We start from the raw sequence: 127,980 nt of genomic DNA on the forward strand, positions 1-127,980 counted from the left end.
CGTGACCTACCTGGTATGATCGATGAATCTCCCCGTCTGAGACACGTGACATACCTGGTATGAACAGTTAATATCCTCATCCAAGAAATCCCCGTTATATGTATATAAGACTTTATCTAACAACAACGACTCATTAGGACCAATAACAAAATAGTGTTACAATAAGCGATTTATTTCCAAAAGGGTAACAACACGACTCATTTCGTAAATGAAAAATAGGTGATGTGAACAGACAGGGTATACCAATTTGGTGTGAACAGAGTATACCATTGATGTGAACAGACAGAGTATATCATTTTGATGTGAACAGACAAAGTATACCGTTTTGATGTGAACAAACAGAGTTTACTACGTTGATGTGAACAAACAGAGTATACCATTGATGTGAACAGACAGAGTATATCATTTTGATATGTACAGACAGAGTATACTACGTTGATATGTACAGACAGAGTATACTACGTTGATATGTACAGAGTATACTACGTTGATATGTACAGACAGAGTATACTACGTTGATATGTACAGAGTATACTACGTTGATATGTACAGAGTATACTACGTTGATATGTACAGAGTATACTACGTTGATATGTACAGACAGAGTATACTACGTTGATATGTACAGACAGAGTATACTACGTTGATATGTACAGACAGAGTATACTACGTTGATATGTACAGACAGAGTATACTACGTTGATATGTACAGACAGAGTATACTACGTTGATATGTACAGACAGAGTATACTACGTTGATATGTACAGACAGAGTTTACCATTTTGATACATGTTAATTATGATATTATTTTTGTGCGTATGTACCATACACGAATGAAAAACAGACAAGGGAAGGGAAATAACTCGTAATCTGGCATTCGACATCAAACTGCGTATTCGTATTATTTGCTAATATGCTGAGGTCAACGAAAAATATGTAACCTCTATGTAAATTAGACAACTACCTGATGTTGACGTGCCTGTAACAAGTCAACGTTCGCCTACATCGACCAGACAATTGGGTCTACTATAATTAATCAGAGATAAAATTACGGTCGGCAGCTGTCATGTTTTTTTTATAAAAAAAAATCACAAAAAGACGTGAAATTCTAACGGTTATTAGTGCATGACAAACGATAAATAAAACGCTCATCAACTTGTCTGTGTTAGCCTGGGAATATTTCCTACTAGAAATATCATCCTTTTCGTTACGATTTTTCTTATTAAAATATTTGAGAAAGCATTGATTTAGTTTTCTTCGATAAATCTCTCATCGCCGTGAGCTTAACCTCCAGATCTCTCATCGCCGTCAGATTAACCTTCAGATCTCTCATCGCCGTGAGCTTAACCTCCAGATCTCTCATCGCCGTGAGCTTAACCTCCAGATCTCTCATCGCCGTGAGCTTAACCTTCAGATCTCTCATCGCCGTCAGATTAACCTTTTTGTAAATCATATATGAAATAGAGACGAATGCAAGATTCTGTTTAACACATAGGTTATATACTCCAGCAAACATTGGTGAAGACAGCATTGAATTAGGCTGATGATCAGTGTACATGGTAGGTATTCTTATTTTAAGTTTTGTTGACGCGACAAACCTTCTGCTATGAAAAGATGTCTTACATGTCTGACCAAAAAAGACACAAAAACCCAACATTTTATAGATAGCTGTTAATACACTGATAACAGGGTGGTTATGTAGTGGGTGTTAATACACTGATAACAGGGTGGTTATGTAGTGGGTGTTAATACACTGATAACAGGGTGGTTATGTAGTGGGTGTTAATACACTGATAACAGGGTGGTTATGTAGTGGGGTTATGTAGTGGGTGTTAATACACTGATAACAGGGTGGTTATGTAGTGGGTGTTAGTACACTGATAACAGGGTGGTTATGTAGTGGGTATCAATACACTGATAACAGGGTAGTTATGTAGTGGGTGTCAATACACTGATAACAGGGTAGTTATGTAGTGGGTGTTAATACACTGATAACAGGGTGGTTATGTAGTAAGTTTTGATACACTGATAACAGGGTAGTTATGTAGTGGATTTTGATACACTGATACCAGGGTAGTTATGTAGTGGATTTTGATACATTGATAACAGGATAGTTATGTAGTGGGTATCAATACACTGATAACAGGGTAGTTATGTAGTGGGTTTTGATACACTGATAACAGGGTAGTTATGTAGTGGGTTTTGATACACTGATAACAGGGTAGTTATGTAGTGTATTTTGATACACTGATAACAGGGTAGTTATGTAGTGGGTTTTGATACACTGACAACAGGATAGTTATGTAGTCGGGTTATGTAGTGGGTGTTAGTACACTGATAACAGGGTAGTTATGTAGTGGGTATCAATACACTGATAACAGGGTAGTTATGTAGTGGGTTTTGATACATTGATAACAGGGTAGTTATGTAGTGGGTTTTGATACACTGATAACTGGGTAGTTATGTAGTGGGTATCAATACACTGATAACAGGATAGTTATGTAGTGGGTTTTGATACACTGATAACAGGATAGTTATGTAGTGGGTGTTAGTACACTGATAACAGGGTAGTTATGTAGTGGGTATCAATACACTGATAACAGGGTAGTTATGTAGTGGGTGTTAGTACACTGATAACAGGGTAGTTATGTAGAGGGTATCAATACACTGATAACAGGGTAGTTATGTAGTGGGTATCTATGCACTGATAACAGGGTGGTTATGTAGTGGGTTTTGATACACTGATAACAGGGTAGTTATGTAGTGGGTTTTGATACACTGATAACAGTGTAGTTATATAGTGGGTTTTGATACACTGATAATAGGTAGTTATGTAGTGGGTATCAATACACTGATAACAGGGTAGTTATGTAGTGGGTATCAATACACTGATAACAAGGTAGTTATGTAGTGGGTTTTGATATACTGATAACAGGGTAGTTATGTAGTGGGTATCAATACACTGATAACAGGGTAGTTATGTAGTGGGTTTTGATACACTGATAACAGGGTAGTTATGTAATGTATTTTGATACACTGATAACAGGGTAGTTATGTAGTGGGTATCTATGCACTGATAACAGGGTGGTTATGTAGCGGGTTTTGATACACTGATAACAGGGTAGTTATGTAGTGGGTATCTATGCACTGATAACAGGATTGTTATGTAGAGGGTATCAATACACTGATAACAGGGTAGTTATGTAGTGGGTATCTATGCACTGATAACAGGGTGGTTATGTAGTGGGTTTTGATACACTGATAACAGGGTAGTTATGTAGTGGGTTTTGATACACTGATAACAGTGTAGTTATGTAGTGGGTGTTGATACACTGATAACAGGATAGTTATGTAGTGGGTTTTGATACACTGATAATAGGTAGTTATGTAGTGGGTATCAATACACTGATAACAGGGTAGTTATGTAGTGGGTATCAATACACTGATAACAGGGTAGTTATGTATTGGGTTTTGATACACTGATAACAGGGTAGTTATGTAGTGGGTATCAATACACTGATAACAGGGTAGTTATGTAGTGGGTATCAATACACTGATAACAGGGTAGTTATGTAGTGGGTGTTAGTACACTGATAACAGGGTAGTTATGTAGTGGGTTTTGATACACTGATAACAGGGTAGTTATGTAGTGGGTTTTAGTACACTGATAACAGGGTAGTTATGTAGAGGGTATCAATACACTGATAACAGGATAGTTATGTAGAGGGTATCAATACACTGATAACAGGGTAGTTATGTAGTGGGTATCTATGCACTGATAACAGGGTGGTTATGTAGCGGGTTTTGATACACTGATAACAGGGTAGTTATGTAGTGAGTATTTATGCACTGATAACAGGATAGTTATGTAGAGGGTATCAATACACTGATAACAGGGTAGTTATGTAGTGGGTATCTATGCACTGATAACAGGGTGGTTATGTAGTGGGTTTTGATACACTGATAACAGGGTAGTTATGTAGTGGGTTTTGATACACTGATAACAGTGTAGTTATGTAGTGGGTGTTGATACACTGATAACAGGATAGTTATGTAGTGGGTTTTGATACACTGATAATAGGTAGTTATGTAGTGGGTATCAATACACTGATAACAGGGTAGTTATGTAGTGGGTATCAATACACTGATAACAGGGTAGTTATGTATTGGGTTTTGATAAACTGACAACAGGGTAGTTATGTAGTGGGTATCAATACATTGATAACAGGGTAGTTATGTAGTGGGTATCAATACACTGATAACAGGGTAGTTATGTAGTGGGTTTTGATACACTGATAACAGGGTAGTTATGTAGTGAGTATTTATGCACTGATAACAGGATAGTTATGTAGAGGGTATCAATACACTGATAACAGGGTAGTTATGTAGTGGGTATCTATGCACTGATAACAGGGTGGTTATGTAGTGGGTTTTGATACACTGATAACAGGGTAGTTATGTAGTGGGTTTTGATACACTGATAACAGTGTAGTTATGTAGTGGGTGTTGATACACTGATAACAGGATAGTTATGTAGTGGGTTTTGATACATTGATAATAGGTAGTTATGTAGTGGGTATCAATACACTGATAACAGGGTAGTTATGTAGTGGGTATCAATACACTGATAACAGGGTAGTTATGTATTGGGTTTTGATAAACTGACAACAGGGTAGTTATGTAGTGGGTATCAATACATTGATAACAGGGTAGTTATGTAGTGGGTATCAATACACTGATAACAGGGTAGTTATGTAGTGGGTTTTGATACACTGATAACAGGGTAGTTATGTAGTGGGTATCAATACACTGATAACAGGATCGTTATGTAGTGGGTGTTAATACACTGATAACAGGGTAGTTATGTATTGGGTTTTGATACACTGATAACAGGGTAGTTATGTAGTGGGTTTTGATACACTGATAAGAGGGTAGTTATGTAGTGGGGTTTGATACGCTGATAACAGGGTAGTTATGTAGTGGGTGTTAATACACTGATAACAGGGTAGTTATGTAGTGGGTTTTGATACACTGATAACAGGGTGGTTATGTAGTGGGTTTTGATACACTGATAACAGGGTAGTTATGTAGTGGGTTTTGATACACTGATAACAGTGTAGTTATGTAGTGGGTGTTGATACACTGATAACAGGATAGTTATGTAGTGGGTTTTGATACACTGATAATAGGTAGTTATGTAGTGGGTATCAATACACTGATAACAGGGTAGTTATGTAGTGGGTATCAATACACTGATAACAGGGTAGTTATGTATTGGGTTTTGATAAACTGACAACAGGGTAGTTATGTAGTGGGTATCAATACATTGATAACAGGGTAGTTATGTAGTGGGTATCAATACACTGATAACAGGGTAGTTATGTAGTGGGTTTTGATACACTGATAACAGGGTAGTTATGTAGTGGGTATCAATACACTGATAACAGGATCGTTATGTAGTGGGTGTTAATACACTGATAACAGGGTAGTTATGTGGGTTTTGATACACTGATAACAGGGTAGTTATGTAGTGGGTTTTGATACACTGATAAGAGGGTAGTTATGTAGTGGGGTTTGATACGCTGATAACAGGGTAGTTATGTAGTGGGTGTTAATACACTGATAACAGGATCGTTATGTAGTGGGTGATAATACACTGATAACAGGGTAGTTATGCAGTGGGTGTTAGCACACTGATAACAGGGTAGTTATGTAGTGGGTGTTAGTACACTGATAACAGGGTAGTTATGTAGTGGGTATCAATACACTGAAAACAGGGTAGTTATGTAGTGGGTTTTGATACACTGATAACAGGGTGGTTATGTAGTGGGTTTTGATACACTGATAACAGGATAGTTATGTAGTGGGTGTTAGTACACTGATAACAGGGTAGTTATGTAGTGGGTATCTATACACTGATAACAGGGTAGTTATGTAGTGGGTGTTAGTACACTGATAACAGGGTAGTTATGTAGTGGGTATCAATACACTGATAACAGGATAGTTATGTAGTGGGTGTTAATACACTGATAACAGGGTAGTTATGTAGTGGGTGTTAGTACACTGATAACAGGGTAGTTATGTAGTGGGTATCAATACACTGATAACAGGGTAGTTATGTAGTGGGTGTAAGTACACTGATAACAGGGTAGTTATGTAGTGGGTATCATTACAGTGATAACATAACGGGGTAGTAGTATAAAAGTACGGATGTACTGTTAAGCCTTTAAAAGGCTTGGAACCCCTTCAAAGTGATACGTGGATATCAAAAGACGTATAAAATGCCTTAGTAATTGGGCGGATAAGATTAATCAATAATGTATAAGCGAAAAAAGCATGGCTAAACATTCAGATGAAAAACAAGTAAGATAAAAAAAGGGAAAAAAGAAGAAAAAAGGCTTTTAAATTCGTTACAAAGGGAGTGGTGACGTAACCTGTACCTGTATGTATTTTATGTCTGCGTACAAGACATTTAATATCACACAATTAACGGTGTCAATAGACATGTCAAACTTTTAATTAATATATCTAATAATTGATTCTCAGTAGCTATTCATACCGCACTTACGTTTTTGTCAAACATTATCATATCAGGTATCGGCCCATGTTTCTTTATTAAATGAAACCATTGATTTTCTGAGTTGACATTTGCCCTGCTAAAAAACACCTGACGTGAATTACATTACTAAAGGTATACATAAGTCTTTACTCTGTCATGTGGAGATATTATATATCATAGACAGCCTGTGACTCCGAGTCGCAAAAGTAACCATAATATCTGTTCGAAAAACTTCCGTGTTACAATATCATCCACTCATGTCATTATTTCTGTTACAACAGTCACCATTACTGTCAATATTTGTGTTACAACATTAACCATTCCTGTCTATATTTGTGTTACAACATTCAGCATTCCTGTCAATATTTGTGTTACAACAGTCAGCATTCCTATCTATATTTGTGTTACAACATTCACCATTCCTGTCAATATTTTTGTTACAACATTCAGCATTCCTGTCTATATTTGTGTTACAACATTCAGCATTCCTGTCAATATTTGTGTTACAACATTCAGCATTCCTGTCAATATTTGTGTTACAACATTCAGCATTCCTGTCAATATTTGTGTTACAACATTCACCATTCCTGTCAATATTTGTGTTACAACATTTACCATTCCTGTCAATATTTGTGTTACAACATTCACCATTCCTGTCAATATTTGTGTTACAACATTCACCATTCCTGTCAATATTTGTGTTACAACATTCAGCATTCCTGTCAATATTTGTGTTACAACATTCAGCATTCCTGTCAATATTTGTGTTACAACATTCAGCATTCCTGTCAATATTTGTGTTACAACATTCAGCATTCCTGTCAATATTTGTGTTACAACATTTACCATTCCTGTCGATATTTGTGTTACAACAGTCAGCATTCCTGTCAATATTTGTGTTACAACATTCAGCATTCCTGTCAATATTTGTGTTACAACATTTACCATTCCTGTCAATATTTGTGTTACAACATTCACCATTCCTGTCAATATTTGTGTTACAACATTCACCATTCCTGTCAATATTTGTGTTACAACATTTACCATTCCTGTCAATATTTGTGTTACAACATTCAGCATTCCTGTCAATATTTGTGTTACAACATTCACCATTCCTGTTGATATTTGTGTTACAACAGTCACCATTCCTGTCAATATTTGTGTTACAACATTTACCATTCCTGTCTATATTTGTGTTACAACATTCAGCATTCCTGTCTATATTTGTGTTATAACAAATGTAACAGTTTGATGCAGAACTGACTATCATCGACTTAGAGTTCAGTAGAAATGTATCTATAAGATCAGTAAAAATATGGATCGAGACTATAACAAATATTGAAGTCCTGTAATACAGACCAGGATAGGTTCATGTTCACCTAGAGGGTTACCTCCCTGTAATACAGACCAGGATAGGTTCATGTTCACCTAGAGGGTTACCTCCCTGTAATACAGACCAGGATAGGTTCATGTTCACCTAGACGGTTACCTCCCTGTAATACTGTCCAGGATAGGTTCATGTTCACCTAGACGGTTACGTCCCTGTAATACAGACCAGGACAGGTTCATGTTCACCTAGAGGGTTACCTCCCTGTAATACAGACCAGGATAGGTTCATGTTCACCTAGACGGTTACCTCCCTGTAATACTGTCCAGGATAGGTTCATGTTCACCTAGACGGTTACCTCCCTGTAATACAGACCAGGATAGGTTCATGTTCACCTAGGCGGTTACCTCCCTGTGATACAGACCAGGATAGGTTCATGTTCACTTAGACGGTTACCACCCTGTAATACAGACCAGGATAAGTTCATGTTCATCTAGACGGTTACCTCCCTGTAATACAGACCAGGATAGGTTCATGTTCACTTAGACGGTTACCACCCTGTAATACAGACCAGGATAAGTTCATGTTCATCTAGACGGTTACCTCCCTGTAATACAGACCAGGATAGGTTCATGTTCACCTAGACGGTTACCTCCCTGTGATACAGACCAGGATAGGTTCATGTTCACCTAGGCGGTTACCTCCCTGTGATACAGACCAGGATAGGTTCATGTTCACCTAGGCGGTTACCTCCCTGTGATACAGTCCAGGATAGGTTCATGTTCATCTAGGCGGTTACCTCCCTGTGATACAGACCAGGATAGGTTCATGTTCACCTAGGCGGTTACCTCCCTGTGATACAGACCAGGATAAGTTCATGTTCATCTAGACGGTTACCTCCCTGTGATACAGACCAGGATAGGTTCATGTTCACCTAGAGGGTTACCTCCCTGTAATACATTAAATACAGCAGATTTATATTATAGATACAACAGAAAATAAAATGTGGGGTTGAATCATGCCGTGTTGAAGTTGATTCTATTTTTGATCTACTTCGTTTCAACGTGAAATATTCTTTACCAAACCGGACAGTCGGCTAACAAACTGTCGAACCTACCAAACATTTCAACCAATCAATAAGCATAAAATCCAACCAATAAACCAATTAACCAACCGACCAATCAGTTCACAAGCAAGAAAGAAAGTCAGTCATTTATTTAATAGACCAACCGACCAATCAATCTACAAGCAAGAAACAAAGTCAGTTATTTATCTAATAGACCAACCGACCAATCAGCCAACGAGCGAGCCAACAAACCAGTGAACCAACCAGCTCAGCGTCGAACTTCTGACACCAGCAGACCGACCGACCTACCAACCAAGCAGCCAACTCAACCAGTCGACCTACTAACCGACCGACAAACTGACCTACCAACCAGGTCAGCGTCGACCTACTCACCGACCGACAAACTGACCTACCAACCAGCCAGCTCAGTCAGTCGACCTACAGACCGACAGACAAACTGACCTACCAACCAGGTCAGCGTCGACCTACTCACCGACCGACAAACTGACCTACCTACCAACCAGGTCAGCGTCGACCTACTAACCGACCGACAAACTGACCTACCAACCAGGTCAGCGTCGACCTACTCACCGACCGACAAACTGACCTACCAACCAGGTCAGCGTCGACCTACTCACCGACCGACAAACTGACCTACCAACCAGCCAGCTCAGCCAGTCGACCCACAGACCGACCGACAAACTGACCTACCTACCAGCCAGCTCAGCCAGTCGACCTACAGACCGACCGACAAACTGGGCCTTCCTACCAGCGATCTCAGCCAGTCGGCCTACTGACCGACCTACCACCGCGTACCACTGTAGTGTTATTACATTCAACGAAGGCAATTTGCATAGAAACAACATGCATCTTTTAATGTATGTCAGCTTGCTTAGTTATGTTGATTAAGGTTATCCAATGATCGATTATACATACATAACGATTTATCAAATGTAAAACGTGACTTTCCCGTCATGAACTAATATTTCTGAATATCATACTTACATAATTAGTGGAAATTTCAATATTCCTAAATTTACCATATGCTAAAAGTGCATTGTAATCAATCAATATCGGGAACATTATTGCTTATCAATTAACACAAACAGATAATGATGAGTTTAAATAAGTAATTTAAAGATTACAGTTCGATCTTGTTAAAACAAATTACTAAAATAACTCCATGGATATTTTTGTTGACTAGTGGATCTGAGTAAAATTTTCTATCAAAAAAAATCTGTACATGAAAGACGCATAAAAGTATAATTTTAAGCAAATTGAGTGCCCCGCATATTCTCAACCAAAAAAGGTTGGATGACCTTTTATCACAACTCCAGTGGCTGACCCAATTAGGTTCATGACAATTCTTCCAAACCCAGTCACTGGAGTAGTGGCTTAATCATGTACATAAAGGACAAGTGAACCACTTGTAATCTGCCCAACCCCTCAGGGCGAGGACCCGTCTGACTCACGGGATGCCTATATCTATCTCCAGCCTCTGGTGATTCAGCTGACAGTTTACTACTTATTAGCCTGTGATATAATAAGGGTCCATCACATACACTGATAACAGCTGTCATTAATTTACTTACCTGATGAAGAAGCCTACTTTCTGTTAACATCGCACCTGTCAGATTCAGCTGGCTATATAAGGTAATAAAGGAGCCAGTTCAGCATTAGTCACTGGTAATGTTTAGTCATTATTGAGAATGTCGACAGATATTGGTTAAACAGATGTTATAAAAATACCGTTATATCAGTCAATTGTTAAGTTGATTTAATATGAAAAACACCATAACTTGATAACATATAAGTCTGTGCTTTTTTATCATAACTCATTAAAAAGATGACACAAAACTCACTGTAAAAAAGCAAGACAAAAACAAACAAAAATAATGTAGGCAAGCTTCTCAACGAGTAATACTGATGGCGAGACTTCGGTAAAGGGTGTCGAGTTTAGGGTACAAGGGAAAACGAGACTTCGGTAAAGGGTGTCGAGTTTAGGGTACAAGGGAAAACGAGACTTCGGTAAAGGGTGTCGAGTTTAGGGTACAAGGGAAAACGAGACTTCGGTAAAGGGTGTCGAGTTTAGGGTACAAGGGAAAACGAGACTTCGGTAAAGGGTGTCGAGTTTAGGGTACAAGGGAAAACGAGACTTCGGTAAAGGGTGACAAGTTTGTGGTATAGGGGATGACGAGACTTCGGTAAAGAGTGACAAGTTTGGGGTATAGGGGATGACGAGACTTCGGTAAAGGGTGACAAGTTTGGGGTATAGGGGATGGCGAGTCTTCGGTAAAGGGTGACAAGTTTGGGGTATAAGGGATGACGAGACTTTGGTAAAGAGTGACGAGTTTGGGTATAAGGAATGGCGATACTTGAGTAAAAAGTGTCATGACTGGGAAAAGGATGTCGAGACTATGATAATTGGTGCTGATGCTCGAGTAAGAAGAGGGACAAGGGTAAGGGATGGCCGGGGGGGGGGGTTGGTTAGTGAAACTGGGATAACGAGTCGTAACAGGACGCGACGAGACTAGGGTAAAAGACTGGGGTATGAACTGACGAGGCTAAAGTTAGGTGTGGCGAGACTCGGATAACGGGTGGTGATTCTGGGGTAAAAGGAGGCGAGACTTGGATAAATTTTGGAGCAAGACAAGGGTATGAGTAGGCGCGGAATTGGGGAAATAGGTAGTGCGGCTTGGATAAGCAGTGGCGATACTAAGGTACATGTAAGAGGGACGACTACCGTTGAGGTGTTGATCCGGGTGTCTTTTCCCAATTAAAATAATTCAAAGAATGCTGTCAAGTACGAACATAGTGCCACTGAATTCTTAATCAATATGAAAGTCTTCTGTGACTTGTCGTGAGTATCTAGACTACAACTTATTCAGTTTCAATGTTCAATAACGAAATTATCTGAATTTACAAAACTATTAAATTCCATTTTTTTTCTCAGTTACAGGTTAAACTTCAGGTTGAAATTTAAAACATGAACTACTACCACCTGTACAGTGACAGTAAAATATGACGTAAGAAATTAAACAGTGACAACATCACACTAACAAATCAAGTTGTCAGATAATATTACTTATCAGCAATATTCGTTTCCTCGTCTTAATTAGTAACTCTACACAAATATCAATCAATACGTTACGTAACGCGCAATTAAATAAGTGGATATGTAAATGATGAAAAAAAACATATTAATCAAAAATGACTAAATTAGTTTATCCTATAAAGCTATATAAAGGTATGGCCCCAGTCACTTTGCTATATTTTGTGATTGGTCTGTGTATAAGACATAGGATCGCTTATTAGTTCAACAAGATGCTGAAGAATAAAATGGCCATGTTGTTGCTGATGCAACTGAAGAGCTTGATTGAACATGGAGGACACAATTGGCAAAAGGACGCTCTCAACACCATCCAACAGGTTAAACACACCTTTCTTGTTTTCGTTCTGCTTTACTTTAATTTTACTTTTTTGTTTTTTTGTTTTTTTTTTTTTTTTTATTTTTGTTTTTGTTTTTGTTTTTTTTTTTTTTTTGTTTTGTTTTGTTTTTTTTTTTTTTGTTGTTGTTTTTTAACTTTTATTTCTTGAGATTGATATTTTTAGAAAAAAATATTCAATATCAGATAATATTTCCATTTAAAATGTCGTACATGTATGTAATGTAGGTATAATGTTTATATAATGTTTTCATTTGTTGTGTAATATTGAATTTTATTAGTATAAATCATCATTGACACTTACATAGTTTCACCACAATGTAGGCTCATACTTTGAATGTATTACAATAAAAGATAAAAGGCTAGTTACATTTAATCCTAATTACACTCATTAATTATTTATCACCAATATAACAAATGATTATGATTTTTAACGATATTTTAACGAGTCAATTCTGCAATTCTCAGAAGACCATAGGCATTTGGGTGTGACTGTAAGCTCGAATGCTAAGTGTGGTGACTTTATAGAAAGTTTGTGTCAGTCAGTCTTGAAAAATGTAAACATTTTGAGAAAGTTAAAATTATTCGTAAATAGAAAAGTACTTCGTAACATTTATGTGTGATTTAAACGCCAACTGTAGAATATGCTTGTGATCTTTGGGGCGACTGGTCTCAATTTTGTGTCGACTTACTAGAAAGGATTCAACTGGAGGCAGCTAGAAGTGTTACTGGACTGCCTAGATATTCCAGTAAGCAATATTGTATTTCTAAACTGGGGGGTTCATAAATAGACGGGAACAGAGAAAACGTTATGTATTTTACAAAATGCATAATAAATTTCAAATCTGTATATATTATTACCAGGTTAAGTTAGAAATAGAAAGACCTACCTATTGAGAAAATAATAGCAATGATCTTATTCCAAATTATAATCTTACATGTACTAGGTTTTCATTTATACTAATAACCATCAGACTCTGGAATGACATCTCATAAACAGGTAGCAAGCAGTCAACTCTTAATATCTTTTAAAACTCTCTATATATAAATCACAGGAATCCCGCACTCTATTACAACACCACTTGGACCTCGTCATAATAATATTTTACTTATTAAGTGCTTTAAATAATAATCTTTATCGTGTAAATCTAACTGATTCACCTTCGTATGCTTGTAGTTATCCCTGTAGAAATTCATACCATCTTTGTTTGAACGTCCACATTTCATAACATAGGAAATGCTGTGATGATTAAGTTGCGTCAGTGTCAGTCATTACACCTGTATACGGTTTTACATGGAAGGGTCGATCTATCATAAGAAAAGAACAGAACTATTTTTGAATCTGTTGAAATATTTAATCGTGATAGTAAAATATTTTATTATAGTCTTGTAGAGCAGGTGAACTTATCCTACTGTCTTTTCTTACATTCCTTGTCTTTCTATGCAACCCTACCCAATCCTATCACGAATCTTTTTAGATAATCGTGTCATAAGTATTTTTTTTCTGACTGACACAATGACACGATACCTAAGAGGAGCGCGAATGTACATTACAGCAAGGTTATTTTTTACATGGACAATTAGAATAGAGAAAGTGGCTGAAATGTGTAGCTAGTATGTGTCAGGCAGATATGTTATATATATAATACATAGCTATGTAATATCTATTGTTATACATGATAAGATTCGCTGTATGATATTACATGTCATTTTGCTACACTTCATGTTTCCAGAAACCTTTTATTGTATACAATGTACGTATCATTGCTGGTACACTGTTAAATGAAACTGTGAGAGGAGAGGGCTTTTATAAGTTGTCAAAACTTGTGCCTAATCCTCTTACTTATTTCAACCAATAAAATATATCTAAACTAAACTAACTAAACTAATAAAAGATCCCTATTATCAATATCAACATTAGCTGACAAAATCTCGACACATCTGTCCTCTACATACAGGTGGGAGAAACATACACTTGATCTCTAGTACACTTTGTGCAGCACGCGTAATGAACAAGTGAGTGAAGTAGACTAGACATGGCAGTACACTCCAACTCCTGAGTTTTCCAGCGCTAAGAATGATCTTAAATGATAACGGATAATGTTTTAATTAGATTAAGGGGAAACGTTTGAATTTACATCATGTACATGTTAATACCAACATGTAAAAGTACATTGTATAATCGTTCATATAACAAAATTACATATTATGACACAAGAGTTGTTCTGTCTATATCCATTTGTTTAGGAATATATCAAATTCATATTTGAATTAACGTTGGCATCGTAGATCTACAAGCTTGATTGTTTCAACATAATGTGACATAAATGTATTTGCGACTGATGGCAGGGCAATATATAATAAATTTATGGAAAATGATATCATCATTATGATAAAATGATATTAACAAAAATATCAAAGTCTGTAGTATAATTAACACGACCTTGATATTGTCATTACATCACGGTACACTGAACCAGTGTATACACCTAGATATAGCGACACAAGGATCTCCCAGAGTTACTTCCCTTCGTATCACTCTCGGTATGGGAACGAGAATGACGTGACCAGGCATGTATACAAGTACACGCCCCTTTTGTAGCCACGATATTATTCACTAATATATATATAGAGAGAGAGAGAGAGGGAGGAGATTTTCATGCAACACTTAGTACATAAGATATATATTTTACGTGTGATTTTATAAACTTTTTTATTTTGTTTTGGCTGAGATCGTGTTGGATAAGTTCGATACATTCTGATCTGCTAGACTCACTATTTACCATTTCACAGCCAGTGATGATAAAGAGATAAACTTGGCAGTCGATGGTGGTCGGGAATCAGGTCTAAACAGAATCGTAGGTTTTGACTCTCAAAATGGTGTGCAGCACCTCCTTCTGGTGACATGAATCCATCCTCAATGAGGAACAAGATGGCCGTCATGAGGTGCCGAAAAAGATTGAAGAAGAAAAAAGGGTGGGAGCGATGTAACGGTCGAGTTTTTGCTCAGGATACAATTACTGATGTACATACATGTATGCATGCATCAAAGGATTCAATAAAACAATATCACTAATTCTTCCTCGTATTCAGTCGGAGTTTCAATTTAATTTGATTACTCTTCTAGCGCGTGACCCTATTAACTATGTAGACGGATTGCCCTATGCATTGAAAAACACTCATATCTTCACGTACACACATAAATAATTATGGAATTAGTTTTACTGCTTAGAAAAAAAGCAAGATTTAAGTTTTCTGTTTTGTATACGGCTGTAATAATAAAAAACTGCAAAATAAAATACAGCGGATTTCAAACGGTTACCATTACGTATCCCTGCTGTGTTGATCTCTGATTTCTGATTATTATATATAATAGACTGTGTTGACATCTGATTATTATATAATATAACGGCTGTGTTGATATCTGATTATAATATAATATAACGGCTGTGTTGACATCTGATTGTTATATACTGTACCGGCTGTGTTGATATCTGATTGTTATATAATATAACGGCTGTGTTGATATCTGATTATTATATACTGTACCGGCTGTGTTGATATCTGATTGTTATATACTGTACCGGCTGTGTTGACATCTGATTATTATATAATATAACGGCTGTGTTGACATCTGATTGTTATATACTGTACCGGCTGTGTTGATATCTGATTGTTATATAATATAATGGCTGTGTTGATCTCTGATTTCTGATTATTATATACAATAGACTGTGCTGATATCTGATTGTTATATAATATAACGGCTGTGTTGACATCTGATTGTTATATACTGTACCGGCTGTGTTGACATCTGCTTGTTATATACTGTACCGGCTGTATTGATATCTGATTATTATATAATATAACGGCTGTGTTGACATCTGATTGTTATATACTGTACCGGCTGTGTTGATATCTGAGTATTATATAATATAACGGCTGTGTTGACATCTGATTATTATATACTGTACCGGCTGTGTTGACATCTGAGTATTATATACTGTACCGGCTGTGTTGACGTCTGATTGTTATATACTGTGCCGGCTGTGTTGACATCTGATTGTTATATACTGTACCGGCTGTGTTGACGTCTGATTATTATATACTGTACCGTCTGTGTTGACATCTGATTGTTATATACTGTACCGGCTGTGTTGACATCTGCTTGTTATATACTGTACCGGCTGTGTTGATATCTGAGTATTATATATTATAACGGCTGTGTTGACATCTGATTGTTATATACTGTACCGGCTGTGTTGACATCTGATTATTATATACTGTACCGGCTGTGTTGACATCTGATTATTATATACTGTACCGGCTGTGTTGACATCTGATTATTATATACTGTACCGGCTGTGTTGACATCTGATTATTATATACTGTACCGGCTGTGTTGACATCTGATTGTTATGTACTGTACCGGCTGTGTTGACATCTGATTGTTATATACTGTACCAACTGTGTTGACATCCGAGTATTATATACTGTACCGGCTGTGTTGACGTCTGATTATTATATACTGTACCGGCTGTGTTGACGTCTGATTATTATATACTGTACCGGCTGTGTTGACATCTGATTGTTATATACTGTACCGGCTGTGTTGACATCTGATTATTATATACTGTACCGGCTGTGTTGACATCTGATTATTATATACTGTACCGGCTGTGTTGACATCTGATTATTATATACTGTACCGGCTGTGTTGACATCTGATTATTATATACTGTACCGGCTGTGTTGACATCTGATTATTATATACTGTACCGGCTGTGTTGACATCTGATTATTATATACTGTACCGGCTGTGTTGACATCTGATTATTATATACTGTACCGGCTGTGTTGATATCTCTGATTATTATATTCTGTACCGGCTGTGTTGTGATTATTATATTCTGTACCGGCTGTGTTGACATCTGATTATTATATACTGTACCGGCTGTGTTGACATCTGATTATTATATACTGTACCGGCTGTATTGATATCTAGTTATTATATACTGTACCGGCTGTGTTGATATCTGATTATTATATACTGTACCGGCTGTGTTGACATCTGATTATTATATACTGTACCGGCTGTGTTGATCTCTGGTTATTATATACTGTACCGGCTGTGTTGACATCTGATTATTATATACTGTACCGGCTGTGTTGACATCTGATTATTATATAATATAACGGCTGTGTTGACGTCTGATTATTATATACTGTACCGGCTGTGTTGACATCTGAGTATTACATACTGTACCGGCTGTGTTGACGTCTGATTGTTATATACTGTGCCGGCTGTGTTGACATCTGATTATTATATACTGTACCGGCTGTGTTGATATCTGATTATTATATACTGTTACCGACTGTGTTATATACTGATTGTTTATATATATATATCGGCTGTGTTGACATCTGATTGTTATATACTGTACCGGCTGTGTTGACATCTGATTATTATATACTGTACCGGCTGTGTTGATATCTGATTATTATATACTGTACCGGCTGTGTTGACATCTGATTGTTATATACTGTACCGGCTGTGTTGACATCTGATTATTATATACTGTACCGGCTGTGTTGACATCTGATTATTATATAATATAACGGCTGTGTTGACGTCTGATTGTTATATACTGTACCGGCTGTGATGACATCTGATTATTATATACTGTACCGGCTGTGTTGACATCTGATTGTTATATACTGTACCGGCTGTGTTGATATCTGATTATTATATACTGTACCGACTGTGTTGACATCTGATTGTTATATAATATATCGGCTGTGTTGATATCTGATTATTATATACTGTACCGGCTGTGTTGACATCTGATTGTTATATACTGTACCGGCTGTGTTGATATCTGATTATTTTTATACTGTGCCGGCTGTGTTGACATCTGATTATTATATACTGTACCGGCTGTGTTGACATCTGATTATTATATACTGTACCGGCTGTGTTGATATCTGATTATTATATACTGTACCGGCTGTGTTGACATCTGATTATTATATACTGTACCGGCTGTGTTGACATCTGTGTTGATTGTTATATACTGTACAGGCTGTGTTGACATCTGATTATTATATACTGTACCGGCTGTGTTGACATCTGATTATTATATACTGTACCGGCTGTGTTGATATCTTGATTATTATATACTGTACCGGCTGTGTTGACGTCTGATTATTATATACTGTACCGGCTGTGTTGACATCTAATTGTTATATACTGTACAAGCTGTGTTGACATCTCATTATCATATACTGTACCGGCTGTGTTGATATCTGATTATTATATACTGTACCGACTGTGTTGACGTCTGATTGTTATATACTGTACCAGCTGTGTTGACATCTGATTGTTATATACTGTACCGGCTGTGATGACATCTGATTATTATATACTGTACCGGCTGTGTTGACGTCTGATTGTTATATACTGTACCAGCTGTGTTGACATCTCATTATCATATACTGTACCGGCTGTGTTGATATCTGATTATTATATACTGTACCGACTGTGTTGACATCTGATTGTTATATAATATATCGGCTGTGTTGACATCTGATTGTTATAAACTGCACCGGCTGTGTTGACATCTCATTATCATATACTGTACCGGCTGTGTTGATATCTGATTATTATATACTGTACCGACTGTGTTGACATCTGATTGTTATATACTGTACCAGCTGTGTTGACATCTCATTATCATATACTGTACCGGCTGTGTTGATATCTGATTATTTTATACTGTACCGACTGTGTTGACGTCTGATTGTTATATACTGTACCAGCTGTGTTGACATCTGATTGTTATATAATGTACCGGCTGTGTTGACGTCTGATTGTTATATACTGTACCGACTGTGTTGATATCTGATTATTATATAATGTACCGGCTGTGTTGATATCTGATTATTATATACTGTACCGGCTGTGTTGACATCTGATTGTTATGTACTGTACCGGCTGTGTTGACATCTGATTGTTATATACTGTACCAACTGTGTTGACATCTGAGTATTATATACTGTACCGGCTGTGTTGACATCTGATTATTATATACTGTACCGGCTGTGTTGACATCTGATTATTATATACTGTACCGGCTGTGTTGACATCTGATTGTTATATACTGTACCGGCTGTGTTGATATCTGATTATTATATACGGTATCGGCTGTGTTGACATCTGATTATTATATACTGTACCGGCTGTGTTGACATCTGATTATTATATACTGTACCGGCTGTGTTGATATCTTGATTATTATATACTGTACCGGCTGTGTTGACGTCTGATTATTATATACTGTACCGGCTGTGTTGACATCTGATTGTTATATACTGTACAGGCTGTGTTGACATCTGATTATTATATACTGTACCGGCTGTGTTGACATCTGATTATTATATACTGTACCGGCTGTGTTGATATCTGATTATTATATACTGTACCGGCTGTGTTGACATCTGATTATTATATACTGTACCGGCTGTGTTGACATCTGATTGTTATATACTGTACAGGCTGTGTTGACATGTGATTATCATATACGGTATCGGCTGTGTTGACATCTGATTATTATATACTGTACCGGCTGTGTTGACACCTGTTTAACATATATTATATCTATTTTCTACGTAACAGCATGGACCTTGATGTAGAATGATTGTCTTTCACGTTAATTCATTTGTTTTTTAGTTCCTGTATTTTAATATTTTTTCAAGTGACAATTACGGCTTTATTCTCGATAAAATAGTTTTGTTCAGCGCTATAAATGATAAACTACTGAGGAATTTGATATATTAGTCATTCTTCATCGAAAAGGACATGTACACATGTATTTCACTTAATCGGCAAATCTCGCACCGATCCATAGCTCAATTATCAGATATCTTACAATTTGAGAAGTGAAAACTATTAGATATTTCAGTAATTGTTAACGATAAGATGGGAGACCTATTTGTTCATAGTGGATATTTGATCACCTGACAATTAACATAAATTCGTCATTGTTAAAAAGAAAGATGGCAACCACCCTCTCACAATATAATAGCAGTGCTATGATTTTGATATGAATGCATATTAGATTAATAATTATTAAAAAATTACACTTAGTCATTACTTTATTTTTCTAAAATGCATTTAATCGGTACGCCCACTCTAGTTGAAACAGTATTTTTGTGTGCTTCTTGTATAAATCTGCCAAAATGAAACAGTCGGACTTAATGCAATGTGATGTTGATGTGACATACATGTCTATCCGTTTCACGGTAATGACATCTAACATTACAAGCGTCTGTGATCTTTCATCAACATCTACATAAAGCTTGTCATAAGTCAGAATCTTCTAACTCCTTTTTAAATTTTTTTTCACAATCATCATTTCCTCTTTCGGTGCCATCAACGACATTTCGCTTGACAAATTAATGTTATGTTTCTTTTGCTGAATAAGATATCCCGGTGTTGTAGACACCTGTAAGTCTTGCGTGGAAATATGGAACGCACGCATTCACACATTTGTTAAGTATTAACAACGAGTTGTGAACACTGTCAGAGGGGAAAATATCCTTTATCGTCATCTGAATGTGTGAAACGTGATTAAAATATCTGTTAAGTACATTGTACTTTAAGAAATGAAGATAATTATGCGCGCTACAGCGAGTTATCAATCGCACAATAATTGTGACTTATACATGATGTGATGTCATTACATGGTTGGCTTTAAACACCGGGCAGTTTAAGTAATAAAGAAACTTAAATTCCATGCCAATTTCATCATTATGTTAAGAAAAAGTGTAAATCAAATGAATTCAAGAAAGCGAAAAATACCGTAGTACTTTTTATTAACATTTGCTTCTGTAGCCGAGAGTCTATGCTGCATGCCTGTCCACTTTAGGAAGAATGTTCTCTACTGAGTCAAGTCCTATTGTGTGGATGAAATAACTCGCGCGTGTTAAAGTGACATCACGGTAAAGACAATTATATTTTCATTGATCGTACGTGTTTTTATACGTGTATTCCTGTTCTATTTCTATGCTTTACCGATATTCACGCGGTATTTCCAATGCCTAGATTAACCACCCAGTTTATTCGGGAAAACGCTCACAGATTTAGCGCTGATGAAATTACGTGACAGTTTTGAAAAATGAAGCAGTTCATTTATAAACACGAACACTTGATGGTGGAGACAAATGATAGGGACAGTATTGATACAGTATGTAAACATCTGTTTGCACATTTGCATTTATAATAACACAATTACTTTATTTTGATGTCAAACCCACCAGGCATATTCTAGTGTCATGAATGTACACAACATCAGCAATTAACCAGATTATACGCACAGTCCTGACAGCTTTTTTCTTGCCGAAACAGTTTTCCTAGCAACAATCTCGGGCTTTCATCTGCCCATCTCTCGCTTTGTGGAGGACTCTGTAACCCTCTTCTGCCTTCTACCGAGGCATATTCACGCGGGAATAGATTTTGTTTACAGCTGATCTGTGTTCTGCGCATGCGTTATCACACGTAAAAAATACATATCCAGTCTGTTGATGAACAGCGAGAGATTTCCGTTTTTTAATTATTGATTAATATCTAAATGTGATTGCTTCAACGGAAACCAAGTGGCATTGTTCAGTAGGTGATTCACTTGGTATATATATGATATCATAAAAATTCAATAAGAAAAAAATGTTTTACTATGATGTCGCTTTAACAGTATAATACTTCGCTGTTTATGAATAACAATTACATGCTTGGCAACTGTTTGACGTTTGAAACAAAATCTTTGTATTTCCATTTACTTGTGATCACGGAGACCGCTCAGAATCTGTCAATATCGCTAAAATGCGTAATACATACTATTGATATAACGTTTGCTCTGCCGCTTAAGACGTTCACGTTCACAAGCGCGTAAACATGTCATGTTAGTTATGGTGATTGATGCAGTTGAAATATCAGTGTATTACAGGAATTCCTAGTGAACTAAAATGAAAAAAAAACTATCTACGGAAATAGACATAAAGACTTCCCGTTTTTGACGCCACATTTCAAATAAGACATGATGCTTCATCGATCGTATCAATCGAAACATCAGTGATTAATGCAAATTCTCCGAAATTATTTTGCTCATAAAGTCCGAGAGTACTCGAATGACATTCATAATCAGATATAAGCTTGTTCGAAGGGAAAATATACATGCTCTTGATTTTTGGAATTCTCAGCTTTTCTCTGATTTAGATATATAACAGTTTCCATGATGAAGTTTACCTGGTGTGTTACCATCATATTCTGTAGTATTCTATGACAATAAGATATGGAAATATTTCAAACCGAACATAATTAACGAGTCATCCAAACGATAGTTCTGATAGCTTCACCTCACTATTTTGGAGGCTGAATTTAACGTCTAGTTGGTGTGATAGATCACATTTAATGAACACCAATTTCACAGTCTTCAGAATATAATTCAATATCAAGTGAAAAATAATCGCGTAGAAATTCCGAAATAAAAATTACAAGAAACAGTTTATCTATGTCACCTTCGCCTTAATTTAAGGTGCTGTGTGAGTAATCAAGTGAAAGCTCCATCCGGGCCAGGATTAGGATATACATGACGTAGGTCCGAGGTTATCATGTTTGTCTGTCACCCTTCAGAGAAACAATCTGACATGACAAACAAGTTCGCTCTGGCAGTAGCCGCACGGATATATAAAGATTTAATACGAAGCAAAATGTCTATACTTTCTTCAAAAATATATCCGAGTGTTCATTTACCGTACAACAGTTTGTATTGTTCCTGTAAAATGTCAGAGTTTTCCGTTTTTATGAATCGTTAAGCGAAGTTAAAGTGTTATGCTGTAAAATCTTGCGGACATTTCAACAAGTGAAGTTAACATGCCATTCTTTGAGCCGTCGATGAAAAATAGGAAGTTATCAAGATGAAACATGTCTTAGAATATGAAGTACGATAGGCTCTAACAAGAAAGCGAGAAAGACCCTGGGATTAACGACCTTAGCTGTCTATACATTTCTTACCAACCAAACACGCCCAGAAAATTGAAGTCTGGCACTGGTCAGGAACCAGCATGAATGTCCTAGTCAAACTGGTTTTTATTTTCTTGCTGCAGCTGCAGGTCTCCAATAGCAGTACCGTGGAAAGGACCGACAATGAGGTCATGCATGCGCACGTGGAAGAAATGTTCTCGTATGATTCAAACTCAAGAACAGGTACGTGTATAGTTATGTACATTTTGTCTCACGGTCGCGATTCTGTATCTTCGGAACCAAACATATCATTTTAGGGAGGGGGTGAGGCTGGGATTATTCCGTAAAAAAATGGTTCGTTGCCAGTTTTCCGGGTATGGGGGTGGGGTGGGGGGGTGGGGGTTTGGTGGTGGGGGGTGGGTGTCGTGGGCGATGTAGTTGAAAAAGATAAGAAAACAACTTTGCTTATTACTAAATAAATTTGATTCGATGCTAAGGGTGAAAATGCAAGAACCCAAAGTTTTATATAATTGCCGATGGCCTTGTGCCCGAAATTGAGGTAAATCACCTACGTGTATTTGTAATATATTACATTATCACACTGAGCATTATTTTATCATGAATATAATTACTTTTTCGTGTTTGAAATGTATAATAAACGTGATATCAAACTATACATTTAGTATACATATGTGGAACATAATCTTATGATATCAAAGTGTCAATGGGTGATTAAATTATTCTGTATGGCCGGCGATCGACTCGGATGTTTGACCGCCATTTTGTGGCCGACGATCGACGTGTTTGCTTGACCACCATTGTGTGGCCGACGATCGACGCGTTTGCTTGACCACCATTGTATGGCCGGCGATCGACTTGTATGTTTGATCACCATTGTGTGACCGGCGATCGACGTGTTTGCTTGACCACCATTGTGTGGCCGACGATCGACGCGGTGGCTTGACCGCCATTGTGTGACCGGCGATCGACGCGTTTGCTTGACTACCATTGTGTGGCCGGTGATCGACGCGTTTGCTAGCATAGAGTGGCCGACGAGCCACTTTCATTAGGCACTCATATTGGGGGAAAAAGTCTCTCGCTGTCTTGCCTTGGAATAAAAAATGTTTTAGTTATTTGAGGGAAAAATACTGTTTTTCACTGATTTGTAAAGAAAATGACTAATCGGAAGCGAGTGCCTATCATTAACAGATTATTTTGCTTTGTTACAGGTCCAACTAAATGGCTCAAATTTTGGCCGGCTTGTGGCGGCAAAACTCAATCACCTGTCAATATCAATAACAGTATGGTACAGGCAGATAAGCGGTATCATATACAATTTAGTGATGAGTTTAGGGAGATGACGGGAGACCTTGTCAACAATGGTAGGTTTTAAAGGAGAAAACAGTTTCTTTACTTACTCGAATATCTTTTTATATTTCTCTCATTTTTAACTAGGTTTCTAACATTGACACACACACAAGGATATGACCACACATTACGAGACCTAATTGTTTTCTGTCCTGTATACTTTTTTGTATATGTTACATTCATTATGAAGGATTTTCAAATACATCAACAAATAAGACAACTTTTATTCATACAGGTAAATCATCATCATCATCATCATCATCATCGTCATCATCATCGTTATCGTCGTCGTCGTCGTCGTCATTGATTTACAATGTTTCTTTATCGATTAAAACTATCTAATTAAAAACATTTCTTCAGTGATAAATACTACAGTATAGCCGGTTATTTTTGCGGACAAAAAAAATCGCAATTTTCACATAAATCAAGAAAAATTGAATTTTCACGAATCAAAATTTCGCGTTGTGGCATTAACTGGATTGATCCGGCATTAACTATCAATTGACTTTTGTCCACAGAAGACACAATACCCTGGTTCCCTAGTTGATATTTTTTAACTTCCGACCGTTCCCTAGTTTATATGTTTTATTATTCGGGGGTTCCCTTGTTGTATGATTTGTCGGTCGTTGGGAATCGCTTAAGGAATGAAGCCACTAGAACGCTAACAAACTTTTGTCAGACGCGGGGTACGGATGGGGGAGAAAACACATTCCCGCTTACACCGGTAGGTGACTAAGAAATGAATAACTCAGTTTAATAGAAAATTATATACAGTAAGTTGTTTCATACAGCTTTTCACGATCGCATTAAATACATGTGTATATCTTAGACATCAAAAACTATTCAGACGGTGTAAAAAGTAGCATACAGGCTCGGCCAACGTCAAAGTGAGAAGCAGAGAGATGCAAATCCAATGTATCTCAAAACTAAGCACAATTTGATAAAAAAGATAAACAAAACATTTAAGTCACTTTCATTTCCTTGTAGGTCATGCTCCAACGTTTTATTTTGATCACAAAAGTCGTCTTCTTTTTGGAGCCCCCGGTCTCCCGAATGAAGTGTTTGTGTTGGACCAGCTTCATTTCCACTTCGGTGACCGTTTTGAAACAGGATCCGAACATGCCATTGATGGTATTAAATTCCCTGTTGAGGTAAGCGTTATATACTGATCCAACTGTCGTACGACTCACTGATCCAACATTAAATTCCCTGTAGATATAACACTCACTGATCCAACATTAAATTCCCTGTAGATATAACACTCACTGATTTAACATTAAATTCCCTGTAGATATAACACTCACTGATCCAACATTAAATTCCCTGTAGATATAACACTCACTGATCCAACACTAAATTCCTTGTAGATATAACACTCACTGATCCAACATTAAATTCCCTGTAGATATAACACTCACTGATCCAACATTAAATTCCCTGTAGATATAACACTCACTGATCCAACATAAAATTCCCAGTAGATATAACACTCACTGATCCAACATTAAATTCCCTGTAGATATAACACTCACTGATCCAACATTAAATTCCCTGTAGATATAACACTCACTGATCCAACATAAAATTCCCAGTAGATATAACACACACTGATCCAACATTAAATTCCCAGTAGATATAACACTCACTGATCCAACATTAAATTCCCTGTAGATATAACAATCACTGATCCAACATTAAATTCCCTGTAGATATAACACTCACTGATCCAACATTAAATTCCCTGTAGATATAACACTCACTGATCCAACATTAAATTCCCTGTAGATATAACACTCACTGATCCAACATTAAATTCCCAGCAGATATAACACTCACTGGTCCAACATTAAATTCCCTGTAGATATAACACTCACTGATCCAACATAAAATTCCCAGTAGATATAACACTCACTGATCCAACATTAAATTCCCTGTAGATATAACACTCACTGATCCAACATAAAATTCCCAGTAGATATAACACTCACTGATCCAACATTAAATTACTGATCCAACATTAAATTCCCTGTAGATATAACACTCACTGATCCAACATTAAATTCCCTGTAGATATAACACTCACTGATCCAACATTAAATTCCCTGTAGATATAACACTCACTGATCCAACATTAAATTCCCTGTAGATATAACACTCACTGATCCAACATAAAATTCCCTGTAGATATAACACTCACTGATCCAACATAAAATTCCCAGTAGATATAACACTCACTGATCCAACATTAAATTCCCTGTAGATGTAACACTCACTGATCCAACATTAAATTCCCTGTAGATGTAACACACACTGATCCAACATAAAATTCCCAGTAGATATAACACTCACTGATCCAACATTAAATTCCCAGTAGATATAACACTCACTGATCCAACATTAAATTCCCTGTAGATATAACACTCACTGATCCAACATTAAATTCCCAGTAGATAAGAGACCTATATGCTGTTTCTTTAATGATGATGGTCCGTTTTGAGATACAAACTGCAGTAATCTTACCTTCGATGATGAAATCATGTTGTTAGTATAGTATTGACTGTGTAACACTTCACATACAGTTTACCAGATAAACAATTTATTTTTTTCGATTTTATTTGTAATATTTGTTTTGCTGAATTTTATTCTTTGTTTTCAAACAATTTTATTTAACACCGTACAAATTATGTTTTTGTGTCACAATTGGTAATCTCTCAGGAATAAAGGCATTATTGTTTAGAAATTTAACCAATGTTGTAAAATCATTACAGCTTAATAAATATACATTTTATAACCACATCACCTTCCCTCTTTCTATTTTGGCAACTGTTTCTGATGTTCCTGGTCTAACATTTTAAAACCTTGTTCCACATAGTATACCACAACGTGATAACGTATTTAGTCCAACTCTTCAACTCTATCAATATCAGCGTATCGGCGAAAAAATAAACATAACCAAAATATTCAAATTTACGTAAGTACTTTATTCAAAAACAATATAATTCAGTCCGAGGACACACATTACACACTGTTCCCTGTGTAACCTATCACCAATGTAAAGTATAACGCTCCATGTTTTATAACGTGATCATCCCCCTCCTTTTTGATAGGTTCATCTCGCGCACTACAACAGAAAGTATGGAAACCTAAACAATGCAACCAGCAAGTCGGACGGAGTGGTAGTCCTTGGTGTTTTCATGCAGGTATGTGTCGGGAACATCCACTGAAGGTGTGGGCCAAGTACAACCACTGAAGGTGTGTGTCAAGTACAATCAATGTAAGCGTGTGTCAAGTACAATCAATGTATGTGTGTGTCAAGTACAATCTATGTAGGTGTGTGTTAAGTATTATCACTGTAGGTGTGCTGCATGACATCAATGGTTTGAGGTTTTGCTATTTTATATATATATGTCTAGAGTTTTGTACAGTAATTTACGGAAATGTCGCTTAGACATTGATTTTCCGTGAAGATTTCTTTTAATGATTAGCACAATATTGTTTGTACATGTATAATGATTGTGAACAGGATAACAAGAATAATATTTTAGCAAGAAATCAGTCACTTCAACTATCAAATACTCCGAGACATAGAGATCGATCTTAATTTGAATAAATACGCTAAGTTATGAAAATTGGTCAGAAGAAGACAGGAAATTACTGACCAGGAACATCAAACGACGGATATCTGTTCACGAGATCTTGTATTTTAATCAAAATGTTTGCGTTACATGTGTGATCAAATTACCTTACCGACAAATAAAGTATATTATTTACAATTAAACACATATGTTTACAGGTGGGCATGGGACGACCTGGGGCGCTGGACAAATTCATTGAAAATTACCTGTCAGATATCAGAATACCTGATAGTAAGTGGAATTTCAAAATGTCAAGCTGACACGTTACAGTAAAACAGAGTGTTTTCTTGTGGATTATGATAAACATGTGAAAACAAAAAATATGTATTGTAATGGCTAACTAACACAATTACTTTTAGGATAAATTCATCTGACAATTCAAACACTTTCCGGGATTTTTAGGGGAGAAATCACACCATGGAACAATTTCTATTAATCTCTGTCATTTGCAAATATAACGTATTAATAGATCATTTTTTATAAGAGAGGGTCCCATCCCCCTGGGACTTGAAGGGCGGGCAAAGAAAGGGAGAAAATAGAGCACATTCTTTTAAATTTTCTTCTTCTGAAGAATGTCAAGATTCTAGTTCAAATTGGTCTGAAGCATCCGTGGACGAATGGGAATCAGTTTTGTATAAACAATAGGTTTCGTCCCCTTGGGAAAGGAGGGGCGGGATCCAACAGGGAAAATACAGCAAATTCTGTAAATTCTTCCTATGTAGAAATGCCCGGACTCTGTCCTAGTTTGATCTGAAGTATTCTTGAGTTAAGCGGTCCCCTGAGGACACGGCAGGCGGACCATAAGGGGGAAGTAATATAAGTACTTATAATTTCCTTTTCTTCTGTCGGGATGCCTTGATTTTGTCCCACTTTGATGTAAAGTATCGACGGGTGCAAGGGAATCGATATTGGATAATAGATGGGTTTCGGTCCCCAGGGGGAAGGACAGGCGGGGCCCTATCGGAAAAAGAGTACAAACTCTTCATATTACGACATCACCTGTAGGAATGTCTTAATTCTGTATGTTTTATCTGAAGAATCCTTGTGTGAGAGCGAATAAATTTTGTATAGAGATTTGGTATAAATCATCTTTAGATAAAAGGGATTCAATGTTGTATAAACTGTCAGCCTCCGCCCCAGGGACAGGACAGGTGGACTGTATAAGAGAAATTGTACTTCAGTGTTTATGCTTTGAATATTGAATTAACAATTAAAATGACGCTGATTTCTGCATTAGTGTCTCTAGCACAGATAGTAAGACATTATTTATATTTTTGAGTATATCTGCTCCACTAAACGTCAATAAGCATGTATTTTTAGATCGACCATGACGATAAACTGAAATGGGTGCTCCGTCACGGTTGAGCGCCATACCTCTTTATTGCATCTTGTCAATTGAGTGTAAATATTGAGCATCAAATACAAACTTGTTTACAGTGAAGGGAGTGCGAGCAACCCTCAACCCCAGTATCCTGCTTCCGTATAACCGGTCCTTTTACACGTACGTTGGCTCTCTAACGACACCACCATGTAGTGAGCGAGTACGCTGGATACTTATGAGGACACACAAGTCCATTTCCCTGAGGGTAAGTAAACAAAGCCTGATAATATCATAGTCGAGGGCTGACAGCAAAATCACATCAGCGGTGTTGTTGCACATTGCCGGTCTATTGTTGCATTTGTCGAAAGAAGAGATGAAATGGTAACGGCATACGCCAGGTCGGCGCAACGCAACGCGCGGTTATAAGACGGTATGTCATTTGTGGTAACGTTTTAACGCAACATCTTCAACATCCGATCGTCCAAGGATCGGCTTAACACGAGTTACCTCTCCTTGTGGAGACCGTCTAATACTGCTGCAACATCTTCAGTATCGGTTTCTTCCTGCAAGGACTTGGTTGAAGGGGTATTTAGCCAGGCTATCCGTAACAGGCTGAAACCTCACCTCACAAAGGCCCTGTCTTTTGGCAGTACCAATCGACTTGATTGAGCTCGGCCACATTGACGATGACCCTTATGGAAGTGGAACGATGTTTCGTTCACGGATGAGTCGAGATCTTTTTGGTGTACAATGTTGGGAGACAGCAGGTATAGCGACGTCGGAAGGAACACTTATCAGACTGCTGTGAATAGCCTAGCGTGGGAAATTTGATGGAGGTGATGTGATGATCTAGGGCGGGATATCCGCTGGAAATCGCGCCAGATTCGTAATTGCCAATGGCAATTCGGTATCGGGACGAACTTTGAGCATCAAGGAGTTTGGTCCATTTTGCAGCATAATGAGACATCCCACACCAGTCACGTGAATAGGACATTCTTGCAGTAGAACAGATTTTAGATTGGCCTGCAAAATTACCTGATCTGAATCCAATTGAGCACGTCTGGGATGTTCTTAAGAAGTACTATGGCGTCGGTCAAATCTCAATAACTAGTGCAGGCATGGTACACCATCCCGGTTCACACCTTTCGACGTTATACAGGCTCTATATACCGGCGGTGTAATCCTGTGATGTTAGTCTGTGGTGGTCACGCCGTTATTGAAGACATGACTACCGTACAATGTATGTTTTGTACGTCATACAAATACAATGAAACCTGACATTGCTGCTTTCGATACAAAGTTTGATAACTTTTTTTATACTTAATGTACATTTTATACACACATCACTAAGACCACTGAGGTGATTACTGTCTGATGTCTGACATACATATACATTATATATACATCACTAGGTCCACTGAGGTGAATACTGTCATGTACATGTACATATATATATACATGTCTGACATACTGTCTATGTACATGTATATATATATACATCACTAGGTCCACTGAGGTGAATACTGTCTGGTGTCTGACATACATGTAATGAACATTATATATATACATCACTAGGTCCACTGAGGTGAATACTGTCTGATGTCTGACATACATGTATTGTACATTATATATATACATCACTAGGTCCACTGAGGTGAATACTGTCTGATGTCTGACATACATGTAATGTACATTATATATATACATCACTAGGTCCACTGAGGTGAATACTGTCTGATGTCTGACATACATGTACATTATATATATACATCACTAGGTCCACTGAGGTGAATACTGTCTGATGTCTGACATACATATCATTATATATATACATCACTATACATGTGACATACATGTACATTATATATATACATCACTAGGTCCACTGAGGTGAATACTGTCTGATGTCTGTACATGTACATTATATATATACACATAGGTCCATGTATATGTACATTATATATATGTATGACATACATGTATACATTATATATATACATCACTAGGTCCACTGAGGTGAATACTGTCTGATGTCTGACATATGTACATTATATATATATCATATGTACATTATATATATACATTATATATATACATGTACATTATATATACAGGTCCACTGAGGTGAATATATATATGACATACATGTACATTATATATATACATCACTAGGTCCACTGAGGTGAATACTGTCTGATGTCTGACATACATGTACATTATATATATACATCACTAGGTCCACTGAGGTGAATACTGTCTGATGTCTGACATACATGTACATTATATATATACATCACTGGGTCCACTGAGGTGAATACTGTCTGATGTCTGACATACATGTACATATATATATATATATATACTAGGTCCACTGAGGTGAATACTGTCCATTATGAGGTGATATATGTATTATGTACATTATATATATACATACTAGGTCCACTGATGTACATTATATATATATACTGTCTGATGTCTGACATACATGTACATTATATATATACATCACTAGGTCCACTGAGGTGAATACTGTCTGATGTCTGACATACATGTACATTATATATACACACCACTATGTCCACTGAGGTGAATACTGTCTGGTGTCTGACATACATGTACATTATATATATACATCACTAGGTCCACTGAGGTGAATACTGTTTGATGTCTGACATACATGTACATTATATATATATGTATACATGTACATTATATATATACATCATAGGTCCACTGAGGTGAATACTATATATACATACATGTACATTATATATATACATCACTAGGTCCACTGAGGTGAATGTACATTATATATATGTCCACTGAGGTGAATATGTCTGATATGACATACATGTACATTATATATATACATCACTAGGTCCACTGAGGTGAATACTGTCTGATGTCTGACATACATGTAATGTATATTATATATATACATCACTAGGTCCACTGAGGTGAATACTGTCTGGTGTCTGACATACATGTAATGTACATTATATATATACATCACAAGGTCCACTGAGGTGAAAACTATATATGATATGTACATTATGTATATACATGTACATATATGTACTAGGTATATATGTCTATACATGTACATTATATATATACATCACTAGGTCCACTGAGGTGAATACTGTCTGGTGTCTGACATACATGTAATGTACATTATATATATACATCACTAGGTCCACTGAGGTGAATACTGTCTGATGTCTGACATACATGTACATTATATATATATACATCACTAGGTCCACTGAGGTGAATACTGTCTGATGTCTGACATACATGTACATTATATATATACATCACTAGGTCCACTGAGGTGAATACTGTCTGATGTCTGACATACATGTATTGTACATTATATATATACATCACTAGGTCCACTGAGGTGAATACTGTCTGATGTCTGACATACATGTACATTATATATATACATCACTAGGTCCACTGAGGTGAATACTGTCTGATGTCTGACATACATGTACATTATATATATACACATACATGTACATTATATATATACATCACTAGGTCCACTGAGGTGAATACTGTCTGGTGTCTGACATACATTTCTTGTACATTTTATATATACATCACAAGGTCCACTGAGGTGAAAACTGTCTGATGTCTGACATACATGTATTGTACATTTTATATATACATCACAAGGTCCACTGAGGTGAATACTGTCTGATGTCTGACATACATGTACATTATATATATACATCACTAGGTCCACTGAGGTGAATACTGTGTGATGTCTGACATACATGTACATTATATATATACATCACTAGGTCCACTGAGGTGAATACTGTCTGATGTCTGACATACATGTACATTTTATATATACATCACTGGGTCCACTGAGGTGAATACTGTCTGATGTCTGACATACATGTACATTATATATATACATCACTAGGTCCACTGAGGTGAATACTGTCTGATGTCTGACATACATGTACATTATATATATACATCACTAGGTCCACTGAGGTGAATACTGTCTGATGTCTGACATACATGTACATTATATATATACATCACTAGGTCCACTGAGGTGAATACTGTCTGTTGTCTGACATACATGTACATTATATATATACATCACTATGTTCACTGAGGTGAATACTGTCTGATGTCTGACATACATGTACATTTTATATATACATCACTAGGTCCACTGAGGTGAATACTGTCTGATGTCTGACATACATGTGCGTATTGTACCGGTTATGGCCACATCACTTTTGCAGACTTACTCCAATGAAAATCGAGAATACAGATCATCTGATGAAACTGACAAAATCGTGAAGCCCGGTACAAAACAAAACAAAACGTACTGGGCTTTTTTACTTATAATTAAATCCCATAGTTAACTTTCATTTCAATGAACGTCAGCAAACAATGCATCACAATTACCTGATGAAATGTTCAACCAATTCCCCAATCGTACGAATTGAGAGTGGAGCTAGACATATCATGCGGATTTGTGTCATCGATTACCAAGGTTGCCGCCATATTTTCAGACGAGTAGTAATTATTGTAAAACTTTTTCTGGACGTTTTACAGCAAACTTTGTCTGTAAGTGAGATAAATAGGTGACCTTTTCTATATGAATATATAGAAATAAATTGACATTGGAATTTGTTTTTATGATATACATTTTTAACGATTCTTTTAAATGGACTATATTTTGTCGCGCACTGCGGAGTTATGACGACTGCATAGTATCCGAGAAAGCGTAGTCATTTTCGTCCTTTTGATTCTGTGCTTAGTATGCCAGCATTTAGCTATTTTTCTCGTGAAAACGTGATTAATAAAATAACTTATACTGTTTTCAGTAATAACAAATATATTTCACTCTTGTGTCTAATACTTTTGTATCTCTCACGAGGAAGTGATACTAAAATATTAGACTCACTTGTGAAATATATCTGTTATTATTGAAAACACTGTTAGATATCTTTTACACTGTACACCACTTCTTAATTTAATGCCACACTCTGGAATGGTGAATTCCTACTAGACTTTTCGTTTTCGAGATTGACAGCTGAAACTGTGTATATGTTGCAGGCCTATAACCTTCTTCGAAGTTTACGGGACAATTACGGTGATCGTATTGCCAGATATGGAAACTGCCGGCCGATACAGAAACTGGGCTGTCGTATTGTGGAGTCAACCTAAATACAATGGATTCATCAGCGAACGAACGACATGTGCGATGCCGAACTACAATTTTAGGAGATTTTTTTCTTTGTAATATTTGTCAATTTTGGAATTATAAATGATAAGTTTATTATTTATTATCCGCAACGTGGTTCCGCTTGATGTTAATCGATTGTCTCAGGAGTGACGTGATGAAAACGTTCGTCAATTACGTGATATTGTGCCAAGTCAGAATTTTGATCATTCTACCATAAATGTCTACTATTTCTACTCTTGCAAACACACAGACTTACAACGATTACACTCTACTCTGACATACAGACTTAAAACGATTACACTCTACTCTGACATACAGACTTACAACGATTACACTCTGCTCTGACATATAGATTTACAACGATTACACTCTACTCTGACATACAGACTTACAACGATTACACTCTGCTCTGACATATAGATTTACAACGATTACACTCTACTCTGACAGACTTAAAACGATTACACTCTACTCTGACATACAGACTTACAACGATTACACTCTACTCTGACATACAGACTTACAACGATTACACTCTACTCTGACATACAGACTTACAACGATTACAATCTACACTGACATACAGACTCACGACGATTACACTCTGCTCTGACATATAGATTTACAACGATTACACTCTACTCAGACATACAGACTCACGACGATTACACTCTACTCTGACAGACTTACAACGATTACACTCTACTCTGTCATACAGACTGACAAACGATGATTATACTTTCTCGTACAAGTAGCCTTATATTACGATACTTTGAAAGTGTCTTTATTAAAATTACTACTTGACGGTGAATTATATTCGTGACGGACGTGGATTTTTGTTTTCTATTGATACAAATGTACTTTTACAACCTTGAGTTCCTGTGCGGGAGTTGTGGCACACCTTTTGGTAAAACAACCACCACTCGTTTTTACATACCATCCATAATGATTGCTATCGATGTACATTAAAGATGTCAGGGTTTTAGATTGCACAGGTTCGTCTGTTATATGTTTGTCTACTACCATCATGTTTATCAAATAAAAATCAACACTTTGTCTCTATGTCCAACATCTTATTTATCTGTAATATTGTATAAAACTATAGTAAAATGGAGGTATGCTAAGTATCTTTCTATTAACACTATTCACAACTTATTCGTACAGATGAAACTTGGCTTGTTGTTGTTGTTGTTGTTGTTGTTGTTGTTGTTGTTGTTGTTGTTGTTGTTGTTGTTGTTGTTGTTGTTGTTGTTGTTGTTGTTTTAAGTGTCCATGACTCAAAACATACACATTTGGACTGAGATACAGTATTCAAATAAAAAAAACATGTCTCGTGTACAGTATACAAACCTCCAAATAGTACACACTCCTGATATCACTTCCGTGTTTCTATTGATAATGTTACCCGTGAAACTCCATATGTTGTTGTAATTGTTGACGTCAATGTAGATCTCTCAGGTGCAGAAATTATCCACGTAATTAATCATATTATTAACTCCTTTCACCTGACCAACATGATTAACAAAACGACTCGTACAGGACGCACGTGCTCTAACCTGCTCGACCCCATTCTATTCTCTAATACATGCACTTTTAGTTTAGCTGACGCCATCGACACATGTGATGATACAAATGACTGCTGGTACATGTATTAATATTTCAAGAGCTTATAGGAAAACAATAGTATATTATGGGGACGCAAATCACGAAGGTTTTAACACAAGATTAGACGCTACAGACTGGCCAGACTGTTTTGGCAAGAAAGCTCCATTCTTAATTCTATTTGCACTTCGTCCAGTCTCGCCATAAACCATGAAATTAGGAGTACTTTTTCTCAGAACTATTTTTACAAAACTGCAAGCGGATTTTTAGAACTATCATAACTAATGTAACTAGAACTAAAGTTAACTGTCCTGGAGCCTATATAGCAATTAGTACCTATGTCCAGGACACCGATAAACTTAATGATGATGAGCCAACTGGTACATGGGCCATTTTGTGGTGGCATTGACAAACGTCTGAAATATGAGCTGTGCACAGATGGTGGCAATATTGTGAGGAAACAATTACTCTGTGTTCATGGGAGGGGATATAAATAGTCATGGTATATAATGTATTTGTCAATTTAGAATATCTTACTTGAGTTACTCAATATCTCCCTATATATCTGTGTAGGAATACGTACATATGTGTGTGCAATTGACTTTATCTTCATTACAGTGGGATATGGAATACATTTCGAATGAGAAGATGTTCTATATAACTATGCACAGTACAACAATTGTCATTACGGCCATTACCTAAGGATCACGTCGTCCGGTAGTTATTGACACGGAACAGGTTATACAAATTATTTATAGAAATATGGATATTGACCGAGAGACGATCGAAAAAAACAAATAAAACAGACAACAAAACAATTAGCCGTGACTTGTACGTCATCACTTCCGTACACTAATTTTCCGAAAATCTAATCGAATACCCTTATATCTATTCTTGTCTCGTCCTACCTCTTTAAAATTCCCGAAAGTATCATAAAGCATTCTGAAACGATATAAAGCGAAATCAATGTCTGTTATAATCATGGCTACATCGTACACTTCTCGTTAAAATGTGTGTACATGTAAGTATCAACGTCAACATAATCTATACATTGTACACTTCTTCAATAATGCTTAATATGATTCGTCATTATTGTTTTATTTACTGTAAGTGAATCGGTTAGTATATATTCACACCAATGGTTACAAAAGTCAGTCGTAAACTGTTCATAAGCCTTTGAAATTGCATTGTATATATACGACCGGAATGTATAGAGGGGATATTTTTCCGAGTTTCAACATCTTTTCAACAATAGGATGGTGCTGTTTTAGGAAACAATGACAGTTACATACTGTTACATATAAACTGCCCTTTTGTTACCTGGATTATTACCTGAGAGTTATCACTGTTTCTTACAACATATCTTTATATGACTGAGGTATTAAAATAAATATGCAAATTGTATTTGATGAAAAATACTGAATAATTAAGTTTGACTTCATTAAACACTAAAACACGTATAAATAGATAAGATTATTATGTTGGATGATTTAGCACTACACCTAAACATGTTTCCTAAATCATTATAATATTAAGAGAAAAATACCTGTACATATAGATAAATAAATGAAAAAAAAAGAGAAAAATAACCGTGACATTAAAATAAACTCCAGCGATTGTTACTATTCACATACATTAACATACATATGTTTTGGTTATAGCTTTACCGCTATGTGGAAATGTCGTTTATATTCTATCATACATTTCGTTTATTACATACGCTTTATTTCGAAGATTTATTATACATGGCGGTCAAGCTGAACGGACACGCATGTCCGTAGGTAATTAGACATTTTTATGATATTGCGGTTGCCTTCTGAGTAATGAGTTGGCATGTGGCTTCTTATATTGACTTGTATCCATATAGTGAAATTACATTGGATGGTGGTGTGTTTTATTGAATGTGTAAATCGGACATTTGTTTAACTATTCCAGCTATACATGTACATATAGTGTATACACACGTTGTGCTCTCTCTGCCGATGTTATGTGATTGTCCAGGATATCCTCGCTCACGTACAATTAGCCAAGATTATTTATATGTAAATTAACTCTTCGTCTTACGAGAGTTTTTGATTAATGGGCAAAAAGAAAAAAATCACCTTTAGCGAACAATAGCCCACAGACACGTGTAAATGGTCATAGGTCATATGGTAAACACACGCCTAATATATGTAACATCGTGTACTGTGGTCAGCAGTACTCGTCAACAAGTGACATTATATCTGGTGCTCATAGGGAATTGTTCGGTGCTCCTGCAGTCAACATGGCCTCCCACCCCGTATACTATACGCAACCCTCCCCATCGGACTCAGCGACCCCTACCAATACTCCCAATGGTATGCCCGGTAACCAACCAGGTGTCCATGGGTACCAGAGTAATATTGAGTCATATTATCTTAGTGTTTCAGTAAGTTATAACGAAAATTATTTAAAGCTAGAACAAGATTAATGGAACAGTCTAAAAAAGCTAGGTTTACAGTGTATTTGAAAACCAGAAATATTCTATTACCTGTTGACCATCGATTGAAAATATTGATTCACTAGCAGTATCTATAATGCTTTATACAGCAGAGGTATGGGGTTTTAAAAATTGAGTTCTATAGAGAAAATTCATTTGCGATTTTGTAAACAAATTTTAGGTGTTAGAAGAAACACGCAAAATTTTATGATCTCTGGAGAGATTGGCAGATTCCCTTTGTCTATTGTAGTTAAAAGTAGAATAATTGTGTGTTGGCATAAGTAAATAACATGTAATAATTTGTCCAGTATTATGTACAATTTGATGTACAGTTTACAAAACAGTAGTGATATGGAACTTGAATGGTTAAATAACGTATGCAAAAAATTGATAAAAAAAATGGTGTAAATTTTCTCTGGCATCATCAACAAACATGTACACGTACTTTAAAATTTCTCTACAGAGAACAATTGTTTCTAACTCAACATGTAATTTTATTGTCAATTTCACATATTGAATCACGAGAAGTAGGTCGATGTAAGTACTTTTTATTAAGTTTTTAAATTAAGATTTATAGGAATATTTTTAGTTTCATGTTGATATGAAATAAAAAGACTTTTTGCAAACTGAATGAAAGCAGTGTAGATTTTGCGATTTATCATGGTTATTGAGCCTCCATTAGAGTCAAGAGCCGGTGTTTCAACCCGACAGGGAGATGTCTACCTGGCCATTTCTACCTATTTTGTCGAATTCATCAGGTCAGTTTGGTTTATAGTTGGTCAACCTCGTTCATCAACATTTCTGTTCAAGGTAATGTATGTACTACTAAAATCTACGGTCCCTAGAATATCAAAAACATAAAGGGAAACAAATATGTTCAGTTTTTTCCTTCTCGGGAGTTGCATCCCTTGTCACTATAATACATATACATGGACCGTGGGTCTTAACTTCGTGCTAAATCCCTGTGGTTCTGGTAGTAATTGTAAATGGAGAAACCACATGGATTCCATATACAATAAAGAAAGTTTCAAAATTAATGTATAATGTGCAAACTAAAATCCATGCCCGGATAATCACAGATTATCTTACTGCCAGCAAAGGATCTCTAAACTCTGTGAGGGGTCTTGACCTCTAATCTGAGAGAAGATGTTTTGTTTACAAATTTCATAATGATTATACAACAAGCTTCTTTACTTCTCTGTCATCCTCGATACTCCAGAGGTTACACAAACTTTCGCTCTCTGCACCCCTGGAACATGCCATTGCAAATTGAAGGTTCCATGCGCGACACTCTGTGGACAAGACGAACAGACAGATTTGATCCATTGAAGTACATCAAACGAATCTCGAGGTCGCATAACGGTATATTGTAATGGCTTTGAAGTATGTAACCTTCAAAAGGAGCGTATCAGCCTGTAATTGGCCAGTTTTTTTCCTCTGGAACCAATCAAGTTGCTTGGTAGAGAGAACGATAGCGTTAGTGATCATAAATATAGCCTTTTCTGTACTGTACTGATTTTGGTCAATCTTAATCTGATTACTATTGTTATGAGTGTTGTATTTGCTTAGTTTATTCTGGAATATTGAAAGACTTGCATGTGTCTTAGTGTTTAATCTGGTGTATATCATCTGTCGGCGCCCGCAAATGACACATAAATCAGATGAATATTATATAGCAATTGATCTCGAGGAAAATAAAGTTTTCATCTCATCTGGTGAAATGAAGCTGTTATTCATCAGAAGACAAAGATCTTCCTCTCTGTACCAAGACCACTACGGGGTATTTCATCGCCACCGTGCGACAACTCGACAAGAGAAGGGAGACAACCATGTACCTTTATGACGTCATAAGCGTTAGGAACGGGGTCTTTTTCGTATCCATGTAGCCGTCAGGAACATGTCATCCAACATTGTTATAACCGATGTGATTGTAGAACCGCCAACGGTAGGTAAAGCCATATCTATCTGTTTGTGCATTGATCATCTTTAGAGAATATGAGTGAAATTAACAGTAAAATGTTTGTGTTAGAGATTAAACGTTAACGTGACGCTGCCCAAACTAAAACAATTTTTGAAGAAAACTGTACAAAAAATTCTATCGAGTGTGGAAATCCTGTATTTTGTTTTGACATTTCACAAAAGTATACCTCCAGCTTTCATTCCATGCTTTGATCACATGGCAGCAACACACATGCCTATAAACAGAACGCAGCCAGGCATACCAGGTTAAGGGTTACCAAAATAAAACGCCTCTTTCATTCTGTTCGTTTACAGAAATTATCAACATAATCTTGAATATTTCATAAAATTTAACCGACTTTCTCATTCATCTCAGTCACTTATCTATCATGAAAAAATAATTTCAGCACAACCTTTCGATGTTTAAAACATGAAAAAATATTTAAAATTTCATTTTTTATTTTTTTTTTAATAGAGATGATAAGCAACAAAGAAAACATGGGCTGATCAAAAAATAAAACAATAATTCATAGATACCATATTTTTGTTTAGTATACTTCATATTCGCTTATATTGCAAAATAAAATATTTGAGAAGTGTCCCAGTTTGGGTAGCGTCACTTTAGGGCTTAATCAGTCCCACGTATCCAGTAGAATCAATAAGGAGTATATTTTGTGCGAATTTTTATTTGTGGTTTTACATCCCCAGAGATTCCGGAGTGATTCACACAGCAAAAGATCCAGATGGCTGAAAAAGGAAAAAGCGCGGGAAAAAGAGCCGGTAAGTCTGTGTTTATCCCTACATCTTTATGTATATCTATGTTTGTTTGTTTTCTACCAGAGAAGGTAAGCAGTAAAATAGACATCTGTTGATGTCTATACCTGGTTTTATCAGCCAGAGTGTTGACAAGGAAGGCGTCGACAGCTTTCTCGCTATGATGTTTTAATCACGCTTCACGCTTCACGCTCCCAGACAGTAAGGAAATGTATAGCTTTAGATGAAAATTTAACGTACATTCAAGGAATTGCCGAGCAGACTCATAATTAATACCTACATGTAGTATGTCGTTTATTTGTAAACTACATATCCTAAAAGATAGAAATGAATTGTAGAAAAAAAAAAAGAAAACAAGAAAAATAACTAATGGTATATGTCGATATCACAAAAATCGTGCTATATTTCTAAAATTTCTGAAAATGTCAAAAGGAATAATTGGACAGGTAAGGGAATTCAAGTAATACATACTATTGTATTGAGAAGGAGTAATGAAAAGATTAAGAAATTCACCAACTGGAGTTAGAATTAGTGACCCTTCAGTTTCTGACGTCAGTTGGTCAATTTCCGTACAAATATACATTGGTTTGTCTCTATGTGTTTCGGAGCTTGGAATATTTCCTAACACTCACTAGACATGGCATGATTCATCCATCTGTTTAATTTTGGATGCCAGTGTTTCGTCGTTATCTGACAAATTAATAAAATTTGACCATAAAGGAAAAGCAACGCCTCCTTAAATACACATGTTAATGCTATTTTTGCCGGTGAAATATAGAAATTTACCAATTTGACACGAACTTAAATAGTCACTACAGTATAATTTCCTAATGAAAACTTTCGTAGGTTTGACTAACCAGGGCGGTGGTTTCCAATCACTGTATTGATGTGCAAAGAACAGTGCCCATCCTGGCGAAATCAGCCCAACGTGTTCCAGACATTCCATGAAGTTACATAAATTTAAACAACCTAAACATTTTATTGAATGAAATATTAATCAATGCTGTATTGTTTAATAACCGATTGACTGACCGTTCAAGGATCGTCTTTAATTTCAGAACGATTTGCTGTAATACAAACAGATCCACATACTGTAAACGTACATATTTAGTGTTAATCTTCTTTTAGAGTAAGCTATGTGTAATATATGTGTAGTTTCATTTTAGTGGTCATTTTATTATAGCGGTATTCTTACTTTAGTTATCATCTTATTTTAGCGGTAATCTTTTTTAGCGGTAATCTTACTTTAGTGGTAATCTTATTACAAGGATAATCTTACTTTAGCGGTAATCTTATTACAAGGATAATCTTCTTTAGCGGTAATCTTATTACAAGGATAATCTTCTTTAGCGGTAATCTTACTTTAGCGGTAATCTTATTACAAGGATAATCTTACTTTAGCGGTAATCTTATTACAAGGATAATCTTACTATAATCTTACTTTAGCGGTAATCTTATTTTAGTGGTAATCTTACTTTAGCGGTAATCTTATTACAAGGATAATTTTTCTTTAGTGGTAATCTTACTATAGCGGTAATCTTACTTTAGCGGTAATCTTATTTTAGTGGTAATCTTACTTTAGCGGTAATCTTACTTTAGCGGTAATCTTATTTTAGTGGTAATCTTACTTTAGCGGTAATCTTAGTAAAGAGGTAATCTTCTTTTAGCGGTCATCTTATTATTTACATGAGACTGGTTAGAGGTTGTAGGCTAAAGAGAGCCGCCAGGTTTACAGGAGACTGGTTAGAGTTCGTAGGCTAAAGAGAGCCGCCAGGTTTACAGGAGACTGGTTAGAGGGTGTAGGTTAAAGAGAGACGCCAGGTTTACAGGAGACTGGTTAGAGGGTGTAGGTTAAAGAGAGACGCCAGATTTAGAGGAGACTGGTCAGAGGCTGTAGGCTAAAGAGGGACGCCAGATTGAGAGGAGACTGGTTAGAGGCTGTAGGTTAAAGAGAGACGCCAGATTTAGAGGAGACTGGTTTGAGGCTGTAGGCTAAAGAGAGACGCCAGGTTTACAGGAGACTGGTCAGAGGCTGTAGGTTAAAGAGAGACGCCAGATTGAGAGGAGACTGGTTAGAGGCTGTAGGTTAAAGAGAGACGCCAGGTTTACAGGAGACTGGTTAGAGGGTGTAGGTTAAAGAGAGACGCCAGATTTAGAGGAGACTGGTCAGAGGCTGTAGGTTAAAGAGAGACGCCAGATTTACAGGAGACTGGTTAGAGGGTGTAGGTTAAAGAGAGACGCCAGATTTACAGTAGACTGGTTATAGGGTGTAGGTTAAAGAGAGCCGCCAGATTTACAGGAGACTGGTTAGAGGGTGTAGGTTAAAGAGGGACGCCAGATTTACAGTAGACTGGTTATAGGGTGTAGGTTAAAGAGAGCCGCCAGATTTACAGGAGACCGGTTAGAGGTTGTTGGTTATAGAGAGTTGCCAGGTTTACAGGAGACTGGCCCTTGGTATTTCTGTGAACCTATAGTAGCTAGCTCAATATCTACCCACGTGGTCATCACGTGGAGTCACATATTTAATTCAATTCAGAGGTGAAACACTGCCTACTTTACAGATACAAATATCAATAAAATCTTACACCATGCACACATGTACGTATCATAGCCTTCATTCGTCTATTCATTAACACAACTTCTCTACGCTTATTCTTTGGCCGGGAGTCTTCATTTTGGTGTCAGGTATTCTTGAGTTAAACCCATCATCATTTCGTATCCATTAAGGGCTCTAAATGCACTCTTACTCTCTTACTTGAGTAAAATCAAGTGCTTTTATCATTACAGGTGTCATATCGCGTACAAAAAGTATTCAACATCATGGAGCGACAAGGGCTGGCTGCGCCAATGGACGTAAGAAGTCAATATGACGTCAATGAGCAAATCTATAGGTCCCTTTCCACTATTGGTATTGAGGAAGTACTTTACCCTCTCCCACGGAGCAGTTCATTACTTGGCCTCCGAAATGTACCCCTCCATCACTTCTGGAGTGAGGAAAATGCTCAACACCGGTATCGAGAAAAGCTGCCTTCCGATGGAAGGGATGCGTCGAAGTCACGTGAACGGCGGGTTCTCGCAACAGAAAGGTCGGAATACCCTAATGCTGGATGTAGAAGACCGAAAAGAGATGTTGTACCTGGAAAAGGTCCTGTCCCGAGACGAAAGCTGATTGTGACGTCAGAGTCTCGCCAGCCAACAAACTGTAATTCAATTACGTTACCTAAGGAATGGAATGATTTTTGTGTTTTTCCAGAAAAAGTTGTGTGCGAAAACCTGAACCCAGATATAAAAGAATACTACAAAAAGAAGGCAGATCGAAATGAAGGGAAAATGAAATCCGTGTCCCTCGCGGACAATTATGATACTGAGGAACTATCCGGTATAGACTCGTGTTTAGCGCCATCTTTTGAGGTTGATCACAGGACTGTGTCATTTCTAAACAGACAAGAACTTTCCATGCCTATTCAAGTCCTACCAGAACCATCGAGATCGAAACTGGCGTCAAACCCAAAATATGTGCGTCACCAGGATCCATGTTGTACTGCCGAAAGCAAAGAGCAGGAAACACCACAGAGATATGTTAAAGAATTTGAAGTCGTGTCGTACCACGACCCTGTTCGATTGGAAACAAACGGCAGCAAACTTGAGGTGACGAATGCACTTACAAAAGGCGAAGGAATCCATAGAGATGAGGTGATCAGGTCACCGTTAAAGCAAAAGACACCCCATTTGGACAGCAGTGATGGTATGTGTTCCGATAGTAACACGCCGCAAATTCACAAATCTTGCATGAAAATTAAGAAAAACACAACGAACCAGAGAAATGAAACGGAAAAGAGCTACATGTATTCTGAAAACCGGGACAAATTTGAGTCTGACATAGTAGCGACAGCGTCAGCCGAGGAGGAACAGGCAAGGATTTGCTGTGGTGACTCAAAGAAAGGTTTTAAGGAACATATCACTGCTTTTGAAATCAGATCAGCAGAGAAATTCTGTGAAATGCCATCTGAAAGGAGAGTATCTTGGGCATCTGATTTGGAAATGGACACGCGCGGTACACACCATCGCACATCGGATTCAAGGTCTTCAAAGGACAAGCCAAAGGAAAAACGAAGAAATCAAACACCGGTGATAATGTATTCAGAATCAGAATGTTCATTACTTTGTCAGAAATATAACAATTAAAACATCAACAAAATCTTTTGATTAGATTTTAAAATCGATCTGTCTCGAAACCTGTTCGATCTGTTTATTGAGGTGGGAAGTGGGAGAGGCATGCTGCGAAAACAAGAACGGGTCATCAAAAAAGTAATGTCAAAAGTATCCAGACCACGTCCACATATAAAAAAATACCAACATAGTTATAATTCAAATTCCATAAAACCAGGGCAAACTATTAACAAACGAAAGAATTACATGGAGACTCATGAAAAAGTACAAGGAGAATAAGACCAGGTGTTTCGAAAGAGTAAGCGTTTTCTGCTTCATCGACGACATCTGCCAAGTAATCTTGGTCTATCCATGTAAGTAATGACACGTTCTCAAATGAGAACAAGGTATACTAAAACGGAACCAACAGGCAAATTAACGAGCATCAAATACGTCCAGCCTCATATCGTACAAAGAAATAGAATATTTCTCAAAGAGATCACTATGGTGACCATGAAATTTCCAACAACCAACGTTATTTGAATCGTTGTGTTACGAGTTTGTCTGTCAGTTTAGGACTTCCTGAACGAATATCGTGATGATGGGATCAGGCCCTTGAATGTATAATCAACTGCGACATGTAAATACTATAGGTTGGTAAGAAGCAATGTTGCTATCCAGAAATGGAAATTTCACAATAGGGAAATTGAAAGCTTCGCGCTTATGAAAGAATATTCGTGAACCAATACCTTCTTTTTTCGTTTTTGTTTTTTTACTGATTGCTGGTAGAAAATAATTAGCACTCACAAACTTGTTTTTTAGCTCAACAGATATTATTTTCGTTATTTACTAAGATTACATCAGGACATTATGATAGTATTGATGTTATTCCTTTTGACGTGTGACTTTGGAGTAAATTTCAACATTTCTTGATTTAAGTCACCCAACAGAAGTACATCCTTACTGGTAGCAGAGACCTGTTCCGGAATTTTGTCCAACTTTTTCCAATAGCCAAGTGAATTGAAATTGAGAATTAAAATTGTCAGTTGCGTCCTTCAGATCAAGGATTGTACACTCTGTCCTTCAAATAACCCCAAAAGATAAAAAGTCCAGTTGGTTTAGATCCGGGGAATGGGAGGCCACACATAATTTGTCCGGTAAGAAAGAAGCTTTTCTCCTCATGTTTCCTGATGCCAAGTTAACACAAATCCTGATGTTTTGGCGTTAGTCAATCCTGTTGAAACCAAACACCATCAACATCAATACCTCTCTTTCTGAATACGGAAAGGAATTTACTTTTTAACATGTTTAAATACCGTCCACTGTTTGCCGATGTCGTTTCACCTTCTGTTTCAAAGAAAAATGGTCCGACCGAACAGAGCACACACCAGGCCGTCATTTTGTCATCATGCAGCAGCTTCTCTTTCCAATAGTCTGGTTTTTCCTTTCCCCATACACGACAGTTTTGCTTGTTAAGCTGTGAATTTAAATAAAAGTGGGATTCATCTGAAAACAATACGCTATCGGTGATATCCATGTTGTCAGTCATTCAATGACCAAACTGTAGTCTCATTGTAACATCGGTATCCTTGAAATGTTGCATCGCTGGCACTTTGTATGGAAACAGCTTCAAGTTAAACCATAACATTATGTAAACACTTCCCTAGCTGGAGTTTGAATCAGCTGATCCTATTTCCAATGTCACCGAGCACTTTTCTAACTGAAATATCTGGAGTTTCCGATATAATTTTCTGAACAGCCTCAATGTTCTCGGCGCACCTGGTAGTCTTTGGACGTTTGTTTGGTGTCTTCCATTCCACAGATCCCGTCTACTAGAATGTATTTAACAATCTATATACTTGTTGTTGCTGTGATAGTTTTGCATCCGATGGCTACTTCTTTTGTATACTACAGATCACGTTTACTGGCGAATGACTCTGCACTATCTCTCCAGCTTTCTGATTTTGTGACGCCATTTTGAAAAAGAATTACCATCACATGACACCATAGATGACGTCATAACGTCATGATGATGTTCAGATTTCCCGGATTTTTCATCTTGCACAAAACTATAAATATAGCAGGTACAAATAATACCTTACTGAATAATAATTAAATAATTAAAAACAAATATGTAACCGTGAAATGGTCACAGAATATATGGATCACCCTGGCCTCTACAAGATTTAATGTCTAACCAGACAATACCATTCAGATGGGACTTTGAGGATAACAGTATCATCATACTTAGTGTCAATAATATTGTCATATGAGCTCCACCTTACTGTGACATATACACATAAAACTACCTTTCGCCCTATAATAGAACAGAAACGCTGTAAAACAATGTTCTGAAATTCTGTGGAACATTTTAACGATAAGTCGGATTATCCGGAAATAATATTTTATATGTGTTTCAAAGTATCATACCTATACAAGTATAATGCTGGGTTTTTTTTATTCATGCTCTACACGACCCCATAAGGCAACAAATCCACTCAGCATAGATCTAGGTGTGTCTCGTTCGATTATCGGAACGGACGTAAAATGGTTACGGGTCACCTGTCCTAATACCGTGGGTTTTCCCCGGATATTCCGGTTTCCTCCAACAATAAAACCCTTATCGAGCTTACATCCGGGCCAACAAGAGTGATAATTATAAGCTGAAAAAACAGGTTCCCCAATTAGTGTACCATAAATAAATGTTATTTCTTATTATTCATATAGATATGTCTTCTCCTCAGAAACAAAAATGGCCGCCAGTTATTTTGTGTATCACTGCACTACGGGCATATACTAAGCGATTGCTCTTTAGTGAAAGGCCTTAACAGAGTAAATTTACAAAGCTGTGAAATTATTGTAAAACAAAACCGTCAAACAACACATCTTACTCGGATACATGTAGTGACTGTTTAATGAAAGTAACATAAACACATCATACTCGGATACATGTAGTGACTGTTTAATTAAAGTAACAAACACATCTTACTCGGATACATGTAGTGACTGTTTAATTAAAGTAACAAATACATCTTACACGGATACATGTAGTGACTGTTTAATTAAAGTAACAAACACATCTATATTCGGATACATGTAGTGACTGTTTAATTAAAGTAACATAAACACATCTTACTCGGATACATGTAGTGACTGTTTAATTAAAGTAATATAAACACACCTTACTCGGATACATGTAGTGACTGTTTAATTAAAGTAACAAACACATCTTACTCGGATACATGTAGTGACTGTTTAATTAAAGTAACATAAACACATCTTACTCGGATACATGTAGTGACTGTTTAATTAAAGTAACAAACACATCTTACTCGGATACATGTAGTGACTGTTTAATTAAAGTAACAAACACATCTTACTCGGATACATGTAGTGACTGTTTAATTAAAGTTAATGAAAGTGACTGTTTAATTAAAGTAACAAACACATCATACTCGGATACATGTAGTGACTGTTTAATTAAAGTAACATAAACACATCTTACTCGGATACATGTAGTGACTGTTTAATTAAAGTAACATAAACACATCTTACTCGGATACATGTAGTGACTGTTTAATTAAAGTAACAAACACATCTTACTCGGATACATGTAGTGACTGTTTAATTAAAGTAACATAAACACATCTTACTCGGATACATGTAGTGACTGTTTAATTAAAGTAACATAAACACATCTTACTCGGATACATGTAGTGACTGTTTAATTAAAGTAACAAACACATCTTACTCGGATACATGTAGTGACTGTTTAATTAAAGTAACAAACACATCTTACTCGGATACATGTAGTGACTGTTTAATTAAAGTAACTGTTTAATAAAACACATCTTACTCGGATACATGTAGTGACTGTTTAATTAAAGTAACATAAACACATCTTACTCGGATACATGTAGTGACTGTTTAATTAAAGTAACAAACACATCTTACTCGGATACATGTAGTGACTGTTTAATTAAAGTAACAAACACATCTTACTCGGATACATGTAGTGACTGTTTAATTAAAGTAACATAAACACATCTTACTCGGATACATGTAGTGACTGTTTAATTAAAGTAACATAAACACATCTTACTCGGATACATGTAGTGACTGTTTAATTAAAGTGACAAACACATCTTACTCGGATACATGTAGTGACTGTTTAATTAAAGTAACAAACACATCTTACTCGGATACATGTAGTGACTGTTTAATTAAAGTAACATAAACACATCTTACTCGGATACATGTAGTGACTGTTTAATTAAAGTAACATAAACACATCTTACTCGGATACATGTAGTGACTGTTTAATTAAAGTAACAAACACATCTTACTCGGATACATGTAGTGACTGTTTAATTAAAGTAACATAAACACATCTTACTCGGATACATGTAGTGACTGTTTAATTAAAGTAACATAAACACATCTTACTCGGATACATGTAGTGACTGTTTAATTAAAGTAACAAACACATCTTACTCGGATACATGTAGTGACTGTTTAATTAAAGTAACATAAACACATCTTACTCGGATACATGTAGTGACTGTTTAATTAAAGTAACATAAACACATCTTACTCGGATACATGTAGTGACTGTTTAATTAAAGTAACATAAACACATCTTACTCGGATACATGTAGTGACTGTTTAATTAAAGTAACAAACACATCTTACTCGGATACATGTAGTGACTGTTTAATTAAAGTAACAAACACATCTTACTCGGATACATGTAGTGACTGTTTAATTAAAGTAACAAACACGTCTCGCTCGGTTACATGTAGTGACTGTTTAATTAAAGTAACAAACACATCTTACTCGGATACATGTAGTGACTGTTTAATTAAAGTAACATAAACACATCTTACTCGGATACATGTAGTGACTGTTTAATTAAAGTAACAAACACATCTTACTCGGATACATGTAGTGACTGTTTAATTAAAGTAACAAACACATCTTACTCGGATACATGTAGTGACTGTTTAATTAAAGTAACATAAACACATCTTACTCGGATACATGTAGTGACTGTTTAATTAAAGTAACATAAACACATCTTACTCGGATACATGTAGTGACTGTTTAATTAAAGTAACATAAACACATCTTACTCGGATACATGTAGTGACTGTTTAATTAAAGTAACAAACACATCTTACTCGGATACATGTAGTGACTGTTTAATTAAAGTAACATAAACACATCATACTCGGTTACATGTAGTGACTGTTTAATTAAAGTAACATAACACATCTTACTCGGATACATGTAGTGACTGTTTAATTAAAGTAACATAAACACATCTTACTCGGATACATGTAGTGACTGTTTAATTAAAGTAACATAAACACATCTTACTCGGATACATGTAGTGACTGTTTAATTAAAGTAACAAACACATCTTACTCGGATACATGTAGTGACTGTTTAATTAAAGTAACAAACACATCTTACTCGGATACATGTAGTGACTGTTTAATTAAAGTAACAAACACATCTTACTCGGATACATGTAGTGACTGTTAATTAAAGTAACATAAACACACCTTACTCGGATACATGTAGTGACTGTTTAATTAAAGTAACAAACACATCATACTCGGATACATGTAGTGACTGTTTACATAAACACATCATGTAGTGACTGTTTAATTAAAGTAACTCGGAGTTACATGTAGTGACTGTTTAATTAAAGTAATATAAACACACCTTACTCGGATACATGTAGTGACTGTTTAATTAAAGTAAACACAAATACAAGTACGTTTCTGACGTAACATATAACACAGTATCGCTCTGGATACATGTAGTGACTGTAATTAAACAAAGTATCGCTCTGACGTAACACATAACAAGTATCGCTTGACTCCAAACAGGATACATGTAGTGACTGTTTAATTAAATAACAAGTATCGCTCTGACGTAATCCAAATAACAAGTATCGCTCTGACGTAATCCAGACGTAATCCAAAACGCTAGTAGCTCTCGGACGTATTTTAAATACAGCAAGTAATGTATAATATGTATTATATTTGGGCAAAGAAACGATTCTTAACAGGTTGATGTTTGTTTGTGTTACAACATACCAACGATCATTTCAAAAAAATACTGAATTACAAGTACTACCTTGTTTATCATTATCATCCCAAAATTTTCTAGATCAATGGCTATAAAAAGCTGAGTGATTTGATATTTGACAAATATAATGTATGAAATTAATTGATTGGTCATACCAGAGACGTCTCTAGTCATACGTAAAAAGCCAGCGTCACACTAATCCGGATTTTTATTTTTCCATTTCGTACAATAGTTGCAACCATCTTCATCGGAACATCTCTAACTTTTAGAACTGGAGTAAACAATAACTCAAAAGCATCGAATGGCGCTTCCAACTTTAAAGATGGCGGACCAGGTGTCTGCTTTTGAGATTTTACCAGACAATATCGTGCTGCATATTCTTTCTTTCCTTTCTTGCGAAGATCTGTGTGCAGTGCGCCATGTTAATCATATGCTTAGACGTCTTTCATCGGACAGGAGTCTTGTCTGGTAATTCACACCACTTAAATCTGTGCTAGACACAATATTATACACAAACGTGTACTGATGACAGGTTCGGAGGGGTTTCTGGCGTTCTAGGCTCGATCTTCTTCATGTGGCACATGTAATTTATTTACAAAAAAAAATTAAATCGGCAATAGATACTCGGAACCTTTCATGACAAAGCAAATGTCAAGCAGCCGATATTAATAGTCCATACTTGCCAATCGAAGAATTCACGATTAAGTAAAGTACGACGTACCTTTGTGTTTATTTTGGATACACAATGACGCTTGGTGTTATTTGTTATATTCAAGTACACTATTTATCTCACCGACACATTTCTCCCGATTCAGACGACACACAAAAAAAGAAATATTTAGAATTATGAAAGCATTAACAGTAATGCTATATAAATGTTTTATTTGATTCAATGTGAAATGCTTCTTCACAACACATATGGTGTGAAATTTGGTTGAATTCTAACCAGTTAGATGTGCATGCTCTACATATTACAGTGTCATTTGAATTATGCTTCAACAAAACTAATTTTACTGACATGATTAACTGCTGAAACCTTTCATCTTTACAGGAATTCAGACTTTGAGGGATGTTACAAGACAAGTGAAAAGGCATTTGAAATGTATATTCAAGCTGGTGGTCCTCGCATTCATCGCCTGAACCTGAGTCATTGCTACTGGCTGTCTGGACAGAGTGTCTTAAATGCCCTGAAGAGATGTACAAATCTTCAAGAACTTTACATTTTAGATATAAGTCTAACTCCCAAGAAACTAATCAAAATTCTCTGTGGTCTTCCAAATCTAGTAACATTTGCCTTTACTGTCACAAACATGGATGAGTTTGATACAGAATTGGAGGGCAATAATGCTGCTCGGCTTACAATGATGGGGATCAAGCATCTCACTATTCACTTCAAAGTGCCACTTTCTCTTAGGACAGAAGCCTCTATCTCCGTACAGTTCCTACAGAAGAAAACCACATTTTTCGAACATTGTAGAGACTTGGAGAGCTTCCATGTGCTGGGTCATCCAAATTTAGGATGTGGTCTTCCAAAATTACTCCTACAACCCAATGTAGACAAAGTTGAAAATTTAAAAAATGTGAAGGAAATTTCACTGAACTATGCAATAGATCCTGCTGCTAGGATATTTTATTATGGCACACTGCTGTCTGTGGCTAAACTGCAGTTACAGATGACTACTGTGCTTAATCCATCTGCAAACTTTGGGAGTGAAATAAAGACAGATTTTTGGAATATCTTTTGGAAGTCACAATATCTATTACAAAATTTGGACATTTCCAGTATTTCAATACAGAAGATTTTTACACATGTGTTTGATCCAGAGGTTCCAAAACCAAACTTGCAATACTTGAATTTGTCAGACACATACTTCACATCAGAAGAAGGACCCACCAGTAATCTTACATCACTCATATGTGTCTGCCCAAATCTGAGGAGTTTAAATTTGAGAAATAGTCAGATCATCTTCACCAACCCAAGTAGAGAGGTAAATGACTGTACACTAAACTATATACCCTACAGATGTAACATCACACTTATATACCTGATTGTTACTAGTATATACTATATGATAGAACTTTGTGTGCATTTTTGTAATGACAAATTTCAGTATTTTATGTAATTACACCTAATTAATTGGATGAGCTAGATGGAATTCTGGTTCACTTCTGCATAGGACAATTGTGCCCAATGGGTCAATACCTAAAAATATGAAAAATACAACTTTGATCCTTTGGTTAGAACTGAGATTTTACATTTATCCAAATATGGTACATGTAGACACTGCTGGTGAACTATTAGTTCCAGAGATTTAATTGCCTTAACCTGCATGCCACATATCTTAATTCATTCAAATAGTAGCACAGTTCAGAATATACACATATACTTGACATTGTTCTAAAATTATCAGATATTTATATGAAAATTACCAAAGTATTGAATTATGGGGCCTTTCAATTTAGAATTTGGCACTTAAGATTTTCCTCAGTTTGGCATCACTGACGAGTCTTAGAAGGATGAAACAGCTGTATGATGCAGTTTTAATTCATTGTTTGGCTCTACTGTATCCAACTCTAAATTTGTATTAGATGCTGCTTTTCACTTGTATATCTTTTGTATAATCTTTGAAATGGTGTGATTTTATACCAGAAAACTGATTGTTTGAAGTTAAAACATGTATAGTATCCAGAGCTGATTAAGAACAAGGTTTTAAAAAGAAAATTCCTGCAGTAACATATATCAAGAAAAAATCAGCAGACAAAAATTAGAAATAGATTTGTTGGATTAATATTGGATATGGAGATTGTTCTTATTTTTATATGAATGTCCCATTAACAGCTATGGTAATTTTAGGACAGCCTCCCTCAGTCATAATGCAAGGTGAGCGCATTTGTCCTGTGTGTGTGATTTTTGGAGGCTGCAATATGCTGGTGATAGCACCAAACTGAATACATGAAGTGTACTGCCAACGCTTTAGACACGGCCAACGGGACAGCCCACCCAGTCACATTGAACTGACAATAGGCAAACCAGTTGTTTCACTACTATGCATAACAGCTGTCAAACATTTTGATGGTACACATATTTTGGTATGGCATTGTCTGTCTGTTCATGTCAATGTAAATTTTTTATTTTCTGAAGACTAGTTGCCATAATCCAAAGACTCTGGTATATCTCGGCTTGGGGCCAGAATCTAAAGCCTTCCTTAAGGTGCAAATCCTGTGTTATATGTAGGGAGAATTATCAAGTCTTAATTGTATAGGAAGGACAGAAAAAAATCAGATCCCAAATTTACTAAGAGTTGCTTCTTCAGTCATGCAATGGAGACAACAGGTACAATTCTTATGGTCTACCTGTAGGTACAAAATATGAGAGAGTATATAAAGATCTTGGATGAAGTTTTGTAAAAATGAGATTAATTAAGTCTTAAAATTTTTAGCCCACCATCATCAGATAACTTCAAACAAATGTGATTGGTATCATAACACTGATAACATGGTAGCCAATCATAGCTCCACAAGGTCATATCATACTTGTGTATCATAACAAACATTCATGTGATTGGTATCATAACACTGATAACACTTACAGGCTAGCCTGTTGTAAATTTTGTAGATGGTGGATGTGGCAGGAATCTCTAGACTGGTATCTACATGTCATTCTCTGACTGAAGTTAATCTGGGGGGAATACACATGCACGACCTTGAGGTCACGTCACGGGTGTCACAGCTATTGGCCAACTGTCATGGTAAGTTAGCGACGTGCCTCCTATGAAATTTTTCACTATTTGTTTTCCATTGAAATTATTAGTCATTTTGTCTATTTGTAAATTGTGTTAAAATAGCATCATATTGCTTCAATGAAAATGTCATCAAGCCTTTTCTTTTTACTGTCTTTCTGAAGGTTTTGCAGAAAACTCCTTGTGTTGGTTTGTTAATTTTTAGCACACAATAATCAGATGTAAGGTTAAGGGTTGTTCACGAATTAAATTACCTCAACCACAATACAATAAAATACAATACTTATAACACATATAATTGAATTGTCCTTTGATTTTGGGACTGACTAGAAAAACAACATGGTTGACAGATGACTAATTTGAATTTTAACATTGAGAGATTGTTATTTCTTGTGAAGTACTGATAAGTTCACTTTGTTACCAAGTTTGCCCTATTTTTTTTTGGTCTAATTAGAAAAGCTAAATTATTGACAGGTTACAGTCTTGAATTTGACAATTAAAAATCATTATTGTCATTTTTCAAATTTGGCATGATTAAAAGTAAAAACAAAAGAAAGTGGAGAAAAGAAGGGAAAAGATAAAACAAAAAAAACAAAGATCAAATAAAAGTTAGGTGCTAGGATTCCTCAGAGATCTCTTCTATTGATTTTAAAGTATCAAGAAAACTTGAGATTGAAGAAGTTTGAGTCAGAACACATGCTTAAAGTTTACCTTTTGGATACCATGACATAATATTTACTATCAATTTCTGAAATTTAATTCTTTTAGGTTTGAAGTCTTTAGCTGTATCTTGCTGTTGCTGTAGTTACCAAAGTGCCAAATGTAAAGAAATGTCAAGTTGTGGTGGAGCAGGCCCTCCACTGAAGAGGCAGAGAACTGGGGTCAGTAGTACAAAGGTAAGGCTTCTTCTAGCAGTTAGAATATAATGGAAGGTCATGTATGTGACCCTTATTGTGTACGTCATAATGTAACGTGCCCATAGTTTTAGTACTTTAGGGGAAAATTTCATACATCTGTTGTCCTGATGAAGCCCATAAATTTTGGGCGAAACCAGTCGACAAGATTAATAACCCTACTACCAACTTATCCTGAGCTTGTTGTGGTTGATACTTGCATTGAATGGAATGTTTATCAACAAAATACCTTGATCATCTTGTTCTTATGGACTATTCTTCAATCGCAAAAGAAATTGTTGCAGAACATTTTTAGAAAAACTCCAGTAGTAGGTTCCTTATCACATTGTTCTGAAGCTCTCTGGAGATTTGTCAAGAACATCAGAATTCTTAAAACATTTCCAGGACATAGTAAGTTCTTGAATTCTTCTAAGATGGTCTATAAAATTTGTTCTCATAAGTTACGAATTCATCAGTGTTCTGGAAATGTCGTTAATTTGTTCAAGAAAAATGCTCTAGAACAATTCTAGATGATTTTGTCTGGAATTTGAAATTGGATCAGTGCTTTAAATGTTTTAGAATTATTCCCCAATTCCAGGAACATCATTGGTTGACGAATTTGGCAAGTACTTTTTAAAAATTTAGTATTGCAAACTTGAATGTTGAAGAAAAAGTAAAATGATTTGTAAGCAAGATTACATGACAATTTGTTATTTTTCCTGCTTCATACAGTCTATACACCTAGAAATACTGTAGGTTATATTTACATGTAAATAGTATATAATTATAACTGAAGTTCTATTTTCTTCCTAAGGCATTTCCCTCTACCTCAAGTGACTGTGATGACATAGAGATTGACCATTGTCCTGATACAGGAGGTTTGGAATCCTTGGTCAGGGGCTGTCCAGGGATGGTCAAGTTTGAACTGGTAAATGCTGGGCTAACTAGACCAGTAGTCCATCAGGGTCACAATGGACTAATGCCAAAGTCGTGCCTGTACAAACCATGGTTAGTATCCTTCTTCAGAAAAACTGAATGAATATATGCTGTATTTTCAACTCACCAGCCTGAAGTGCAGGTGACCTTATGTGATGGCCATCCTCTGTGAACATTATTTGTACATTTGACCTCTGTGACCATTGTTTTTACATTTGACCTCTGTGACCATTATTTGTACATTTGACCTCTGTGACCTTTACTTGTACATTTGACCTCTGTGACCATTATTTGTACATTTAGCCTCTGTGACGGTTATTTGTACATTTGACCTCTGTGACCATTATTTGTACATTTGACCTCTGTGACCATTATTTGTGCATTTGACCTCTGTGACCATTACTTGTACATTTGACCTCTGTGACCATTACTTGTACATTTGACCTATATGACCATTATTTGTACATTTGACCTCTGTGACCATTACTTGTACATTTGACCTCTGTGACCATTACTTGTACATTTGACCTCCGTGACCATTATTTGTACATATCAGAACTCTTTCAGTTAATGAGAAGAAGTCATTTGAAGGAAAAATTGATGTTGAACAGGCAGATATTCAATATTGGTCCTGTAACATACCATGATTTATGGATAACAAGTTTCTTAAAATGTTTGATTTCTTCTGAAGTCATTTGAACACAAGTACATTTGAAGTCTTCTGTGTAAACAAGTGAGGGATTTTACCTATAGGACCTCTTGTGTATACCCCTGCTATTTAAGCCCACCATCATCAGTAAGGATATGCTATTCCAATTACCAGACAACCATGGCCTGTCATTGGTCCATCCTTCTGTCCATTCCTTCATCTGCTTATAAAACCATCCTAGCTGTTGTTATTATTTAGAAGTACTAGATAGATGTTATTCAAATTTCCAATGAAGGTTCCCCTGAGAAAGATGGCAAGTTATTTCCTTTTTGTTTTTGTATTACATAGAAATAATAAGTCAGTGATAGGACATCTTAGATTTGAACAAGGAAAGATTGTAATGACTCTTTCTATAATACTAGATGGATCTTTCTTAAATTTTTTAGTTTTAGGAAAGACTAGAAAAGCAGTGTCCGACAGGTGACCATCTTTGATTTTGACAATGAAATTTTATGATCACTTTTCATTGAGAATTAGGGAAAGTATTTTTTTTCAAATTTTTGTAGATAGGCTCTCCTTGGCCCCTAGTTGTGCCCTTCAGAATTCAAGATCAGTTGGAAAAAGAAATGACTGACATATGGGCATCTTGCAATTTTGCAATGAAAGTTTCTTAGAAGCACTTGATTGACCTTTCTCAAATTTTGCATGTAGGGATCCTTTGGTCATGAATTGTATCTTACTGATTTTGGCCATCTTAGATTTTGACAATAAATGTTTTCAGCTCATCTGGTCCAAAGGCCTATTGAACTTATTCCAAAGCATGGCATCCATCGGCTATGGTCGGTCAGCTTTATACCAAAAATGCTACTTGTCATGAACAACTGAACATAGTTTGACCAAATTTGATCTGAGGCATCCTTTGGGAAGAGAATCTTGTTTGTGTAAATACTTTTTCTTGGTCTCTAGGAGCCTGAGGGATGGGGGCCAAAAAGAGGAAATCCCTTAAAATCTTTTTTTTGTGGATTCTGTTCTTGTTTGATCCGAAGCATACTTGGGTGAAGGGAAATTAGTTTTGTATAAATAGAGGGCGTCGACTCTCTGAGATAGGGCCAAATAGTGGAAATTAAAGAAATTTTCAAAAATCCCTCTTTTGTATGAATGCCTTGATTCTGTCCCAAATCGGTGAATCAAACTTCTGTTTGATAACAAGGTCGGGACCCAACTTGGAAATTATTTTAGAAATGTTTTGTCATATTTGAAATTCCTTGTTAAATGACTGAATAGCTGAATTAGCCTGGTGAGCAGTGCAGGCCCCTTTTGCCTCTTTTGTTTGTTATTCTGTTTTTCAAGAAGTTGTTAATGGATCTTTCCCAAATATCATAAGTCAGTTTCCCTTTATCCCAAGTTGTGCTCTTTTGATTTTATTTTATTTTAGCGGGCAGAAAGGCAACAATCATGGATTTGACGCATTAATGTTATTGTTTCTATTTCTCTGGCTTGGCACCAAGATCCCTCTGGGATCACTTGTCTTAATAATAAAACCATCTAACCCATGAATAAACCCTAACAATATCTTTCCAAACTGATCAGAGTTCAGCTAGGTCAGATAGTGTTCTTTGTTGTTTCCATGTTGTCACATTGATAAGTGTCTATGCTCCAATATCTGTATTTTCAATCTTTTTTCTTATTTCAGTTCAGAATCAGCAGCTCTTAATGACCAAAGACTGTTCTGTATCCGTAAATGGAAACACCTTAAATACCTCCAGCTAGCTGGCCTTCCTGGTAGGTTATGTTAACTATTGTCATATCTTGAGAATCTCTCAACACTTCTAGTTTGTGTGCCTCAGAATCATAATTTTCTACACTTGGTCAAGATAGAGGATCAAATGTCACTCAGACACTTACGCAAATTCATCAACTGATACTTGCATGCATGGGACATTTATGTCTAAAGACAATTAAGCTCACCTGCCCAAAAAGTGCAGGGTTCTGATATTGGCACTGTAACATGCAAGGATGAAGTGTTACCAAGTTTGTTCAAATAATTGACCTTGACCAATTGTCAAGGTCATATTGGTCACATGTGTTAAAATCTTTAAAAGACCTCTTAATAACCAAAGTTTTCAGGATACTGATATGAGTTCTGTAGCATGCTGAAGGGAAGTGATACCAAGTTTGTTTTAATGATTGACCTTGGCCAGCTTTCAAGGTTACAGGGTCAAATATGTTTAAATGATTTCATCAAGGTCACAAGGGTGATATGTGTTAAAAACTTTAAAAGACTTTTTAGCAATAACCAAATGTTTTAGGTACTGTTATTGGTTCACTAGCATGCTGGGAAGAATTGCTTTTCAGGATACTGATATGAGTTCTGTAGCATGCTGAAGGGAAGTGATACCAAGTTTGTTTTAATGAATGACCTTGTCCAGCTTTTAAGGTTGAAGAGGATAACCAGAAGGCCCAGAGTACTGATATAGGTTCCATAGCATTCTGGGATGAAGAGTTACAAATTTAATGCAATTGATTGACCTTGATCAATGTTTAGGTAACATTAGGCCAAATCTGAAAAAAAATTCTTAAAACTTTTCTTCTTAATAATCCAATGGCCAATGGTGGATATTGTTTATCTAGCATGGTGGGATGAAGGGATACCAAGTGTGATAATATGAATGAAATTTACCCACTTCAGGGTCACAGTGATTAAATTTGTAAGATATGTAAATGACTTCTTCACAGTAACCAAGGTGTGCAGAGTTCTATATGGGTCCTGTTGTATGCAGGGACAAAGTGCTACCAAGTTGTTCAAATAAATGGCTTTGACCCAGCCTTAATTAATTGATGATGAGTCATGGTGTAGTAACATGCTGGATGAAGAGGCTTTTATGTTTGTAAAATTTAACTTTAAAAACCCGACAGTCTTCTGTGTAAGCAACAGAACAAGTAATTGATTCAGACCCTGTGTGCCTCTTTTTTTAATGTAGACCTTGACCCACTTTCAAGGTTACAGGGGTCATATGTACTTAAGTCTTTAAACAACTTGTCAGTAACAAAGATATAATAGATCATGCTATTTTTTGATAGCTTTGGTGGGAAATGGGCTTTCCTGTTAAGAAATACTGATTTTTATTGACTTTTTATTTCCCTTGAGACAAGTCTCAATCACCTTTTATCGGGCATTGAGCATCATAAACTTTAACATTTTTTACTTCTTCTGGAAAACCCCTTAACTGATTTCAGTGAAAGTTTGCAGAAGTCTTCAATGGCCAAAGGTGCACCAAATTATATTGTTCCCACCCCCAGGTGCCTGAAGGATGGGGCCAAAATGTGTTAAATTTATTGAAGTTTCAAAAATCTTCTTCTCCATACCCAGATAATGTAGAATTAAATACTGTTCATGTATGGAAGAATGGAAATGTCTTGAACTGCTTTGCCAAAATTGTAAAGTTCATGTTGTCAGGGTCTCACATTTCCCCTTGGGGAGAAGGTAATGTTTACAATACTTTATGTAGGAAAGTTACATTATAGATCATATTTTTTTCTGTCTTTTTTATTTGAAAAAATTCAAATTAAGTCACAATTATAACTTAAGATGGCATTTTCATAATATGCACACATTGATCCTTACTGACCCCCAGGGAATAATGAATAAGGTCTAAAGGGGCAAAATTGACTCAAATTTCAAAGATCTATTCATTAACTTTAGCATGGGATGGCAGTTGATGTTATTCACAGTTTACATTGCAGTTCAAGTGGTCTTACTCTGTTAACAAGGTTATTTCTATGACATGTTACAAGATCGACGGCATTGTAACTCAGATGTCTGTTAAGGCCCTTGGGCCTCTTGTATGATATGTAGGGAAAGTGAATGTGATGTAGACCCAATCTGGGTGTCTCTTGCTTATTTGCATGGGAACATATACATAGGTCAAGAATGTTTTCTCTTATAGAGAGGTAGGAAGAGACAAACCATCTTGTTAAATTACCTGTATACTATTTTGTAATGTTTAATATAATGTATAACGTTAGAAAACACATGTAAAATAAAACATTTACAGTTAATTATATCTGCCTTGGTAGTAACATAATCACTAACAACATTTCACTGGCTGTCAGCTTGATCAAATTCCAGTTCGAAATCAGAATAATCATTGTGAAGGATACCACAGAATAAGGGGGATCTATTCTTTTAAGTTCATTCACTGTTTACATACTTCGTGTTCTGTTGTGTTTTAAAGCCAGACAGTGCTTTGAAAGGTATCAGCTGGCATAAGAGGACTGTGAAGAACTATGCAATGATGGAAAGTCAATGCATATATCTGTTTATTATTCACATTGAAGCTACCAGGCTGTGATTATATCTTCAAAAAATATGAAGGTTTACACTTGTATTTACAGGTATCATGACAGGATCATGTCTGGTTGCTATAGCAACAGGCTGTCAGTTCCTTGAACGCCTCCACATTGCTTACATAGGGCTGATGGGACACCCTAATTTTGCCCGCCAACTTTGCCAGTCCTTGCCAGAATTTAAAGCTCTCAAAGATCTCAGGTAAAATGATTTATCCAGTAGATCCAAAATAAATAGACCCTGATATTTAATATTTATCATCACACAAGGTTTGGTACATTTAGGCTGGTCACTGTCTGAGGTTGTCAATGATTTGTAACACTTTGTGTTTAACATCAGTGATGAAGAGATGGTATTTTCTAAAGTTGTAGAGTAAAAGATAGACAAATGTATCATTGAAGCAATATAAAATATTAAACAGTGATGACTATCTTATCATGACATACTAATCTGACTAAGATGTATATACTGTCAACAGCCATTGTATAGTGATAATAATAATTATATAGTTAGCGGTGTGAATAATAGACTCTTTTCCAACAAGATAACTTTGATCAGTAAGTTACATTTGCGTGAACAGTGGCCTTATATCAGAGTCTGGCTCCATACTATATATAATTTTGATCTATTTCCAGATATCCTACTTTGTTTTGTGTTTTCAATTTTTGTTTGTTTTGTGTTTACATTAATAATCCTTTTGTATTTGCCCAATCACTGTCTGTTTCGGTATCATGCTAACAGACTTGAGCCTCTTTTATTAGTAAATATGGACATTGTGTAGGAAAGGCAACAACTGTTTAATTCTCTGATCAATTCCTTTCAAATTTGGTATGGTGATACAAGAAGCCAATAGGTTTGATGTGCATTACAGGTTTTTTCATGTGTAGTCTCTTGTGGTCTGCCAGACCTGGTTTGGTTCACATTCTGCATTAACTGTGACATAACAGAATGGCTGACATTAAAACTAGCAGCTACTTGTCTGTATGTCATAAAACATTGAACTATTCCTGAAGCTTGCCATCTTTCAGCATTTGTCAAATCTTTTTAAATAAAGTATAAGCATGTGTACAATTTACCAGTAATAAATGTGTAAAAGCTACTTTGGGTGGTAAATGTCTTGTTAGAGTTTTTTGTATTTTTTTTGCATCTCAACATCAAAGTTTATTATACTTTATGTTATATTACTATAAGTGTGTTACTGAGGTGGTGTACAGGTGAGACCTGATTTCCAGCTTTCCTTTTGATGTGATGTTGTTCACATATATACACATGGTAAATATTTGACTTACATTACAGGGTAGAGCATGGTTACCTGTCAGTTGACTCCCATTTCTGCAAGGCAGCTCAGTCTTGCCAGACTTTACAACGTCTGTGTGTTATGTCATCCGGTGGAACAATAGACTCTGCCTCTGTTATATCCCTTGTTGCCAATGTAAGTAACTTCTGTGTGTTAGTCTGAACATATTGCATTCATGACTTTGCTGATGTTGTTTATAACGCAACTTTTGACATTCATTTTAAAGGTGACGTTGTTGATATTTGCTATCACAACTTGTGATGTCCATTCTAACCATGACTTTCTTGATGTGTGTTATCAAAAGTTGTGATGTTGTTGAGGTTAGTTATCACAACTTGTGACATCCAATAGGTACATGTAAAAGGAACAGGATTTCAAGTTTGCCAAAAAATTGTTTTAATGAACAAAATCTTCTTTGTAAGTAGAGTACTGTGGAATAGGTTTTTGACCTCTATCATATGTAAATCTTTACAGATAGATGACAGTTAAGGCCCCATGGGCCTCTTGTATATTACTTTATCTGAAATGCTGCTGTGTATCAATCGTTCATTGAAGATTTAGGAAAAGCATTTAAGGTCACAGTGGTTGAATTTGTTAAAAGTTAAAACAACCTCTTCTGACAAACCAAAAGGTGTAGAACCATGGTATTTCGCTGTTGTGTTCCCATGATGAGGTCCAACAAAGTTTGCAAAAAGAAATGACCATGACCTTTATTCAAGGTCACAGAGGTCAAATTTGTTCAAACCTTTAAACTACTTCTGAGTACCCAAAAGGCCCAGAAGTATGCATTTTATCTGGTAGATCTCTGGGATTAAGCTGGACAAAGATTTCAAAAAGAGAAATGACATGGTAAGTCATATTCCAAATCACAGGGGTCAAATTATTAAAACCTTTAAAAGATTTTTTCTGATAAACCAAAAGGCTTTTAAGTAAAGTATTCACGTGTTAGGTTCCAAGGATGACAAATCAAAAGAAAAAGAAATAGCAAATACTTATAATCCAGGTGATAGCTGTCACTGTTTAGAGTTGAGTATTAGAAGCCATTTGTTATAGAAATTGGTTAAAATTGATTGGATTTGCCCACTGTGAGTGCCAGTTGTGTACATGTCTATATATTTGTGATAAATACCATTTCTATTTTTGATGAACATCGAATACCAGATTAGCCTTTAGGCATCTTGTTTTTTTAATTTGTAGGTAATGAAATTGAAATGTGTTCACAATTATCCTGTTATCCCTCCTAGTATGCAACTTTTTAGACCTGTGTAAACCAGACACAATAATGACACTAGTTTAGTTGTATGAAGGAGTCTTTTGCAAAACTAAGAGTACCAGTATGTATGTTTGTACTTACACAATATATTCATCAATCGTGATGAATTTCAACATAAATACATACTTATATTCATTTAGAGTGATCAATAATAATAAGTGTGGTAGAATTGATTTTTTCATTGAACTCTTCAACTCATCATCTGTAATTTAAGAATATTCAAAATGAATGGAATTTTAACTGAATGTTTGTTAATGGGAGGTGGGGGTAATGCCAGCACAGCTTTTATTGGAACTTGAATAAGATATATTTCAGCAATGAAACGTGGTCAGATTATCGAAGTTAGTCAAGATGTACTGCAGTCATTAACATAAAAACTAGGATTATTAAATAAATTATTTGTAATTATTTTATACCAATAACAAAAAAAAAGAACAATGCATTATCATATGCATCTAACTCTCATTTCATATACAATGGATATTAATGGGTTTTTATTCTTTTCAGCGTCCCTCCCTTGTTGCTCTACAATTGTTTACAGAGACCAACAAGACTCACTGTAGACGACTCCAGAAAGCTATTGAGGACAGGTAGGGTATTAATTTGTCTCATTCCAGAAAGCTATTAAGAACAGGAAGGGGATTAATTTGTCTCATTCCAATAAGCTATTGCGGACAGGTAGGGTATTGATTTGTCTCATTCCAGTAAGCTTTTGAGGACAGGTAGGGTATTAATTTGTCTCATTCCAGTAAGCTTTTGAGGACAGGTAGAGTATCAATTTGTCTCATTCCTGCAAGCTATTGCGGACAGGTAGGGTATTAATTTGTCTCATTCCTGCAAGCTATTGCGGACAGATAGGGTATTAATTTGTCTCATTCCAGTAAGCTTTTGAGGACAGGTAGGGTATTAATTTGTCTTATTCCTGCAAGCTATTGCGGACAGGTAGGGTATTGATTTGTCTCATTCCAGTAAGCTTTTGAGGACAGGGAGGGTATTAATTTGTCTCATTCCAGCAAGCTATTAAGGACAGGAAGGGGATTAATTTGTCTCATTCCTGCAAGCTATTGCGGACAGGTAGGGTATTAATTTGTCTCATTCCAGTAAGCTTTTGAGGACAGGTAGGGTATTAATTTGTCTTATTCCTGCAAGCTATTGCGGACAGGTAGGGTATTAATTTGTCTCATTCCTGCAAGCTATTGCGGACAGGTAGGGTATTAATTTGTCTCATTCCAGTAAGCTTTTGAGGACAGGTAGGGTATTAATTTGTCTCATTCCAGTAAGCTATGGAGAACGAGTATTAGCCTGTCACACTCATTTAGAAGCAATATTTCTTCTATATCTACTTAGAAAAAGAATGTCAATAAAAACTGACATAAGTTTATGGTTGTATTTGTTGGGGGAGATTTATGACTTTATGATTTCACCTTTAAAACTTAGCATTGGTTGAATTTACACAAACTTTGGTTGGATGAGAAAGAAGAGAGGGAGGAAGTGCAATTTGAATATAGAATCTAGGCCTAAATTTTTGTTATTTGTTTGACAGGTATGTTTTTTGTTTGACAGGTATGTTATTTGTTTGACAGGTATGTTTTTTGTTTGACAGGTATGTTTTTTGTTTGACAGGTATGTTATTTGTTTGACAGGTATGTTTTTTGTTTGACAGGTATGTTATTTGTTTGACAGGTATGTTTTTTGTTGACAGGTATGTTTTTTGTTGACAGGTATGTTATTTGTTTGACAGGTATGTTATTTGTTTGACAGGTATGTTTTTTGTTGACAGGTATGTTTTGTTTGACAGGTATGTTATTTGTTTGACAGGTATGTTTTTTGTTTGACAGGTATGTTTTTTGTTGGCAGGTATGTTTTTTGTTTAACAGGTATGTTTTTTGTTGACAGGTTTGGTTCAGCACGTCCTGCTTTGAGGGTGTCAATCTGGCCGCTGTTTGATACAGATACACCCAGTATGATGAACAACATTCCGACTAAACATCTTGAGGAACTTACAGTATTTAGTTCCAGAATTAGTGACAGTCCACCAAACTGGAAGTGGTGACTTCAGTCAATAGAACAAAAGAGACAAGATTGTGGTGGCTGGAAGCAATAAAATCACACTTGAAATCAGTCAGTCTCTGGCTTCAACAGGTAAACAGCTAGCCAAAATTCTCTAAGAGGCCAATCAAGTGATAGTACACTAAAAAATAAAGATGATGATTTGAAATGTTTGACATATGAAATCTAATCAGCCTACTACTGTATGTACTAAATAACACTATATAATAGGAAAAGATAATGATGTTGGTACAAGAAACTTAAAAAGTGAAACACTTGATGTATTTGAAAAAAAAGAAATTGTAAATTTCAGTCATAATAAATCGCTGGATAGTAATAGAAGGTAAAGTTGTCAAGGTAGGAATATTGTATTCTTGAATTGGTGAATTATGCCACCCTTTCACTACTTTGCCCTTTCCTCACCTGAAAAACGGAAATGAAAGGTAGACTTGTCAGCAATAATGCTCAACTAGGATTCTGAACATGTAATGGGAGTCTGATATCAGAAAATGAGAAAATTCAAGCCAGATACTATCACAATCTGTTGTAAACAAAACAAAAAATGTAGGATGTTTTATAATGTGGAAAAAATGAATTACTAAGTTGTTGTCACACATACATGTTGTGAGAAATGTAATGCTCCAGTACGGTGACACATAGGTACTCGCGATGAGGCCTGCTCCAGTACAGTGACACAGAGGTACTCACGGTGAGGCCTGCTCCAGTACGGTGACACATAGGTATTCACGATGAGACCTGCACCAGTACGGTGACACATAGGTACTCACGATGAGGCCTGCTCCAGTACGGTGACACAAAGGTACTCACGATGAGGCCTGCACCAGTACGGCGGCAAATGGTTTCTCAAGATGAGGCCTGCTCCAGTAGGGTGACACAAAGGTACTCACGATGAGGCCTGCTCCAGTACGGTGGCACATAGGTAATCACGATGAGACGTGCTCCAGTACGGTTGCACATAGGTACTCACGATGAGACCTGCTCAAGTACGGTGACACATAGGTACTCATGATGAGGCCTGCTCCAGTACGGTGACACAAAGGTACTCACGATGAGGCCTGCACCAGTACGGCGGCAAATGGTTTCTCAAGATGATGTCTGCTCCAGTAGGGTGACACAAAGGTACTCACGATGAGGCCTGCTCCAGTACGGTAGCACATAGGTACTCACGATGAGGCCTGCTCCAGTACGGTGGCACATAGGTACTCACGATGAGACGTGCTCCAGTACGGTTGCACATAGGTACTCACGATGAGACCTGCTCAAGTACGGTGACACATAGGTACTCATGATGAGGCCTGCACCAGTACGGCGGCACATAATTTCTCAAGTTGAGGCCTGCTCCAGTACGGTGGCACATAGGTACTCACGATGAGACGTGCTCAAGTACGGTGGCACATAGGTACTCACGATGAGGCCTGCTCAAGTACGGTGACACATAGGTACTCATGATGAGGCCTGCACCAGTACGGCGGCACATAGTTTTCAGAAGTTGAGGCCTGCTCCAGTACGGTGGCACATAGGTACTCACGATGAGGCCTGCTCCAGTACGGTGACACCTAGGTACTCACGATAAGACCTGCTCCAGTACGGTGACACCTAGGTACTAAGGACGAGACCTGCACCAGTACGGTTGCACATAGGTATTCACGATGAGGCCTGCTCAAGTACGGTGACACATAGGTACTCATGATGAGGCCTGCACCAGTACGGCGGCACATAATTTCTCAAGTTGAGGCCTGCTCCAGTACGGTGGCACATAGGTACTCACGATGAGACGTGCTCAAGTACGGTGGCACATAGGTACTCACGATGAGGCCTGCTCAAGTACGGTGACACATAGGTACTCATGATGAGGCCTGCACCAGTACGGCGGCACATAGTTTTCAGAAGTTGAGGCCTGCTCCAGTACGGTGGCACATAGGTACTCACGATGAGGCCTGCTCCAGTACGGTGACACCTAGGTACTCACGATAAGACCTGCTCCAGTACGGTGACACCTAGGTACTAAGGACGAGACCTGCACCAGTACAGTTGCACATAGGTATTCACGATGAGGCCTGCACCAGTATGGTGACACATAGGTATTCCGGATGAAACCTGCTACGATGAAGATGATAAAACATACATGGTCATGCCATCATTTCAGTACTTCTGTCCACTTTGGACTAGTTAAAGTGGATGTGACAGAATGTCATCGAGTACATTGTGTTGTAGTGATGGGTGTCCGTATAAAGCTGTCCTTGATCAGCGTCAGAGATCAGAGCCTCTATAGTCACAGCTCAACAGCTCTGTTTTCCCTATCCCTAACCCTAGGCCTTACAGCAGTATGTAATTTTAAATCAGCTCCTTAATGACTTTCATGACCTTTGGTCAACGACAAACTACATCTTGGCTAGTCTGAGCAAGCATAATATGACCCAGAGTTAATTTTGGTATGGGCTTCATTTTGAAATTCATTCGAGAAAGAAAATTTATTAAATATGGTAAGGTTTTGAATTATACAATGAAAACTGCTTAATATCATTTGTCATTAAATTATCAGAAGTAATAAAAAATGGAACCTGACATTGAGAGTTGGCACGTTATTTCAGAAGTCTAAACCTGGAATGAACTTTCTGATTCACCATACTGACCTGCTTTGTTTTGCCATGTTGCACAGGTAATTATTTTCGTTTTTTATATATTTATTTCTTTAATGTGTGCAAAAAAAATATCAAGAAAATACAAACATAGCAACATAATCATAATTCAAACTCGAATGCTCTAAAACTAGAGCAAAATATGAACAAAAGAAAGGTTTACACGAACACACCTGAAAAATTCAAGGAGAATAAGACCAAGTGTTCCGGAAGAGTAAGCGTCTTCTGCTTCATCGACGACACCCGCCAAGTAAACTCTGGTCAACCCAAGTAAGTTATGTCACGTTCTAAAATTAGAACAAGGTATCCGAAAACAGGCAAACTAACGAGCATCATATACGTCCAGCTTCATGTCGCACAAAATAGAATTTTTGTCAATGAAATCACTGATGACCATAAAACTTCCACATAATTTTCGTTAACTTGCATCTTTTGAACCATTGTGTTACGAGTTTGTCGGTCAGTTGACGACTTCTTGCACGAAAAGCGTCTCCACAAGTTGGAGATGCCGGTATATTGCTATCTAGAAATTGAAAATTCACAATAGAGAAATTGAAATGAACACATTTATCATACGACTTGATAGGAAGCTGTCCATGTTGGTTTTGTTGTATGAAAAGTTCGAGATAAGCAGCTGATGTAGAAGAGTCTGTCGCATCTTTTCTATTTCCAGTTCTGGTGGATGTACACGATGGATGTAGGCAATAAATTTCTTGTTACCTAAAGACAAAACTTCAGCAATATATCTGAAGTTTAAATTAAACGACTTGGCAAGGTATTTGTAACCTGTTTTGATAAGCTCTTCAAAAAATTCAGCCTCGTATGAAAACAAAAACAAGTCAGCCAACAGAGGGTCGCAGTTGGTTCCCATAGGTTTGCCAAAAGTCTGTTTGAAGATCTTACCACCATACTCGACGATGATGTTGTTAACCAAAATCTCTATCGTTTTATGATTTCATTCAGATTTATTCTTTGATTTTGATGTGCCTCGGTATAGTTCATAACAATATATTTATATCGCCGTTCACCTTTCTTGGAGAAGAAAGCTCTCATAACAAGAGAACGAAGAGTTCCCTGAGTTTCGAATCGGGGTATGGTGGTGTAAAGGGTGGAAAAATCAAATGTTCTTATAGAAGAAATGTTTTTAGAAGAGGGTGTTGAAGATTGGTCAAAAGCTCTTTGAAGTTCTTAAAAATCCACATACTATTAATTCCACTTTTGAGTATCACAATAAGTCCATACCCCAGATCTCATAGGACTTAGAATGGTGGTTAGTTGTTTTGACAAAGGCTTGTTTGAATAGTTAAACGAGCTAGCAATAAAACATTGTGAAGTTAATATATAATATAAACCGGGGAGGTCCGTATCCTTATCAGCAACAGGCAATCTAAAGGATTGTAATACCGGACCAGGCTTAGTCAGTATCTTATCTTTTGAAAGATTGCATAATTTATAGGTGGGGTTTCCTTCGTTATCAAGCAAGTCCAGTTCTTTTTATATCCAGGAAATGTAATAATGTTTGCAGACAAAGATCAAGTTATTGGACGCCGTACCTGCAGGCACAATTACATACCTGCCATGTAAATATTGAAGTGTGGATTTAACATGAGGATCGAGGAAAGCGAACCTGTGTTTTGTTTTCATTTCCGATTTCAAGCTGCAATTTTTTTTATTAATGATGGACCCAATAGACTTAACCCACTCAGAAAATAAATCCAACAAAGCATGTTCTCGTTTCGCCCATTCGTTGGCATAGTTTTCAACAGAATCCATAAATATCTTGAAATTCACATCCAAATTAACGGACGGGGTTTCACGCTACATAGGACCTTTCTTGAAAAGCTCTCGTAGCTTAATATTTATAATAATGCTTAACTCACCAGTTGGACCTTAGTTATAAGCAGAGGTAGAACAAGAACAGGCTGACGGAAGATTAGTGCTGACGTCATCTACATCCAGTTGCTGCACCGTTTGTTTGAAGTTGCAAAGTTTTGATGCAATGGGCTTAGAGCAACTGTAGGACGTTACAAGAGTGTTTCTGCTTTGAAAGTATTGTGGAATGTTAACCTGAGCAGACTTCTGGTGTAAAACATTGCTGATGTTTACAGCATAAACTCCTATCTGTACAAACTCAAAATGGTATTATAAATTATTATGAAAGAATATACAATGTTTAAAGTGCACATGGTAATTTGTGGAAGTTCTGTCTGCATGCCCATTGTCTGTCATCAGCTGACATTTAGCCTCAGAATTGTGATGTTGATACATCTGCAATATGCTTATTTGCTTCGAATAATTACATATTTTCTTTGAGCCATTGGCAACAAAAATAACAACTGAGTGACAAAATATGTATTTGAGTAAAAATTCTGTTACTAACTACACGTTTGTGACACAAAATGTGTTCGTACATATTTTGTTGACGAAAACGTGCCGCTTGTTACACTGTTTTGTCAGCCCGTTTTTCGGACATCATACAAATCAGATACACCGAAACATAGCATTAGGAAAATCCTGTTTGAGAGCAGAATTTTCATGGTCACTTAACACAATATTTAAAAAGATGGATGACTTCAAAATAAAAAAAAAACATAACAGATAACTGATATGTACCTGAATGAATGCTTTGGTAAAGCTGATTAGCAAAGACGTAAACGGCGCCGTGAACTTTCAGCTCAGGTATGCTCACTTTCACATTCATTAATTCAGACTTATGTGAAACTTGAAGTGCAAATATTCTTTTTAAAGGTCTTTAGTTTTGTAGTAGAAGCGTGTGCACATAACTTAAGGGTATCAACACTATCATTTACAATATTCACATGACCATGAGTTATTGTAAAACGAAACGCAGTTTAAATTACATCTACACATTAAACTACAATCGGCTCAAGTAAGAGATGCTAGTGTGAAAGGGGTTCCCACTGGGGTATATGTTAGTAATATTAGGGTATAACGGGTTCCCACTGGGGTATATGTTAGTAATATTAGGGTATAACGGGTTCCCACTGGGGTATATGTTAGTAATATTAGGGTATAACGGGTTCCCACTGGGGTATATGTTAGTAATATTAGGGTATAACGGGTTCCCACTGGGGTATATGTTAGTTATATTAGGGTATAACGGGTTCCCACTGTGGTATATGTTAGTAATATTAGGGTATAACGGGTTCCCACTGTGGTATATGTTAGTAATATTAGGGTATAACGGGTTCCCACTGGGGTATATGTTAGTAATATTAGGGTATAACGCGTTCCCACTGGGGTATATGTTAGAAATATTAGTGTATAACGGGTTCCCACTGGGGTATATGTTAGTTATACTAGTGTATAACGGGTTCCCACTGGGGTATATGTTAGTTATATTAGGGTATAACGGGTTCCCACTGTGGTATATGTTAGTAATATTAGTGTATAACGGGTTCCCACTGGGGTATATGTTAGTAATATTGGGGTATAACGGGTTCCCACTGGGGTATATGTTAGTAATATTGGGGTATAACGGGTTCCCACTGGGGTATATGTTAGTAATATTGGGGTATAACGGGTTCCCACTGGGGTATATGTTAGTAATATTGGGGTATAACGGGTTCCCACTGGGGTATATGTTAGTTATATTAGGGTATAACGGGTTCCCACTGTGGTATATGTTAGTAATATTAGGGTATAACGGGTTCCCACTGTGGTATATGTTAGTAATATTAGGGTATAACGGGTTCCCACTGTGGTATATGTTAGTAATATTAGGGTATAACGGGTTCCCACTGTGGTATATGTTAATAATATTAGTGTATAACGGGTTCCCACTGGGGTATATGTTAGTTATATTAGTGTATAACGGGTTCCCACTGGGGTATATGTTAGTAATATTAGGGTATAACGGGTTCCCACTGGGGTATATGTTAGTTATATTAGGGTATAACGGGTTCCCACTGTGGTATATGTTAATAATATTAGTGTATAACGCGTTCCCACTGGGGTATGTGTTAGTAATATTAGGGTATAACGGGTTCCCACTGGGGTATGTGTTAGTAATATTAGTGTCTAACGGATTACCACTGGGATGTATGTTAGAAATATTAGTGTGCATGTGTGACTGTAATGAGGATTTTTTCAGCTAAAACATGAGAATGAAAGAACATTAAAAATCAATGTTGAATACCATTTGGTTGTTTCAGTGAAACGTTACAAAGATCGAATGTATCGGTAGCAGCCGTTTTCAATGAAATGTGTAGATACGGAACTGTCAGTTATCTGTGTCCATAACATATGACTTAGTTATCATGTACAAGTATTGATAAATTAAACATTATCAGTCTTATTGGAAAGGTCGCGTGTGTAATTTATGTGCATGAAGTCAAGCCTTGATAAAAATTAAATGGTTCTCACAATTTGTTTTTATTGGTTTAGGATGGCGACATTTAGCAACAATAGTGTTTCGACCCCGGTTATCTGCAGCTCATCCCAGACAAAGCTTTAAGTGACCAGTTATTTTAATCGCCTTTTCGTCATTTGTTTGCTATCGTACAGCGTCCATGGTGCGTCAGGCCACATCTGTCGTGTGCAGAAATGGTTAACATATTTTCCCCCTTCTCGAACACCCCATTAACCAATTTCAATAAAATTTTGAACCTGCATTGCTAATTATATGGTCTTCGCCTCCAGGGAATTTGAGGGGTAGAGTCAAAATAGTCACTTTGACTGATTCTTTTCAGAACCATGTAAGGTAGAGTTAAATACTTTTACTAGATGGGAACGTCTTAAGGACCTTTAAAACCGGACTCCATATTTACTAGGGAGAGTGAATCTTACTGTATTCTGTATAGAAAAGTGAAACTTTTTAGTAAATTTTGTTCTTTTTCAATTGAAAACCATTCAAACGCCATTGATTATTCAATCTGGAGATGTAGTTTTGACCCTAGTTCATCCCCAGAGACTCAAGAGGCGGAGCCCTGAAGGGGTCTAAATTGACTTAAAACTTCAACAATCCTATTCTCGAGAACAAATTACACAGAAAACAACTTCTCTTCACAAGTGAAAAAATCTTAAGCTTAAGTGTGAACTTGATAAGCCCTCAGCTTCTTGTTTGACTTTAAGCAGGGTAAAGATTACTATACATAATTCAGGGAAATTACACATTTGAGCATAATTTGTTTCCAATGGAATACTTTGTCTAAATGATAGGTATATGATGATAACAGGATATCTTATCTATTGAATTATCATTTACAGATCGAATTGTCCCAAAAAGAAAAGTTGAAATCATGAAATTGATTATAAACTTTATTTCATCACATACTGAATAACGTCACAAAACAGATGACGTAAAAAGAATCGAACCCGGAAACAATTCTTTGTAATTTTCTATAAACCCATTTTCAATCTCAAATTAGCACTGTGTTCTATGACTAGCCAGATAATTAAACTTTTAGAGAGCATAAACGTATCTAGAGCGAAGAATTACTTCATTTAAAACGCACGTTACACAAATGCAAGCAAACTTGTAGATTAGAAAATATTAGACAGTAACTGAAGGTTTGGTCCACTGGGAGAAAATAACACGTGTTGACCTACAGTAACTGAATATTTGTCGAAAATAATACGTGTTGACCTACAGTAACTGAATATTTGTCGAAAATAATACGTGTTGACCTACAGTAACTGAATATTTGGTCAAGTGGTGACAGGAATACGTGTTGACCTACAGTAACTAAAGTTTTGGTCAATTGGAGACAGTAATGCGTGCTGACCTACAGTAACTGGTTTGGTCAATTGGAGACAGTAATGCGTGTTGACCTACAGTAACTGAAGGTTTGGTCAAGTGGCGACAGTAATGCGTGTTCTCAAAACACAACATCATAATTTTTGTTTATGTCCCAAGTAATATACGTCATTTCCAAATAAATAGTGTGTAATGGAAGAAATCAAATTTAGTCTATCACAATGTAAAGGCACGGCCGGGCGTTTCAAAACCCGCACGCGACTACAGTCGTCATATATCACGCGATATGGACAACAATCAGTTTGGCCCCATAAGGCATAGTTAAAAGGGGGGCCAGTTTTCCAGATCAGTTCGCGATTGAAATCCCAGTTACCGTTTTTGAACCCTTCGAAATTTCCGTTATTATTAGTTTGATGGATGGCGGAAATGACTGAAGATGCGTCAATCGTCACGAATCCTCTAAAACGGGCATACGCAATTATCCAGTTATCATACCCAACACGGCCGATAACCAACTGCGGAACGTCCCTCCAAGGAAAGACATTGTTTGTTATAAAATAATCGATCGCATCCTTCTGGAACTTTGTATATATTGTGTAGGACTTTTGTAGTATCGTTTTCCAAGCTTCTACTCCGTGGCTGTTTATTCTTGAAATGTTGATATTTGTTCGTTGTCCAACTATTAATACTGGCTTGTTATGTAAATGACTCGATTTCAGAAATACTTCAATACCTGATAAGATTTCGCTGAGATACCTGTCAAACAGTATGTCTGCATTGGCATACATATAGAAGTAGGACTTTGATCGCTGTTGCGACTCCAGGAAAAGTGTTCTTAAAGCAGGTACTTCCGTCACTGATTCTGTCGTTACGTTTTCAACCGACCAATCAGAGCTGACTCCAGCTGACACTACCCTTTGGTCGTCTGTAAATAGAATTAATTTCGGGGACTTATAAATATGCTTCCAGTTCTGTAACGTATTCAAATTGATATCGAACTTGCTTTTTACGAATGGAAAACTCGTGAACATTGTTAAACTGGTGCGATTATCACTTCCACTTCCGGTTGCACTTCCGGTTGAACAGTTAATGGGGGTTTTGGATGTGAATTTTGGCGGAAGGTTGTACATAGATGTACTCACATGCCGTTCTGTTCCCGGTATAAAGTAGATGTTTCCAACCACTATAAAAAGTAAAAACACTGAAAAAACACTCGAATGTAAAAAGTTACAGCCGAGTAATTTACCACATCTCTTCATTATCCTTGTATAACATAGATCAAACTATTCACAAAACATGGGGGGGCACGTCTTTCAGCTACACATTTCTGACAACATTTCTATAAATACAGCAACATTTTTGTGTTGTTGTTAAACAATATACACAGATAAAAATTACGTCGCCCACTGTAGTTTACCACTGTACATATAGCCGCTCACATTTCCATAGACACACTGCATAATTCAAACGCTTTGGTCCTCGCGAACACCATGTTGGAAACAAATGCACTTGAAATGAATTTGACGATTTCGCGAGGTATGAGATTGTCTTTAGACCACTCGTGCTGATAACGGCGTACACAATATCTCTGGGATCCTGCAATTGAAAAAAAATGAATGAACAAGATATCTTTTCGAAATAAATTGCGTATGATGCTTGGTTCAATATGGAATACCGGGTGTTTTCCTTTAAGATTGGTGTTAAGTATTATCAATCAAGTTGGAGTTGTAGTATACTTACACCTGAAATTGTAATTCCAAACGTTACATTCATCTAAATAAGAATTGTACAAAACGCACAAGGATCATATGGACGACCGAGAGGGTCAAAATACTGACATTGCAATTCTGTTGTCTCCACTAAGAAGAGGTATGCCGTTGCAGTTCGAACACATTAAAATCATATTTTAGCAATGATATAAATGCGGCTTGTTATATTGCAGTTCCATATTTGACAATGTGGAACTTGTGCTTCAAAACTTGAAATGCGACATCCGTGACTCGAGATTTTCAAACTCACATTGTGCTAGTGTCGAATTTTGCTATTCTCATTGTGATAACACAATTAGCTGTTTTCCGAATACTTTTACCTGTTGGAATGAAGACTATTTCTCGAGGGAATCTAATGATCCACACAAATTAATACCTCTGCAAATCTATAATGTCGAAACCTCGCCTGGAAATCATGTTGAAGTCTGACTACTGATATTCTTCAATCGACGAAATCTGGAGGGATTTCAAATAATTTCTCTATTTAACCATTGGACCCCTCACCTCGGTCACTAGGAGAGGGTGGGGAGAGGGGGTCAGACTTACTGTTTACACAAAATTGAGTGAACTTCACCAAAGGATGCTTCAGACCCAATTTCCTGCTAGTCCTACAGATGAAGGATTTTAAAGAATATGCTACATATCCTTTCTTCACCCCTGTATCTCAGTCCCCTGGAAGATCAGCCCTTCCATTATTACCATTTTAAATCCCAACCACCTACCAGTCCAATATTCCCCCTTTTGGCCTCGCATCTCAGCCCTGTGCTACAAGGTGAAATAGGGAGATATATGCAATATTATTTGTCTTTGCCTCGAACTCGGTGGACGTTTGAATCCAGATCACACGTGCTTGAAATCAATTGTACGTGTATCTATTTCTGTGACTCATGGACAAGGGAAGCATCTGGAGATTATCAATGGGTACACACAGTGTGTCGCTCAGTAAGAAAAGACATCAATGGATTCATTGTAGTCTTACTCAATCAAATAAGATATGAGATGGCTCAATCGTTAGACAAGTGAAGATAACGGGGCTGTGGTTTCATTCCCCTCTCGGGGCGAATGACGGACCGCCCTAGTCTGTTATGGTCGTGTCTTCCGGACACATTACCCATACTCTGGATAACGTGATGCTGACCGCTCGCATGTTGTCTTTTTAGGTGCTGTAAGGCAATGCCGCCTTAAAATGAACCCAGCTGTTAATGGACCAATAAACTACTCGCGCTGTACAATATGAACAAACTCGTCTAGTGATATTTATGTATTACATAAAGAATGTTAAAATGTTTGTATGTTTAAAAGGAAATATATTACACTTATCAGTCACCGAGAGCGAAATGTCACAGGTAATAAAAAGAACCATTAAAGTTCCTTTCATAATCCAGAAGCAAATTTGCATCTCTTGATATAACAGACAGAATCAATACCAGCTGTTGTTAATTATCACACCGTCATCGACGACATCACGTTACATTGTGTAATAGACCCTCAAGGCTGTGTATACTACCTGACTGACGTGTTAACAGAGAAACATACAGTTTCTATGGTGATCTATGTCGTGTTTGAAGTGATGTTAGCGTCCCCTCAGAAGCAACAATTGTCTTCTGTTTTTTTATATAAAATATCAGATGAAAATGTTTTGGGTTAGCGTGTACATTAACCTATTACCTTCTTGTGTTTTAAACTTTCTTTTCATCTTACGATCATATCTTTTAAAAGTCGCTTATTTTCGACTTAAATACTTCTCTTTTTTTCAGGAGTACATAAAAATGGAAGATCTCTAGAGCTTTCCTGTATCCTCTGTACAAAAAACTTACAATGGTCGTCGAACCGTGGTTTGTCATTCATAACATTATGACAGCAGTAGAGTTGCAAGAAATTAGCCTTGCCACCAAAAGGGGAAAAAATCAAAGCACGGAAGACACATTATCAACACACTGGTTAACATTACTATATTTATTTTCTAGTGATGTTATTATTTCAATCAGATCAGCTTGCTTGGAGTTTAGAACATCTCGCATAATTATCTGCCTGATCATTATTCCACGTGTACACTGTAACTTTTTTAAAAAAATATATTCACATTGAACCGCAAAATCAATAGCAGCATCGCTAGGCCATGTATAAAATTCAGACTTCGTTGTGTAAACAAGATCAAAACATAGTTTCTCGACAAGAATGTAGTCGATGAATCCGAACTTAAATAGTTTTAAAAAATGTTAGACGACCAATAATATCATCTATTTTCTGCCGTTGCACGGGAACCGCTCGCTTCACATAATCCAATTCATCTTCTACCAAGATTGTTTACAGCCGTATCCTCTGACCGCCTTTTTTTACATAGTGACGTCAGCATAGTAATAATCAAAGTACTGGAAGTACTGAAAGGCTAAACGTATTGAAAAATGTTCACAGATAACCGCAAAGCTATATTAATTTCCCTTACTCCTACACTTTGGAATGCAAAAATTACTAAAATAAGAGAACCAGAGGCTATTTTTCTTAATTTTAAGCAATTTTATATCTTCTTTAATTCTTATTTCAAATTTGACGATAATAATGTGAACAAATCAAAATAGGTAAAAAAAACAACAAAATACACACAACCATATATCTATCGCCAACAAGCCAAAAGATAAATAGCTCTATGATGAAGTTGACTAAATAAAACCTTTGAAATACCCAAGATGTTGCAATTACCATCCTATCAATATGAGGATTTAGACAAATCGAATAGACTTTATACCTACTTCTTTATTTTGAATGTATTGCAAAGTAATAGTCCTTACTTATTGTAATTATATTTGTAGTTGAGGAAAGTAGATAAGGCGTAAACAGCATTACAGATTGATTAAAGTGTAAGTAATAACATTAAATGTATTTACATGCCTATCTTCCTTGAAGTATCATGGTTAGACTTTTCTTCCTGTAATTATGTCTATAAAGACATAGTTCTTTGATATTAAACAAGACTTCCATATATATACAAAATTTACAATATTTTCACTATAGCTACTACTATTTCTGATCTCAAATGCATTAGATAATGTCACCATGACACACTAAATGAATAAATATGTTATGGAAATATTTTGTTCTAGTTAATTGATAATAATAAACATGAATATTTTGGGTTTTTTTATACGCGCTTTGTTTGAAGGAATTTTTTTATTTAAACATATTTTATTTGTCAATCAACAAAAAGGATTGGGCACAAGTTATCGCAACTTAAAAACGCCTTCTCCATAAGATTTCATTATACACAAATGGCATGACAACAATAACAATAACATTTACAAAAGTATATATATATATATATGAGTATAGAAAATAAGTGAAGAAAGGAATGGGGGAGAAAGGAAGAAAAGGGAACGGTAGAGACTAAATGGAGTAAGATATGATATAATATACAAAATTGCTACTGATCTTAAAATCTTTTACTATTTTTTATGTATGTTTGAACGACAAGAAAAAAAATTTCATTATCTTCATCAGACAGGTTTGGAGAACCAGAAAGAATAACATTAAGAGAAACATTACAGTAACGTGTGATACTGTCAAACATGATTTGTCGTTGTTGTGTATACAGCACACAATCAACAAAATAATTTATTACATTTTCACACCTATTACCACATGCACATGTAGGATCACTTACAATATTAACTCTATACAAATCATATTTTAAAATACTACAAGAATGACGCAATCGTGTGTGTAAAATATTCAGTTTACGATTTCCAACATCAAAATATTTAGGTAACAAGTCATTTTCATTATACTGAATCAATGATTTAAAACTGTTTATGGATGGCTGTTCTCTAACACTGTTAGGTAATTCATTCCATAGTCTAATAGAAGACGGAATAAAAGACTGAAATGAACTAGACAGTCGGAAATTGGGAACAGTGTAATTTTCAATGTTTCTCACTTGATAGGTATTCCGTTCGTGTACTTTAGGAGGTAGAAGGTTAGTTAGATAAGAGGGTGTTCGTTTATTGTGGATTTTATACATCAGTGAAAGTTTCTTAAGTTTTCTTCTATCAGACAGAGGTTTAAGTTGAGATTCATGATATAATGACTGTTTACTAGAAAATGAGGGCAGGCCCGTTATGATTCTAGCTGCTTCCAACTGAACGTGTTCAAGTTTGGTGAGATCTGCTAAAGAACAACCATCCCAAACTTCACAGGCATACTCTAATACAGGTAAAATAAATACTTTGTATATTCTTAACAAAATTTTCTTGCTCAATAAAAACTTAAACTTCCGAAGTACTGATACCTTTTTCATACATGTTTTTTGAATTTCGGATATATGTAACGACCATTTTGCATCTGCACTAAATACCACGCCTAAATGTTTATGACTTTTAACACAATTTAGGGTTTCATTACCAAAAGTAAGTTGTAAGGGCAAAATATTTCTTGAATTTGATATTAATAAAACATCAGTTTTCTGTGGATTGAACTTGGTGAGCCAATCTCTAGACCATTTATCAAGTTTTTCCAAATCTCTATTAACAGACCTTTCAATATCAGCATAAGACGATGAAGAATACATCAAAGAGGTATCATCAGCAAATAAGCGTGAAATACTATTCAAATTATCAACAATATCATTTACATATATCAAAAATAATAGAGGACCTAAGACACTTCCTTGTGGAACACCAGCATTCGTATAACTTATTTTGGAATATGCGTTTTTTACTAGAACCTGTTGTTGTCTGTTCGAAATGTAATTTTCTAACCACTGTAATAAACTACCTCTAATGCCATATCCATGTAATTTATGTGATAAACCTTTATGCCAAACTGTGTCAAAGGCTTTCGATATATCGCAGAATATTAAAGTATGTTTTTTTTCTTCCAATGAACAACATATGCTATGATACATTTCTATTAATTGGTGAACAGTTGAATGATGAGTCATAAAACCAGATTGTTTTTCATAAAATAACGAATGATCAATAAAGAAATTACAGATATATTTAAAAACAACTCTTTCAAAGACTTTACCTATGCAAGACAACAAAGTAATTGGTCGATAACTCGACACCAAATGCCTATCGCCCTTTTTGAACAGAGGTAAAATAATGCCTTTTTTCCACTTTTCCGGAAATATCTTATGATCAAGTGACATATTGAAAAGGATTGTTAATGGCTTGCATACGGAACTCGCTGTAAATTTTAGCATGTGATGACTTATAGTATCATGACCAGATGCTTTTCCTAATTTCAGAATCTTCAGAATATCACATATTTCGTCACTTTCAACATTAATAGACTCGAGTACAGAAGCATTTCTGGAATCAAAGCGAGGCAAAGCATTGCCAATATCGTTAATTCTGGAGATAGAACTAAAATAATTATTAAGAATATTTGCTTTTTTATCATCTTCATATTCAATATTTCCGTTATCAGGATTAACTGGTGGTGGAATAACCTCTTGAGAACCAGAATGTTTTAATAATTTGCGAACTAGTCTCCAATACAACTTAGGATCACTGGTATTCAGATTATCTATAATGTCACCAACACTATTATAAAACATTTCTTTGGCATATTTTTTCATGTTATTGACCACATTTCTTTGTCTTTTAAATTTCTCTAAGTTTGAAATGGACTTAACATGTTTGACGGCATTATGTAGACGGTCTCGTAACTGAATAGCTTTTCTTAATTCCGAATTCATCCATAATTTATCATCAGGCCTTATATGAACTATTCTCTTAGGTATACATTCTTTAGCAAACGTCAAAAACTGCCCGGTAAATTCAACACATGCTTCATTAACAGATATAAAACTTTGAAAGAAAACAGCCCAATCAAAAGTATCTATCAAATAATTTAATTTATTAAAATCAGCATGTTTATAGGCCCAAACTTCTCGACTGTATGTACAAGAGAGATTCACAGGTATAGACAAAAATACAACACATCCATCATGATCGCTAATATTACGGTCAATTGGAATAACATATGAATCTGTACATTTATCAGGATCGGTTAATAAGATTGGATCAAGTAAACTATTTCTGGTTGTACCTCTCCTAGTCGGCTCATCAATAACATTTGTTAAGTCCATTTCCAACATAATTTGATGTAAAATTTGATTTGTAGATAGTGTTAGCATATCTACATTTATATCGCCAACAATAACAACATTTGAAGTAATATCTAATGCCTTTTCAACAGAATACTTAAAATTTTCCCAAAAAGGATGACGTGAATTTTCTGGTCTATAAACTATACATATTAATAAAGTAGTATTGCCTAAATCAATCTGTATCCAAATCACTTCCCCGTCCAGAAATTCCAGATCATTCCTCCGGACACATTTTAAAGAATTAGAACAATATACTAAGATACCACCGCCAGAGAAATTTCTGTCTTTTCTAAACGGTTCGGCAAAACCAGGTAGAATTAACTCAGTAGTAGGTACATTCATATCCAAATGTGTTTCAGTCATACATAAAATATTAAATTCATTTGTAAGGTTTTCAATATATTCTATTTTATTTCTTACACTTCTTACATTTAAATGGAAAATAGATAATTCATTTACTGACAACCCGGATTAGTTTCCACATCCATATCCAATACAAGTAATAATAGCAAAATAAAACAAAAATTTATGTTTTGAAAGTGTGACTGTAAGCACATCAGCATGAGAGAACATACGCCTGCTTTAACAGCAGTTAATAAAAGGTTTGTAAACAGTGTATATTCATTGAAAAAATAGTCAGCATTTAACTGTATCACACAACGTACTTTAAAAAAAAAAACAGTCCTCCATATGCTTTGTTATAAAAGCACCCGATTGAAATCCTGTGCGATATTGCTGACAAATCGCCGACTAACCGTTATCAAAAATAGCATATTGCACAGGATTTCTCCCGGAAGTACTCAATGTAAACGCATACATGTAACACCCATCGTAAAGAAGAATTTCTTTATTTATACGCATGACTGACTGCACGTGCCAGGTTGTCGATATAAGGTCAAGGTAGCTAGGTAAATAGAGAGGGGGTCGAAAGAAGAAATAAAAGCAGAACAGTAGAATGAAAAATGAAAGAAAAAGTAAACATGGCTTCATTATTTTTCTAATTTGGAAAACATGAAATGGGATTGGTTGTTATATACAATATGTTCATTAAATTGTGAATAATATATGTACGTAACATATACAGATGTATGTCTCTGACTATCAATTTCGATGTGTTCAATAAATGTATATTAAAATAAACATGAACTATATCCAACTATATATAGATATGTTTATATACAAGAATATGTACCAACCATAGTAGTACGGACTTATACACTATGTATATACATTATACATTATGTATATATATTATGGTATATATATGTAATATTAATTTTGCATACTGATACGTATATTTGTATATATACATGTACATGAATACATAAATTATATATATGTATATATCATTAAAGTATTGATTTATTATTTACATATTTGTGAGGGTTTTTTCCCCCGGAAAGTCACTTTATGTAATGTTTGGCTGTGTAAACTATGACAGTCACTCAATGGCCTTCTGGTACAAGGTCGGATATGTCACTGAAGGTCTTGACAAGGACTTTGGGCGAATTCTGCTCTCGTTTAAAGAATACACGTCCGTCATTTGTCCAATATGAGTGAATGTTTTTTTTCTTTTCTGGCCTTGCCTAGACTTTTAATCAGAGCCTGACGATGTGTTGTTAAATCTTCCGATATAAAAATGCCCAGTCTGGAATCCTTCAGCTTACTTTTTGCCTGAAAAATTTGATTTTTGAGCTTCCAGTTTCGCAAGCGACAAATAATCAGAGCTTTGCCATTCCTCACTTTGCCTATGATGTGTGACCTATTGATGTCGTCTGTAGAAATAGGAATACCAAGTTTCGAGACACATAGTTCTACTACTTTCTCGTCGGTCATTTGTGTCTCCTCTGGCTTCATCGGGACTCCGTGAAAACGTAGGGAGGTCCTCCTCCCATATTGCTCAAGCTCCTCCAGAGAGGACTCTAGATTATCAACCTTGGACTCTAATTTGAAGGAATATTTTCATTTCAAGGAACTTTGATACACATTAACAAACCTTGAAAAATCAGCACAATCAACCTTCATCAAATAAAACTAAAAGACAAAAAATATAAGTTATAACAAAGTCAATATCATGATCAGTACAGTATTAAAAATATATCATTCATAAATCATGAGCACCAAATGTACCTTGCCTACGAAGCGCAAATTTTTTATCTTCAAAAATTTGAAAAAACGTCATGGCGGTGGGTGTGAAAAACCTGAACAAGTGTCATATCGGCGGGTGTGCGCGTGGGACGAACAGTCCAATTCGATGACTTTTAATGAGGTAAAGTGATGTTATATATTAAGACGATCCTGCCACAACGACAAGGATTAAAACAAAATTGATGTTCTGTTTGTAAGTTTTGTTTGTTTATAAGTGTTGTAAGTTGATAATTCCAACCAAGCCCCCAGACTAGCTTTTTATCAACTCGCACGTGCAGTGCTCTGTACGCTTATGTCATTTCGAGAATACCGTAAAATACATTGTTCAAAATTTACCAATAGTTCAACCACACTGTGCTTCTTTTTTGAAATATATAGTAATCGTATTGTTATTAAAAATATAAACTAATTTTGGATGCTTTTAAAATAGCGATTTCAAGATCGCGGCATTATTTACGCAGAAAATTGCTGCTAGAGGGCTCTAACTCTTTTCGATATTTCAGCCAATGAGAAGGCCAGGATTGGTAAATTTTGTCTGAAAGGCCGTCGCAATAGGCTATGCGTACGGAGTACGTTTAGCCTAAAAATGTAAGGTAATCTATAGACAATTCCATCCGATAAAACGTCATCATCGACAAAGCAAGACCTATTTCCTATACGGCTGTTAAAGTCACCAGTAATCATAAAATTTCCTAAGATTGAGTATGTAGAAATATCATTCTCAAGGCAAGTGAATAAATCTATATCATATACAGTAAAACTCACTTGTGTTGTTTCATTTACTCGTACGTATATCTGTTCATCGAAATAAAAGATGTTGTTAGTTTATAACATTGCAAAATGATTTTTTTCATTTATAACTTATTCATTACTGTCACGACGTGCTATGAAACACGTATCCCGTAAACAACCGATGAAAATAGGGCCAATCTTCGGTGCAAAATGTCTCCGTTCATACGAACACGGTTATGTCGAACCACCGGATGAGTCGAATATTTCATTTGGTACCGATGACTTCGACTTATCCGTGTTTTACTGCATATTGTAACAAACACTGTATCCAGGAAATATGAATACTAGACCTCTATACACAAATCTGTATATTTTTTATCCAAACTTAAGTGTTCCCACTATATCTGAAGTGTGACAAATAACTGGACAAATCATTCCTGTACAAGACAACCAAACCACCACCAGAACCATGGGAACGTGAAAAAGTCCTTCAGAGCTCGAAATCCGACAGGAATGAAAGGTCAAATTCAGTCTCTGCTCTATTCCAGCATTCAGACAGGAGTATCAAATCATAGTTAATAATGCTGTTAGCGAAATCACATTGATGTACTTTATTTTGTAAGTTTCTGTTTACGTTCCAGCTTATAACACGTAAAGACTGGCCAGCCTCCGCGCATCCCTATCGCCTTTCTGGACGTGTCGGGTAATACAAACTACCGTCTATAAATGATTTATCGTAAACTGCTTTACACTGGCACTTCCACTTCTGTGCTACAACACGGAAATGCTCTTCCTGCGTAATGTATATGTTAGCAGGAAACTGCTAATTAATATTGACTCCGGTATCACTAAGTACCTTGAAACGTTTCCGGACATCTGCACCGTGTTTGTAGAAATTTAGCGACGATCGGACGAGGCGAACCCCTACCAGATATGCGATGAACTGGTCAAATTTTACTTCACTCACATCCGCTGTCGACTTTTTCGACTTGTCCACTAGGAAGTTTGTTCCATCATACTGGTGTCCGGAATCCCTCCATATCAGTGGCGGTTAGATTATCCCGCATCGATTGTGCTTTGTATCAATAGATTCATCTTTCAACGAACGACTTTCTGATTCTAATGTAGAAATTCTGTCGTCCAAACAACTAAAACAGATTTCCACATCGTCCGCTCTTTCTGATAAAAAGTCAACCATTTCCTTTGTTTTTTACACGTTCCGAAACTTCCGTTATCAGTGTTAAAAAATCAGCATCGAATTTCGACGGTTTGTTGTCTAATGAACAAACCCTTTTCTCAACCGAATTTTATTAACTCATACATCTGCAGATAGTTATTGTCCACCTTTTTGGTCAGACCTAATACATTTTTACTCAGTAACGTGACATTGTTCAATAGTCTGTGCCCAGTTAGGACTATACGCCAGGACTGAGAGAGGTTGAAACACTTTAGGCGTGCAAGTGACTTGTTCGCCCGTAGTATTGTTGTGTAGATCTATGCTCTAACTGAACGACTAACCATGAATGACCGAATGAACTTCATGAGGGATATTACTTACGGTTGCGTCTAACAGCTACTACTGCCTGATAGCGACTCGAGAAGGTGACATGATAGAATATCTAAGAAAGTCTAATCCAAAAACATTTTATAAATATTTTTCAAAGGGTTGACGCAGTGTACCGAAGTCAAATCTAAACTTGAAAGATTTTGTAGAACATTTCAAAAACTTGGGAGATGGTAATATGAATAATATTGACAATCCAAGTATGTTATCGGTAAACGTTGATTCTGCTGTATTCGAAGAACTAGATAAGCCATTCACAGAAGACGAAGTACGTATTGCCATTCGTAAGCTGAAACGAGATCAAAGTTGTAGCGAAGATTGTATTTTTAATGAACTTTTCATAGACTTTGAGGAAATTTTGCTTCCTTGCATTACAAGACTCTTTGGAAAATTATTTGATTTTGGATTTTTCCTAGAAATGTGGTCACGTGGTTGTGTAATACCAATCTACAAAAATGGCGACGTTAACGACACAAGTAATTATAGAGGCATAACTTTGGTAAGTTGAATGGGTAAATTGTTTACATCTGTTCTTAATAGGAGACTTCTTAAGTGGGACAAAGACAATAACATTATTTCTGACGCACAATTTGGTTTCAAGGAGGGTAGTATAACTGTAGATGCAATATTTGCACTCCAGTCATTGATCAATAAAACTTTAAAAAATAAACGAAGATTATATTGCTGTTTTGTAGACTATAAAAAAGCCTTTGACCTCATCGACAGGAGTAGTTTATGGAGTAAGCTAATAAAACAAGGAATTCAAGGGAAGTTGTTAAATATCATAAAATCATTGTACGATAATGTCAAATCTTGTGTCAAATATAAAGGTCTTATTTCAGAATATCATCCTAACAGAATCGGTCTCTTTCAAAGGGAAATTTTATCGCCAATTTTGTATAGTCTTTATGTAAGCGATTGTGAAATCAATTTCATTAACCAAAGTTGTCCATCTATTGAATTAGGTAAGATGTCTATATTTTTACTGATGTACGCTGATGACTCGGTTCTCATAGCTGAATCACCAAGCGGGTTGCAATCAATGCTCGATGCACTGCTTATTTATAATGATAAATGGAAACTTAAAACAAAAACAGTAATTTTTCGAAATGGCGGGCGCATTAAAGATGATGAAAAATGGTATTACAACGATGTTGAAATTGAAGTTGTGATCAAATTTAATTATCTGGGTATGCTTTTCAATTTTAATGGTAAATTTAACAGTACGCAGCAACATGCCGCAGAAATGGGGAGAAAATCGTATTTTAGACTGATAAACAAAATGAAAAATCATAACTTTAATGTTGAAACGTTATGCTCAGTTTTTGATACTTATGTCAGTAGTGCATTAGCATATGCAAGTGAAGTGTGGGGATTCCATAAAGCTACTTATGTTGAAAAAGTACATTCACATTTTTGTAAAAAGATTTTAAGTGTTGCGAAAAGTACATATCATGATTTAGTTTATTTTGAATTAGGAAGATTGCCAATGTATATTGTCAGAAAATTGAAAATAATTAAATACTGGACTAAATCAAAGATACAGATAATTGTGTGTTGAAAGCATGCTATGAACAAAGATTATTAGATAACGATGAGTGGATTGTAAATATTAAGTTAGAACTAGATAAATTAGGATTAGGGTACTTATGGAACAGCAGTCTTGACAGAAAACTAGTATACAAGTTAATTGAGTGTAAGTTTCAAGAAATTCATATTCAAGAATTGTTGAGCAATATTCGAAATTCTCCAAAAGGATATCTAAATCAGCATTTGATAGACAATTTTGGGCTGCAGTTTCATTTAAGGAAACCTATCGACTATCGATTCAAGAAATGTATATCAAAAATAAGATTATCATCACATCAGCTCATTATTGAAAGTTGTAGATATAGGAACGTAGCCAGAGAAAATAGGGTCTGTACACTATGTAATAATAGAGATATTGAAGACGAATTCCATTTTATTTTGTAATGTCCCTTTTATGTAGATCTCAGATCTAAATATTTGAAATCATATTATTTTCGCAGACCTAGTGTGTTCAAATTAATTCAGCTTTTAAGTATAAACAATGTAAAGGAATTAAATAACCTCGGAAATGTTTTTCATTGTGCATTTAAACGGCGATCTGAAGCATTATAAGCATATTATAAGCAAAACCATTATTAGATTTGATTTGTAAGTTCAGTTTTTCATACACAACATTGTTTACTCCATTAATTGACTTGGTGGATAATTCTGTAAGATAAGGGGTATGTGCGGATTCGCACGTAAGCGAGTGAGTACTGGAGTGTTTTCACTTAAGCATGTGTGCTTACATGTATGTGAACATGTGAGGGAGTGTGTGATTATTGTTATTAGGGATTAACAACCATAATAGAGGACGTTGGTGCCAAACAATAATTAAAATAATAGTAATAGGTGTGTGTGAGAACGTACTTTATGATTTGTTTACGTTCTGGATATGTATTTATGTGAAGTTGTACATGTTTATTATACATTATTAAACATACTCGTCAAGGGAGGTCACTCTCCATATACATTATATGGCAATTATAACATGTTTATGAATGTATAAATAATATTCATGTAAACCTATGGGCTGTAAGCCCCCCCCCCCCCCCGGCATAAACCTGAACTCGTTTGTGTGCGCGTGTGTGTGTGTGTGTGTGAGGGTGAGGGTGAGGGTGAGGGTGAGGGTGGATGTGGTCGTGCGTATGAGTGTATGCTACATGGATGTATTATATATTATATATGTTTATGTATATGTTCTACTTTTGTGCCTATGAGTCTTAAGGCTCGGGGCTAATAAAGAAAGAAAGAAAGACTCCCAGTCAGAATGTGTCACCCTCTTACACATGGTGTCAATCAAACCGACCGCAGTCATTTGTTAAAGGACAAGATAGATGCCTATCGGCCCTTTTGTTTATCTGATCAGTACCAAACTCAAACAGGCACAACTAGGGACGAAGAGAAACCTATACATCTATCTGATACAACATTTGTTACTGTCCCAGATAATTATCTGACACTAAAAAAAAACAAAAAAAAAACACACACACACAGAATCGAGTACATTGTAATACATTGCTTTATATATCCTGTAGCTGATCATTGGCCTGCACTCATATTTTATTCTATTTTATTGGTCTCTTCATTTTGAATACTCATATTTTCTTAAATTTGCTATTTGGTGTGGTAACTTATAAAAGTCATTTCCTTACTTTCCTGCACAGCAACGGGAACGTGCCACAGATATTTTTATCTCCTGTTATGAGAGGACGTGTTGGAATTTCAATTCACCGTAACCAATCCAAGGATGTCCCTAACCTTTGAAAGACTTAACCTGCATATTCATTTTTCACATTCAAAAATAAATAGTATGAACTATCAAACATCTGGACACAGTTTTAGATAGCTAAACAGACTCAATAGCAGCAACGCCCAATTTTCTAGTCATCGTTGTGTGTTAAAATCCCCAAACGTATATTCCTGTCTAGTCCCGCTTCCTTTATTTTTGTTACAAACATCTGAGTCATCCAACTGTTTGCACGACTTGTTCATCATAATATATTCAAAGCGTAAAGATTACTTAAAACAAATACGGATTCGTTAAACAAATGTTTTTCTTGACACTGTAGCATTCCAAGAACGAAAATTCCTGACGCGCTAAATAAGACTGATTCTTACAGGTGACATTTGTTTTATTTTAAGACAAGTATACCTACGTTGGTTATCATCATGCTAACAACACACAAATGTATTTTTCGCTGTTGCAAACTTGATCCTGTTTATATAGCGTTTAAATGGTAGTCTGTAGCGTGGTACACAAATACATAATCCGTGAATCTGGCGATCGGGGAAATTTTACTCTCATTCCATCAACCAATTTAACAAATAATGTCAGCATGACACTTGTTACAAATGTGTGTAATGATAGATTTTCAACATAATTTTCGATGTCCGATTTGTTCTGGAGTATTTTAGCAGATTCTGCATGATGTCATTTGTTGACTTGTAGATCTGTATCTTAAACTTTTTCATTCTGATAAATAACAGAACATATTGAACGATAGAAAACTTGAATATCAAGCTTGACAACTGATCGTTTATCGTAGGGACTCTCAAGTGGAACCAGGCTCAATCGTCTGGATTTTCAATACAGATCACGTGTTCGAACCAATATCGTCCATGAGTTATCGTTCCTTACATCCCTTTACACTAGTCGAACAATATATAAGTGTCTTAGTGATGTCGTTTTGACATATTTACTCAGAACTGGTAACAATGTAGATAAAGCGTTAGTACACCATGTACCGTAAAATACGAATTTGTAATTTAACAAATTTGCCTATTTGAAGTGGAATTTATGATGCTACTAGTGCACTGTTGTAGTTGGTATCACACGCGATGTTTGTAAGAGTATCAATCGATACATTCTGTACATGTTATGTCGTCAGTGATTTTGGCTAACAGTACTAGTTCAAACCCAAACCCTGGAACACCCTTACACAGATTATCACATGCATCGAATGCCCGTTACTCCGGAAACCCGTCACTTTGGACAGAGTACTATTTTTTTTAACAGAGCGAGATGTCTCGAGAAAAAAGATATTAATGTGGTATGGGAGGCCTGCTTACTTTGTTTAATCAACTCCAACAAAAGTTGTAGCTATCCTTGTAATGTCATAATTCACCAACATGCCAAATTTAATCAAAATATAAAAATATCTAAACTTCAAACAAGCCAATTTCATTATAAGACGTTTACCGACAATACATGTACACACAAAGTATTTTGGAATGAAATTTGGAAAATATTTATGTTTCGGTCGATCTGAGGGCAAGAAATGACAGCCATTTTGTTAGATAGGATACAGAAGTAGCAGATTGTTCGTAATGCCATAACATTGCTACATACCAGGTTTTTCTTAATATGACGGACGACCATGCCCTCTTCATCGCAACTTATTTTGAAGAGACTTAATAATGATAAGATTGATCAAACTCTACCGCTGTTTTGATTGAGCTTGTCAATAAGTTAACGTGATTTGAAAAAAAAAATTGGTCTTTCGCCTTACTAGACACCCGACTAATTTCAGCCGAACGTATTGTCAAACCCATTGGTATATAACTGCATATCGCTTCTCATCAAAATCTTTTTATAATTACTGAAAATATCGAGGGAATATAAAAAAATGTTGAAGGCCATTACACTGTAAATGATAACGGAATCGGAGAGTGTGCATACCAAGTTTTGTCAAAATCGATTCAGTTTACACAATTGTCGAGTTTACAAAGTCCCACGGTAAATACACTTAAAAGGGCCATAACCTTGTAAATAACAACTGCACTGGCATCATAATTGCACTTATCCTACATTTTATTGATTTAAGGATGAATACCGAGTTTCATCAACAAATGTTCCTATTTACTTATGTCATCGCATTTACAAGGTCAAATAGCAATAAATCTGCCATGGTCCATCACTCTGCAAACTATGACTGCATTATTCCAATTGTACAACCCACTTGATATCTTATTGATATCTGACAGTATACCTAAAAAAAATCGGTTTATATTTATATAAGTTATCGTGTTCACAATAAAAGTTAGGTATAGGTATATATATATATATATATGATAACTCACTTCCGATTTTTTCAATGTGGGTAGACTCGGTCAATCTTCATGAGATTTGAAAAAAAAACTAATTTGGAAAATAAATCGAAATGATGTGCGTAACTATATATGTTAATATAAATATAGTGAATATATAATTACTGTGCACAAAAAAGAATGCATATTTAAATATAGCTCTATCTACAGTCAAAATATAAGTAATATGAGATATTTCCAGGTACAGCGTACATGTGTGACTACTGGTTCCTAAGTGTAATATCAGGTTGCTCAAAAGATCCGGGTGGACGACACTTGACATATTCACAGTGAAATTCGTCAATGAATCAAGATCTTTCTCTGACAATATCACAATAAAACAACCTGATGAAGCGACTTAGACATGCATCACGTGATAGTCCCATTACACTCTGTCCATGTTAAAGGTGTAATATCTCCATTTTATGATGGTGTTCAACACGATGCATTCCTTTTTACACAACAACATATTTTCCACGTGTTTCCGTCGTCAGCAATAATTGTTCAAAGGCTGGTCAGAGATAGCCAGGGGTAAGTGTTAGTTTTCAAACTTGAATGAAGCAAAATCGGAGAGATTTGTTTCGACAGGTCGGATATGTACATTCGTGTTCGTTCAGCGGAAGCAATTTGATATTTTCACTAACCACTGGTTCATTAACTTTTGAGCAACCGGAATAGATTGTCGACAACACATTTCTTAAAACACAGTACTTGCATGTAATTTACTGGGATCAAAACAACTGCCCTATTTCTTTCATCTCCATTTGAATCGCCACAAATAATCAAAGCTAGTGTTAAAATATGTGAGTTCCATTAGGTAATGAATATTTTGAAAATATTCCATATATTCAGCTTATATAACTTCTAGTGAGACAAAATGCATTCACTCTCGATTTCATAGGAAACTCTCGACAAAGTATGTAACTCCTAACTTTAGTCATCCCGGACTCTCGACAAACTGTACCTCCTAACTTTTGTCATCCCGGACTCTCGACAAAGTCTGTAACTCCTAACTTTAGTCATCCCGGACTTTCGACAAACTCTGTGACTCCTAACTTTTGTCATCCCGGACTCTCGACAAACTCTGTAACTTCTAACTTTTGTCATCCCGGACTCTCGACAAACTCTGTAACTTCTAACTTTAGTTATCCCGGACTTTCGACAAACTCTGTGACTCCTAACTTTTGTCATCCCGGACTCTCGACAAACTCTGTAACTTCTAACTCTAGTTATCCCGGACTTTCGACAAACTCTGTGACTCCTAACTTTTGATCCCTGACTATCAAACTAACTTTTGTCAACGGACTCTCGACAAACTCTGTAACTTCTAACTCTAGTTATCCCGGACTTTCGACAAACTCTGTGACTCCTAACTTTTGTCATCCCTGACTATCGACAAACTCTGTAACTCCTAACTTTTGTCATTCTGGGTTCTCGACAAACTCTGTAACTCCTAACTTTTGTCATCCCGGACTCCCGACAAACTCTGTAACTTCTAACTTTTGTCATCCCGGACTCTCGACAAACTCTGTAACTTCTAACTTTAGTTATCCCGGACTTTCGACAAACTCTGTGACTCCTAACTTTTGTCATCCCTGACTATCGACAAACTCGGTAACTCCTAACTTTTGTCATTCTGGGTTCTCGACCAACTCTGTAACTCCTAACTTTTGTCATCCCGGACTCTCGATAAACTCTGTAACTCCTAAATTTAGTCATCCCGGCTCTCGACAAACTCTGTAACTCCAAACTTTAGCCATCCCGGACTCTCGACAAACTCTGTAACTCCTAACTTTTTCTCATTTTTCATTGATGTTCTGATTCTGTATTTTGTAGAATATTTATATCATTAAAATGAAATAGTTGCAGTATTCATATTCGGTTTTCCAGCATATCCAACATTATATCAATAACAATTAATTTCTGTCGTTTGTGTCCTCAGTACTCAGTATAACAATGTATTTCCAATATGTTTTCTTAAAAAAAAGATAGACTTAGAGGTTTTTCAATTATTATAATAGTAAAAAATATTTATGGTCTGAATCCGCATTCATTACAAACATTGAGCTGATGCGAGACCTTACAAGACTATCGGAAACCTGACCTAGACTAAGGCTATATTGTAAACACAAAATAAAATGTTTGATATGGGTTCACTATATTGTCCTACAAATTTTGGTGAGCTATGTAAATGATGATGCTGCTACTTGGACGTATTAAAAAGAGGTGCAGTAATATCATGTTTAATATTGGAGAACATGTTTGTTAATGAAACACTATGCCCCCGGTTGCTACAAAATTCTGAAGTGGGGCATTTCAACGGTACTATGTAAGGCATGTGCTAATTGAAAGCACACTTTGTGAAACACCTACGTCTTAATTGTGATAATTATAAGACATTTTTAGTTCAATAGCTAAGGTCTTTTCACAAAGAACACACATACAAATATGAAAGCCCTACCTCTTTTTATGCAACAGTAATGGTCAGGTTTTAAAGTTGACAACAAGCAGCGCAAAAACAATATGCTCCCTGATCTTTCGATCTGGAGGAATGAAAACGTAAATTCTGAGTCACACATATTCACGAGGAGATTATTTTATAAGACAATCTAACACCTACTTTTCAGATTCGTAATCTAATAACTTCAGTAATATTTCTCAATTTCAATTTATCAAATACTCGTTTGGAAAGATAAAAAGTGAAAAATTATTGTGCTGAAATAATATAAATATGATTATTATAATATCTTAAATGAGTCTCCATCTCATACATGTTTCATAAAATGAGTGTAAGAATGTTTGGCGATCTAAAATGGAAAAAAAAGTGCATGGAATGTAACCAACTGGAGACCTCAATGCAATCGGCAATAAAACGGGAAAATGTTTGTTCTATTTTGATGAAATCTGATAAGTAATTCCGATGAGTAACATCCATTTATCATGCAGTAAAAATACTTGATCTTGGATATTGTCGTGTGCTTGTTCTTGTAGATCATCAAAGTTAGTACCTTAATATGGGTGAATTGAATGAATAATGGAGAAATCGCGAGATAAAAACACAGATTGCTCTAATTTCTTCTGTAAGTTAAGAATTTGGTTAGGTCATAACGCACAACGGCAATGCCAAATGGAAAACAATCAAACCCCCATAAATATAACAAAGACCGGCTTCCGGCACGAATGTTTACCTTAATAAAACGGACACTTTTAATAGACAATTCTGATTAATATAAGTAATAGACGTCGATTTGTTGAATATGGGGTGAATTTCACAAACCAAAGATCAGCGAAGTTGCTAAATTCTTGCAGTGAGGAAGCAAAATAGAACACATGAATTACAGCATGCCTTTCTCGTTATCGGAAAAACGAGAAAACGTGATTACATGAAGGAAATTTAATTACTGGTAACAAGGTTTTTAGTATACTAGTGTTTTTCTGTCGTTCTAATAAAGACATTATAAGACAAGCATCATAACAGTGTAAAGCATCGCTGAACACAAAGATTATTATCAATTCTAATGACCTGGTGTGTTATACAAACCCAAGGGTAACGCTGTAGCCTCTGGGTTATGGTAATCGGTATTACGGCACCACGTGTGCTCGGGCTCATATAACAAATAGGGCTTTACACAAAGACACACGTTCAACGAAGCTGTACACATGTGGGGGAGGACATGGGGGCAGGAGGGGGTAGGGTTCGTCCATTCACGCTTTAGTTCACAAACGTGATTTAAGTCGACGCCCAACACTCCATAATATTCACGGTTTCGTGCCAGAGATGATTTGCACTGTATTGTTGTCGGGGCTAGACTCATAGGTAAAAGAGCAGGTGAATGCAATGACAGGATAAGTAGGATAAATAAAATATATACACATTGGCGAGTAAAACACATCATTCTGAATAAGATCAGCTGGTGTAATAACTAATCGTTTTATTCATGAATGAGGTGACTAGAATAATAATAGGATTCATAGTTTAATTCAAGAATTTAAGTGTCATGTAATCTACTGATAATAGATGTTATACCAAATTGCATGGATGGTTTCCTGTATCTAGTTCTTCATTGTCAGTATCAACTTATCCCTCGCCAAAGCTGATTATACTGTAGACCCTAAAATAGAGGCAATCTGTGATGCCGCTAGCTGGCGATATGGGTCTACACATGTGTTATGTGTTGCGCGAGGCTTGCGGTAAATGTAACACTGGGGCTACATATATTTTCACATGAAAATATTTACCTTTTCCTCTACATCTTTTATTGTAGAAAGAAAATCTGGCTTCATCTGAATACTTACGTTAGTTTGGAATACAACGCTTCAGCGAGAAACACCGACTTTCAACAACACGGTCTAAGCAATCCATCCTCATATGTCTTACACATGTGTATGACGTACACACGTAGTCAACTGCCTGTAGACGACAGTATTTGCCAAAATAATGTCTATAGACGTATGCGAGTTTTAAAATCCAGTCTGTCGCTCAACTCCATTGCTGATTTACTTTCCTTGTATTTCCAATGTAACAACCACGTCAGACTAGGCGCACGACATCACCTGTCGATGCTTCACAGACAAAACAGTGTTCAATGCGCATGAGTCATTAGGCTGTGCTCGTTTATCGCCAGAGGACTCGCATGGCGTAGTTGGCCGAGGGCAATCTGTTGGTCTTCCCATCAGTCACTTATGTAATGCATTGTCGTTTTTTATAAAGTCGTATTCCTGCCGTCAAGTTATTTTAGTTTGTATTGCGTTAACACAACGTTTATTGATAAAGGGATAACATATGTAATCGTTATTTCTCAACTTGCCGAAATATTACAATTTGTATCTAGACACTCTAAGTTAAGTTAATTGGTCATACATGTATCTAGTTATTGTATTATATAAGTTAACTCGATATTTCAAACTCGAGATAGCGAGATATATCTAGACAACTTTAATCTAATCGTGTTTATATCAAAGGAATATGCACATATCGACATTTCGACAGGTCAAATTATCATCTCGATTTGATTCTTTTGACTAATCGAGATATATATTAGTCAAATTGTTTAAAACAAACGCAAAAAAATCACATACACAAATTTACTGGGCAAGTAACCGATATGGCAAATTCAATTTTTTGCATTGCCATTCAGAACAAAGGACAGGATCGGAGGTAGGAAAATAAAACAGTAAATGTAAGTGATATCCTTGTTAATGTACTTTGTGGTGTATATGGCAGTGATTTGTTTACAGACGCTAAGACAGAATAAAACGTGTGGTATATGTATAAGACGAATTTGGCCCCACACCCACACAATATAGCTCCAATTTCACACAACTCTGTAGTGTAATATGTAAGCACAGGAAATATTCCATGAAAATTGACGATTTACATATGTTGGTCCCTGTTTCCTCGGAGGAAACAACAAACAGTATTGGCCTAACAGTCATTCAATAACCAGTTACTTCTACTGCGATATAACATCGAGTATTCTCGACACATCTGAGTTCGCCCTGCCACAGTCAGAATTGCACATCTCTATTAGTTCGTGTCTTAATAACTCTGTAAATCGATGATGATTGTATATATATATAGAGAGAGAGAGAGAGTGAGGGAGCAAGAGAGAGAGAGAGAGAGACCTAGTAAGTAATATGGTCTACTATCGGTACTGGATCCTAACAAACAAATGTTCGTTGGTTGCACGGATTTATACATTAAACCCACAGGCATCTAGTTGTCACCCACTCCATACCATAAGGGGCATTCCATACGTCCAAACGTTGAGAATCAGGCGTATTGTTTCTGATGACGACGTCTTTACACGCAGCTGCTTAGAACTGAAGTCTCATCTACTGAACAGGGGATAAAAAGCAGTTCTGATCGACCGCGAAATCGATAAAGAACTAGACAGGGCTAGTACACTTGAATACTATGTCCGATCAAAAACTGGGAGAGTACCATGTGTAGTAACTTTTCACCCCACAATGCCACCATTGTCAATAATTTTCCAGAAACACTGGCAAATCGTGTTGTCGTCCAGTAAACTTCATAACATTTTCCCGGGACCACCAATACTAGCTTATCGCAGACCGGAAAACATCAAAGACCTGGTGGTAAGCGGTAAACTACCAACAACTTCCCACACTCTCGGAACTGGCTGATTCAACATATGTTACAGTAAGAGGTGCAAGCTTTGTCCGTATGTGAGGTCAACGGCCAGAACTACCACATCCTCCAGTCGGTATCCTGCACATCGGCCAATGTAATGTACTTGATTACGTGTGCCAAGTGCCATTTGTAGTATGTAGGGGAGACCAAAACACCACTTAATCTCAGCATCAACAACCACAGATGATCTGTCAAACAGAAACGCCAGGATCTGTATGTAGCAAGACATTTCAAAATGCCAATTCATTCGTGGCATGACATGCAGGTTGTACTCGGTGACTACTGCAGGAGTCGGGGTGACCACCAACGCCTCAGTAAAGAACGACACTGGATCAACCAACTCCAAACCTGCTACCCACACGGCATGAACGAGATATGATCTTGCTACTACATACAGGTCCGGTCATGCATGCCTAGCAGCCGGTACATCTCAAGCTACCGAAGGGGCATTTTTTTTTAAATAAACTTTCTTGCTCTAATTATTGCACTTTTTTATGTCGATTTTTATGTCTTTATAGATGCCGTTCCGTTGTAGAAGACCATCTGGATGAGCTTGTACCACAAAGGAAATCTTGGGTGTTTGCTCTTTGTTCATGGGAGGGTAATGAGCAAAAGAACACTCGGATTTAAGACAATGTGGTTTACATGTTATCCAAGACACCGTTCGATATATTTTTCGTGTAATTGATGTAAACGAAATTAAATTAAGGTCAAGATAAAGACTTAGGCGCAGGATTTGCAAGGTTCCAGTTTTGACCATCCATATTTGACGGATACGATCAACTCTAACGATTCAGTATATCGATACACGGTGCTGGGCTTTCCGGGACAATTCTGTGGTTTAAAGCTTGCCAATCTAGCAAAAAAAAATACGTCGCATATATTATTTCATTCAGTATCTAAAGCAAATGAAACGAGTACCAAGATTGAGTCGTTTCGATTAATGCAACGACAACAGCACCATTGGCGCTTTCAAGCAGTTCTGCAAGGACTGGGAAGGTAGTTAGAACCTCTGGGGCTACGGCCCCATGTCCGAAAAATTATGGGATATTTTGAAAATGAATGGACAATTGTCAATAAGCACAGTTGTCAGAAGTAACTTTTATTCGCTAACTACTGAAAGTTTGTTTTCTGCATTTCCCCCCCCCCTCCCCCTCCCTTTTTTTGTGCGCAGACATGTTGTAAAACACTCTTACAAGCTGCGGTGTGATAGGGTTGGGTAGGGCCAATTTGCCGATATAATAAGATATCGGATGTTCGCTTTGTGGTGTACAGTCAGCAACTCCAACAATCCTCTCATATTGTCCAAGTGGTATTTAAATGACTCGACACTACGTTTTGCATAGTACTATTGTTGCTTCACATTAGTTTTTGATGTCAAAGTTGGAGATTTTCTGTCCTTGAGCACCTGCAAGGTAATATTATATTCATACACTCTGCACGTAAAGTAAGATAAGGAAACTGATAACAAATTTACTCTTTTAGCATTAATATGTTAGTGTTTACAATTGTACAAAAGTAGGAAATAAAAATGTATAAAATATTTACATAGGTAAGTATGCGCTATTCGCACAAGGCGCATGTCCTTCCCAAATCCCTGATCTAAGTATAGATCATGATGATGACATGTCCGGACACAAAAGCTTCACCCTGGGTAGATAAACTGCAAACCAGCGAATTGAGATGATATGGAGTTTCCGTGTTCGCCAATTTACAGATTTTGACGGAACACTTTCAAGGACATGTTTGATTACGGTCACATCAATAACACTGATCCACTTGAAAAGTATTCGTCTCTGCGTTTTAGGATCGATTCAGAAACATTAGTCGTTTTCCTGAAAACTTGGAACACGCATAGAACTTGTTCACAATGGCACAATGCTGGCGAGGTCCTTGATGTACTTTCTCACCAGTCGTTCCTGTCCGGTACATTTTACTATTCTTTACCACTGCCTTACAGCCTGGAAACCCTAGACTACCTTTGTGAAGAACACACATTGGTTCTAATGATGCAATTTCGATGAACTGCTTTCTGGGTAAAATCCTGACGCGGTCAAAAAGATTTCGACACTTGGACAATGACACAATAAAAGTAGTTGATGACAATAGCAGTGAAACTGAGTACAACTGAGTACTACAAGTGGTTTGATAGTGGTTAATAAATAAACAACATCATGACCACTGTATCAAAAGGTTTGTGATGCGCATGTATCACATGACGATGGTTCTCGCGAAAGTTCATCACACGCTTGTATATTAATGTTGCTCCCTTAAACAGTCTTCATTAATGCATTCATGCAAAGTATATGATGTAACAAATTCCTGAATCGATGACGTCACGGTGTTTGCGAAGCGGCAGTTTTCGTAAACAGGTCTCAAGAGTCGGATAATTAAATGTCAAATTTTATTTTTGTCATTCTTTAAATTTTTTTAAAATTTGAAATGAACAACCCTTTCGCACATAAATATATGTGCTGTATGTTTAACTTTCAACAGGAGTAAACGCGTAAGAAATATGCTACCTCCTATGCGAGAGCCCATCGACCCGTCAATGTTGATACAGTTACGTCCAGTTGATTGGAGTGGATGTCCAGGGAGCAATGTTGTGAAGTCCCTGTGATATGGACCCTGACTTGGGAATTTGTTCCGAGTCCGTGATACTGACCGTGGGTTAGGAATTCGTGCTAAGTCCATGTGGTATGGACCGTCGGTTAGGAGTTCGTGCCAAATCCCTGTTATATCTATCATGGGACAGACATTCGTGAGAAGTCCTTGTGGTGTGGACGGTGGGTTTGCCATTCGTGCCAAGTCCCTGTGCTTTGACAAGATCCTACTTGATAGAGAAGTCGGACAAAAAAAAATTAAAGACACAGAGATAGGTCGGACCGAGAGACGAACATAGCACATGCAGACATTCGTTTAAAACAGGAAATGAGAAAGACAACACTTCTGAGATAAATAGAAATGGGTTTTAAAAGATAAATATAGACTAATGTGTGGAAGTGTAGGGTAATATCACCTGTAGATCGAGAGAGCAACAGAGCGAGGTGACATATCACAAGTTGGTTCCCGTTACGTGAAATGTCACGACACACCACGTAACTTTATAAAACCTGATTATTTTATCTTAGAAAACCTGACCTGATAAGCTTAGTCGTTCATATGAAGTTTCCATGACCAATATCTTGTAGGAGAGAAATCAGGTACGTGGGATTTAATATCTCTGTGAGATGCTCTTATTTTCTAATACAATATATCAAAATTGATGACATTTTCTTATTTTTCTTCTCTATGTCATTTGGTATGTTAAATTTATCTTCTGTGTGTAACTCGTAGAGAGATGTTAAATTTATCTTCTGTGTGTAACTCGTAGAGAGATGTTGAATTTATCTTCTGTGTGTAACTCGTAGAGAGATGTTGAATTTATCTTCTGTGTGTAACTCGTAGAGAGATGTTAACTTTATCTTCTGTGTGTAACTCGTAGAGAGAGAGAGATGTTAAATTTATATTCTGTGTGTAACTCGTAGAGAGATGTTGAATTTATCTTCTGTGTGTAACTCGTAGAGAGATGTTGAATTTATCTTCTGTGTGTAACTCGTAGAGAGATGTTGAATTTATCTTCTGTGTGTAACTCGTAGAGAGATGTTAAATTTATCTTCTGTCTGTAACTCGTAGAGAGATGTTAAATTTATCTTCTGTGTGTAACTCGTAGAGAGATGTTGAATTTATCTTCTGTGTGTAACTCGTAGAGAGATGTTAAATTTATCTTCTGTGTGTAACTCGTAGAGAGATGTTGAATTTATCTTCTGTGTGTAACTCGTAGAGAGATGTTGAATTTATCTTCTGTGTGTAACTCGTAGAGAGATGTTGAATTTATCTTCTGTGTGTAACTCGTAGAGAGATGTTGAATTTATCTTCTGTGTGTAACTCGTAGAGAGATGTTAAATTTATCTTCTGTGTGTAACTCGTAGAGAGATGTTGAATTTATCTTCTGTGTGTAACTCGTAGAGAGATGTTGAATTTATCTTCTGTCTGTAACTCGTAGAGAGATGTTAAATTTATCTTCTGTCTGTAACTTGTAGAGAGATGTTGAATTTATCTTCTGTGTGTAACTCGTAGAGAGATGTTGAATTTATCTTCTGTGTGTAACTTGTAGAGATATGTTAGATTTATCTTCTGTGTGTAACTCGTAGAGAGATGTTGAATTTATTTTTTGTGTAAAACTTAATAGTGATATATCGTATTTATCTTCTGTTAGCAACGGTTGTACGGAAGAACTGCACTTTTAAATTCAAAGGACCTGTTTCACGGTACATTTGGTTTAGCCCACACCCCAATTTAATCTTTATTGTATGGTATTTGTAATACCCCAGTAAACTCCACAGAATGGTTAAAGGATTTAAAGTCATTTACGGTCTGTACAATGTTCTTTGCCACGTTTCAATTAATTTGAATAGTGATACGATTCACAACATGCACATGCACTTGACGCTATCTTCAAATTATCTCCTGTACGAAGGTAACGAAATTTCTTAAACTCTAGGCTGGTACAACTACCCGTATAGATTTTAAATGAATTGTAACGTGGCATACAGGATCCGGCAAACCTCCGATTTAGTTTATATTCACAACACAGCAACAGCCCACCAAGGTATATACCTGGTTGGATTCTGGTTCTCATCGGTCTATGTTATACATCAAATATCGTCCTTGACCACTTTTGAAACAAAAAGCTTGTGTACAAAATATTGGTACCAACGTTAACATGGATGGAGAGTACCACGAGAACCTTACTACTATACGTAATGTATTGCCTAGATTAGCACAAGGAGGACCCGGAAGAAATTCCATCGACGGCATACATCATAGTAGACTGTAGTGGTGGTGGTGTGTGTGTTTTTGTTAATGGTTGTGTGTGTTGTGTTTGTATTTTGACGTCTGTGTATGTGATGTGTGTGCAGTGTTGTGGTATGTGTGTTTGGTGTGTATGGTGGTGAAGGTGATGATGAGTGTGGTGGTGGTGGTGTGTGTATGGTGGTGAAGGTGATGATGTATGTGGTGTGTGTGTGGTGTGTTTGTATGGTGGTGAAGGTGATGATGTGTGTGGTGTGTGTGTGGTGGTGGTGTGTATGGTGGTGAAGGTGATGATGTATGTGGTGGTGGTGGTGTGTGTATGGTGGTGAAGGTGATGATGTGTGTGGTGGTGGTGTGTGTGTATGGTGGTGAAGGTGATGATGTATGTGGTGGTGGTGGTGTGTGTATGGTGGTGAAGGTGATGATGTGTGTGGTGGTGGTGTGTGTGTATGGTGGTGAAGGTGATGATGTGTGTGGTGGTGGTGTGTGTGTGGTGTGTTTGTATGGTGGTGAAGGTGATGATGTGTGTGGTGTGTGTGTGGTGGTGGTGTGTGTGTGTGTGTGTGTGGTGTGTGTGGTGGTGGTGGTGTGTTTATGGTGGTGAAGGTGATGATGAGTGTGGTGGTGGTGGTGTGTGTATGGTGGTGAAGGTGATGATGTATGTGGTGGTGGTGGTGTGTGTGTATGGTGGTGAAGGTGATGATGTGTGTGGTGGTGGTGTGTGTGTATGGTGGTGTGTGTGGTGGTATGTGTGTGGTGGTGGTGGTGGTGTGTTGTGGTGGTATGTGTGGTGGTATGTGAGTGGTGGTGGTGATGATGTGTGTGTGTGTGTGTGGTGGTGGTGAGGGTGTGTGTGTGTGTGCGTGGTGTGTGTGGTGGTGGTGGTGTGTTTATGGTGGTGAAGGTGATGATGTATGTGGTGGTGGTGTGTGTATGGTGGTGAAGGTGATGATGTGTGTGGTGGTGGTGTGTGTATGGTGGTGGTGGTGTGTGTGTGGTGGTGGTGTGTGTGGTGGTGGTGGTGGTGTGTGTGTTGTGGTGTGTGTGTGGTGGTGGTGGTGTGTGTATGGTGGTGAAGGTGATGATGTGTGTGGTGGTGGTGTATGTATGGTGTGTGTGTATGGTGGTGAAGGTGATGATTTGTGTGGTGGTGGTGTGTGTGTATGGTGGTGGTGTGTTTGTATGGTGGTGAAGGTGATGATGTGTGTGGTGTGTGTGTGTGGCGGAGGTGTTCTGGTCTATACTGCTAGTACATACACATTGAAATAACTTCAATATCATCAATAAAGGTAATTGAACCAATCACGAGAGAAAAATTATGACCGTTATGTACAGCCCTCAGTCGTAAAAAGTAATGATTTAGTTTGTAGAGCGAACATGTCGTGTTAGAAAACTCTCTATGAGATCAAACTCGAATCATTTACGGGAACGATTTCTTTATACACAACAAATTTATTTTTACAGATTTTAGTTAGAATAATGATGTCACACGTTGAAGTTGGAGCAGCCTTAGTTGGAGTAGGGAGGATTGGAAAAGTCCACCTAAGGAATCTTGTAGACATATCTGAGTTCCGTATTAGATGGCTAGTTGACGTCGTGGAAAGCCACGAGGAAATTTCTGAGCTCGTCAGAAAATACAGATTAAACGACGAAGCCAAGGTAACGACCCCTGAGGACCTAGACAGAGTGATGGACGATTCTAGGTAATGTTTTCTCATCCATACTTACATTTTTACAGGTTCTGGGAACTATCGACTTTTTTATATGAACTAGAACAAATATATGTTGAAAGGGGGAGAGTGAAGCTCCATATTCATTTTATAGCATTAAACATCACTACGAGATTTATTTCTATAGCAATATATAGGATGTCTTTCTGGTAGCTGCTGGTCACCTCATTGAATAACATACAGGAGGTCCGCCTCATGAATTCCAAAGCATTTAAGGTAAAAGAACTTGCCCAAAGACACAACAATGACAATACCGACTGATTTTCAAATTCCTATGAAATCCTTCACATTGAATCCTTATCTGATGTCACCTTATGCTCGAACCGACAGAGATGTCGGGGTGTCGTAGATATTTGAAGTACCGAAAGAGAACATTAAAGATTGTGTTTGCAATATAGAGATGAACGAGTATTATGCAAGTACATTTGAATATATGAAACAGGTGACAGGAGGTGAAGAACAGACATGAATCTTAGGTAGACATAACAGCAGAAAAAAGTGAGAAAGTCAATGTTTACAATTTCATGTCTTTATGCTGTATAATCGGTTCTCCTTCAATGCTTTTAATTAACATTCAAACCATTTATCATTTTACTTTCTCCTGTTGAAAAGTGCACTTTTTCCATTCACCGACTTTTATTGACAATGTTTTTCTTTCATTTTGATGTCGTCTATAGAAAGTGTCTTTCAATGTATTCCTCCACCGTCTTGTTTTGACAGTGTATTTCCACTGTTTCCTGTTAACAGTGTATTTCCACTGTCTTCTGTTAACAGTGTATTTCTACTGTCTTCTATAGACAGTGTATTTCCACTGGTTTCTGTAAACAGTGTATTTCCACTGTCTTCTATAGACAGTTTATGTCTACTGTCTTATGTAAACAGTGTATTTCCACTGTCTTCTGTTAACAGTGTATTTCTACTGTCTTCTATCCACTGGTTTCTGTTAACAGTGTATTTCCACTGGTTTCTGTAAACAGTGTATTTCCACTGTCTTCTGTTAACAGTGTATTTCCACTGTCTTCTGTTAACAGTGTATTTCCACTGTCTTCTATAGACAGTTTATGTCCACTGGTTTCTGTTAACAGTGTATTTCCACTGTCTTCTGTTAACAGTGTATTTCCACTGTCTTCTATTAACAGTGTATTTCCACTGTCTTCTATTGACAGTGTATTTCCACTGTTTCCTGTTAACAATGTATTTCTACTGTCTTCTATAGACAGTTTATGTCCACTAACAGTGTATTTCCACTGTCTTCTATAGACAGTGTATTTCCACTGGTTTCTGTTAACAGTGTATTTCCACTGTCTTCTATAGACAGTGTATTTCCACTGGTTTCTGTAAACAGTGTATTTCCACTGTCTTCTGCTAACAATGTATTTCCACTGTCTTCTATAGACAGTGTATTTCCACTGGTTTCTGTTAACAGTGTATTTCCACTGTCTTCTATAGACAGTGTATTTCCACTGGTTTCTAACAGTGTATTTCTACTGTCTTCTGTTAACAGTGTATTTCCACTGTCTTCTGTTAACAGTGTATTTCCACTGTCTTCTATAGACAGTGTATTTCCACTGGTTTCTGTAAACAGTGTATTTCCACTGTCTTCTATAGACAGTGTATTTCCACTGGTTTCTGTAAACAGTGTATTTCCACTGTCTTCTGCTAACAATGTATTTCCACTGTCTTCTATAGACAGTGTATGTCCACTGTCTTCTGTTAACAGTATATTTCCACTGTCTTCTATAAACGGCGTATATCCACTGGTTTCTGTTAACAGTGTATTTCCACTGTCTTCTATTAACAGTGTATGTCCACTGGTTTCTATTAACAATGTATTTCCACTGTCTTCTATTGACAAGGTACTTCCACTACCTTCTATTGACAAGGTACTTTCACTGCCTTCTATGAACAGTGCATTTCCTCTGGTTTCTGTAAACAGTGCATTTCCACTGACTTCTATTGACAGTGTACTTTCACTGCCTACTATTAACAGTGTACTTTCACTTCTTTCTATTGACAGTGTATTTCCACTGTCTTCTATTAACAGTGTACTTTCACTGCCTTCTATTGACAGTGTACTTTCACTGCCTACTATTAACAGTGTACTTTCACTGCTTTCTATTGACAATGTACTTTCACTGCCTTCTATTGACAGTGTACTTTCACTGCCTTCTATTGACAATGTACTTTCACTGCTTTCTATTGACAATGTACTTTCACTGCCTACTATTAACAGTGTACTTTCACTGCCTACTATTGACAATGTACTTTCACTGCCTTCTATTGACAATGTACTTTCACTGTCTTCTATTGACAATGTACTTTCACTGCCTACTATTAACAGTGTACTTTCACTGCCTACTATTGACAATGTACTTTCACTGCCTTCTATTGACAATGTACTTTCACTGTCTTCTATTGACAGTGTACTTTCACTGACTTCTATTGACAATGTACTTTCACTGCCTTCTATTGACAATGTACTTTCACTGTCTTCTATTGACAATGTACTTTCACTGCCTACTATTAACAGTGTACTTTCACTGCCTTCTATTGACAATGTACTTTCACTGTCTTCTATTGACAGTGTACTTTCACTGACTTCTATTGACAATGTACTTTCACTGCCTTCTATTAACAGTGTACTTTCACTGCTTTCTATTGACAATGTACTTTCACTGCCTACTATTAACAGTGTACTTTCACTGCCTTCTATTGACAATGTACTTTCACTGTCTTCTATTAACAATGTACTTTCACTGCCTTCTATTGACAATGTACTTTCACTGTCTTCTATTGACAATGTACTTTCACTGCCTTCTATTGACAGTGTACTTTCACTGCTTTCTATTGACAATGTACTTTCACTGCCTACTATTGACAATGTACTTTCACTGCCTTCTATTGACAATGTACTTTCACTGCCTACTATTAACAGTGTACTTTCACTTCTTTCTATTGACAATGTACTTTCACTGACTTCTTTTGACAGTGTACTTTCACTTCTTTCTATTGACAATGTACTTTCACTGCCTACTATTGACAATGTACTTTCACTGCCTTCTATTGACAATGTACTTTCACTGCCTACTATTAACAGTGTACTTTCACTTCTTTCTATTGACAATGTACTTTCACTGCCTACTATTGACAATGTACTTTCACTGCCTTCTATTGACAATGTACTTTCAGTGCCTACTATTAACAGTGTACTTTCACTTCTTTCTATTGACAGTGTATTTCCACTGTCTTCTATTGACAATGTACTTTCACTGCCTTCTATTGACAATGTACTTTCACTGCCTACTATTAACAGTGTACTTTCACTTCTTTCTATTGACAATGTACTTTCACTGCCTACTATTGACAATGTACTTTCACTGCCTTCTATTGACAATGTACTTTCACTGCCTACTATTAACAGTGTACTTTCACTTCTTTCTATTGACAGTGTATTTCCACTGTCTTCTATTGACAGTGTACTTTCACTGCCTTCTATTGACAATGTACTTTCACTGCCTACTATTAACAGTGTACTTTCACTTCTTTCTATTGACAGTGTATTTCCACTGTCTTCTATTGACAGTGTACTTTCACTGACTTCTATTGACAGTGTACTTTCACTGCCTTCTATTGACAATGTACTTTCACTGCCTACTATTGACAGTGTACTTTCACTGACTTCTATTGACAATGTACTTTCACTGCCTTCTATTGACAATGTACTTTCACTGCCTACTATTAACAGTGTACTTTCACTGCTTTCTATTGACAATGTTCTTTCACTGCCTTCTATTGACAATGTACTTTCACTGCCTTCTATTGACAATGTACTTTCACTGCCTTCTATTGACAATGTACTTTCACTGCCTTCTATTGACAATGTACTTTCACTGCCTACTATTAACAGTGTACTTTCACTGCCTTCTATTGACAATGTACTTTCACTGCCTTCTATTGACAATGTACTTTCCCTGCCTTCTATTGACAATGTACTTTCACTGCCTTCTATTGACAATGTACTTTCACTGCCTTCTATTGACAATGTACTTTCACTGCTTTCTATTGACAGTGTACTTTCACTGTCTTCTATTGACAATGTACTTTCACTGTCTTCTATTGACAGTGTACTTTCCCTGCCTTCTATTGACAGTGTACTTTCACTGCCTTCTATTGACAGTGTACTTTCACTGCCTTCTATTGACAATGTACTTTCACTGCCTTCTATTGACAATGTACTTTCACTGCCTTCTATTGACAATGTACTTTCACTGCCTTCTATTGACAATGTACTTTCACTGCTTTCTATTGACAGTGTACTTTCACTGTCTTCTATTGACAATGTACTTTCACTGTCTTCTATTGACAGTGTACTTCCACTGTCTTCAATTGACAGTGTACTTTCACTGACTTCTATTAACAGTGTTCTTTCACTGTCTTCAATTGCCAGTGTACTTTCACTGCCTTCTATTGACAATGTACTTTCACTGCCTTCTATTGACAGTGTACTTTCACTGTCTTCTATTGACAGTGTACTTTCCCTGCCTACTATTAACAGTGTACTTTCACTGCTTTCTATTGACAGTGTACTTTCACTGACTTCTATTGACAGTGTACTTCCACTGTCTTCTATTGACAACGCACTTTCACTGCTGGCTTTCTATTGACAATGTACTTTCACTGTCTTCAATTGCCAGTGTACTTTCACTGCTTTCTATTGACAGTGTACTCTCACTGACTTCTATACCTGAATGCCCGTTATACCTAAGCAGTGAATTGCTGTAATTACACCATTTTCTAGGAGTCTTTTAGTACCGGAGCTGTCTTTTTAGTGCTTTACAATTACCAAAATTTTCTTGGTTGGTAGTGTCCATCTTTTTCAGTTCCCTGTAACAAGTGTTTACTATTGCAACTAAACGGTAGGTTATAGCAACAAGACGTTTAATACCTGACATTACATAAAAGCTATCATTTTTACTTAAAATTAATTGAACAAAATGAACACCTTTGAGATTGTGTTGGACAGGGTTAAAGTCGTGATTGTCTGTACGCCAACCATTTACCATGAACACGTCATAATGAAGGCCCTTAAAGCAGGTACGTACATTTTTCGAAATCCTGAGTTACCGTTAAAGAACGTTCTGATTGGCGAGTTTTCATAACAGTTTTTTGATTGGCTAGTTTTTATCCCCATGATTTGAAACAAGAAACTCTATCAATATGACAAGCCTGCAGTCCAAAGAGTTTGTATGATGTTGCCCAATGATGTTGGCAGCCATTGATGACACCAAGCCGACATAAGATGACGGATTGTGGAAGAGTTTTGATTGGCTGATGAATTAAATGAATTAAGCTTTGATTGGTCAAAGAATTACGTAGAATTATCTGTTGTTTGTACGTATCAATACAGACCTTATAGAATTTTTTTTACTTTAATGTTGATAAACTACCCGTGACATTCTCGTCAATAGTAAAAATGTAAACAACACTTGTCGTACATTGTCGGTGATTTATCAGTCGCCATGTTTGTTTGTATTGTAACTTATGTACTTATCGTTAGTCATTATACATTACACTTTAATATGTAACATATCTTCCTGAAACTAGGCGATGTCCTGATATGTAGAACAGGTCCTTCTATCTCTATGTTGACATGTTTGCTAACATTCGTCCATCTGAACGAGAAAAGAACACTAGAAGACTTGGACTATTTTATTACATATTTGTACAGTGTAAAATGTTATTGAATTCGTGTATTTGATTTAAGTATGTGTACATCAGACCTCAAACGTTTTTCTACAGCAAACATTTCAACAATGGAGTTCGTTATTATCCTCATGTTATAATCTAATGTCCCATCAACAGGGCCTCGGGAGTTGCACCCCCCCCCACCCAACACCCCCTACCTCCACCCCACCCCCCACCCCCACCCCCCACTGAATCGAGACAAGAAACCTAAAACAGAATACTAATTGACCTGAATTGAGAGCACGAAACCTGAGACATAACGCTTGCAGATCTCTATCCAAGCAAATAAACCCAATTCAGACAACAAAACCCAAGAGAGGATACCCTCAGATTGCAGTCGAGACATGCCAATCTGATACATATCACCTATATACTGCAGTCATGACAATGAAATTCAAAACAGAACACACATAGATGGCAGTCCGGACAGAGACCTGTAACAGAACACCCACAAGAATCTTGGTCCAGACAGAGACCTGTAACAGAACACCCCCAAGAATCTTGGTCCAGACAGAGACCTGTAACAGAACATCCTACAGAAATCGTGGTCCAGACAGAGACCTGTAACAGAACATCCTACAGAAATCGTGGTCTAGACAAATACGCCTGAAGCAGAACACCTAAAGAAATCGTGGTCCAAAGGGAGACCAGAAACAGAACACGCTCAGACATCGTGGTCCAGACAGAGACCTGTAACAGAACACCCAAAGAAATCGTCGTCCAGACAGATACCTGAATAAGAACACCCAAAAAAAGCGTCGTCCAGACAGAGACCTGAAACAGAACACCCTCAGACATCGTGGTCCAGACAGAGACCTAAATCAGAACACCCACAGAAATCGTGATCCAGACAGAGACCTGAATAAGAACACCCACAGAAATCGTGATCCAGACAGAGACCTGAAACAGAACACCCACAGAAATCGTGATCCAGACAGAGACCTGAATAAGAACACCCACAGAAATCATGGGTCAGACAGGGACCTGAAACAGAACATCCTACAGATCGAAGGTTCAGCTGATAACACCGAAACTCTTATTTTCTGCGTATTCGGTGATAATTTTTTAAACCATTTTGTTAACAGAATGTCAATATCACGCTGTGATAGTTCTTTCATATACATTTGCCCCTGCCGTTGACAACACTTATTCATTTAACTGAAATTATTGCTGAACAATGATAAGAATGATTTTTTGCAGGGAAACACGTTTTCTGTGAGAAACCACTAGCGTTAACACTGGAATCGGTTAAGAATTGTTACGCAGAGGCAACACGACAGCGCAAAATCCTGTTCTGTGCCGTCAACAGGTAAAATGAACATGATAAACTTAAATTTATCGGTAGTTACATCTCCTAATCTGGTCTTCTGGAAATTCCTCCTTCGCTACTAGGTTATCGTAACTTAGGTCCTCAGCATAACAGAGTCCTTAGAAGGAATTAAAAACAGCTTTAAACTGCTATGATGCCCATTAATGACTTGGATGACATACTGCTTTGTTTGATTTCTCAATAAATGTTCGGGGTTGCTGAGCCCAAACCTAACAAGAGTTTCAGTGAAACTGATGAATGATCCCGGAAAACGACTTTCACGGACACAAAATTTTAACAAAGGGAAATAATTATTTAACTATGAAGTTGGAGGCCCTGAATTTGGAATACTGCAAATTCTCTTAGTATTGACAAGTGTATACACTATGTTTCAATACCTCCTAAATCATGCAAAATAGGGTGTTGGTTCTTGTACAGTGCGCCTCTCCTTGCGGATACCTATCTACATCTGGAGTTTTATGTTGAGACCTCTTTATAGTTTTTTGCGATATGCTCCGGACAAAATTATAACAGACGGACAAAGCAGCAAGTATTTGCTCTCCCTTCGTGAGCATAACAAGGAACAAACATACGAGAGGTGCACTAAGCCCATAAATGTGTGGTACATGTCGGGTACAAGTGGCCATTTTACGTGATTCTCAAATAATTTGTCTTTCTGATGACTCTTTGAACAGATATTCATTACTGACGTAATACCGAATGATAAAGAAACTTTTATTGGCATCTAGAACAAAAATTTAATTCATTTTATTTCAGACGATTTGATTCCCAATTCCGTCAAATTCGAGACGATTTATTGATCGGGAAGTATGGAAGTCTCCGGGTTATAAAGATGACGTCACATGACCTAGGTCAACCAGTGCAGTATTTAAAGCATAGTACTGGTAAATAAGTAACGCCAATAAGTATATTCTGATATATTTATCATTCTGCTTATAAAGTGTACTTAGATTTTCTATGTTAATTTGAGGATAACAAAATACAGTATGTCTGTCTGTCTGTCTGTCTGTCTGAGATGGTGAATGAGTATGTGTGATTCTCCGATGTCAATATTTCATTTCTTGCATACAATGTATACTTTATCGCAGAGTTCGGAGCTATATGGTTCATTGCAACACGTTGCGATATCTGTAAAAAAAAATCATGAATAAGATAAGATGCAAAAATGTCACGATTTAGTCAAATCAGCTTTGCAGAAACAAGTTTCATTTCATCAAATCAGTTTTTTGATAGTGCGCATTCTGCCAAGTAGTACCGGTAAATTGGTTTGCCTTGATTTTAGGAGGTATCTTTCTCGATATGGGGATCCATGACATTGACTATGTGTGTTGGCTGGCGGGCGAGAAACCAAATTCTCTAATGGCAACTGTGACCAGATCCTCCGAAAAAGCCGAAACTTACAAGAGCTTAGGAGAATACGATTCAGCATCCGCCATCTTGACGTTTCCTAGCGGAGTAATTGGACAACTCGAAATGTCACGTGAGAGTGGATATGGATATAGCCAAACAGTAGAGGTAAATAGTTAGTGGTTATGCACGAGCAGTTACTGATTATGTTTCAAGTCACGAGAACACGAACAGTTAGTGGTTATGTATTCAGCCATCAGAACATGAACCAATAGACTATATAAAACTTTGCCTGAATGCCGGCCTGTGTACAAAAGTAAAAACGCGGAAAAGATTATCATGCTGAATATCCCAGTCTGTCGGAACATCTATGCTGTTTGATTTTTAGTACATTTGAATTGCTTCTTCGGTACCCAGTTATTTCCATAATCAAGTCTTGAAACGTATACTCTCTTCAGACGTGCTTTGTTCTTTAAATCTACATAAATTCTTGCAATACTGATTGTAGTCATAACTTGACATCACCAGACATATGCGGAAAACCTGCTGCATCGAAGCAACGTTTTTGCACGTTCATATAAAGGGGGGTAACTCTAAGAGAAATCAGTATTTTGATATAGAGTGCTTCGTTAATGTCTTGTTTTCGACCGGTTCTGTTTACAAGCGCAAATAAGCAAATATTACGCTCTTTTAAAGGATTTTTTTTATGACATAGCAGTCTTTTCTTTATTTACGGATAAATGATACCATACTCAGATATGATATGAGCTGACAACTTCATAAATACATACATCAGTATATAAACCATAAAGGCTAACTGAACCAGCGTTCCACTTTACTTGCGATGGTGTGGCGACCTTGTCGTGAGAATGTTTGATATCGGTCTGTATAAATATATATCAAGCGTCTAAGTGAATTTACCTCGGGGAACTAGTACTCCTAAGGATCGCCGATCAAACCATGAGCAAATTCAACACGATAATCGTAGAGATGACATTTTCTTACAAATTCTAATCATAATAGTAATTGCAAAAATATTCCGTATCGTTCGGATATTTCGGATATTTTCACTGCCGTCCAGTAACATTGTATGATATATGGTATACCCTTTAGTGCACTTTCCGGGAGAAAAATAAATATGGCGCAAATTGACTGAAGCGGCTAATGAGTTTTTCGTCAAATACACAAGATTGTGTCTACCAGACCGAGGCTCGCTTGCGAGCATCATAATGATAATGATAAAATTCATTCCTGCTCACAATAACTTACTGAGACACCTTGTGCTAATGAACTGTAAGAACTACAAGTCATTACGTATTGTACTCGCTGTTCCATCGGACAATGTCCTCACGAGGATGGTGCTAATTTTCTCAGTCGGATATTACATGTACGATGGCCTCCATCTAGATTCAGCTCCCGTTTACCGTACTGTAGTATTTCATTTGGAACTGTTCTATAGTTGCGGTAGGTCTACAAAGGCAGATTGGTATGCCAATTCAACGAGGGTTTATCGATAAAAATGGATGTTGTGGCCGTTTAGATCCATCCCTAGTACAGCTATCGGCAACATTTCAGGAACCGAAGTCACACGATGATCGGAGATGCGCAAGATGTTATCATGGACAAGGGGCCTTAAAAATGTGACAGGAAAATGGTTTCCCAGTTGATCACAGGTCTGCCCCAGTTCCTATCATTTTAGTGAGAGGTGCCAATGTATGGACGTTAATGTTGCATTACACACTGCAAGAACAGTTGAGGCAGCTGACTCTCGCTAAAATCTCCCCAGACAACTGACACATAGTGTCCAGACCATTGTTAAGGAACGGGCGAGACAGCTGGTCATCGCTAAAATCTCCCTAGACAACTGACACATAGTGTCCAGACCATTGTTAAGGAACAGTTGAGGCAGCTGATTGTCGCTAAAATCTCCCTAGACAACTAACACACATAGTGTCCAGACCATTGTTAAGGAACAGTTGAGGCAGCTGACTGTCGCTAAAATCTCCCTAGACAACTGACACATAGTGTCCAGGCCACTGTTAAGGAACAGTTGAGGCAGCTGACTGTCGCTAAAATCTCCCTAGACAACTGACACATAGTGTCCAGACCATTGTTAAGGAACAGTTGAGGCAGCTGACTGTCGCTAAAATCTCCCTAGACAACTGACACATAGTGTCCAGGCCATTGTTAAGGAACGGGCGAGACAGCTGGTCATCGCTAAAATCTCCCTAGACAACTGACACATAGTGTCCAGACCATTGTTAAGGAACAGTTGAGGCAGATGGTCATCGCTAAAATCTCCCTAGACAACTGACACATAGTGTCCAGCCCATTGTTAAGGAACAGTTGAGGCAGCTGATTGTCGCTAAAATCTCCCTAGACAACTGACACATAGTGTCCAGACCATTGTTAAGGAACAGTTGAGGCAGCTGATTGTCGCTAAAATCTCCCTAGACAACTGACACATAGTGTCCAGACCATTGTTAAGGAGCCACCTAACACTTCTAAATCTGAAGTCCAAAATGGTAGAATTCACCGCACCGTCGGAGTCATTGACTGCTATGGTTAAGCAGGGTGTAGTTGTGTACCCACAGCGTGACAACAGACAGGAATTTTTGCTGCCACAAACGACTAGCACCATCATTCACTATTTTCGTTGTAATGGGATGGGCCTCGATGTGTTTATAGGCTGGACAGGGGCAGTCTAAACCAACAACAAGGTGTCAGTTATAGGGAAAGTCTGGCCAACTAATTTCAACTGTGTCCACCATGTGATTACTAGACCACGTCCACCTATTGGTCATTCTGGAGGTGTTACATTTCAACGTGATGAACATAGGCTATCCCTACTCAACCATCACAGCCCCACTCAAACATAGGCTGTTTCTACCCAACCATCTGAGCCCCACTCAAACATAGGCTGTTCCTACCCAACCATCGGGGCACCTATCAAACATAGGCTGTTTCTACCCAACCATCTGAGCCCCACTCAAACATAGGCTGTTCCTACCCAACCATCGGAGCACCTATCAAACATAGGCTGTTTCTACCCAACCATCGGAGCCCCACTCAAACATACGCTGTTCCTACCCAACCATCACAGCCCGACTCAAACATAGGCTGTTCCTACCCAACCATCGGAGCCCCACTTAAACATAGGCTGTTTCTACCCAACCATCGGAGCCCCACTCAAACATACGCTGTTCCTACCCAACCATCTGAGCCCCACTCAAACATAGGCTGTTTCTACCCAACCATCACGGCCCCACTCAAACATAGGCTGTTTCTACCCAACCATCAGTGCCCACTCTACTTCTCTGAAAAGGTGAATACAATGATTGGGAGACATAGACTTTGTACTGAGTGTGAATGACAGTAATGGTGGTTTCAAATTTTGGCCATTAACATCAGTGACGAAAGGACGAAACAGCTGTATGATGCAGTTCAACACATTGTTTGGCTCTACTGTATCGAACTCTAAATTATGAAAAGGTGCTATTCACGTGTGTGTCTTTTGTACAACCTCTGAGGAACTTTGAGAACATGTCTAATGCAGACAATATGTAAGAATTTCCAGGTTGTGTTAGTAGAGGAAGTGGTCCATACAGGTCAATTTCTAAGACCAGAAATGGTTGGTATGGTGTGGGAAATGAAGCACCTCTTCATCATAGTTTTGGTAACATTTTTAAGAGTCCTGGAGTGTTCTGTTTTCCATATAGGCAGCGATAGAAGAGTGTACATCCACTTTCAGACGTTTTACTAGGTCCCTCTCCTGATCTGAGCCTGACCAATAACATCCTGACGACTCCGATATATATCTGTATCAAAGTCCTTGTATGGAATGTTCGGACTATCAGGACTTAGTTGTTACTCACATGCGTTAATCATTTCCCGACAATCCGGATAAACACCAAGATTTGTACCTGCTGGTGCACCAGATTTAGTTGTCAATTCGAAAGCATTTCCCGATGTAGCGCTGTCCATTTCAGTATCTAGGTGATATGACTCATCATATGGACGATTACAGTAATTTTGATCGTTATTTGAAATGGATCAATCTCACCTGCACCACCGATCATTTTATCGCGATCATTTTGAGTAACGATCATATAAGGTGCAGAACAGTCCTTGCTACCATATAGTCTAGAATCAGACTTGCAGGTATCAACAACACTGTCACAAGTATGGGTTTCTCTCTCCTCAATGCGAACACCATCACCTCCTTCTATCCAGTCGGATCCATCATCAGTAAAACTCCTAAGATCACAACTTAAACGCATTGGTTTCCCTGTCAAAGCAAAAAAATGAACGTTTTTTCACCGACTCTTGTATCCGGTTTGGTCATGATCACGCTCAGAATCTACATCATATTCAACAAAGAAATCCAAGGATGCTAGGGATAGGGCAATGCTGGACTTATTAATGCTTGGTCAGAGTCTGTATTTGCAGTGAGTAACCGTTGGATAGTTTCGCTGAACCTACATGGTTACACGGTGCTACCTGGAGACAAGGCATTTGACAAGCAATCAGACACTATGGCAATTGATGCAAATAAAATATCAGAATTTTCCCAGAGAATAAGTCCTCATTTCTTATTCACATTTTGATGTTTCATTGCACTCCTTGCATCAATCTTTCCCAGCTCTGTTATCTGTCAAAACAAAACGTTCTCAAGCCTGTCCGATATTGTGAGTCGTGTTTTGTAGACACCTCTCACGTAGACACACAACCATTTCTGAAAGCGTGTCGTTGAACAGCGTGGCTTGGGTGACAAACATGAGTACTTGGTGAACCCGCAAAATGCATGTTGGTGAAATCCCATATGCAAAATGATCGCTCCACGAATATGTGTCTTCATTGCCCATTAAAAACTGTCGATGATGGGCATAAATGGCGTATATGTGTAGATATATGCCTCCCAAGGTTATGTGGTATTGTCTCTTAGGTTGTGTGGTATTGTCTCTGAGGTTATGTGGTATTGCCTCTGAGGTTATGTGGTATTGCCTCTGAGGTTATGTGGTATTGTCTCTGAGGTTGTGTGGTATTGTCTCTGAGGTTATGTGGTATTGTCTCTGAGGTTATGTGGTATTGTCTCTGAGGTTATGTGGTATTGTCTCTGGGTTAAGTGGTATTGTCTCTGGGGTCATGTGGTATTGTCTCTGAGGTCATGTGGTATTGTCTCTGAGGTCGTGTGGTATTGTCTCTGAGGTCGTGTGGTATTGTCTCTGAGGTTAAGTGGTATTGTCTCTGAGGTTATGTGGTATTGTCTCTGAGGTCATGTGGTATTGTCTCTGAGGTCGTGTGGTATTGTCTCTGAGGTCGTGTGGTATTGTCTCTGAGGTTAAGTGGTATTGTCTCTGAGGTTAAGTGGTATTGTCTCTGAGGTCATGTGGTATTGTCTCTGAGGTCGTGTGGTATTGTCTCTGAGGTCGTGTGGTATTGTCTCTGAGGTCGTGTGGTATTGTCTCTGAGGTCGTGTGGTATTGTCTCTGAGGTTAAGTGGTATTGTCTCTGAGGTTAAGTGGTATTGTCTCTGAGGTTAAGTGGTATTGTCTCTGAGGTTGTGTGGTATTGTCTCTGAGGTTAAGTGGTATTGTCTCTGAGGTTATGTGGTATTGTCTCTGAGGTTATGTGGTATTGTCTCTGAGGTTAAGTGGTATTGTCTCTGAGGTCGTGTGGTATTGTCACTGAGGTCGTGTGGTATTGTCTCTGAGGTTGTGTGGTATTGTCTCTGAGGTTGTGTGGTATTGTCTCTGAGGTTAAGTGGTATTGTCTCTGAGGTTGTGTGGTATTGTCTCTGAGGACTTGTGGTATCATGTTGGATAGATGTATGTCGATAGTGATGTGTACATATAAACAGTATTGGTATTGTACAAGTCTCCATCTGTAGCTCTATACATAATGTATTTTCAAATTGATATCTAAAGATATGCTCAATATTTCTCGAGTACCTTTGCGATTTGGAGATACAATGCATTCGATTACAATGCATAATTAGTTTGTTGTCTTTTGGTGTTAATTCATTGTTTCAAAGCATCACCATTGTTTTTTTGTATTTTTATTTTTGCCATGTTATCTCCCTTTGTATTTCGAAATTTAATACTACCATCACTCTGTAGATTTGAGTTATAAGATAATAATCATTGTGTTTATACTATATACAAAACAGGAAAACAGAAACATTATTAGTACCATGATATTTGTCAGGTCTTCGGTTGTATTATAACAGCTGACATGGTGTTGGCCCCTGATCAAAGTCTTTTTCTCTCACTTCAATACTATACCCGAAATTCCACATTTTATCTGGGCTGTGTCCTAGTATTTTCACAACCTGATGATAGTATTCCTTCTACTACCTATGCTGGCTACAATAAACACATTCACATAACTATCGGTTTTCTTTTCTTTTAAATATCAATGGAAATATGTTCAATGAAAATTCTACGTACTCGACATACAAAAATGTTTACAAGTAATTTAGTCCAGACTCTAATTTTTCAGACAGAGCAGATTTGTTTATCTTTGGCAGGTTTTTGGCACTAAAATGATTGCAAAGAGTAAAGATATGATGGCTACAAAAGTTGAGTGCTCATGCGCAGAGAGTGGTACAAATATAGGCAAGCTAAACGACTCTTATGTCACCCGATATCTTCAAAGCTTCCACACAGAGATGGAACATTTCTTGGACGTTGTGAAAGGTATGTAATAATGATCCCTGTTTTAATGTTGAGATACATCGACAAGCAAAAAGTACATCCTATCACTGATTGTAAGACGTTTAGAATTTTCACTGGTGAATGGATGTCATCTGACTGTTCACAAATTGTTTCTATCCTCAGTGCTCTACAGTTTATATTCTGTGTTATGATTTTATGTGGTGAAGCTCATTCTACAAAGTGAACTCCATCCTGTCATCCTGTGATTTAATTTACCATCATTAACCAAGAATTACTAAGTAACAACCTTTGATATAGGGATATTTCGTTCTCACTGATGTTCTATCATCACCAAATAACATATTTGTATTTGTTTGTAATCCAGGTAAGGCGATATGTGACGTCACACCCGAGGGTTACATCATCGCCTCCGAAATATCTGAGATGCTGATGAAATCTGCGCTAACCGGAGAAGTCCTTAAACTAGGATAACCTATTCCGACAAAAATTATCTGTTTATCTAAACAATCCTAAATCATTTCTACTCTCGGTGATGGATGTAGGTTCAAAAAGGTCTTTGCTTTCTTCCACTTCTATTTAACATACATACGTACTTTTGTTGTCATACATGGACATACTTTTGTGGTTGTATGAAGACATGGACATACTTTTGTGGTTGTATGTAGACGTGGACATACTTTTGTGGTTGTATGTAGACATGGACATACTTTTGTGGTTGTATGTAGACGTGGACATACTTTTGTGGTTGTATGTAGACATGGATATACTTTGGTGGTTGTATGTAGAAATGAACATACTGTATGGTTGTATGTAGACATGGACATAGTTTTGTGGTTGTATGTAGACTTGGACATAGTTTTGTGGTTGTATGTAGACTTGGACATAGTTTTGTGGTTGTATGTAGACTTGGACATAGTTTTGTGGTTGTATGTAGACATGGACATAGTTTTGTGGTTGTATGTAGACATGGACATAGTTTTGTGGTTGTATGTAGACATGGACATACTTTTGTGGTTGTATGTAGACATGGACATACTTTTGTGGTTGTATGTAGACATGGACATACTTTTGTGGTTGTATGTAGACATGGACATAGTTTTGTGGTTGTATGTAGACATGGACATAGTTTTGTGGTTGTATGTAGACATGGACATAGTTTTGTGGTTGTATGTAGACGTGGACATACTTTTGTGGTTGTATGTAGACTTGGACATACGTTTGTGATTGTATGTAGACATGAACATACTGTATGGTTGTATGTAGACATGGACATACTTTTGTGGTTGTATGTAGACGCGGACATAGTTTTGTGGTTGTATGTAGACATGGACATACTTTTGTGGTTGTATGTAGACGTGGACATAGTTTTGTGGTTGTATGTAGACGTGGACATAGTTTTGTGGTTGTATGTAGACGTGGACATAGTTTTGTGGTGGTATGTAGACATGGACATAGTTTTGTGGTTGTATGTAGACGTGGACATAGTTTTGTGGTTGTATGTAGACATGGACATAGTTTTGTGGTTGTATGTAGACATGGACATACTTTTGTGGTTGTATGTAGACATGGACATACTTTTGTGGTTGTATGTAGACATGGACATAATTTTGTGGTTGTATGTAGACATGGACATACTTTTGTGGTTGTATGTAGACATGGACATACTTTGGTGGTTGTATGTAGACATGGACATACTTTTGTGGTTGTATGTAGACATGGACATACTTTTGTGGTTGTATGTAGACATGGACATACTTTTGTGGTTGTATGTAGACGTGGACATACGTTTGTGGTTGTATGTAGACATGGATATACTTTTGTGGTTGTATGTAGACGTCGACATACTTTGGTGGTTGTATGTAGACATGGATATACTTTTGTGGTTGTATGTAGACGTGGACATACGTTTGTGGTTGTATGTAGACATGGATATACTTTTGTGGTTGTATGTAGACATGGACATACGTTTGTGGTTGTGTGATTGACATACTTATTATCAGTCTAGTTTAGTTGACCACCGCTCGGTGTGCCTTCGGTGCACTTTATATGCCGTCTGTTGTGCACTCGGAAACACCATGTTCCTAGAGACCATGTCAGGTTGAACCCATGTAAGGGTCAGTGTGAATCACTTTGGTGAAGGGAATAATGTTTGTAGCTTTGCATTGATGAATCTGTGTTCTCGTGTTAATCAATCAGCCTTGTTTGACTTATTTGTAAAGAGTTGGCAGCTAAAGCTTTATGCGCACATGTACCATCTGTTGGTAAAAGTATACATTATCACTTCTGTGTGTATTTTACCTGGGTACGTGTGACATTATTAAAATGTGGATATATTAACATTCGTTTGTCTTATCTGTGTATAAACAACTTCACAGTATGTAGTTATGAGTAGGTTCGAAAGATGCAGTTTAAAGATGATGTTTTAAACCTTTCTTCTTATCAGAGTTATCGACATTTGTCGTGTGTTTATGAAAAACGTGATTCAGCATATCAATGATTCATTTCATAGCTTCCCAAGGTAATTATCAACATTACTGCTTAAAAATTTCAACGTTTTAAGTTGAATGCCGTCGGCGATGGCGGCATTAGTCCCCAACATCACAATAATGTGTAAAGTACGTGAGGAGTGACAGGACTGTTTAACACAGTTACGTAAATTACCTCAAAAGACGTTGTAAACATGCGTCTACATTTAATTTTAGTTGTAATCCGAGGGATCATGAAAAATCCATTGGCTGAAAACACTATTCACGAAATATCTTTGAATGACACTACCATTAAATTACAATCGTGTAGTTTCTGCCGGGTGCTTTATTCGCCATGTATACAAAAACTGAGTTCCTTTCCCCCAAAGATGCTTCTGACCAAATTTGGTCGAAATCTGTTCAGCCATGCATGAGTAGTAGCGATTTGTTGGAAAAGTTGACGGACGGACTTATTTATTATCTTTAATGGATTTTACGCCCATTGCAATGGCCTTGTGCCCTTTCAAAGGACCTGAAAATATAAAAAAAAAAAGTTAGTTTAGAGGAATTAGTAGGAACCGATGGGAGTGAGTGGGATACAGAAATGTGTTAGAGCTGGGCCGTCTATGCCACAATGAATAACAAAAAATATGTCTGGGTGGGGAAATTTAAAGTGAAGCATTTTACTATTTTCTTACTTATTAACTTTTTTTCTAAGTATCCTGATACATTCATACAAACACATCAACAACAAAAAACATGTCTGGGGTGGGGAAATTTAGGGTCGGGCAAGGGGAGTTCATGGCTATGGTGAAATGAAGCATATCACCTATTTCTTAAATAACTTCTTTCATCATTTTTTTCTAATTTGGATGATTAATACATTGACGGATTTGGTACTAATACCATTTACGTAAAGAAGGATATGATACTGTATATATAAGAACGTATATGAGCTTGTGTTGTGGTTTTTGTGGTTGGTGTGACGTGTAAGTGAGCTTGTGTTGTGGTTTTTGTGGTTGGTGAGACGTGTCAGTAAGCAAGCTTGTGTTTTGGTATTTGTGGTTGGTGTGACGTGTCAGTAAGCAAGCTTGTGTTGTGGTTTTTGTGGTTGGTGAGACGTGTAAGTGAGCTTGTGTTGTGGTTTTTGTGGTTGGTGAGACGTGTCAGTAAGCAAGCTTGTGTTTTGGTATTTGTGGTTGGTGTGACGTGTAAGTGAGCTTGTGTTGTGGTTTTTGTGGTTGGTGAGACGTGTCAGTAAGCAAGCTTGTGTTTTGGTATTTGTGGTTGGTGTGACGTGTCTGTAAGTGAGCTTAGTGTTGTGGTTTTTGTGGTTGGTGTGACGTGTCTGTAAGCTTGTGTTGTGGTGTTTGTAGTTGGTGTGACGTGTCTGTAAGCGAGCTTGTGTTTTGGTTTTTGTGGTTGGTGTGACGTGTCTGTAAGTAAGCTTGAGTTGTGGTGTTTGTAGTTGGTGTGACGTGTCTGTAAGCGAGCTTGTGTTTTGGTTTTTGTGGTTGGTGTGACGTGTCTGTAAGTAAGCTTGTGTTGTGGTGTTTGTAGTTGGTGTGACGTGTCTGTAAGCGAGCTTGTGTTTTAGTATTTGTAGTTGGTGTGACGTGTCTGTAAGTGAGCTTGTGTTGTGGTTTTTGTGGTTGGTGTGACGTGTCTGTAAGTAAGCTTGTGTTGTGGTGTTTGTAGTTGGTGTGACGTGTCTGTAAGCGAGCTTGTGTTTTGGTTTTTGTGGTTGGTGTGACGTGTCTGTAAGTGAGCTTGTGTTGTGGTTTTTGTGGTTGGTGTGACGTGTCTGTAAGTAAGCTTGTGTTGTGGTGTTTGTAGTTGGTGTGACGTGTCTGTAAGCGAGCTTGTGTTTTGGTTTTTGTGGTTGGTGTGACGTGTCTGTAAGCGAGCTTGTGTTTTGGTTTTTGTGGTTGGTGTGACGTGTCTGTAAGTGAGCTTGTGTTGTGGTTTTTGTGGTTGGTGTGACGTGTCTGTAAGTAAGCTTGTGTTGTGGTGTTTGTAGTTGGTGTGACGTGTCTGTAAGCGAGCTTGTGTTTTGGTTTTTGTGGTTGGTGTGACGTGTCTGTAAGTAAGCTTGTGTTGTGGTGTTTGTAGTTGGTGTGACGTGTCTGTAAGCGAGCTTGTGTTTTGGTTTTTGTGGTTGGTGTGACGTGTCTGTGAGCTTGTGTTGTGGTATTTGTTGTTGGTATAATGGGTCTGTAAGTAAGCTTGTGTTGTGGTATTCGTGGTTGGTGTAACGTGTCAGGGAGCTTGTGGTGTGGTATATGTGGTTGGTGTGACGTGTCAGTGAGCTTGTGTTGTGGTATTTGTGGTTGGTGTGACGTGTCAGTGAGCTTGTGTTGTGGTGTTTGTAGTTGGTGTGACGTGTCTGTAAGCGAGCTTGTGTTTTGGTTTTTGTGGTTGGTGTGACGTGTCTGTAAGTAAGCTTGAGTTGTGGTGTTTGTAGTTGGTGTGACGTGTCTGTAGCTTGTGTTTTGGTTTTTGTGGTTGGTGTGACGTGTCTGTAAGTAAGCTTGTGTTGTGGTGTTTGTAGTTGGTGTGACGTGTCTGTAAGCGAGCTTGTGTTTTAGTATTTGTAGTTGGTGTGACGTGTCTGTAAGTGAGCTTGTGTTGTGGTTTTTGTGGTTGGTGTGACGTGTCTGTAAGTAAGCTTGTGTTGTGGTGTTTGTAGTTGGTGTGACGTGTCTGTAAGCGAGCTTGTGTTTTGGTTTTTGTGGTTGGTGTGACGTGTCTGTAAGTGAGCTTGTGTTGTGGTTTTTGTGGTTGGTGTGACGTGTCTGTAAGTAAGCTTGTGTTGTGGTGTTTGTTGTTGGTGTGACGTGTCTGTAAGCGAGCTTGTGTTTTGGTTTTTGTGGTTGGTGTGACGTGTCTGTAAGCGAGCTTGTGTTTTGGTTTTTGTGGTTGGTGTGACGTGTCTGTAAGTGAGCTTGTGTTGTGGTTTTTGTGGTTGGTGTGACGTGTCTGTAAGTAAGCTTGTGTTGTGGTGTTTGTAGTTGGTGTGACGTGTCTGTAAGCGAGCTTGTGTTTTGGTTTTTGTGGTTGGTGTGACGTGTCTGTAAGTAAGCTTGTGTTGTGGTGTTTGTAGTTGGTGTGACGTGTCTGTAAGCGAGCTTGTGTTTTGGTTTTTGTGGTTGGTGTGACGTGTCTGTGAGCTTGTGTTGTGGTATTTGTTGTTGGTATAATGGGTCTGTAAGTAAGCTTGTGTTGTGGTATTCGTGGTTGGTGTAACGTGTCAGGGAGCTTGTGGTGTGGTATATGTGGTTGGTGTGACGTGTCAGTGAGCTTGTGTTGTGGTATTTGTGGTTGGTGTGACGTGTCAGTGAGCTTGTGTTGTGGTATTTGTGGTTGGTGTGACGTGTCAGTGAGCTTGTGTTGTGGTATTCGTGGTTGGTGTGACGTGTCAGGGAGCTTGTGTTGTGGTATTCGTGGTTGGTGTGACGTGTCAGTGAGCTTGTGGTGTGGTATATGTGGTTGGTGTGACGTGTCAGTGAGCTTGTGTTGTGGTATTTGTGGTTGGTATAATGGGTCTGTAAGTAAGCTTGTGTTGTGGTATTCGTGGTTGGTGTAACGTGTCAGGGAGCTTGTGGTGTGGTATATGTGGTTGGTGTGACGTGTCAGTGAGCTTGTGTTGTGGTATTTGTGGTTGGTGTGACGTGTCAGGGAGCTTGTGGTGTGGTATATGTGGTTGGTGTGACGTGATTGTTGTTGATGCACCATGCTGCTCTTCATTGTCACACTTTTGCTAGTTGTTTATATTGTTTGTTTGGTGTACTCCCCAAAACTCCTGTGCAGTATTGTGACTCTGGTATGACATTTGCTTTGTACTTGTTTGTATTCCTTGTTGTTTGGCTAGTTCACTTGTTCTGTGGACTTTCAACGACCCAAGTGTGTTACATTTGTATCATTGTAATGAGATGTCCATCCCTCTTGATGCTGAGTAACGTGATTGAAAGTTGTCTAGTTTGTAATTGTACAATAAATCCAAAATCTTTTCAGAATCAACATTCACTGACAAGCAGGATGAACCTAAATGCTTTTCTCTAGTGTGAATGATGAATATGAAAAGAACAGGGAAAAATATACATTCCTGCCGACTTCCCCGACATGA

At 37.1% G+C, this 127,980-nt stretch overlaps 5 protein-coding genes across 8 annotated transcripts; 4 read left to right on the top strand and 1 right to left on the bottom strand.

Moving 5' to 3' along the window:
- Positions 1–23,517: 23,517 nt before the first annotated feature.
- LOC132561090 (carbonic anhydrase 7-like) lies at positions 23,518–34,945 on the top strand. The gene is made up of 7 exons (XM_060225821.1): positions 23,518–23,659; positions 24,646–24,798; positions 25,772–25,935; positions 27,892–27,984; positions 28,578–28,650; positions 29,857–30,005; positions 34,835–34,945. Exons 1-7 carry the CDS (start codon positions 23,518–23,520, stop codon positions 34,943–34,945), a joined length of 885 nt encoding a protein of 294 aa, XP_060081804.1.
- A 3,887-nt stretch (positions 34,946–38,832) lies between these two features.
- On the top strand, positions 38,833–45,945 carry LOC132561091 (uncharacterized). The gene is made up of 4 exons (XM_060225822.1): positions 38,833–38,944; positions 40,914–40,970; positions 41,687–41,766; positions 44,548–45,945. Exons 1-4 carry the CDS (start codon positions 38,833–38,835, stop codon positions 45,943–45,945), a joined length of 1,647 nt encoding a protein of 548 aa, XP_060081805.1.
- Positions 45,946–52,330: 6,385 nt separating this feature from the next.
- LOC132561100 (F-box/LRR-repeat protein 18-like) lies at positions 52,331–67,981 on the top strand. The gene is made up of 10 exons (XM_060225831.1): positions 52,331–52,476; positions 53,060–53,996; positions 55,625–55,757; positions 56,517–56,644; positions 57,456–57,649; positions 59,920–60,008; positions 62,622–62,775; positions 63,871–64,006; positions 65,652–65,734; positions 67,041–67,981. Exons 1-10 carry the CDS (start codon positions 52,331–52,333, stop codon positions 67,195–67,197), a joined length of 2,157 nt encoding a protein of 718 aa, XP_060081814.1. The 3' UTR covers positions 67,198–67,981.
- A 7,139-nt stretch (positions 67,982–75,120) lies between these two features.
- Positions 75,121–98,168, bottom strand: LOC132561088 (uncharacterized). 4 transcript variants are annotated; one of them, XM_060225817.1, is made up of 3 exons: positions 97,849–98,168; positions 77,012–77,168; positions 75,121–76,755 (listed from the first exon to the last, which is right to left on the bottom strand). In XM_060225817.1, the coding sequence occupies exon 3, from the start codon at positions 76,700–76,702 to the stop codon at positions 75,707–75,709; it is 996 nt and encodes a 331-aa protein (XP_060081800.1). In that variant the 5' UTR covers positions 76,703–76,755; positions 77,012–77,168; positions 97,849–98,168; the 3' UTR covers positions 75,121–75,706. The 4 variants fall into 4 exon arrangements, with proteins under 4 accessions (XP_060081800.1, XP_060081801.1, XP_060081799.1 ...); XM_060225818.1 differs by having other exon boundaries at positions 75,121–76,497; positions 76,990–77,168; XM_060225816.1 differs by having other exon boundaries at positions 76,990–77,168.
- A 7,871-nt stretch (positions 98,169–106,039) lies between these two features.
- On the top strand, positions 106,040–121,860 carry LOC132561092 (inositol 2-dehydrogenase-like). The gene is made up of 7 exons (XM_060225823.1): positions 106,040–106,263; positions 111,314–111,384; positions 113,236–113,344; positions 114,122–114,249; positions 114,648–114,880; positions 121,242–121,410; positions 121,754–121,860. Exons 1-7 carry the CDS (start codon positions 106,040–106,042, stop codon positions 121,858–121,860), a joined length of 1,041 nt encoding a protein of 346 aa, XP_060081806.1.
- The last annotated feature ends 6,120 nt before the right edge of the window (positions 121,861–127,980 follow it).

This window comes from Ylistrum balloti, unplaced genomic scaffold (assembly GCF_031769215.1).
Source record: "Ylistrum balloti isolate Yb309-2 unplaced genomic scaffold, AGI_CSIRO_Ybal_v1 Utg371146, whole genome shotgun sequence".
NCBI lineage: Eukaryota > Metazoa > Mollusca > Bivalvia > Pectinida > Pectinidae > Ylistrum > Ylistrum balloti.

Coding starts and splice junctions, on each gene's coding strand:
- LOC132561100 (XM_060225831.1), top strand. CDS start 52,331: ATGGCGGACCAGGTGTCTGCTTTTGAGATTTTACCAGACAATATCGTG. Junction 53,997..55,624: donor TCACCAACCCAAGTAGAGAG/GTAAATGACTGT, acceptor TAAATTTTGTAG/ATGGTGGATGTGGCAGGAAT. Junction 65,735..67,040: donor CAGAAAGCTATTGAGGACAG/GTAGGGTATTAA, acceptor TTTTGTTGACAG/GTTTGGTTCAGCACGTCCTG.
- LOC132561092 (XM_060225823.1), top strand. CDS start 106,040: ATGATGTCACACGTTGAAGTTGGAGCAGCCTTAGTTGGAGTAGGGAGG. Junction 111,385..113,235: donor AATGAAGGCCCTTAAAGCAG/GTACGTACATTT, acceptor GATTTTTTGCAG/GGAAACACGTTTTCTGTGAG. Junction 114,250..114,647: donor GTATTTAAAGCATAGTACTG/GTAAATAAGTAA, acceptor CCTTGATTTTAG/GAGGTATCTTTCTCGATATG.
- LOC132561088 (XM_060225814.1), bottom strand. CDS start 76,831: ATGAAGAGATGTGGTAAATTACTCGGCTGTAACTTTTTACATTCGAGT.
- LOC132561090 (XM_060225821.1), top strand. CDS start 23,518: ATGAATGTCCTAGTCAAACTGGTTTTTATTTTCTTGCTGCAGCTGCAG. Junction 24,799..25,771: donor GGGAGACCTTGTCAACAATG/GTAGGTTTTAAA, acceptor ATTTCCTTGTAG/GTCATGCTCCAACGTTTTAT. Junction 25,936..27,891: donor GTATTAAATTCCCTGTTGAG/GTAAGCGTTATA, acceptor CCTTTTTGATAG/GTTCATCTCGCGCACTACAA.
- LOC132561091 (XM_060225822.1), top strand. CDS start 38,833: ATGGCCTCCCACCCCGTATACTATACGCAACCCTCCCCATCGGACTCA. Junction 38,945..40,913: donor AGGTGTCCATGGGTACCAGA/GTAATATTGAGT, acceptor GTATCCATGTAG/CCGTCAGGAACATGTCATCC. Junction 41,767..44,547: donor AAGCGCGGGAAAAAGAGCCG/GTAAGTCTGTGT, acceptor TTATCATTACAG/GTGTCATATCGCGTACAAAA.